The 144,179-nt window shown below is 37.6% G+C and overlaps 1 protein-coding gene and 2 long non-coding RNA genes across 18 annotated transcripts; 2 read left to right on the top strand and 1 right to left on the bottom strand.

Moving 5' to 3' along the window:
- Nucleotides 1-29,928: 29,928 nt before the first annotated feature.
- Nucleotides 29,929-35,772, top strand: LOC135971949 (uncharacterized). The gene is made up of 2 exons (XR_010588390.2): nt 29,929-30,121; nt 31,751-35,772. It is a non-coding gene; the product is annotated as an uncharacterized lncRNA (long non-coding RNA).
- A 1,374-nt stretch (nt 35,773-37,146) lies between these two features.
- FOXG1 (forkhead box G1) lies at nt 37,147-50,483 on the bottom strand. 7 transcript variants are annotated; one of them, XR_010588384.2, is made up of 4 exons: nt 49,830-50,483; nt 42,982-43,069; nt 42,392-42,508; nt 37,147-37,859 (listed from the first exon to the last, which is right to left on the bottom strand). XR_010588384.2 is itself a non-coding variant. In XM_065548681.2 (2 exons), exon 2 carries the CDS (start codon nt 48,550-48,552, stop codon nt 47,083-47,085), a length of 1,470 nt encoding a protein of 489 aa, XP_065404753.1. In that variant the 5' UTR covers nt 48,553-48,715; nt 49,830-50,483; the 3' UTR covers nt 46,166-47,082. The 7 variants fall into 7 exon arrangements, 1 of the variants encoding a protein (XP_065404753.1); XR_010588386.2 differs by having other exon boundaries at nt 42,392-42,466; XR_010588385.2 differs by having other exon boundaries at nt 42,982-43,043; nt 49,830-49,869.
- On the top strand, nt 49,249-96,098 carry LOC102137789 (uncharacterized). Of its 10 annotated transcripts, XR_012416296.1 has the most exons (10): nt 50,595-50,703; nt 51,014-51,070; nt 53,354-53,496; nt 72,041-72,169; nt 73,692-73,817; nt 80,447-80,471; nt 85,916-86,059; nt 86,147-86,263; nt 86,366-91,147; nt 95,094-96,098. It is a non-coding gene; the product is annotated as an uncharacterized lncRNA (long non-coding RNA). The 10 variants fall into 10 exon arrangements; XR_012416294.1 differs by lacking the exon at nt 51,014-51,070 and having other exon boundaries at nt 86,187-86,263; XR_012416293.1 differs by having other exon boundaries at nt 86,187-91,147.
- Nucleotides 96,099-144,179: the final 48,081 nt, after the last annotated feature.

Genomic DNA, 144,179 nt, shown 5'->3' with positions numbered 1-144,179 from the left:
AAATGCAATGCTGTCTAAGATTTGTCTCTTTTGGAATTATATTATGACAGGGACAGAAGAATCAATCTTTAAGTGAAATTCAGTGTGAAGTCTCCAAAGTAAACTATTTTGGAATTTAAATTCTCAATGGCATATAATTGAGCATCTGATATGGGTTATAATTTAAATAGGCAGAATAAAAATACAAAATTCATAGCAAACTTTCCAGAAAACATAGATTTACATTCTTCTATTAGTTAAAATATCTTACTTAATAAGTGTGTGTGTGTATATATATATATATGAGAAACTGAAAATAAACTTCAGAAGCTGAAGTTTAGGGTAAAGTCTCAAAACTAAATTATTTTGGAATTCAAATTCTCAGTTGCATATAGTTGAGCATCTGATATGGCTTATAATTTAAATAGGCAGAATAAAAATATAAAATCCTTAGCAAACTTTCCAGAAAACATAGATTTACATTATTCCATTAGTTAACATATCTTAATAAGTATTAATATATACATGTGAAATAAGAGAAGCTGAAAATAAGCGTATGCCATCTATATTTGTTTTTACCAATATTTATTTTGTTTTATTTTATAGATGGCATTAATATTTTAATATTTTTTAGCACTTAAAGATGTTCTCATTTGGTACCAATATAAATGGTTTCATTCATGTTCCTGTGAAAATGAAAACACAGTGTCAGAATGTAATTTTTTGTTTTTTGTTTTTTGTTTTTTTGAGACAGAGTCTTTCTCTGTTGCCCAGGCGGAAGTGCAATGGTGTGATCTTGGCTCACAGCACCCTCTGTCTCCTGGGTTCCAAGAGTTCTCCTGCCTCAGCTTCCCAGGTAACTGGGGTTACAGGCATGCACCAGGGCACCCGCCTAATTTGGTTTCACCATTTTGGCCAGGCTGGTCTCAAACTCCTGACCTCAGGTGATCTGCCTGCCTCGGCCTCCCAAAGTGCTGAGATTACAGGCATAAGCCACTGTGCCCAGCCCCAAAATGTAAATTTTTAAACCAAGATGTCCAATTTCAGGAAGATAAATCATCCCTTTTGAAGACAATTATAAATATTCAAGTTTTCCTTCATGAAGGTAATGTTTTTTGTCTAAGTCAACATACTTTACCATTTTTAAACTTTTCTCATCATATTTTTGACAGCAGGTTTTCCAATTTTGACAGCTCTTTAAAAGTAATTTTAACAGCCGAGTGATTTCTCTTCTAAGCAAAGTCAGATTATGTGAAATGTCAATGTAAAAACTATACACTTTGACACATAATCATTTTTAGTTGAATTTACTTATTAATTTTGCTTGCTATTACTAATAAAACATAAGTGCTTAGCTAATTGTATTGCTTTTTGAAATGTTTTAAAGGTATTTAAAACTGTATCCTTTTTACTACAAAATGTCTCATTTCATTACAATCACTTGCCCTTCCAAAAATGAAGAAGTGGGGGGAGTAGCAGTGCTAGGTTGATATAAGGCAATTGAAAAACAGAAAAACGGCTACTGTAAAAGTAAAAGTGAAGCTGGCATTGGCTGTAACCAGGATTATGATAAGGACAGAAGAATCTGAATCCCCTGGGGACCTTTTACAAAATATATGCATGCCCCATCTCCCCATACCCACACAAAGCTATGGTCTCAACATTATAGCTGAGGTGCTCATATACTCCCAGGGCTGGAGGACAAATAATGTCTTTTCACCCACCCCGCCTTTCACCCGGTAGAAAACCTTTGGAAACAATTTAAATAAAAATTGGCAACTACCTTGACCGAATTAATCCAATTAATTTCTTCAATCCTTTATTTCACAACGTGTTGCAGGAGGTGAGGTAATTACATGATAAATATAAACAAATGGATTGTCAGTTAAAAAATCATCTTCTCTTTATCATATTTGCTCTACTTGGCCTGGCGCGTGGCTCATGCCTGTAATCCCAGCACTTTGGGAGGCTGAGGCGGGCAGATCACCTGAGGTCAGGAGTTTGAGACCAGCCTGGCCAACATGGTGAAACCCTGTCTCTACTAAAAACACAAAAACTAGCCAGGTGTCCTTGTGCATGCCTGTAATCCCAGCTACCCGGGAGGCTGAGGTAGGAGAATCGCTTGAACCCAAGAGGCTGAGGTTGAAGTTAGCTGAGATCTACTCTTCTGTTTCATGATCATTTTACTTTGGTGATTGAAAGCTTGTTTTTTCACAGAATGACACTGTCGTAATTGCAAAGAAAATAGTTTTACAGAAGAGGACTTCATTTTAGTTGATGATCCACCACTATGTGTTAAATATCATCTGACTATTCTTTCCCCCACTCTTTTTAACCTTTATTTTAGATTCTGGGGGTACATACGCAGGTTTATTCCAAAGGTATATTGCATGAGATAATGGTTTGGAGTACAATTGAACCTGTCACCCAGGAAGTGCGTATAGTACCCAATAGGCAGTTTTGCAACCCTTGCCCCCCTCCTTCCATCTCCCTTCTAGTATTCCCCAGTGTTTGTTGTTTCCATTTCTATGTCCACATGTACTCAACATTTAGCTCCTACTTATAAGTGAGAACATGTGGTATTTGGTTTTCTGTTTCTATGTTAGTTTGTTTAGGGTAATGGTCTCAAGCTGCATCACGTTTTTAAAGGACATGATTTTCTTCTTTTCATGACTGTGTAGTATTCCATGGTGTATGTATATCTGCTTTTCTTTATCCAATCTACCATTGACAGGCACTTGAATTGATTTTATGTCTTTGCTATTGTGACTAGAGCTGCAATAAACATATAGGTGCAGGTGTCTTTTTAGTAGAATAATTTATTTTCCTTTGGGTACAAACCTAGTAATAGGATTGCTGGGTTGAATGGTAGTTCAACTATTAGTTCTTTGAAAAAACTCCATACTGCTCTCCACAATGGCTGAACTAATTTACATTCCCACCAACAGTGTATAAGCGCCCTCTGCAGCTCTGCCAATACTTATTACTTTTTTAACTTTTTAACAGCATCCATTATGACTAGTGTGAGATGGTATCTTATTGTGGTTTTGATTTACATTTCTCTGAGGATTAGTAATGTTGAGCATTTTTTTCATATGTTTGTTGGCCATTTGTGTGCCTTCTTGTGAAAAGTGCCTGTTCATGTCTTTTGTCCACTTTTTAATGAGATTATTTGGTTTTGGCTTGTTGATTTAAGTTCTTTATGGATTCTGGATAGTAGGCCTTTGTCAGATGGATAGTTTGTGAATATTTTTTCTCATTCTGTAGGTTGTCTGTTTACTGCTCTGAAAGTATCTCTGGCTGTGCAGAAGTTATTTAGTTTAATTAGGCCCCACTTGTCAATTTTTGTTTTCATTGCTTTTGAGGATTTAGCGATAAATCCTTTGCCAAGGCTGATGTCAAAAAGACTATTTCCTAGGTTTTCTTCTAAGATTTTTGTAGTTTGAGGATAAGACCACAATCCTAAGAATAATAATTGTATCTAATGTATAGCATAAGAAATTATATTAGTAATGAACTAAGCAAAATTTAGTAAAGTCAGATTATTTTTATTGGATAAATTTATTCAGAAATGTACACTGTCTCAAGTATTAAACTGGATTCTAAATCATCCTATGTCCCCAATTATTTCAGAAATACTCCATCTCACTTTAAATGAGTAGACTTGCCCTAGAAGAATTAGGAACATTAATTACATTTGCAATATTAACGAGTAAACAAACAAACAAAAAAATGGGCATGGTGCGGTGGTTCACACCTGTAATCCCAGCACTTTGGGAGGCTGATGCGGGCAGATCACAAGGTCAAGAGATCCAGACCATCCTGGCTAACACAGTGAAACCCTGTCTCTACTAAAAATACAAAAAAATTAGCCACGCGTGGTGGCACACACCTGTAGTCTCAGCTACTCAGGAGGCTGAGGCAGGACAATGATGTGAACCAGGGAGGCGGAGCTTGCAGTGAGCCGAGATGGCACCACTGCACTCCAGCCTGGTGACAGAACAAGACTCCATCTCAAAAAAAAAGAAAGAAAGAAAATAAGAAAATCTGGGAATTGTAAGTTCGTTTAAGCTATTTAGTCCCACTTCCTAGTACCTAACATCACTGAGAAGTTGTACCCCATTGTCTGTCTGATTCCTTCTAATCATGGGGAAGATATTACCACCATGTAAATTTTCCATTTTTCTCTGAATCTCTTGGTTTTAGAAAATTCGTCCTTGTAGTACAGAATGACAATTTACCACCAACCAGTTTTAATTTTTTGGCCTTAGTGGTTCTAGCCAATTAAGCTATTTACTTTTCATGTTGCTTTGTTCAAGTCTCTATGCTTCTCTGGGTTCATGCTTCATCCTTCATGTAGTCAACTAGCATTCTTCATCCTTAAAGCCAATATCTCTGACTCCAGTTCTTTTATCACTCTAATTTATCCTGAAGCCTGTGTCATCTTGCCTCCCTTCTCAGAAACCTTCAATGGCTCCCAATTTTCCAAATGAATTAGGTACAAATTCCTTAATTTGAGTGAAAATTCACAGATGAAGCTGGAGACTTGTATTGCCTCTGGAGGAGAACAGGTCACTTGGTGGGGAGTAGGGGTAGACATTTTTACTAGATTCTCTGTTTCAAACATTTTGGAAGGTTTCTAAAAAGCTTATAGGACCTACGACCTGTGCCTTATAGGGCTAATATAGTCAAAAATACTTTGCTCAACTCAATTTATTTTCAACAACCAGACGTGTCCCTCGCTTCTCACTACCACTCCAATGAAATTTCTCTCATTTTGGTCAGCTAAATCATTCTAGACCTCACTTTCCTTGATCTCATCATGGTTAGGCTAACTAAGCTCTTATTTTTGAAATTCTCCATTGGCCTTGGATTGCATGTTTCTCCTGCCTTTCCTCCTACTACTCTAACTGCTTTTTCCTAGCCTTCTTCATAGTCCCTTCTTTCTTTGCTCATCCTGCAATTGGTACTTGCTATAGTTCCATCTTAGGTTTTCTTGCTTATTACTTCATTCATTCTTCTTTTATGTCTTAATTTTCACCATTGCAGACTCTAAGTCAGCTACTTAAAGGCAAACAAATTGTTTGGTTAGTAATGCCAGAAAGCACAAATTTAAAAAAATGGATAAAGCAAAACATAAAAGAATATGTTCATGAATGGGTTCCCACTGTGGGAAACTGAAGCTGAATCCATTAAAAACTCTTTAATGTATCATGTACAGTATGTCTCAGAATTGTTCAACTGAGAGAGAACCTGAGCGTTTATCCCCTGCCTCACATCCTTCTTGCCTAAGGTTTCCCCTAAGGACATTAAATTCCGGCTACCCTGTATGATATCGGAGCAAGCTCTTAATGGCATTGGAAAAAGCTCTTGGTCAGAGAAGCAGAGATTACGGAGTTTGAAGTAGAAACCTGCCAGTGATAATAAAAACTATCCATTGAGACTACAAATGAATTCAGAGAATATGAAGTTGAGTGTTACAAAGCTATATTGAATCATCTTATCTGTACTCATAGCTTCATATACTACCTATTTACTAATCGCTACCAAACAATTTATCTTCAGTCTAGATCTCTCTTTTGAGTTCAAAGGCTTATTGGGCTTTGACACCTGAATATCATAAGAGCATCTCAAAATCATCTTCACAAAACTAAGTTCATCATCTTTTATTTAGTTTTTTTCTTATCTCTAGAAGTCATCCTACACCTCTTCCTTTCTCTACCCACAACGCAAAAAGTCAAAAATGTTATCAAATCAACCTCTAAATTTATTTTAAAGTGACTTTAAATACCCCCATTGCCAGCACCATGCTTTAGGCCCTCATCAAAAATGTTTAGCCTGGCCTACTACAAAAGCTATCTAGATGTTTTTCTGCTTTGAATCACCTCCTAGAAAACATTCTCACAGTTGCCAGAATTATTTCTATCAAGCATGTAAATTTGATCTTCTGACTTTGGCTGAAAATACTTCAATGGCTCATCATCCCATCCAAGAAAAGTCCAAACCTTTTAAAATGGCCTCTGAGGGTTTTCATGATACTGCATTTGGCTACTTCTCCAGCTTCATCTTCTGCCAAACACTCTTACACTTCTGCCACTTCTGCCACTTTGCATGTTCAGTCCCTACATCTGGAGCTTTCTTACTCCTCTTGTCTATCTCACTAACGTCTCCTCAGACATTAAGACCTAGTTCACTTCATCCTCTTTGGGAAGCACTCTCTGGTTCTACCAAGTAGAATTCAGTTTGACAAACACAAGAACAAAAATGGCATGTTAAGAAAGGCTGAATAGAAAAATTTCAAATCCAAAGGAGCCTGGATACAAAATCCAACATTTCAGTCAAGCAGAAGGGAAGAGAAACAGAAGAAAGCACTTGCCAGCAGAACCCTCCTGCTTTGATAAACTTTACTAGAAGCCTTGCCTAGTGACTTTTACTGAAATTTATTTGGCCACAACTGTGTCATAAGGTCGTAGCTAGCTGTAAGGGACAAAGAGGTTATACAGATTTTTTTTTTAGCTGTGTACCTATCCATAACAAAATTAGGACTCTGTTAACAAGGAATATGAGAATAATGGATTTTTTTATTGTTAACTATTGGTGTCCTTAGCAATAGATGGCATTAATACATTCTCATTATGAATGAGGAAATTAAGATGTAAAGAGCTTATGTAATCTGTCCAAGATCACAATTAATAATTAAAGATTAAACCTAAACAGTCTAACTCTAGTATCATTGCTCTTAACACTCATACATTTACTTATTGTAAGTATTTAGGTTCTAATACTTTGGGCATCCTAACTCTTAAAATAGGGATATGTTTGTTCCTTAGCATGACTACATTGCCCAGAATAGGATTTTACACACAGAAAATTTTCAATATATATTTCTGGATGATGATGATGCTTAAAAATGGTTTCATTTCTTAAAATAACTGTCAGCTTTCATGTTAACACATGCACGTTTCTTTGATTGAATTCATGTGTGTATTTCTGCTCCCTTCCAAAACCTTATTAATGACAAGAAAAATGGGATGAGAGAAGAAATAAGATAAAACATAACAATGAAATTCAGAAACTGCAGATAGAATAGGATGGTTGAAACTGGCTTAGTAGACTACATGCAAGGACATCCAACAGAGCCAAAGGCAAAATGTATTGCTGAACTAAAAAGAGAGTGGTTAATTAAAACTTTGCATACCTGCTTCCTCTTCCTTGCTGACAACCCAGGTTGGCCCCCTCTTGTAGGAGACTGCAAGCTTCCTCCATAAAGAATACTAAAATTTGGGACCTCCCACAGAAGTGCCCAATCTCTACATTATCAACTGATGTGAAACTCACTACACAGTACTCCCCAAGCATACAGTTTGCAAACAGCATTTCAATGCTCTTTAGTTCTCAAATATTAATGAAAAGCCTCTGATATTAAATATAACAATTGCAACAAAAAGAAAAAAGTTTTACTGAGAGGAAACAAAATCAAGGAGAAAAAATTTTTACTATAATTAATATCCTGAGAAAGATGAGGGAGTATTTGCACCAATGAACCAAAAATGAAACATTCAGAGACCAAGAAAGAGTTCTTTGAAATATTAAGTAAGAGAGTCAAAATAGACTATCATAAATTAAAGTTGGGCTGTATGTGAAAGAAGAAAAAGTCTTTCAGAAAGCATAACAAAAAGGCAAAGAGATAGAAAATTGTTTTTAAAAAATCGTAAAATCAAAGAGTCAGCTCAGGAAAGTAAAGAAACAAATAAACAAGATTTCCAAAACAGGAAAAAAAGACATGAGAGAGGGAACTATCAGGGCAATAATACAAAAATATTTCCCAGACCCGAAACCATGAGGTTCCAGAATGAAAGCCACAACAAAGAATTCAGCAAAATTAATGAAAAAGTCCCACACCAAAGACGCATAGCATTACAGAATTTTAAAATGGGAACAATAGACGCTATGGACTACTAGAAGGTGGGTGGGGGAGCTGTGTTAAAAACTCCCTATAGGGTACTATGCTGATTCTCTGGGTGACGGGATCGGTACTCCAGACCTCAATATCATGCAATATTCCCATGTAACAAATGTGCACGTGTACCCCCTGTGTCCAAAATAAAAGTTAAAAAGAAAAAAAAGGCTGAATAGAAAAATTTCAAATCCAAAGGAGCCTGGATACAAAATCTAACATTTCAGTCAAGCAGAAGGGAAGGGAAACAGAAGAAAGCACTTGCCAGCAGAACCCTCCTGCTTTAATAAACTTTACTAGAAGCCTCGCCTAGTGAATTTTGCTGTAATTTATTTGGCCACAACTGTGTCACAAGGTCGTAGCTAAAATTTTTTTTAAATAAAAAATTTTTGGAATAAAAAATATTCTAAAAAAAAAAAAAAAGAAAGGAATCAACCCTGAGAAAGAAAAAGAGAGAAAATAGACCATATACAAAGAATCAAGAAAGATAATAGTATGTAACATCTCAGTAGCATCATTCTTAACAGAAGGTGGAAAACAATGGAACAATAATTTTCAAATTCTGTGAGAAAATTATTTCCAACTAGACTATCAATCAAGGGTAAGAGTAGAATACAATCATTTTTAAGTAATTCCTAAAATAGTTTTTCTTCTAGGTAGCCATTCATTCTCAGGAAGGTATTAAAGGATATACTCCACCAAATCAAAGAAATAAGTCAACGAATATCAAATCCGGGAAAAAGGGAATCACACGTAGGAAAGTGAAAAAAGTAATTTCCAGGATGATGAAAAAATGTTTGAGCAAAACAGCTACACAGTAGGTCTTGACTAAACTAAACAAAACTGCCTTAGAGCAGTCTGGGCCAGAAGAATAGATATATTCAGACAACAATAATAATAAAAGGAAATACATATATTATATATGTATTTGGTATAAAAAGATTTACAATTTTGGTAGAAAGTTGGCTCTGAAATAACAATGGTCACATAAAAAAAAAACCTAAACAAATGTAAAGTAATCTAATTATGAACCAAGCTCTAGGAAAAACAAACAGTTGTATTAGAAAGTAAATGCAATTAAGGGGGCATACACTTCAAAGCTATACACAGTATTTCTAGTCAAAAATATATAACCACATAATGTTGTTTTTTAATAGCTTTATTGACATATAATTCATGTATCATAAAATTCATCCTTTTGAACTGTACAGTTTTGTGTTTCTAGCATACAAATAAAGATGTGTGCAACCATCATCACTATCTAAATTTAGAATATTTTCATCACTCCACAAAGAAACCCACACCCACTAGCAGTCAATCCTTATTCCCTCCTCTTCCAACTCCTAGTAGCCAATAATATATTCAGTATCTCTACAGATTTACCTATTCTTGACATTTCTCATGAATGGAATTTTATAGTATGTGGTCATTTGTGGCTGGCTTGTTTAAGCACAATGCCTTCATGTTAATACATGTTGAACATTGAGACACTGGTACATAGCATATATCAGTATTTCATTTATTTTCATTGCCAAATGTTGTTTCTTTGTGTGGCTATACCATGTTTTGTTTATCCGTTCATCTGTTAATTAACATTTGTGCTGTTTCCACCTTTTGGCTATTACAAATAATGTTTTTGCATGAGCATATATTTTTATTTCTTTTGAGTAAAATCTGTGAGTGGAAATGCTGAGTCACATGATAATTCTATTTTTAGTATTTTGAGACATTATCAAGCTGTTCTACAAAGTAGTTGTATGAATTTACAATCTCACCATTGATGTGTGAGTTTCAGTTTCTCTACATCCTTCTCAATATTGTTATTGTTTGTTGTTATTGTTGTGTTATTTTAGCCATCCTTGTATGTGTGAGGTGATAATTCATTATGGTTTGATTTGCATTTCCCTAATGACTATTGATGTTGAAGATTGAGTATTTTTTCATATGCTTATTGGCCATTTGAATATCTTCTTTGGAAAGAGGTCTGTTCAAATCTTTTGCCCATTTTAAACTTGACTTACTTGTTATTGTTGAGTTGTAAAAATTTTTTACATGTTATGGATGCATGTTCCTTAACATATATGTAATTGATAAATATTTTCTCCTAACCTATGAGTCAGAATATATTTTTAACCTAAAAATACAATTATATTAAATTTTTAATTTATATTTAAATTTTTAAATTGTATTTAATTTTATTTATATTTTTAGATTAGAGTTGTAGGAAGTGATTGTTGTATGTTTGTGTGTGTGTAATGTTTGTATGAATTTAGGGAGGATGTTTGTTCATCCAGCAACTACTTGCACTTGAGAACAGAACAACAGCAAATCCAATTCCTGCAATTGAGTGCTATGATGGTTTTCATATTATAGCACAAATAATAGGAAGTTGGTGAAAAGAAATTTTCAATGCCCCTTAGTGTCTCCACATTCTCTACTCCATCTCCTCTACTCCTTACCCCTTACTCTACAGATGTATAGAAGGGAGCTGAGAGAGATAAAAAGTTGGATATTTCTTAAAATGCTACAGTAATGACAAAGTAAAAAATTGTCTACTAAAACTGAAGAATTAAACAAGTAAATTTGACAAATCAGGCTTTTTCAGATTAGCTTTTGGAAAAAGGATTTTCCTCAAAATGTCCTAGAGGAATACAACTTTTTCATGAAAAACATTCTCAGGCTCTTAGGAGGAAACAAGAATCCAAAAAAATAAATAAATAAAGATTTTTATGATGGAAACTACCAAAAATCTAGGACAATGTCCATAGTCTAATATCAGTAATCTAGGACAGTATCCATAATCTAGGATATTCTTATTTTATGTTAACAGAATATGTTCATCAGATGATGGTTATTGAAATCCTCTTGAATCTTACCATTAAAGATCATAGGAAGAAATGTTATGTTTTTATGTGCCTATATTCGTTTTTAATTTTACAATGTAAAATTGCATTTGTTAAACATCCATGTATAAAGTATTTATTATGCACAAGCACAAAATGTAAGTATGAACAAAGTAGATACAGTCCTTGTTCAAGTCCCATCCCTGGGGTCATGCCTAGTAGAGTAGACCCTTGTTAATGTTCATACCTTGGGGACTAAATTATATGATGTGTATGCAAAACAGAATAGGACAAATGCCCTGTCTGCAATAAGTTTAAAGTGTGTTTGTAATAAGAGGCTGAAAAACAAAAAGATACTTTTACAAAGCCTGGTAAGTGTCAGAGTATGGGTAAGTGTATCACTTAACAAAGCCCACAGCTGACAGAAGTGGTCAGAAAACTATTAAGAAAGTATCTGTGCTGAGACTTCAAGAACAGGTTGAAAAGTTGAAAAAGGAGTAAAAGTACACAGCACCAGTGGAAAAGTAGGTGCAAAGGTTAAAGGGGAAAGAATATTCACGCATTCCTTCCAACTATATATATATATATGGTTTTTTCTTTTCTTTTTTCTGAGATGGAGTCTCGCTCTGTCACCAGGCTGGAGTACCTTGGTGCGATCTCGGCTCACTGCAACCTCCACCTCCTGGATTCAAGCAATTCTCCTGCCTCAGCCTCCTGAGTAGCTGGGAATACAGGCGAGCACCACCATGTCTGGCTAATTTTTGTACTTTTAGTAGAGACAGGGTTTCACCATGTTGGCCAGGATGGTATAGATCTCTTGGCCTCGTGATCTGTCCACCTCAGCCTCCCAAAGTGCTGGGATTACAGGCGTGAGCCACCGTGCCTTGCCCCAATTATAATTTTAACTATTTCAAACAAGGAAGTTTATCACTGACAAAATAAGATTAAAAAAACAAAATTATTGACATCATGGAGCATGCATTCTAGTGAGAGAGACAAAAATAAACAAGATAAATAAATAAAATATATGTTAGTTAAATGGTAAGAAGAAAAATGAAACAGGAAAGGTCATAAGAAGTATGAAGGAGTGGTTGAATATTTGATAGTGGTTAGGAAAGATGCATTTCTGCATAAAGGAAAGGAGGAGTGTGTGTATTGTTAGTATGTCTGCAGAAGGGGAAGTGTTACCAGCAGAGAGAAAAGGAAATGCAAATTTCCTGATGCGTGAACAGTTTGGGTACACTTGAGAAAAGGAGGCAAAAGTGGCCAGACAGAGTAGTGAAGAAAGAGACCCAGCCCTTGTTCAAGTCCCATCCCTGGGGCCATGCCTAGTAGAGTAGACCCTTGTTAATGTATATGTCTAAACAAACTTAAATTCAGACAGCCAATAATATTAAATTATCTCTGAGTGCACATTATTTAGTTCCTCGTCAGCTTAATTGTTTTCCAGTAAAAGTGAAATGCACAATATGAAAATTAAATAATATTACATGTCAGAGTTTAAAAGAAATATTCATTTTACATTGGAATCGTTTTTTTCCCCCAGGAAATCTTGTTCATTTTTATTGTGAGAATTTTTGTTTGTCGCTATTTGTTCAAAACATAATACAATTGTGAGACCCATACCATCGCGACATTGTATGGTTTTATAAAGGGGAGTTCCCCTCCACAAGCTTTCTTGCCTGCCACCATGTAACATGTGACTTTGCTCCTCATTCACCTTCTACCATGATTGTGAGGCCACCCCAGCTGTGTGGAACTGAGTCAATTAAACCTCTTTCCTTTCTAAATTACCCAGTCTCTGATATGTCTTTATTAGCAATGTGAGAACAGACTAATACACATCTTTTTTCAATAACTTTTGTTGTAAAAGAAGTTAGTGAATAGGAAAGATTGTAAAGGGAATAAGCTAGAAAGGGAAGTGGAATCAAAAGGGAGGCCTTTGGAAAAGGGAGTGACAGCAACATGTTTATGTGCTATGTGAATCATCCAGTAGTAAGGGCACTACATGTAGTGCGAGAAAGAAAAATATGTGTGGTGCAAGAAAGAGAGGTGCTGGATTTACATCTTAAAGTAGGTGGGAAGGGAACTGAATCTAGCACAAAAATTGAGGGCTATGCTTTGTTAGGAGTATGGAAATAAAAGTTCAAGTAAATTAACACAAATACACTTAGGTCAATAGATGTCGATATAGAAGCTTATGTGAAGTCTCTTTTGTTTACTTCAAATTTCTTAGTAAAGTGGAAATCATGGTGAACCCACTTAGGATAAGGATGGGGAAAGACATGCGGGATATTTGATGACAGAAGGAATAAAATAATCATCTAAGTTTTAGGAGGGAGCTAGAAAAATATAGTGTGATTGCTAGACAGCATAAAGGAGCCACTTGAGATGAGTGATTCTAAATTTAAGGTGAGGTCAGCATTGTTTTGTACTTTTTCTCCAACTGCATTCAGTTGCAAGTAGGCAAATGCAGAGTAGGTTGAGGGTTTTATTTAACAAAAGTTGTATTTTATCCAATTAATTATAATGAAGCAAGAGTAGAGCAAAGAGGTAGGTGGTGTTTTCAGGGAAGTGATTATCATTGACAGAAGGTCTTTAGAAGGTCACACCAGTTTAAAACCAAGACACATTTTAAGCATCTTTGGATTTCATCAGTTGCTATATTTTATGGTATTCCTTGACAGCACAGGGGAAACAGCATAGGGAAAAAAACACAGTTTTCTGTGAACCTTTTCATTTTGTGGTTCTAAAATAGTTGCTTTTATTCTCTGCAGGTCTTTAAATTGATTCATTTGAAAATCAGAGTCCTCCATTATCAATAAAAGTATTACGATGTGGGCTGCTGTAGAATAGCAGAAAGTTAAAAAACCAACTTAAAATCAGACAACCAGTAATATTAAATTATCTCTGAGTGCCCATTATTTAGTTCCTCATTAGCTTAATTGTTTTCCAGTAAAAGTGAAATGCACAATATGAAAATTAAATAATATTACATGTCAGAGTTTAAAAGAAATATTCATTTAACATTGGAATAGTTTTTTTCCCCAGGAAATCTTGTTCATTTATTTTGTGAGAATTTTTGTTTGTCGCTATTTGTTCAAAACATAATACAATTGTGAGACCCAGTGCCTGCTGGCAAAGTTGGAATAGCTGTCAGCAGGAAATGGCAAACTAATAATAAGTGCTGGTAAAATATTTATATTATAGTTTACTGGGAAGCTGAGTGTAGTTTTGTATTTCATTAGTGCTTGAGGCAGTACATAGTAACATTTTTTTTGCTCCAAAATAAGTGGATAGAATTCTAAATGCTGTAGTAACTTATCTTTCAACTATCAGCGGGGGAAAGAAAGAACTAATAATAATAAGTCCTTTACTAGTTGAAATTTAAGAAATTTTAAACGAGGTCTATAGGGCAGTAATTAGCAGCATCTCACATTTAGTGTTATAGGACACTAGACTGCTGGATCAGCCACTTCTGTATGCGGACTAGTAATTTAGCTCTGGTTCATAATTTTCAATAACAGAGCTATTCCAGAGGGAGGGGTGGTCTTAAACTACCAGAGAACTCAGAAGTATGGTGACGTTCAAGTACAACACTGTTTATGTACTCCCCAAAGTGTATCAAAGCTCAGATCCAGAGAAATAAAAGAAAAGTCAAACAAAACAAGCATTAGACTGCGTAAAATAAGGTATGGACAAGGCAAACAGGTGAGGCATTGTTTAGGTGGCTAAGGTAGATCAATATCTATTCTTACAAGCCAGGAATCCTGCCTGCTTTCCTCTGGCGCTCTGCAGATCATCTTACGGCTTGCAGACAGACTGTCGCCTAACCCCAACTGACAGACAACCTATTTCACCCCTGTACAAATCATACCCATCTTCTTTCTTTGTGGTTCACTGAGGAGAGAAAAAATATAACTGCCAACATAAAATAATACCAGATTGGTTTTACTACACTTGAACATCCCTGTTTATTAACTTAATTTCAAAAGGATTAGTCCCCAATTTCTCTTTTATATATAATTTTAACCTACTTAATGAAATGCAAGTATATTGCGAATATAACTGTGTGTGTGTGTGTGTGTGTGTGTGTGTGTGTGTTTGGGTAAAGGGAAAAGTGACCAAATTTATCCAAATAGTAAACATATGTAAGTGTCTGGCACATAATAATTGCTAAATAAATAATAGTTTAAAAATAAATAAACATTAGTTATATCAATATTTCTATCATAATAATTTTGAAAACCTAACAGAGGAATGCACAGACAATCAATTAGAAACTGAGGGAATAAGTGTTTATACACACCTTGTATTTCATAGAACAGGGAGGCAATATTTCAGCAATTTTGAACACATGTTTAACAAGCTCATGATAGCCAAAAAACATGAGAAAGTCAGATTGTTGGCCGGGTGCAGTGACTCATGCCTGTAATCATCCCAGCAGTTTGGGAGGCCGAGGTGGGCGGATCATGGGGTCAGGAGTTCGAGACCAATCTGGCCAAGGTGGTGAAACCCCGTCTCTACTAAAAATACCAAAATTAGCCAGGTGTGGTGAGGAGCACCTGTAATCCCAGCTACTTGGGAGGTTGTAGCAGAAGAATTGCTTGAACCCGGGAGGTAGAGGTTGCAGTTAGTTGAGATCGTGCCACTGCACTCCAGCCTGGGTGACAGAGCAAGACTCTGTCTCGGTGGGGGCATCGGGGGAGGAAAGAATGTCTAATTGTTTACATTTTGTGACGTAACATCAATTTGTCTTGTTCTGATAAAGTACAAATTTATGTACAACTTTTTGTAACCTTTTAGTTTTTCTATATAATGTTCTAATTCCAATGGGAAAACCAAATACAGGAAATTATTCTCTAAAAATGTATAACAGTTTTGTTATATCAAAAATAGTCAAAATATAAAATCTGTTATCTAATTCCATCAAATTTAGATTATCCAGACTTCAATTCAAATTAGTCATTATATAAATATTTTACTTTACATGTATAATTCTTATTGAGTTTTCTTTTCACTTTATAGGTTTAACTGAAGAGAATACCTTCTACTGATGTAACAGCAATGGTAATTGGTATAAAAGCAAAAGCATGTGGAAAGGAGAAATCACAACAAAGGTCACGTATTGAAATAAAACCTATTAAAAATGTACATTATCCTCTTGATTCTGCTTTGGCAAATGGGAGGCATTTTGTATGTTTCATTCTTGAGCATAGAATTTACTGAGACTTACAATTTTTCATATTTGTGTAATAACTTAGATTTCAGTATATTCAGATTTTCGTGTAGAAGCCCATCCTGTTCTTTTTTTGTCCTCAGAGTTGACTAATAAAAGGAATGGCAGTTTTAACATCATGTTAAAAGTACTAAAAGCCAAAACTAAGATCCTTATTTTAGTGGTTGTAGAAACTTTGGCTGAATCTTGAAAGTGGAAAAGGTCATGTTTTGCAGACTGGTGCATATCATATCACTGGATAGTAAGAATATGTCTTTTCATCTCTGTTACAGTTTTCTGCTTACCTTTTTATGGTGGAAGAAATGTAATTTACTTGTCAGATTGAAACATTTGATATAAATCCTTATCCTATCTTTTGAACTAGTATTTCTGGAACACTACATTATAAACAAATATCATGTTTAATTAAACAACTACTTTACCCCTAACTGAACAAGAGGGTATGATTATATTAATTCAATAAAAAACCTTTGACTAGAATTTTAAAAAAATTTCAACTCAGCAAGAAATATGATTATACTACTTTAAAATTGAGCCACATGATCAGAATGTAAACAGAATATTTTAAGTTCCTGTCTTTAGGATATAAAAAATACTTTTAAGAGAGAAAACTAATATGATTTAGAAAGTATTCATTTACATTAAAATTTCTTCTTCAACCTACTAATCTACATGCAAAACTAAATTTAAAAGTCAATTAACAGTTTACTATAATGCTAAAAACCTATTTTAAATATAAACAATTGTGATTTTACCAAGAGATTCATTTTTCTTTTGTGTGTGTGACTGATTTTTCACAGCTAAAGCTTAGCAATTCTGAAACATGTTAGTGCAATTCTAATAAGAATAAAAATAAGGTGAGGTAAATTGAAGTTAATAATTAGGCATACTATACTGTATATGATTATGTGTGTGTGTTTATGTGTGTATGCATAAAAATATATATTTAAATATATAATGTACATGATTCTTTGAATTCCAGGAATTAATTTTATCTTTAGACTTCAACATAGAAAATAATAGATTTACTGTAATCACTCAAAGCTACTTAATACTGAAGGTCAATTCATTTTTACAAATTTGTGGGAAAAAAGGAAAACCAAAAACTGGGTTCTGACCTAATCAAAGCCATAAGTTGTTTGTTAAAATATGCATTGCTAGCATCCTAATTATCTCTATTTGTATTTGTTTAGTTAGATAAACAAATGAAACATTTCTGATCCAGATGTGACTATCTCAGTGCTGTCATTTACCTTTCAAGGATCATAGATTTTTTGCTTTTAACACATTCCCTTGAGTACCTACATGTTTTCATTATAAACTAGAGTTGAGAAAACATGTCAGATGCTAAATTCAAAATCCAACATGCAGGAAACATGGAGAAATATAACAACTGTTTTAGAAGAAAATGTCTTGAAGTCAACTTACATAAAATCCTAAATGATGTGCCAATGAATTTTAATTAACATTTACATTACACACAACTTCAAATGCTAAAATAATTTCTGCATAACTACTATAGAATTGAAATTATTTTTGTCAAATATGCATAAAACCTTAAGCTAAAATGTCTATGTTCTATAATATAAAAGTTTAATGATAAAAATGTAGAATGTGTAATGCCGATTTAAGATATGAAACAAAAGGAATAAAATAGTTTGAAGTCTAGAGCACTTAAACCCTTTTAATACTTAACACATGATATAAAATCTCATACAGAACATGCAGCACTCAAGGTAATAATTTTGTATATGAATATTCAATAACTTGTATGTCCAAGTAGACTGAAAACTTTAAAATTCTTTTACAGGCTCACATTCACTAGAGTAGATGAAAATGAAAATTTTAGGATGGTTGTGTAAAGGGTAAAATAACTCAAATTGTTTTCTCAGTAAATGCTACCACATCTTCATCAATCAACTACTATTCTTAAATATCAAAAAAATTACTTGTATAATACAAAAAATATAGTCAACAAAAAGTATATACAAAGATAGCTAATGCAAGATCACTGAGCTTATAATTCATAAAGTCAAAAATATTTCATCCCAGTTCTTTTTATATTTTATTTTATCTATTTATTTATTTGAGATGGAGTCCCACTGTGTCACCCAGGCTGGAGTGCAGTGGCACAATCTTGGCTCACTGCAAGCTCCACCTTCTGGGTTCAAGTAATTCTCCTGTCTCAGCCTCCCGAGTAGCTGGGACTACAGCTGTGAGCCACCTTGCCTGGCTAATTTTTTGTGCGTTTATTTTTAGTAGAGACGGGGTTTCACCACGTTAGCCAGGATGGTCTCAATCTCCTGACCGTGTGATCTGCCTGCTTCGGCCTCCCAAAGTGCTGGGATTACAGGCATGCACCACCACACCCAACCTTACCCCAGTTCTTATGTGGCTACATACTTAATATATTTCTACTTAACAAAATAGTAAAATGCCATTTTTTACTATTTAATGTATATTTGCAAACATTTTCTCTCACATAATTGTTCAATTAAAAATATGCATTTCTAAGTAAATAATGTATATATGAACATTAATTTTCAACTTTTATTTATTTAATAAAGGCTAAAGTTGGTTAGGCATAAAAACCAAAATTATGATGTTACTTTCAACTCTCTAACCTCCTTTAATTTGCAAACAGGTAATTATATGAAAAATTATAAAATGCATGCACTAAAAAGCAGTTGGAAAACAACAAATATTTTATATAAGAATTAATAGTTAGTGTTATAATCACTAGAAGTAGAAGTATGTACATGAATGTATAATCATCTAAAGAATGTCAGTCTTTTGTTTCTTTTATTTCAGGAGGCCATAATCCTAAACAGATTAATGCAGTGATAGAAAACCAAATACCTCACGTACTCGCTTCTATGTGGGAGCTAAACATTGAACACACATGGCAACAATAGATACTGCAGACTACTAGAGTGGGGAGGTCGAGACAGGACTGCGGATGGGAAAACTACCTATTGGATACAATGCTCACTTACTGGAGGCAATGTACTCATGTAATAAGCCTGCACATGTACCCTGTACCGAAAATAAAAGTTGAAAAAAAAGCCAGTCTTTTAACTTCACTTAATAACTAAAATGGCCATTTAAAACTGTATCAAAGTATGTATAATAAACATATCTTTTTATTAAATATGGATAATAAAGGATATTTTGATCTGTAATAAAAATATCAAAATATAATGCCAGTTTCATATATGCATATTAATTATGAGAAAATAATTAAAATAGTGATTTCTTATAAAATAGTATCAATAGAGTTGAAAATACTCTCAGTGGAAAGGAAACCATTATACACAACCAGTCTCCAACAGATTATTGGTAATAATAAATAAATTGTTTAGAGTGCTATTTGTTATTATTTGGAATTTCTTTGGTAAACTGTCAAATAAGCAGGCAATATGAATCTCTTTCCTTAACCATAATGAGTAAACACCATCATGGAAACATTAAAAGTCTTTCATTTGGAAAGACCCCAAGAATTCATGTGCTGAAAGGGTTTTAATATAGGGAACTCTCATCAGTAAAGTGGAACTTTACAAAAAGCATATTTTGGAGTATCATAGCAAAGTTTACATTGTGTGTAAAGTTTAACGTCACAGCAATTCTTCCTAGAAAAAAATCTTAAATCTAAGATTGTCAATCCACTTCTTTTCAACTATTGTAGTCACTTAGAAATAGCAGTTAAAATTGAAAAAAAAAAAAAAAACAACTCTTAAAAGCATTGACTTTTAGACTTCATTCCAAGTAAACAATTCACTATTTACCTATTTCACAGTTAATCTCCGTGCTAAATCTGAAAGTGTGTTCTCAATAACAACTATAATAAAAGAATGTTGGGATAATGACACAAGATGATAAAAGCAAGGAAATGCTCATTTAAGGATATAATCTCTGTCATATATACGAGCTTTAAGTAGAAATGAAGTAGGATAAATGCCTTACAAAAAGTTATCCAGAGAATTCCTATAGAACAAAGACTTATCAAAAGGTGATACTTTCCAATCCTTGCTGACAAGACTTTCTAATATAAGATATATTGTTCTATTAAACTATGTGCAAATTAATTTCCTAGGCAAGAGTTCCTCACCATCTTTAGGTAACTGAAAATTTATACAAGAAACGTAAGATTAATTTTGTTAGTGGCAGTGTTTAGTTGATCAGTAGGGCAGAAGTAATGCTCTGCGTTCAGCAATCCCAATTTTTTTTCCTTCAGATAGGGTCTCACTCTGTCACCCAGGCTGAAGTGCAGTGGCACCATCATGGCTCACTGCAGCCTTAACCTTCCGTGCTCAAGCAATTTTCTCGCCTCAACCTCCTGAGTAGCTGGGACTACAGACGCATGCCACCATGTCTGACTAGTCTTTAATTTTTATTTTTTGTAGACACACGATCCCCCTATGTTGCTCAGGCTGGTTTCAAACTCTTGGATGCAAGGTATCCTCCCATCTTTTCCTCTCAAAGTGTTGGGATTACAGGCGTGAGCTACTTTGCCAGCCCATTTCTTTTTCCTCCAAAATACACAGCTAAATTATATTCCCATACCTCCCCTGCAATTAGGTTGGGCCATGTGGTTGATTTCAAGCCAATGGGATTAAGGAATTATTCTGCTGGCTCTCCAATAACTTTCTTCCCTCCTTACCCAATGTTGAGTATCCATTGGAAGACTCCGAAGCCCTAAAGAATGGCAGAGTTACTTCCGGGTTCCTGAATGACTAAATGGAACTGAATGAAACAGATTCACCCCACTCTTCACCCCAGCTTGCACTGGAATGTGACATGAGGGAGTAATAAATCTTGATAGTATTAAGCCATTGAGAGAGATTTGGGAGAGTTTAGAAGATTATTCATTCATTAATTTATTCCTCAAATATTATAAATGATAAAGAATTATATAGAATAAATATAAGATCAGATACTTCAGAGGATGGCAAAGGTGGGACCATACTTTATCTAAATATTACAGTAAATTTCTAGAAACTATATGATCTTGAGTATTCTGCAATTTGTCCCTGTCAACATTTTGTTTCCCAAATCATATCCTGAATCAACATCATCTTATTATGATAATAATATGGTTACTCTTAGGGATAAACGTTAAGGCATTATTTAACATTCATGTCCATACTCTGCGCACAGTGCTAAGCATTTATGTGAATTATTTATTTTAATTTTGAAGTGACCCTACGAGGGAATTTTAATAATATACTCTTTACACTGAGGAAATTGATGGTATAAAAGTAAAGGTGATCTCACATCAAATAAATGGTGAATCCAGGATTCAAAAGAAGTTTTTTGCCTCTATGGCCATTCTTTTATTATGGCCACATTTTATTGTGGGTGATATTTGGTTCCAACAAATTACTGTTTGAACATTGGTAACTTACTTCAACGATTCTCCTGCCCATGTAGTTGTATATGCACTTTGTATATCACAGAGAAGGCTAACAAGAAAACCTGAAGTTGACAAATGTATTATAATCCTGGCTTTTCCCCTCCTACTGGATACTTTACACCCTGATTTTTATCAACATGCCAAAAAATTATCCTTGTATTAAAGGTGGATACACAGCAAAGAAATCACAGGTTGGGCTCCATGGTTCATGCCTGTAGTTCTAGCACTTTGGGAAGCCGAAGCAGGCTGATTGTTTGAGCCCAGGAGTTCAAGACAAGCCTGGACAACATGGCACAACCCCTTCTCAACGAAAAATACAAAAATTAGCCAACTGTGGTGGAGTATGCCTGTAGTCCCAGCTACTCAAGAGGCTGAGGCTGGAGGATCACTTGAACCCGGGAGGTGGAGGTTGCAGTGAGCCGTGATGGTGCCACTGCACTCCAGCCTGGACAGCAAAACAAGATTCTGTTTCAAAAAATAATAATAATAATAAAAGAAAGAAAGAAAGAAAAAATGAAATTATAATGTTTTACTCAGAAATTATTCACTCATGACAAATTAACTGTTATGAGAAAAACCTCACTAAAGGCCAGGATCATTGCTCACTAAAATGTTTCTACCATTATAAATAGTATATTTGAAATTTGTGTTATTAGTTTATTTTCTTTTCATCTTTTCTTTTCTGAGACAGGGTCTTCCTATCTTGCATGAGCCAGAGTGCAGTAGTGCGATCAGTCACCGCTACCTTGAACCCTTGGGCTCAAGCAATCCTCCCACTTCAGCCTCCCAAGTAGCTAGGACTACAGGCACGTGTTACCATGCCTGGCTACATTTTGGGGGGCAGGGTGGGGTAGAGACAGGGTCCTGCCATATTGACTTAGTTGGTCTCAAACTCCTGGCCTCATGTGATCCTACTGTCTTGGTCTCCCAAAGCACTAGGATTACAGGTATGAACCACTGTACCCAGCCCTGATTGATGTATTTTCTAAGAACACAGATACTTTGACAGTTAAATAATAATGCAGAATGTTGTTTGAAAAACGTGAATTCAGAATGAAAATATTTTTATGGACAGAACATTTAATAACATCAAGTTTAATTAGCCTGATATTAATTCACAATAATAGTGGCCTTATCACTGGGACTGAAGTCCAGTGGAATAAAGTCCCCACCCTTGTCTCTGAACCATATTTGAAGAGGGTATTCTTATGCTGTTCCTGGCTTTCCCTTAATAGCTTTCATGGCTAAAATTTTTTTCTGTAAATATGTAATACCTTCTATTAGTTTTAGTCAAAGTCTGCTGGATAGGAATTAATCTGTTAAGATAACTTTGCGCATATTTTGCTAATTTATTTTGTGCTAATCTGCAATTTTAACAATCAAAGGGCAATCTCATTTTGTGTTCTTTATTTCAAATTTCTTGCTGGTGGCTTTCTCACTATAATCTATAAGAACCAACAAGAACTGAAAATAATTTCAGGACAAGAGAATGTAAACTGAAAGATCCTGGCTATCTATGAGAAATGAGTGAAGATAAATAATTGCAGCTGTTCTCTTTTTCTTTCACTTAAGGTAGAAACAGTGTGTTCACAGAATTCAGTTAATTATTACAATACACATCTTGATTACCATACTAAAACTCTCCAAATTCTTCCTAAAAGAGGTACAATGTGTCTTTATAATGGTGCCGAACTGGTATGGTAGGCAAGAACTGCTGCACTGGAAGCAAGTAGTTCATAATAACTAAAAGCTATTATACAGTGTCAGAGAAAGGTAATGCTATATCAGTTGCACTCCATCAATAAAAAAGCTAGGTCTCTTCAAGCTTTATGCTGCCACGGTGCCATGAACTTCAAGAGCATTATCCAGTGGCTACAGTCTCAGTGTTCCTTTTTCCAACTAGGCAAATGCCAAGAGAAGTGCCTTCTCATAAACAAGTGTGTAGATGACAGTAAATGCAATAATAAGACTAATTAATCCACTGGGTGCTTCAAAAGTGGAGTAAGTCAGCCCAACAGAAACATATGATTTGTGTTCCTTTATTATTATTTCTTCTTTACCTGTGGAGCCAGAGGCAAGGAAGATGACCAAGAATTCAGACATGGGAGAAATCTGGATAAAGTTAGGAGCCTGTCTAATAGTTTAGAGCCTGGAAGATACTGTAGAGGAAAGTTGTTAATTGTTGTTTGTTTGTTTAGTGCTGAAGTAACTTTCTCTGGAGACACATCCTGAGCACTGTAAAGAACGTTGTTCCTCCCCAAATGCCTTTCTTCCTGGATCCAGCTACTTTTCTTTGAGTTGGAGAACTCATGCTTGAAAATCTCTGATTGATAACAGCACACTGATGGGTAGATATTATTTGATGGGAAGCTGATGATCATGCCAGCCTTCACTGTATTGACTAATGAAAAACCTCTGAAAATAACAACATGAAAAGGACAAGGAAAAAGATTATCAGTATAGAAAAGTCAAAATTTCTTAATAAGAGAAATAAAGACAAAAACCAGGTTACCAAAGCAAAAACAATTTTAAAGTATATTAATACCATATTTGTAATTTTAAAATTGTTATGGTGATTTGCTATGTTGTTAAGTTCACCGTTTTATTTTTTTATTATGGAGTTAATTTAATTGATAATAAAATGAAGAAAATTCCATTTAAATAAGTCTTGTCTATCATGTCACCATAAAAATTTGGTAAGGTTTGAATACTCAAGCTATTTCAGTAAAGCAAAGAAAGGTGAACAACTTGTGCATAACTGAGTATGTGCAATGTTATCCTACAAAAAATGATTAAATAAATAAACGGGGCCAGGTGCAGTGGCTCACAGTACTTTGGGAGGCTGAGGTGGGCGGATCACCTGAGGTCAGGAGTTTGAGACCAGCCTGACCAAAATGGTGAAAACCCATCTCTACAAAAATACACACACACACACACACACACACACACACACACACACACACACGCGTGCGCGCGCCCGCGCACGCGCCAGTCCTGATGGCAGGTGCCTGTAATCGCAGCTACTTGGGAGGCTGAGGCAAGAGCATCGCTTGAGCCCAGGAGATGGAGGTTGCAGTGAGTCAAGAGTGTGCCACTGCACACCAGCCTGGGTGACAGAGCGAGATTCCATCTCAAATAAATAAATAAATACATAAATAAAAATAAAAGGAATTTAAAAGAGAAAATTCTAAGTGAGTTTTGGGAAAAAAACAATCTTACAGATCCTACATATCTAATTGTATTACTGTATTTGATTATTAGCAACTGTACAACTATAAAAGATATGACACTACAAACCAAACTCAGCAACTATATGGTTTCATTTGATTCTGCTTTAAAAGTTTCTGTAGTCAGCAACAAGACGAATCATATTAATGGAGAGAAATCAGAAGAAACACAAAATTCTAAAAGAAAAAATATATATACTCCAAAGAAAAACTAGAAGAAACAGCTGATAAAATATTCAAGAGGTCATTGCTATCTGGCAAAACTAATGAGTGGGAAAATAACTCAAAGAAGAATGAAAACTTTATCATGTCTCCACTACTAATGGACAATAGCTTGGGATACTTGTCTAAAAACTGTACTTTTTTTTTTTAGAGACAGGATCTCTCTCTCTGTTGCCTAGGCTGGAGTGGAGTGGCACAATCATAGCTCATTGCAGCCTTGACTTCCAGGGCTCAAGTGATCCTCTTACCTCAGCCTCTGGAGTAGCTGGGATCGCAAGTGCACACCACCTCAAAAAACTGTACTTTTGGACAATGACTTTTGGTTAGTGTTTGTTTTGAACTCTGTAACTTAATAGTATGTGCATAATAAATAAATAAATAAATAATAGGCCATTAAACTTTTCCTGATTACTTTCAAGAAAGAATCTCAAGCTTGATTATAATGGTGGAGGAAGCTTCCATTTTAGAGAATAACTTGTTAGTCCTATGTAATTACATTCTGAGAGACAAGATTTGACTTTCAAGTCCTAAAAAGTCATTACCATGATGCTCTACTTTAGTCATGTAACTGCAAATTTGTAAGGGTTTTATTTTCTAAAAACAGGAAATCAAAAGGAATAAAGTACTAGCCAAATTGACAATGATTTCTTTAAATTTATGGGAAACACAGTGCCTATAGTTCATTATTTCAGTGAAACATTTGGTTTGTCTTGTCAATAACTATTAAATGGGGGTAATATACAAAGATGAAGAAGCATTTCATCTTTTTCAATCAGAAAAAGAAAATGCATTTATCTTGTGAATTACCTGTACTGTTTCATGCATAGCAGCTGTATTGCTGCCACACATCTGTGGAAACACAATATCAGCCAACTGTTAATCAAGGATCACTTCCCTTCAAAGTGACTGATGATCCACTGTTAAAACAGCTTATAAAAATAACTTCTTTGAAAAGGTGCTTTAGGGTTTTCAGATACATCTTACCAGTCCTGCTAGCTTAATGCATGTTTGAAAGCTAATTTCTCATTAATATTTAAAGAAGAAATGGCTTTCGAACAAAATTTAAATAATCAATTTTATTTTAGAAATACAACATTATTGGCATTATTTTCATTTCGATTACAAGGAGTGATAATGTCCAAGATTGGCTTTTAAAACTGTTAATGAGCCCTGGCAATGCGAAAAAGATATGGATTAGGTAGATGTAATGAGATATGATTAAAGGGTGCAGGCACTGAAGGGTGTTGGAGAAATTCTATTCAGAAAGCATATAATTAGTGTCTGATAAAAGTACTTAGTAGATAAGATTTTTGAAGAAGAAAGGTTAAGATAAACACATACTTTATGACAAATCTGCTTAATTTTTCCCCTTTGGTTCTCTTACATACTCAATATTATGTTGAAGTTTCATACATAAATAATGTTTGTCGAATACTTGATGCAATTCTACCAGACAATTAGAGTGTTTTAATTGCCAGACAGGAGAGAAGAAAATGTGTTGAAACATCTTATTCCATTTTCAGTGTACATTTCTTTGTTGATTTATGTAATGTAGCTAATAATATACAACCTATCCAGGTTTTAAACAAACAAATGAACTTCTAAAAAGCAAGCTTTCCATAAGTTGCTAAGCAACTCCAAAGGCACATTTTATTAGTTTAATAAATAACATTTAGATGAAGACAAATCCTTAAGAAGATTTCTAACTTTATTTTGTAAAAAGTAGAAAATCCAAGCAGGTACCCTTCTGATTTTCTTGTTTCTAAGGCCTCAGGGGTAGGCAAAGTTACTGGCATATTCAGAGTTATGTTTGTCTCACTAAGCAAAACATTTCTTACATTGAAATTGTTGCCATGATAAAAGTTAAGACCTGGGACTCACAGTGCAGCTCTCCAGAGTTGGAGCTCATGCTTCATTCCCATGACTGAGGGTTTTCCAAGCTCAGAAAAGCTGACATTTTGGGCATAGTAGTTTGTGGTTGTGGGGGTCCGTCCTGTGAATTTAACATGTTCAGCAATACACTGGTCCTCTATCTACCAGATGTCAGTAGTGGCCCCAGAGGTGCTGTAACTAAAAAATGTCTCCAGACATTGTGAAAAGTCTCCCAAGGGAGGGAAGGGACAAAAATCACCCCAGTTGAGAACGACTGCAATTGCATAAAGGGTAGATATGCTAAATGGAAAAAAAAAAAAAAAATCTAGAGCTTAACTGGTGATGAAGATATTTTGGGGTTAGTTGCCTTCTCTCAATGTCTAACATCCCCTATCACTATCAATAATGAAAAATAAGGGGTAGTACTGATTCCAGTGGTACTCTGGCTTTTGTTCTATGCGAGATTCATTCCTGATTTCATCATTTCAATGCAATCAATTGTATAAAAATTGAGAAGGGACGTAATGATAGCTCTGACTATAGCCATTCTCTAACAGTACTGCATTCCAGAACTGCACCAAAATCTTTTCTCCTGCAGTTTTCCCTATATTCAGTAGCTGGCTAGAATATGTATGTGTATACATATGTATGTATGTATGTATGTATGTATGTTATTGAGATAAAGTTTTGCTCTGTCGCCCAGGCTAGAGGGCAGTGGCGCGATCTCGGCTCGCTGTAGCCTCTGCCTCCCAGGTTCCAGCAATTCTCCTGCCTCAGCCTTCTGGGTAACTGGGATTACAGACACAAGCCACCATGCCCGGCTAATTTTTGTATTTTAAGTAGAGACAGGGTTTCGCCATGTTGGCCAGGCTAGTCTCGGACTCCTGACTTCAGGTGATCCGCCCACCTCTGCCTCCCAAACTGCTGGGATTACAGGCATGAGCCAGTGCGCCCAACCTATAATCATTTTTAAAATAAAACTCAATTTTAGTAATGTCATCCTCTGCTCATAGGGCCACCATGGGTCTTTATTACCTCTACTATCAAATAGAAACTCCTCTGAATGGTCTTTAAGTTTTCCTTCAATTTACCACCAAACTCCATCTCATCAAACATCTTTCTCATCTTTACTTATGCCCCCTTTACTCTTCTTACACACAATCAACTTGCATATTCCAATCTCCATGTGTGACATGTACAGGACAAATTCATTTCCTAAAGTTTTAATAATTATTCCTTCCTTTACTTCTTATCAATATCATACTCTATTCTAAGAATGACAGGACTGCAATTATTGTGAGGTAATTATTTACTGAATGCCTTCAATATGCCAGACACCGAATATGGTTTAGTAGCTGTTTCTATCAATTTACATTTCATTATTTTGCCCAACCAGATTGTAAGTTCCCAGAGGGTAGGAGCAGGTCTTATTTGTATCCCTCTGACACCTCTTAATAATGATGCTAATAAATATGCTTAAATTGACTTGCAACTATAACATTTCAAATTACTGTCACGATTACTAGCTCACTGGTTATATATTTTCAGTATTTCACAGTCAATGAACATGGGTCATTAAATGCTCTAGGGAACAGACTGTGGATTACACAACGGGTGCTCAGTAGATATGCATTTAATACATGATGAGCGATTGAATTCAGTCTCACAACTTCACAACTCTTAACTGGTTACAAAAAATTCTTTTGGCATTTAAAAACAAAAGTTATTATAGAGAACAAGAACTGCCGAATGAGGCAGAAGACACAACACGGAAGTGAATTAAACTATAATATAGCAGCAGGAAAAACAAAAGAGGAGTCTTAGTTTCTGCCTCAAATTCACTACCAGAATTTAAATTCATTTCATAAGGTCTTGACCTCTTACCAAATAAAGCTGTTTTAAAAGAAAGCAAAATGCTGGGCACAGTGGCTTATGCCTTTAATCCCAGCACTTTGGGAGGCTGAGGTGGGAGAGTCACTTGAGGTCAGGAGTTCAAAACCAGCCTGGCCAAAATGGCAAAAGCCAGTTTTTACTAAAAATACAAAAATCATCTGGGCATGGTGGTGCACACATATAAGCCCAGCTACTCAGGAGGCTGAGGCAGGAGAATGGCTTGAACCTGTGAGGCAGAGGTTGCAGTATGCCAAGATGGCACCACTGCACTCCAGCGTGGGTGAGAGTTGGTAAAACCCAAAAACCTAAGAATCACAGCATTTTACCTCGTATGTATAAAGAAGTTCAAGAAAATATTTTCAGCACAGGTGTGTTGGCTCAGGCCCATAATCCCAACACTTTGGGAGGTCCAGGCAGGCATATCACCTGAGGTCAGGAATTCCAAACCAGCCTAGGCAACATAGTGAGAACCCCTCTGACAAATAATTAGCTGGGCGTGGTGGCAGGCGGCTGTAATCCCAGCTACTTGGGAGGTTGAGGCAGGAGAATTGCTTGAGCTAGGTAGGCAGAGGTTGCAGTGAAGTGAGATCGTGCCATTGCATTCCAGTCTGGGTAACAGGGCAAGACCCTGTTTCAGAAAAAACAAACAAACAACAAGCAAACAAAACTCTACATAGTTTTTTCAACAATTTTTGGTGATTTGCCCCACACCTGTTTGGGGGAGTCCCTAAATAAATAACACTTAAGTGCCTGTAAAAACCATGTATTTATTAACTTTTCAACTGAATTCAGCCAAACACAGAAGTCAACTGATTTGAGGATACCCGTTAACCCTAGGCACAATATGCCTAAAGACAGAATATCATTTATCCAGTAATTCTTTCAACATGTATTGCGTGCCTACTAAGTGCAGACACTGGCCTAGGACCTGGAGGCCTAAATCTCAGCTGCTGGTATGAATTTGTACAGGGAATTCAGAAAGGGGAAAGTGATCTGAAAAGCCAAAAAAGATTTGTCTTCAATGAGCCTTTTCTCTCCACCTCTAGCTTTCTCGACCCTCAAATCTATGGAAGTGAAAAAAACTAAAGGACGTTCAAATTTTAAAGAGAAATTAAAGAAACAAGTTTAGGATCCCAGCAGCCACCTGGAAGATAGTGAAAACAGCTCCCAACGCTATCCATCATCCATGTGACTGGGCGGAAGTGCAGGAGAGCAAGGGGGCCGGAAATGCAGGGCCCGGCGCGGGGGAGGGGAAGAGTCACGGCCCGCGAGGGTTGGAGACCGGAAGTGCAGGTTCTCCCGTGCGCGGGAGAATGTCCCTGGACAGGGCGTGACGCTAAACCTAGGTCGCACGAGGCCTCTCAGAGATTCCTCCCACCACAAAGCCCCATCACAGTACAGAAGGCTTTTTGCAAAATAGGAATTTCTCAGCTTTTCCGAAGAGGTTCCTAAATGTGGCTGTAACCCTGACGTGAGGTTTGTAGTGAAGGGTCCGCGCTCTTCTCGCAGGGTTTTCTTAGACGAATTGGCGTCCCCCAAACCGGACGGGGAAGGGAAGGGACCCCTGGGCCTGGAGCCACGCGGGTGGGGCCGGGAGTGCTGAACTGCCCGGCTAAATGCGGAGCGGCGCCCCCTCCCTGAAGACTAGGGGAAAGAGGGACGGGGTCCGGGCGGACGCGATCGCAGAAAGCGGTCATTCGGGGGCACCGGAGCTCCGGCGGAGGCACCGAAAATGTGGCTGTTGGAGTGGTTGGCAGTGGCGTTTATTGAAAGAGGGGCGCTTTATTCTCTCCTCCCTCCTTCCCCGAAGCCGGGGCGACTGGCGGCGATCAGGGCCGAGAACTGGCTCCGGCCTCTGCGGACGCCCGAGGCGCGGGTGGCGCTTTGTGAGAGGTCGCTGGGGCGAAAGGGGTGCGGGGACGTACGCAGGGGGGCTCTTTTCAAATTGAGTTGTTCAGAATAAGGCTGTCTTCAGTTTTTTATCTGGGGTATAGAAAAGAAGCTAGAAACTCGGAGTCTCTCTGTCTCTGCCCCAAATTAATTGAGAAATTGTCAGCTTGCCCTGCAAATGCACTTCTCTTTACCTCTCTCAATCTTTTTCTCCATTCTCTACCACAGAGTCGCTCCCGCCCCTACCTTCATCCCACACATTTCAAGAGTCCCCTATGTATTCTACAAAACACAAAACGACCATTTGAGCCACTTTAGTCCTTCTCAGCATTAGGTGACTGATTTACATCAGAATAAAACTAGAGTTTCTTGCAGGTCTTAATGTAATTAAAATGCACCATCCCTGTATGTTCCCAAAGGAGTAGGAGGAAAAGTGTTTGGACAGGGGACTGATCTTCAATAGGTCTTCACAGCTTGGTTTATACCATCACTTTTAAGCTCTCTTCCACCTAGTTGTCACTGAGAATTCGGTTTGAGAGGAAATGGCTTTCTAGACGATTTTTCATCTAGATGATTTTTCATCATATTCAACTAAGAGTCTTTCTCATCCTCTAGCTCTCTGAATGTCGAAAAATATAATAGAAACTCTGCATTGATTTCCAAAGTTCTGATTTCCAAAGGAGCCCTAACTGTCCTGTCCTGCCTACACTGCCTGCCCTCTAACATCCTGGGAATGGGAAATAACACTGGGATCGGTGGCGGCAGAACTGCGCACCCTAACAACTTCTGATTGTTGAAAGGGGGAGGGGAGAATGGAAGAGAGGAATGGAAAGGCAAAAGAAAAAACATTTGTGTTCATTTACACATTTCCTGTGCAGAACAAAAAAGTCCCACCATCAGCAAAAGAAGTCTCTTCCTCCAAAATAGCAGCCAAAGAGAGAAAATTAGAATATGCATAAAGTCTTTCATTTTCATTCGCACAGAGCACGATTTCCAATTTCCGGCAGATTTGTATTTAAACTGCTCGATTAATCCCAATTTCTGAACAGCATTTTACTTAGCATTTTCCCAAAACTCACCTAAAGAGTTATTACTCCCTTCCCATCACCCTGTTTGGGAGCCTCCCTTTTCCCTATTCTCTGACTGAGAATAAGAATTTCATTGATAAGACTGTAACTTTATTTTTCCTGTCCATTGTTTTCCTTTTAAAACTAGGCCGATGCATTGGACCACACTTGAATGCAAGCTGGTTGTTGTCTGTGAAGTCGCGACTGCAAACGAGAGCCTGTTGGAAAGGATATGTTTTTGAAATGTGTACCTAAAAGAGAATAAACATGATAGGGCCAATAGACTCTTGCAGATCCACTCATATCATCAAAACCTTTCCTATTCTACCCAGGTCATCTTTTCACCACTAGAAATAGCTGAGATGCTTGGACATAATCCACCCTCCAAACCTTTCCTTCCCTCACTCCTTTTGAGGAGCTTGATAGACAATCATAGAATCCTCTTCAAAGGAATATTCCTCTTCTTAAATATTCAGAGTGTCAGTCCATTAAATCTCCCTACAGCCCATTACTAAAATATTTTGCTTTGCCACTTGTGTAACAGATCTGGCTGTATCTGCCTTGAAATTTTCTTTGTTGGAAAAAATGTTATTGAGCTTCATTTGAATATCTTTTCTGAAATATCATCTCTTGACTTGGGCTTACGGCTCCTGCTTTTGAAACTGTATATGTTTATTTTACTTAGTAGTAGAATGTTAAAAGAATAAAATTACTACATATTGACTTACTGAAAAAAATAGATATCTTAATTCCATCAACCCCTACATTCCTCACTCTTGCACACCCCAAGACAGAAAGAACCCTTTATTTGATTCGTAATGTAATCTAAGCAAAATGTAGTGGTTCTGGCTTTCCTTCAGTGTTTGTAGATCACATATAAACCCCAATTATGATAGTCAAAAACTTAGAAATACTAATATTTGTTCCAGCTTTTCAGTTTCTGTAAAAAACATACATATTTGAACCATATGCAGCATAGTATATGTAATATAGGTGCATAAGCATTTAAATATATGGTTTAAGTATCTGGTTACCTAAACAGCCATTAAGATATTGGGATGTAGAAGCATATTAATTTTGTTAAATGGGTGCATAAACTGCATGTGTAATAGTGTCTGCATGACTTACTACTTTGAAATAACTGCTTTTATTGTTTCTGTCATGACAAAAGTATTACACAATTTATTTTAGTTGTGCATTTTTCTGTTGAGTTGGAGGTTCTCAGTTATATACCATTAAAACCAAAATGTTGGAAAATAAATTCTCAAAAGCCAGTTGGGAGTACATGTAACAGGATTGAAGGCCACATTTACTGGCAGTGCTGATTTCTTTTAATTTTCTTATTGAAACATATGATTGTTTCTTAACCACAGGAACAATTCAGACAAATAAGAAACTATCATAATAACAGAGTATTTTTCTTAAAATATTATTTTAATTAGAATTTTATTTTATATGGAAAGCTCCTATTTGATTTCAGGTTGCAGAACTGTACTTCCAGAAGAGTTGGAGTGAATTTAGTAGTTATGATTAGTGCAGTGAGAAGACTGGGGGTCTCACTGAAGAATAGATTGATATATAGTTACAGCCAGAGCTGTATTTCTCCCATTGCAGGCTTAGGCGAGATAAGCCTGAACATCACCTCAGAGAATTTATCATCAGAAATGAAAGCTCCTCATTCTTTGCTGATCTTTAGTGAAATAATATTCTCATGAACTGGAATTTTTTTCATACTTTTTACAATGAAAAGACTAGGAAGAAATGAAATGAACTAGGATTGTTCAGCCTCCCTGCCGTGAAAGGTGAAGAGACAGATGCATGGTACTACAGCAGGGAAGTTGCATTCTTTTTTTTTCCTTTTTTTTTTTTCTATCCCTCCCTTTCTTCCTTCAACTACTGCTTGGTTTTGGGATAGTGTGTATATGATTTTGAAGACAATATCTTCATTAAAATTTTCTAAAGGATAAAACTTGCTATTAATATTTATGCCTTTCTCTTTGTAATTTTTAAGGTGTACAGATCTTGCTTTTACATACATTACTAGGCTCTATTACTTTTCAAGAAAACAGAACAAAGAAAATATGTTCAACGGTTACTCTTCCTTGATCTAAAATTGTCCTTCTACAGCTAAGATCCTTCTCCATTTGGCCATAGCTGCTGGACTGCCAAAGAATTTCTGTCTCAGTCTCTGTTCTCTTCCATAATCACCCTTCTTCTCCTAACCAGCTTTCCTTCCCCCCTCACAAAAGAAGGAAGTTATAAAACAACCTGCTTTCACCTCAATATCTTCCTGATAAATATTGAGTCTAATTCCCTCCCAATCCGTTTTTTAATTTCATTCATTTTCTTTTTGGGGGGATAATGGTGCCTGGGGGTTCATGAGATGGGAAGAACATGGGGCTGAGAGGAGAGTTGGATTACTGCAGACACAGACTCACTGGCAGACACTTTCAAGCCTAGTCCTAGGAACTGGTGGCTGTGCTTTCACCTAAGCAATAAACCTTGGCAAGTTTACAGCTCACAAAAGCATTTTTCCCTTCTTCTGAAGAAATGGGCTGAGCTTTACTTGCCAGACCACCACCAGTTAGGAACATCTTTAACCTGCTCTCTTCCCTCCAGGTATACTCCCTTCACTTCATTATCCTCTTTATGTCTCTCTATCCCTAAAGGAATCAAGAGTTCATCCTGGGGGGTCTAATTCCTACTTCTTATGTCTTGCCCTATGGGCTGGCTTCCTTAGGGCCAGTGATCCCTTTGGACTCATAGGAACCTCAGTGACTCAGCCCTTCTCAAACTCCTCAGCTTTGTAAACTTGCTTCCCAAATAGGACAGCTTGCCCACTCACCAGCAGGGCTCCAGCCAGAAGGCACCTGGTCCTTTTACCCAAGAATCCCTTCACACGTCTGCCTCCGCACCCAGTTTCCCGCCCCCACCCGCCGGCCAAGGTTGGTTTATTTGGGAATGTCATCTGCAGGGCAGCATGTCTATAGCAATAAAGGGGAGTGGATACAAAAATTCTCAGTGCCATTAAAAAGACCTACCATATTAGACCAAGGGAGTCTCTATTAGGAAACTTGGGTTGGAATAGATCATCCATTTAACCAGTGAAACAAGAAATCAGAGAAATGCCTGACTGCAGCTGTGAACCACAAATTTCAGATAGAAATGGATTACATCTTCATCCTGTCAGCCAGATAAATTATTTTAAAATTGTTTCTGCTATTATTTGCATTATTATTATTAAGTTTATTTTTGTCATTATTGTAATTTTTGTTATTTATTTTTGTTGTTGTTGCAGCTATTATACTATTCAACAGAAGTTTAGAAAGATTAGTCAGATTAATTAGTTTATTGGTAATTTAAAGCTGAAAACCAGTAATTAAGCCAAAAACTAAAAATGATCAGGGATGATTCATACTAATGTAGGATTTGGGAAGAAGAGAACCTAAGTTTTGGACATAAAATTTGGCAGCTGTGAAATAAATAGGACTTGGGGATAAAAAAAATAACTGAAATTTTCTTAGTCATTCAATCACTCCCCCTCCCCCAAATGCAGCTAAGATTATTCTGTATTTGCTTGGTAGAGGAAAAAAAATTCTATTTGTTTTTGTTGACAGGGAACAAAGATCCCATGTATGTTCTTCATGTGATTTGCATTTTCATGTGGATTCCCTCTGCTCAGGACCAACCAAACATTTAAGATCACTCCCCTCCAAGTTTGACTCTTTTATCTCTTTGCTCTTGTTAGGCACCTCTCTGAAGAGGGTGCATCATATAAGACAGGTATACAATTTCAGCCCTCTCAGACATTCTGTGGAATACAAATTCAATAATGCAATTTTCTTCACAACATGCTCTGTTCTCTTTCAAATATAATTAATGTTTTGATAGTATAGTTCTTTAACTACATACATACACACAAAAACAGACATACCCTCTAGCTTTGCTGTTTGTGTATCTAAAGCAGAACTGGATGCAGGCCTTTGAGTGACTCCTAAAATTCCTCAACTCCAGCCCACAGAGAAGAAATCTGTTTAGGTAAAAACTGCACAGTCTGTTGCCTATCCAAAAATACGTAAAACAATTAAAAATTGTAAGCTCCTAGGATTTAATACTAATTTTTCTGTTAAATTTCCTAGAAAATAAAGGATATTCTGAATTGATAATTAGATACAGACATTTACTAGAGAACAGTTAAAATAAACAAAAACACTGTCCTAAAACCCTGGTTGTCTTTTCCAAGTTTTGATGATGGAAATTGAATTTCAAACTCTTCCAAATTGACAGATGTATAAAAACTAGCAACCACAATAACATAACTACAATGACTTACATTAAAAAATTGCTTACTCTATCAAATACCTCAGCTGTATAGTTTAGTTGAATTAACTCTCTTAATTGCTATCAGTTGTATATAGACATATTTGTATGTGAAATAGATGGTCCCAACAGACAGACACAGATATGTAGATCACATTATGGCCAATAGGAGTTAAGTGAGTAAATCCTGAGCTTCCACATTCAAGTGTACTATATCCCTAAAATTTCATTTCTTCAAATGGATTACAATTAAAAGAGAACAAATAACCTTGCAGATTGCAGGGAATCACGTATTTTCTGTCTTTCATATAGAAAATATGTATTATGTAATGCTTAATCCAATAAAAATATAAGCTTTGGTCTCCCTATGTTGTTACTGAGTTGAAGCTAGATCTGTGGCACTAGAATACTGATTTCCAAGCATCATGGCCATTTTGTTTGAATTATGAATATATAAAAAATGCTGGTAGGGGAAATATGTGACACATTTCTTTCCACAGATTTTTTAGAGGGAATGTGTGAAAGATTTTATAAAAATCTTTTAAAGTTTTTTCTTAATCTTCATGTGATATTTAATGTTTGGAATTATTAAAGAAGATAAAAGAATCAATAAGGAAGGGAGAACACGCGACTGATTTCAAATAGGTCTTACTGAATGAGAACGAAAATATTTTCCAGTGCAGTTTTGCAAAAAAAGAGGGAGGGTATAATCAGTGAAAATCTCATTTGTATTTTTTTGTTATGATTTTAGATAATAGCCAACTAGGGTTCCTTTTCCATTACTTTGCTCCAAACTCTTTTCCTTGAAAGCATAAATGTGTAAACGACTTACACCTTTATTCTCTCACAGGCTAATACACAAACAACAAATATTTTCGTTAAATACTTGATAGAAAAAGCCCTTACAGGTCTACAAATTCAGTCTTAGTACAAGACTACATTACCAGTCCAGTTGTTTAGATACAAGTGACCTGACATTCGCCTTTAGTGAGCTATAAAGCAATATATAAAAGGAAGATTTTTACAGCATTGATCAGCAGTGATGTGTGAGCTATCAAGAAGAAATTATCCCTTAGACATTTTATATTTGTTCTGATTCTTCCTCCTTATTCCTTTCTTCCAATTTGTTCTTTGAGAGAGACACGACTAATTCTCTGATTTTCCAAATGAGGTTTTGTTTGGCTCAGATTAATATTAAAGAAGATCACATACACGGTCGAAAAATATTGTTATTTTTCTTTAATGGGGAAAATTGGACTCCCGCGTGTCAGATCTGTGGATTTCCGAAAGGCAATGGAAATGGTACTGACATCACTTTGCACTTTAACAATCGGATTTGGTCAGGGTACAAGTTGTTTGTTTAACCCGACAGCTCGGTGCACCCTGTCGCACGCTTTGCACACTCATTAAAACGATTATTCACGACCTGTCGAGTGTTTTCGGGTTCATTCACAGGAAAGGCTTGGAGCGAGGGAGAGCAATTCAAGTCAACACTGTCCACTACCCCTATGCACGTGAGGACGAGTAGCTGCGTGCGTAAAAAGACGGAGGGAGGGGTGGGTGAGTACGCCTTAGCTATAAGTCCTGTTCATCCCATGCTCTGGAATCTCAGTCTGGACAGAATGCCAAGAACGCTTGGTCCTACAAGGACCACGTCGTTGCTACGTTAACTTCGAGGGCTTGGCACAAGACAGAAAAAAAAAAAAAAAAAAAGGAAAATAAAATAAATAAACTCAAAACTCTCCCTCTGCTCCTCTTTTCAACCTTCTGCAAAACTTTTTAAGTCCCAGGACTCGCCCACCTTCGGTCTGCAGCCACCCGCCGGACTGAGAGCAGCTCCACCTCTCACAGCGCGGACGCTAAGGATAAGTAGTTTCAGGAAAGCTCGCCAGGGTGAGAAGATTAATTCCTTTTCCATCTCCCAAGGCCCTATCGTTCTAAAAATAAAAAATAATAAATAAATAAATAAATTAAATAAATAAATAAATAAATAAATAAAACATTGCTATATTCCTTGCACAGACTGGGGGTGGTTGGTTGGCCCAAAAGATAAAGAATAGGGCTGTTAACAGTATTTGGTAAATGTATTACAAACTGTTAACAAGGAAGAATTAATCCTCCAAACTTCAATAAAAGTCCTACAAAATGATCATTAAATAGCCCTCAATAAATTAGGTCACTTTTTTTCTCTCAATTTTAAAGTCATCTTTAAATACTTTGTAATGGTGATAAGAGAGGCACAGACATTAACGCATCTCAATATCCCACTGTTGCTCTGTGCTTATAAAAGGCACACTACGGGGTCTTTAGTTTTCCTATTTGTTCAAATGAATTATGATATGTAACATTCCTGTGAGATATTAGTTCAAGAGATGTCTATCTTTGTAAGTTATAATCACACATAATGTTAAATAATACAAAATATGTGTGTGTGTATATGTATATGTGTATATATATATATATATATATATATATATATATATACTATATACTCAAGAACTCCAGATTGTCTCATTCAGCCTAAGTACCCCTGGCATAATTCAGAGTTAATAGATGTTTTAAAACACATGTATTATGTCTATATTCAAATGATTGCTACTTGATTTTTCGTAAACAGCATTAATAAACTCAATGGCCAGCTTATTGTTATGAGGGTAACTTTATCATGCCAATGGAAAAAGACAACAAAGCTCATTTAGCAGTTTCATTCTATTATATCTGGCATCACAAAATCATCTATTTTTCTATTTTATTGAAGCACATCAATACAATGTATGAAGAAAAGAATGGAAGTTTTCAAGCAGCATGAGGTTTTAATCAGAAACAGATTCCTAATTGCTAAAAAGCAAGTATGAATAAGTAATTTCATAATCTCCTTGGGTTGCCATAATTCACTATCAGGTTTACTTAAAATGGATCTGTCAAGTGTGTTTCGCTTCCTATATAAGCTCTTTCATTAAAAGCAACCCACGATAATAATCAAGAGGCAGATGCTGAAATATGTAAGTAAATAACTGAAAGTCTCTGCATAAATAAACACAAATCAATGTAGTAATAGACAACACTATTGATGTAGGAATGATCGATTTTAGTTTTCTAACCTGCAAGCAGAGATTGCAATGTATAATTAAAAGTATATTTTTCAACTCCATTAATACTACTACTGGAAAAAAAATTCTTTCTGCCAGTTCTACCTGAATCTACTTTATTCCTTCTAGTGTATTTCTGATGGGATGGGAGGAGTACTCTGTTTTTTCTACAAAAGCTTTGCCAAACTTTAAAATGACATCATTAATTATATAAATTATAAAAGTATCAAATAATAAAATTACCACCTAATTCTTGCTCTGAATTTTTCAACCTTTATCCCAGCCTCTAATTATTCATTCAGCACATTTTAATAGGAAAAACACACAATAGTGCTTATTATTTTTAAAGATCTTTTTCAACTACTGTAGTACATTTTGGTTTAAATATTCTTCGGGCCTTTTGTTGAAACAAATAAGATGTCATTTCTTCAGTACACTATGGAAGCTCTCACACCTATACTTGCATATGGAAGCACCATGAAACAAGCAAGGAGAAAAAAAAACTGCGTTGTTTCAATATTGTTTCATATAATGATTGCAAAACAAACTAGTATCTGACTTAAAGAAATAAATATAATTTGGATTTCTAGAAATTCACATCTAAAACAATGTTTTAGATTTTGCTAAAAGTTAAATTTTCTTTTTGAGAATATGTATCCCTGGAAGGCCGAATTGACTTAGATTAGCAAGCACCAGTATGTGATGAGTTTGAATATTTAGATTCTGGAGAGTAATGAAAATACAGTGTTCATATTTTTTCTTCATCAACAAAGATGCTTATTTACATTCATTCTTGAATCCAGGCTTCTCCAGCACAAGCCTTCAAAAGAATGTCTTCTTTATGAAATTCAGCTACTTTGAAAGGGATTTTTTTTCCTATGTGATATCACTGGCACACAAATATTGATTTTCATTGTCTTTATAATATTGTATCACAAAACACTCTCTCAGACTTCTCTCCCATCCAGGGCCAAGAATTCAAGGGCAACCGAATCCAAAAGGAAAATATCATCAGTTATTATTTAGGGCTAATTTAACAGATAATTTAACTTCAAACAACAATGATCAGGTCATTAAATTTCAGAGCAATGAGAAAATGAAAGAACTGAGAGACAACTCTCCATAACCCCATTACAGATTTTAGTCTTCGTGCTCAATCAACGGAATCAAAAACGTCTACGCAGGAAGATATGTTTTCACCTTAAACGCATTGATTCAAAGAATGACACAATAGGAAGAAATGAGGAGGAATAAAGTTGAAGACGACGACTCCAGTTTCTGAGAGTGCCAGCGGAGTAGGCAAATTCAACCTAAGCCGAAAATGAACCCAAATATGTTTGTTAATTAAATATTCCCTTTCATTCCAACACGAATCTCAAATCTGTAAATGTCCAACATGCTTTCCTCCTATGCCGCTTTTCTGCAAGATAGGGAAGATAGGACCGAAGATACGGAAAAAGATTACCTGTGCTAAGCAACAGACCACGAAACAAAACGTGTGGCATTTTATTTTCCCTCTCACCCTCACAAACATAATTTGTGAATTATTTGTTATCATTTTAAATGCCTTTTCTGATCACAACACTTTCAGAATGTCTGCCTACCTCAGGGTATTATAGAGGAGCTGGTGAAGAAGGTGTTGAATCATAGAAATTGAGTCTTACTTGCAGGGGAGGGCGGGTGAGGGGGGAGTCGGAAGTGGACCACCTCTGTTCTGCGTAGCCCTTCCTTCCCATCGCCTTTCCCAGACTGAAGATTACCGCCTGAGAATCTCCGCACTCGCGGGATACTCTGCCCACCGGAGTCCCGGCCTCCCTTTCACCAACAACTGGCCGCCTTCAGTGCTCTTGGAATTCCCACCCCGAGGCTACCTCTTTCCCTGTGAGACCCCTCCACCTTGGACCACAGGCTTGGGCAGAGGGAAGCAAAATGGGATAGAAAGCGAAGGGGGAGTGGGGTAACAAGTGGAGAGGAGAAGAGATGTCCATTACAGAGCAAATAATTTTATCTACTAGCTGAGAAGTGCTGAGATCTGAAACCGCATCGGGTAAACAAAAGGCAACAACTTTGGGAGGCGAAAAAAGGTTGGGGGGAGGTGGTGGCACAGAGAAGATTAAGAAGAAAGGGAAAAGGTAGGGAAGCGCGCCAGCCAAGGTTCTGAAGTCACTATTCTTGGCATCAGCCAATATGAGCTACCAAACGTACAGCTCTGCTTGTCCTGGGCAAGAGCGCCCTCACGTTGCTGCTCCCTGCGCAGCGCCCGGCTTCACCCTCTGCGGGGATCTCCGCCGCAACGTCCCGAGAGCTCCTCTCCTCCTCTGCCACCGCGCAGCCAGGGCGGCCCCAACTCAGCAGCTTAAGTTACTTCTCCACACCGGTTCAAAACCCGAGAAAACAACGCTGCCGCGTCCCTGCCACAACGACTTCAAGTCCCGCCATTATGCCACCTCTCCATCTTCACCCGGGAGTCCCTGAGGCGCCGGGAAGGCTAATTAATAGGACACCGCGACGAGAGTCCCAAATTCGCTTCGGGCCGAGCCAACCTGTGTCTGGCGCGTGCTCTCAGCCACTCTGGAACAGAGAGGCTCTCGAGCGTACTACCGAAGTCTCCTAAGTGTGCATTATGAATCAATTATTTGCCTGAGATTTCCAAAGCCAGGAACTGAGATATTCCCAGCAGGGACAAAGTCAAGCCCAGAACGGTGTTCATTTCCCTAGTCTTTCGAAGAGACAGAAGAGGAGACTCCCATACGCACCCAGTGCCTCGCCCGACCCGGAGCAGCCGGGCTAAATCCGACTGAGACCCTGGTGTGACCCAGGCCAAGGAGCTGGGGGCGGAGGGCCAGCTCTGGGGAAGGTTGGCGATGTTAGTGTACAAATAGAGAGAGAAGGGCGATCCAAAGAAGAAGAAGAACTTTAGAGAGAAGCAGGTTCTTGGCTCTGGAGAAAAGAGCTTTAACTGAAACAGGGATAGCTAATAACCCTGTGTTTGAGCGTTAAGAGCGTCCCGGAAGTTCCTGTAGCAACCGTAAGACTCAGAAATCATATTTCCACGAAATGAATTAATTTACACTTTAGGACCTATTTCAGTCTCCCACTACCACTTCTCCGTATAATTTTTTCTCGTTTTCTCTCCGTGTTCCTTTTGCCGTGTCTACATCCTTTTGAACTGGGGATTCACCGTGATTTCTGTCAACGTGGAAAAAAATGTGCATCCTTTCAGCTACGTCTGTTGGTAGTGAGCCTGCTAACATTTTCTGAGAAAAGATGAACACTTAAGGCCAGGACCCCAAAGTCAGGCGTTAAAACTCAGTCAAAAGCAGTCAGTTACACATATTCCCTACCCCACCCCTTCCCCTCTGAAAAGCACTTTCACTTACGGATCTTTGCTGTAAGAGCGCTTCCAGTCCTGATATCCTTTTTCTCGGCATCCTTCGGACAACCTCAGGCAGAGCCTTAGGTGGTGGGGAAAAACAAAAACAAAACACAGTAGAAATCTGGAGGGAGACAAGAGGCACAAAACATAACAATACATCGTCTATTTGCCAGCCTGGAGCCCTCTTGGCCTACATACTAAGGATAAGGTCCCTAGAATTGACCGCTAGGGTGGGGAATGGGTGCCTTTGGGAGCCAAAATCTGAGGCTGATTATTTTAACTGCTGGTGATTGAGGGGAAAGGGCCCTGAAGGGAGGATAGAAAGGGGGAATGAATGGTATAGAGAAAAGAAATCCTTTACAAAAAGAAAAAAAAAAAAAAAAAAGCACACAAAAGAAAATCTAGCATGAAGTACTAACTGGGAAAGATCTCTAGCACCTTTTAACTCTTACAGGTAGGTAGTTCTTAGGAAGAATGCAGATGTGTGTGCCCAAAAGACAGAATCTAGATGACCTCTATTCTATCCGTATCTCCAGGATCTGGCCTTAAGTAGAAAAATAAAGAGGGGAAAATTTTAATTCAAGTTTCACCTACCCTGCTTGTTGGAATGGCTGTGCAGATTTTCATGCTGGAGAGTTCCATCTGTCTGGCAGAAGCTGAAGTGGTGTTGGGGGCAGGTTATCTGGTGAAGTAGGAATGTACAGGAACCCCGCCCTCTAGGCACAGTTACACAACCCCAGCAACCCATCTCAGCCAGTTCTAAAACCTCTAATGATCTTCACCTTCCCCCTTTGTTAGTCTAATTCTCCAACAGGCTTTTAGTCTCAAACACAACCAGCCACTTTAGCTATTCATAAAATTAATTTCTCAAAAGCAAAATTTTCCCAATGCATGCAATTTCCTCAACAATGTTGTAGAAAATACACTTTTTTTAGAAACCACACTTCTATAGACTTCTAAATATATTGAATTTATCCACGTATTTGGGTGAAATATGCACCAACTTAAATATATATTAAAATCAATACACTATGAGACTAAATTTTTGCCTCTCTGCCTTTGATTTTATGCAAGTCACATAAACTACCTGAAGGCTTCCCACAAATACCATAAGGATATTTGTATTAAACCTTGTTAGTTCTAGACTTTATGTTCATTTGGTTCCCAGTTTTGTAACAGGCTGAAGAAACATACTTGAAATAATACTTTAACTCCTCTAGTTCAATTACATCACTTTCTCAGTGTTTTACATATTAATATTTTTTGTTAACTTTACAACAGACAAATTCAAGTAAAATACTTTAAACCTGGAAATAAACTTTAATTTGGGATTTCAAGCTTTAAGTTGTGATGAGTTTCAGTTCCAAAATCTCACAAAGGACAACCTTCGTCTTATTAAAAACAATGATAAATATGAAAGAAAATAATCCTCAAAAGTTTTGAAGTGTATTTCTGACATAAACTAATTTTAACGGTCAAAGTTGGAGACAACAAATAACACAAGATTACAACCCGTTCGATGCAAAACTGTATTATATGCCACACCAGACTGTCATGTGTTTTTTGAGAAGATAAGTTGAGGGATGATAGGATAGGTCAAGGGAAATGAGATGTTCATACTAGGCTTCAGGAAGCCTTTACAAAGTTCTCTCTCCATATATCCACCTTCATGTCTAGTATACCTAACAAACTTCTAATCATATCCATTATATATAATTTGGACATGGGTCCAAGCAGAACTTCCACTCCAGTACTTTGTTTCTATGAATTAAAAGAAATCAGTTTTACTCTTGACTTCAAAGTATGATGTTCGTCATTAAAATTCTATTTATCTGTCACCCAAATAAACACTTATAAACACAAATAAGTATACTTATTTAATGTGGCCAAAAAAATACTCATGCAGGAAAACTTTCTTCTATATCTATATCCCTTTACCTTAGCACAAGAGTTCAAATTTCTTTTTAACGTTTGGTAAGCAAAATTCTATATTTCCCCTGTGTTAATACATTCTTAATCCACAAATAAAATCCATGGCAAAAGCAAACAATAAATCATCACCTTTTTTTTCAGCTTGGACACATGCTCTCTTTGAGATATTTTGATTCAAAATGTGTAATGGGGATTTCCTTTGCCTAAAACCATTCACTTGGACTTTATTACTATTTTTAATATCAGCCATAAATTTGGCTTTTAACACAAAAATTTTTGTGAAATGTTTTTATGCTTCATTCTGAATAACTTAAATTTCAAGAAAACTTGGACCTCTGGTGAAACTGTTTTTATACTAAGAAAATAAAATCATGTCTAATTGCTTAAAGGAGATAATTAAACTAGCTGTCTTGGTCTATTTTTGTCCATTCCCCATTTGTGTATATTTGGTTCCAGCTCTTTTAATTTTCCTGGCCCTTATACATCTTTCTTAGGCCTCTCTCTATCACTCGCCTTATCTCTCTCTCTCTCACGCATTCTTTTTGGTGGTAATTATTTTTTTACCATAAAGATCCTCTTTCCCTCTCTCCACTCCACAATCCACCCTCTTCTATTTTTCCAATATTAAGTATTCAGCATTTCAATTTCAAATCTATTCCAGTAAGCTTGCTTCTCCCTTAGGATTTTTTTTCCTCCCCCTGAGCAACTCTCTAAGTGTTTGCTGATAACATCTTAGGGCCAGATTATTTTTCACTGGGCCCATTGTAAGAAGTAACCAGCTTATTCCAATACTGCAGAACACATTTCAGACTATACAATTGTAACAAATGAACAACTTGTCTTCCACAGATTCACCACAGGATCCAATTAGTTACTAAACCTTTTACTAGGGTTTTCTAATTATATTCTGCAATTATAGCGATTGGGCTGCCTGAAACAACTCAAAAAATGTTTTCATTTTGTCTCACATATATACACATATACAGTATATGCATACATATGCATATGGAAAGTTAAAACAAAATTATGATTGTAAGCAAAAGGAACAAATCTCTAGATTGAATTACACAGACATTTAAAAGGGAATCAAATAAATACCTCTACACTGTAAAAATTAAAAAAAGGAAAGAGGCATTTTACTTCTGAATATCTAGAATTCTAAATTGTTATAATTTTAAAATAAAATATAAACATTGATCTGCAAATCATTACAACAGGTGATCACTTCAGCAAAATCTATATTGCAACTTCAGCACATCTTTATTAGAACTCTTTCATTGTGGGTAAACAGCCACAAAAATAAATGCTGACTTAGAAAGTATAAATACAAATATTTAAACAAAAATTTTGCAGCATTCATAGCGCAAATTGTACCTGAACTGAAGGGCTCTGTGTGTCTATATATATTACATATGTGTGCATTATATTCACTTCTATCTAACCATATACATATATTTATTTATAATTTGCCAAGCTCTATTAACAATATACCTGAAACAAAATATATAAAAGGCATTCTATTAACGGATTTGGAAATAAACAGAGGGTAAAAAGCTATGCACAGAAAATTAAATTATATCTCTTTTTGTTGTATATCCACAGAAACTTACAGGTATCAGCTGAAAAGCCTATACTTTGTTTAAAGCTAGGGTTTATTAAATAGGCTGCTCCTTGTAAAATTTGTTCACAAAGGGAAAAATACTATTTTCATTTTTAGAGTCAGTTCAAATTAAAGGAGCAGTTTAAATTTTAGTTTGGCTGAAAAAGCCTTTGAGTTCCCTATGACTTGATTGGTCTTTAAAAAATTAGCTCTACTTAATAAAAGAGACAAAAGTATCAAGATATATATGAATTTAGCCTATTTTTTATTTCTGTGTGTTCATAGTAAACATTTTTGTAAGTGACAAACACGGGCATATGACCACAGTATCACAATCAAGAAATTTTAAGACAACATTAACAATCACTCAAATTTATGCGGCATTTGCGCAACACAGGTTACATATTTGCAAGGTTTACCTATAAGTACAATAGGTATTAACATTTCACTACATTTAGAAAAAATAAAAGTGACCTGTTAGTGACCACATACATCAAAATATACACAACACAAACTGAAGGCAATCGTTAATTTTGTCCCCTTCTGATTCAATTGAATGGGCAGTGTTGCCAACTGAAACAACTTTCTTTTTTGTTTGTTTTAATACTTAGTATACCAAGTGCATTTTCTAGAACCCAATCTTTGGTCTAAAAGTAAACAAAAGAAAAAAAACAGTTCTTTAAAGAAAAGGACAAAACAATAAATGGCCAAAATAATTTCTTGGGCACCTTTACTACGAATGCTTTTTAAATACAAATTACAGTTTAACATTTTAAAACTCTCCCCATAATTTAGGTTGTTCTCAAGGTCTGCGTCCACCATATAGTTCCATGATAACTTATAATACTGCACACATGGAAATCTGGCGGCTCTTAGAGATAGACTTGTCAGGTTTGAATGAAATGGCAAAGCAGTCACTATTTAGATACACATTCTACTATAATTTTGACTTCCAAACCTTATATTCTACAATGTATTCTCCCCACATTGCACCTCGCTGACACTCCACACCTTGTTAGAATAATAAACAACCCTAGAGACTGAACAAACGTACAGAAATGGGAGGGGGGGCTTAATAAAAAATACCTGGACTTATTTTTTTAATTATCATTTACAATGCAAATGTGTGTAAAACGTTCACTTACAGTCTGGTCCCAGGGATGTTAATGTATTAAAGGGTTGGAAGAAGACCCCTGATTTTGATGTGTGAAATAATCAGACAGTCCCCCGGACAGTCCCGTCGTAAAACTTGGCAAAGAGGGTCTTAAAGACTCACAGGGCAGGGTCGAGGGGGCCTGCGGAGACGTGGAGGAGGACGCGGCCCTGGCGCTCATGGACGTGCTGCTCTGCGAAGTCATTGACGGGTGCGGGACGTGGGGGAAAAAGTAACTGGTCTGGCCCGCGAGCAGGTTGACGGAGCAGGGGTTGAGGGAGTAGGTCCCGGAGCAGGGCACCGACAGGCCGCAGGGCACCGAGGCGGCGAGTGCGGCGGCCGTGAGGTGGTGCGTGGCGTACGGGATCTCCCCGTTGACCAGCCGGTCCACGCTCAGGCCGTTGGCCGTGGAGAAGGAGTGGTTGTTGCCCAGCGAGTTCTGAGTCAACACGGAGCTGTAGGGCATGGGGTGGCTGGGGTAGGCCGACGTGGTGCCGTTGTAACTCAAAGTGCTGCTGGCGCGGGGGTGGTGCAGGGACAGGAAGGGCGACATGGGCCAGTAGAGGGAGCCGGCGCGGTCCATGAAGGTGAGGCCGGTGGAGGTGAGGCGCGCCCCGCGCTTGAAGGCCAGCTTGGCCCGCGAGGTGGTGGAGCGGCGCCGCAGCTTGCCCGTGGTGCCACCGATGAACACGTCGTCGCTCGACGGGTCCAGCATCCAGTAGTTGCCCTTGCCCGGGTCGTCGTAGTGGCGCGGCACCTTCACGAAGCACTTGTTGAGGGACAGATTGTGGCGGATGGAGTTCTGCCAGCCCTGTTTGTTCTCGCGGTAGTAGGGGAAGTTCTTCATGATGAACTCGTAGATGCCATTGAGCGTGAGCCGCTTCTCGGGGCTCTGCCGGATGGCCATCATGATGAGAGCGTTGTAGCTGAACGGCGGCTTCTCGTACTTGCCGTTCTTCTTCTCGCCCTCCTTGCCCCCCTCCCCGTCCTTGCCGCCCTCGCCCGCCCCCTTCTTCTCCTCCCCCCCAGCGCCGGCGCCCTTCTCCTTCTCGTCCGGCCCGACGGGCGCCAGCTCCCCGGGCCCGCCGCCTGGCTCGCCCTTGCCGCCCAGCCCGTCCGCTTTGGCCCCGTCCAGGGCGGCGGCCGGTGGTGGCGGTGGCGGCGGCGGGAGCAGCAGCTGCTGGGGGCCCTTGTCGTCGTCGGCGGCCGGGGCGCCCCGCGTCTGGGGGGGCTGCGGTGCCGGGGGCGGCGGCGGCGGCGGCTGCTGCTGCTGCGGCGGCGGCGGCGGTTGCGGGGCGGGCGGCGGCGGGTGGTGGTGATGGTGGTGGTGGTGGTGGTGGTGCTGGGGGTGGTGGCTGTTGTGGTGGCCGTGGCTTGCGTGGTGGTTGTCGTTCTGGACCGCCTCGGGCACCAGGCTGTTGATGCTGAACGAGGACTTGGGGATCATTTTCACCTCTTTCCTATCTCCCATGTCCAGCATCACCCAGTCGTCGGGGGGAAACGGCGGCGGCGGCGCGGGAGCGGGACAGCGGCGCGGCGGGCGGCGGCGACCGGTGGGTGCCGAACGGGGCGCGGGGGGCGCGGGCGGCAGCGGCGGCACTGAGCGCTCCGGCAGCAGCGCAGTTGGACCGCAGGCTCGGGCGCTGGCAAGTCATGTAGCAAAAGCAGCAACCACCCCTCAGGAATTAGAAAAAAAAAAAAAAAAAAAAAAGGAAAAGAAAAAAAGAAAGAAAGAAAAAAGAAACAACCACCGCCCCGGGGGTGAAGCTCCCTCGCTCCCAACTGTACTTCTTGGTCTCCCCCCCCACCCCCCGCTCCCCCCCCCGCTGCTTCCTCCTCCTCCTCCTCCTCTCGCAGCAGCAGTCACAGCAGCAGCAGCAGCAGCCCAAAGGGGGGGAGAGCCGGGCGGCGGGCGGGCGCGTCCCGGAGCGGCCGCGGCGAGGCTGGGGAGACAGCGATCGAGGCGGCTATAGCCACAATTAATTTTCCGAGCTACAGGCGCACACTAGGGCTGTAAAAAAATTTTTGGTTTAACCTTTCCTACCGCTGGGCCAATCAGAGCCGGCGGCGTGCGGGAGCGTCTCTCTCGCCGTCGACCAATCGGAGGGGCCGGGCCCACCCACCCCCGCCCCGCCCTCCGGCTGCCGCCCCCTCGGGCGCTCGCCTCCCCCTCTCCGCGGGCCTCGGACCCCGCGGCCGCGCGGAGCCGCGTAGGGATACGCCGGCGGGAGCACGCGGTGCCGCAGCCCTTCCCTGCGCCCCCGCCACCCCCTCCACCCAGCCGGCTCCGCTCCACCGAAATTCCTCTCCTAGGGCCAATAGCTCACATTTCCGGCTTCCTCCTCATTGTACTGGGTCATTTTCGTTTGAGCGTCAATATTTGTCCTTAGTGATTAAAGTTTGTATCCAATTTTATTTTTGAAAGCGGGGGTGGTGGTGGTGGTAGGGGGAAGAGTGGGAGTGCAGGGAGAGGATGCGAGAGGGCAGGAAATGGAGGAGGTAGAGGCGAGGCACTACTTTTCCTAGTCGGCCCTGCAGGCCCCTGTCTGGCATTTCTGAGCCAGTAGGAAAATTGTGCCCTTTGTAGGTAATAGTCTAGCGCAGCTTTGGATAAGGGGGGAGAGAAGGCCCACCGCTGGCGTGTGTGCGGGGGGTGTCCTTTACTTCGGGGAGAAGGGTGTGGGAGAGCTTTGGGAGCGATGAGATGAGGAGGAGGAAGTGGGCAGAGGAGCGCGGGGCCAAACAGGGGTTACTTACTCGATTCCCGAGGCCTGGGCGGCGGCGAGCTCCGGGCTCCGGCGCCGCGGGGAAGCCGGGCCTGGGGCTCCGGGTGCAGCTGCGGCGGGCCGGGGCCGCTCAGTAGTGGGCGCCTCTGATGGCCTTCCGAAATGAGAGGTCCCCAGAGAGAAAACAGTACCAAACAATCTCGAAATAAATCAGGTAACACATGCTATATACGTGTGTCTCTTCCTTTTCCTTCTCTCCTGCTCCAGACCGTCGCTCACGCTTGGGGTGACTCGATGTCGTTTTCTCCTCGCCGCTCCAGCCTCAGCTTCTAATCCGAATTGGAAGCGGGTAGCTGCGAGCGATCACCCTGGAAATATTTTCGTTTTGCTTGTTGACATTGGAGGGAAAATAAGGGTGGGCGTCTATTTCTTTCCGGTTTTTTTTTTTTTTTTTTTTTTTTTTTTTTAAGCCTTCCTATTTTCACTCCCTCTTTTTTTCTTTCCGTTTCTCAAATGCTTTTATTTTGTGCGGGCCTCATTCCTGAAATAACAGTATACTGAAGCCATCTCTTGCCCACCCTGAGTGCTGTGGGAAAGCACCGGGGAGCCTTGGGAACGTGGATCCCACAGTCCCAGCTTCTTGGGCTTTGGAACTGGGAAGGTTCGGTTGAACGTTGAAGTGAATGGGGAAATTGCGAATCGGGGGCTTTAAAAGGATCCCGTGGCCAGGGGCAGGGCTAAGGCCCAGCATTTCCCAGGGATTGGAATTTAGTGGGGAGCACATTGATCAAAGGCTGTTTCATCCCACATGGGCACGAAACATACCACATTTTACGGAGGATGTAGCCCCAGAGGGAGGTGGAGGAGAAGCATAAATGAAAAGCACCTTTTCCTTCCTCTAGAAGGTAAATAATTATAAAATGTAAGCATTTCTTCATTTTGATAAACTCTCATTAAGATATCTGGCAGATTTGTATTTAAGAAAACGAAGGAAGGAAAATTGGCGCTTATGCTTGATGCTAAAGTTAAATTGTAACATAAAGAATGCGACTGATGAATACTCAGGATAATAGAGGGTTATTCCATCTTCCCCACCCCCAGTCTTAAGAAAGAGAGAGAGAGAGAAAAGGTTGGGGCGGGGGGTGGGGGGAGGAAACTAGAGAGAATAATAGATAATTACAAATAGCTAGTGAATTTTAAATATGCATCTTTCAGGAATGCCACAAAGGAGCTTTGAATATTGGACTAACCTCAAATGTCCTTCCACTGTATGTATGTATCTTTTCCTATGTCTACATATCTTCTCATTTGAAAACAAACTATTTACATGTGGAAAAATTCAAGGGTTCCAGCAATCGGTGTTGATAGTGACATGGCCCCAAACATTGATTTCCAAGCTGTGGATTTCTCGCAGGGCCGGGTGAGCTAATGGGCTTTGCCTACCGGCTGGAGAGATCTGTGGGCCTTCCCCTTCCTACTCACTTTTCCTCCTCCCACTCTTCTCCCCTCCTCAGGCCCGTTCTTCCTACTTTTCCTCAACTCTCCTTCCTCCCTCCTCCCTCCTTCTCCCTTAGCTCCCCCCACCTCTTCCCCCCACCCTCCATTCCTCTGTCTCTCCATTCCTCCACCTACTCCTCCCAATTTCTCCCCCTACAGCCCCCCTTCTCACCACCACTTATAATGGCACACAGGGCTCCCTCTGAGGTGGACGGCCCGGTACGTTTTCGTAGTCGGTCTAGCGTGAAATGATTCGGTGTAACCGGATTCTTGGGAAAGGACAGGTTACGTAAACATTTACTGATGTGGAGTAACTATACTATTTGTACTCTGATATGCAGGAAGGAAAGTGTTGATTAACACAGAAGAAAAAAAAAACGAAATTAGCTGATTGCATGCTCATAAGTGCAAGCTGTCATTGAACTGCTTTTAAAATAGACACAGCTGGGTGTTTGTGTTGAAAAATTTCTTGTGTTTTTGCTAATACTGAAATAAGCATGATTTTGTATACCAAACATTTTCAGATCATTAAAATTTGTAATCTGTGCTGGTTTTAAACACAAAGAAAAGAAACAGAATCATTTCGATGTAAAATTTGCTGATATTATATTAACTCAATCAGGTCTGTACAAATTGTGCATTGTGCCTCCTAAAATCTGTTTGATCAATTTAATACACAAAGTGCCAAACGTGGGTATTGTTTGTTAACATTGGACATTTTATTCAAATCCAAGCTCAGCAGCAAACTGGAGGAGCTTTCCTTCAATACACCAGCTCTGACTGATGAATTTTTAATGTTTTAAGGTGTTTCTTAGGTCAAAGCTGAGCGTGCATTGTTTTGTAATCTTGTATAAAATTTTAGCAGGTGGAAATAAGTTTTTCTTCTGTTTACTTTCAAATAGCAAAAACTGGGGTTCGCTAATGAGCACTTTAATAATCTGATTTTATATGCTAGGAGCTCATATTGACTGGGAAAATGTTTTTCATTCAAATTAAGACTGTTATATGGTTTAAGGATTGCATGAATGCAAGTCTCTCAAAATAGGATATTATAGACAAATAGTATATAGTTTAATGTAATATTTAAAAATCTATTCTTCCTAATGACAAAAGTTATTTGTAATCTGGCAAGAAGTGAGTTTTAATTCCTTTTAATAATTTCAATTGCACTTTATGTCGAGACGGTGATATGTATATATATATATATATATATATATATAGCTTGTTCAACAAAACATGCACTGTTTACTCAGCGCCCCGTGTTTGTCTCAGCAATAGCTTTTTAAAAGAACTGCTACTAGCTGAAATGGAGGGGGAGGGGGGCCCTGGACAGAGTATTGTGCAAGTTGAAAGTCTCTGGATGGGGCTTTGTATATCTTACCGGCCAATTTGGGTGCAAATTGGATTTGAAGGCCTGCCTCTGTCCACCTCGGGCCTCTTCCCTAAGCACTTGAAGCCCAGTCTTCAGCCCCACTCAGTCACCGTGATTACCTTCAGAAGACAGAGGGAATCCAGTTGTCTCAGACCTGAAACAAATTCTCTATCATTCTAATTTTTTTCTCATGACGGATGTAACCTTGATCTCTTACACAGACATCTACAAATGTGTACTATTAATGAGTAAAAGCAGAAGTCAAAGTAAATGTAATTTTCTGGTATATATCACAGTAAACTTCTCTCTTGCTCTGTCTGCAGTCCCCAGCTCCCCCAAAGGGGTCAGGCCCTTTAAAGAGTGAGCAGTTCCAATGGAAGAATTGCTTAGGAAATGAATTAGATTATTCCTTCTGGAGTTTTAATTAATAACCAAGGCTCCACAGCATACTTCATCTAAGTAGGGAGCAGAACATTTCATTTTTCCATTTGGCAATGTTATTTAAGTCTTCTTTAGGGCCTCTCTCCCATTTTTGTTCAGTGATTCTCCTCTTCTTCTTGCTAGCTGCTGGTTAAATGAAGGTGGGCCCCATTTACCTAAAATCCACTCTGCTCTCCATTCCCTGGACAGGGTGTCCTTGGAGTGGCACCCAGCGCCAAGCTCTAGCTAAAGTTCTCTTCCTGCAGATGCACAGAGAATTTCTGACCTTGTGACGTTTGGGAGTGAGGAGATCCCATATGGAGGCATCCAGGTATTTCCAGAGATCCTGTGGCAGGTGAGGTCTGCCCCGGCTGGAGCCAACTCGTCTATAATATCTTCCTAACAGCAGGTAATGGTGCTAACATTTAGTGATTAGAAGTTACTCTTTAGCGTGTTGTATCCTTGTTCTGTGGGTTTTGGTTACAGGTTATACGATTAGGTTTGCAAGAACAGTAGTGAACTAAACTTCTCAGTAAGAGGTCTTCACACCAGGGAAGTGTTACTTTTCTGCAGCAGCCCTGCCTCGTCACTCATTAGGGAGCTGCAGGTTGTCAGCGGCTGCTCTCAGCGCGCGCACGCGCACCCTCAACGTCCCCGGGGGCGCGCACATTCGTGCGTGTGTGTACACACACACACACAGACACACACACACACCACTAAAACTAAATTAAGAAGCCGATGATTAAGACAAGCGTCTACTAGGCCTGTCATTTCAGCATCCTTCCATCATAACATTGTGGCACCGGCAATTTTGCTTGAGAACCTCGAGTAAAAAAATCTATGGGAGAGCCTCGTCTATGAGAGTGGAAATGTTTAGCTTGTATAAGCTAGGGAGCCACTTCAAAAGCGAGAAAGTCCAAGGCAAAGAAGAGGAGCAGGAAGAGGAAGAGGACAAGGATGAGGATAAGGCCTTGACAGAGACCTCTGGGACTCTCCAGGCAAGTCTCTGTGATGCTGCCAGGTGTTCCAGGCTTTCTGAAGCCAAGTACATACGCAGCCAAAAGAAAAGTCCCGTGATCTTCAGCAAAATGTGCATGGGAGAAGCTTTGTCCCGACATTACCCAAGGGGGAGAGCCAGGTGTGGAAAGATCCATGATAAAATATCAACAGAGAGCCAAGGGACTTTAGTCTCTGGAAAAACTTCTCAGTCGAATACTCTCTACATGTCTTGTAAACATTTTAAACATAATGCCCACCACCCTTTTACTTGTTTCGCGTTATTTGCCATTGCCCTCCAGAGGGTGAGTGATTTGCTGAAGGACTTGAGTCCCTGATAGTGTGAGGGCAGACCTGCTCTGTTTTTAGACCTGATTCAGTTGTGAGAAATGGTCCCTCACAGCCTGCGGAAGTGCCCCTGAGAGGCCAATTCCTATTTTTCCTCTACTTGCCCAAGGAAATGGTGTAGTCAGTCTTTCAAAGGAGATAAGGGAAGCTCCACAAACAACCACAACAGAGCACAACAAAACAAAACAAAGAGTTGAAGGGGTGTTGGTGAACTAGAATGAAGGAGGCTAGAGCTCAGGTTCTTAGTTTTAACCCCCAGCTCTATCCCATAAGGGAGAAAGTGAGACTTGGCAAAAGCCATTCCACAAAACAATACTAACTTGGATTTTCCATCAGTGGGGTACCAAAAGAGGAAAAAAGAAAATAACTTTATAAATATATATCAAGCGGAAAGAAAAACTTACAGGGCTAAAAATGCTGGGCTAAGAGTTGGAGCTCCTAACTATCCCATCACTGTTGTTAATTAGTTGGAGCTTCAATGTGATTTCTAGTAGAAGCCTCAATCTTCTTCCGGAAGTGTTACAGGACCTTTTTGAGAAGGTGTGTGTGTGTGTGGTGGGTGGGGGGTGGGGTGGGGTGGTGAACCAAGACTTCTCTTTTGAAGCACACCTCCAAATGGTTCCCCAAATTCCAGTTGTGTGAGAAAAGATGGAAAGGTGTGACTCCCTCGCAATTTTTAGCCGATCACCTTTGAACTAGTCACCGCTCAATAGTTACATGTACACTGAAAACACTGAACATTGCCAGGTCCGTTTATGAGATTAATAAGTATCTTACAGGAAATGCTTGCACCCACTGAAGGTCTGAAAGAATGAGAGGAGAGAAAACTTCATGAGTGGAGTAAGCAAGCCAGAAAGCACGCAGAGAACCCTTCACCCCAAAGTCTCCCTTCGCATGGGGAAAGTAATATGTACTAAAAAGATCTATCTGCTTTCTTTCAAAAACCCTGCGTGGACAAACCAATGGGCAAGTTTTTACTTTGTGCGCATCTTACACCCACCTGGCCCTCAATCTCCGGTGTCGGTTCCAGTAGGTCTTCCTACCCCAACCCTCGCTCCTCCCCCGCGCCCTTTCTCCAACACCAGGCCATGGAAAATCTGTTGGAGCAGCGTTTCTCAAAAGGTCCAGATCTTCTCCCTCCCCTGCCTTTCCTCTTGAGGCTGTAACTGCGAGGGTTCCCTTCGAGGAGCTTCGCGGAGCTGGGGCTCCGAGGTCTGCCCGCCGCTGCTCCCTGCGCATACCCGCGAGCTTGCCCTGCGCTCCTTTGTTGCAGACGCTTGCCGAACGCAATCGAGCCAGAGGCCTTGATTCTAGGCGTCGTCTCTCTAGATGTCCCCCCTTAAAGTTGCCTTTTCAACCTAGGTATCTCGTTTTTTGGCACATTAGGCCGGATATATACCAAATCAATTTTGAGCTAAGAGGTCATCTGCCACGGTAAACGCGGGGATACAGAAAACACTTAAAGGTATCGACCCTGTATTGCTATAAAGCACATCTCAGCGTTAAAAGACTGGGGTGCATGCAGGTGACGTTAATTCGAATATTCAGTTACATGTAAGGGGTATTGAACCCAGTGGGGGAGAACAGTAATACCCATATTTCTCTCCTGCTCTTTGGAAGGAGTCGCCTGCGGGGAGGAGAGGAGAGGACAGACTAAGCTACGCGTAGAGCGGCATCAGGAGCAAGTTACCGTTATCATGTGTAAACAAAACAACTCGACTCCTCTGTGTCAGAATCAACAACATCAAAGGTGTCTGTGGGGGGTCATTTTTATTTTTAAAACAGTCCTAGATTCTTGTTCAGCAATTTTAGTATCTTCCTTCTGGGTTTGTTCTAAGGCATGCAGGAGAGAAAAGTAACGTTCGAGAAAAAAGCTGGGTCGGCAAGTTTGGCTCCGGAGCCTATGAACTATGAATCACCGCGGTGAAGAGGTTTTCTTTTTCTTTTTCTTTTTTTTTTCTCACCCTCTTCTTTTCTCCTGGAGCGTGAACTTGTTAGATAAGAGAGATGAGGCTACAAGGAAATGGAAACGCTGAAAAAGCCCGACTCCTTTGGAGAGCAGACTGTGCGGCTGGCAGGCGGCTGCCGCGCGCCCTCCCCCAGCCGAGGAGCACCGGGGCAGCTCCGGAGCGGTCCCAACTTGGGCCTCCTCGGCCCCACCGCGGGGCCAGACATCACGCTCAGATCGCTGCCTTGGCCATCTTACCTTTTGGCCATAGAATACACACCCCGAAAGACGAGAGAACGGCCTCTATTTGAGCTGAGTGTCTGCTCTCCCGCTCGAAACACAAAACAGGGCCCGCAGCTTTTCCTAGAGGGAGTCCCAATCACAAAACAGTCCGAGAGTGGGAGACGCTAGAGAAGTCTGGAATTACAGGTGAAAGATTATTTTCCTAATTAATTAAAAATAATTCTCTTTTCCTATTTATAAGCATACACATGCTACTGATTACACGTCCCTATTTACCTGAAAAAAAAAAAATACTTGGAGTATCTTTAGTACACAATACTCATTCTTTGTCCCCTTGAACATTTACAGCTGATAATGTGGCTGGTTGGAATCAATTAGCACTGGATTTTGCCCCAGGATTGCTCCCCAGGGCGGACAAGTGGAGCCAACTCATCTCCAGCGACTTTTTCTTCGCTCACGTGCATATCCACGCCAGGGCTTCAGAAGCGTTTCAAAATCCCCAGCCTTGGTTTCACTTGATTTCGTTGTTGTTATTGATAAATATTGGGTCATACACAAGCCACTTGTCAGAGCCTTTGGCTCCATCTCGAAGCTGCAGCTCCTAGCGGGACGTTTGAGTCTTGTCCTAGGAACTGGAAGGATTTACTGGGAAAAGAATTACACATTCTCTGCTCCTTCAGTTTTGGAGATGGTCCCTTAAATCATATCATATCGTCTGTCTGCTTGCTGTCACATTTATTTCTTGATTATTCCGATATGTGAACAATGGGAAGATGTGTGCATCTTTTCCCCCATCTTTTAAAAACAATTATTGAAATGGTTTAAAAAGGGGGGAGGGGAGAAGGTATTGATCCCAGTCCTTTCCGTATATTTGGAACCAAAAGAGCATAGGCAAATAGATAATTGTTTTAATTGTCGGGGTAGGGGGTGGGTTGGTAGGTAGGACCTTTGGGTTTTGTGTAATTGGAGTAATAAATGCAGTTTATCTTTTAGCTCCGCTGTATATATTCTTTCCCTTGATACATATTGCACATGAGCTGAACCCATGGTCTACTTGTCTTAGCATGTTTGAAGCCCCAGACACCCAACAGTATCATTACAGGAAAGAGACAAAGCCCCCAAAGACTCCAGGCAGGGAGGTGACTGCCTTTGGGGCCAATGGGGAATTTATCTTGACGTTGAACTATTCTAGGAAGTGCACCCACTCGCTCACCCACTCGCTCAGACTCCCTTGCTGCGCAGAGTTCAGGTCTTCCCCGTGCTGAAGTGCGGGGAGGAGGTGTGGGAAAAAAACAGCTGATTTTTGACATTTCAAAGGGACTCTTTCTATTTATCAGTGTTACCGAAGTGTACGTTACTGGAGAAACAACAAAACAAGCATAGAGCTGCAATTTTCAAGAAAATAGGATCCCCAAATATAAAAATAAAAAAGTAGCAGATAAGATGTATAATTCAATCAAATTACACAAAATTGCTTGAAAATCTAGAACAGTAGCGATCCATTATGCCTCTGTTTTATTAGTGACAAGTACAATTACTCTAAAATAAAGAACACTGGTGAATATATAATTGGCTGTAATCATGTTAGTGTTTGAATAAAAATGACGGGAACATTTAACACTTTGACAACAAAATGTTCAGAAATAACTTATTTATTCAAACAGTTTTTATTTTCCACCAAGTGAAGGAGAAACACAGTTTGCTTAGGAAAATCAATGACTTTTCCCTGCAATAAATAAATATCCAAAAGGGGGAAAAAACAGCCCCATACCTCTGTATTATTACTGTTATTATTTTTAACCAGCAAGAAGCTTAATCTTGTGTTTGAAGTCAGCGCTTATCTAGCAGTTGTTTGGTACCGAAGTCCGCCACCTAGAGGAAGAGCTCTGCAGCCCAGAACCCCTTTTCCCGCGGTGACCTCGGGAATCAAAGTTAATATTCCTTTGCAAATTGCTTTCCAAACTAACTCCCCCTCCCTTACCTCCTCACGTCCCCTTCCGCCCCACAACATCGTCACAATATTTTCTTAGTAATTGCTCTGCACAATTGACAGAAGCGCCGCGTCTCCGGCACCGCTGTGCTCTCCCAGGAAAGCGTGAGAGCGCGTTGGGGAAGCAGGTCAGGGAATATTTGGTTCTGGAGAGACAATCCACTTTCATCCACAATGGTCTAGGGCAGCCTGACTTGGGGGCTCATAAAGTGACGGCTGATGGAGGCATCGCCACATTCCAATGCATTCCCCCCCCTCCCCCGGGCTTTCTTAGAAAAAACAACTGGGATCCCCGGGTACCCGCGGGGCTATTCCCAACCTTTCCCCAGCGCCCCCACTCCCCACCCCAAATGCGAAGATCTAAGATCCTGGCTTTATTTAATCATCTACTCAGTTATCGAGCCCAGTGGATCCTTTTCTTCTGGTAGGTGGGTTGCTTGAAGAACTGAGTTACAAAGGTATTAAAGAGGAGGCCGTGTTTGCAGGGGTCCCCCTGTGGTCAGGGAGACTGACCCAGGAGAACCCCCATGTTTTTACACTGAGCTGAGCCTCCGAGTTTCAAGAAACTTGGGCAGTGTGCGGGAGAATTTGGGGTTGTACTCGGAAGCGCCAGGAGCCTTTTTGGATTTTAGTCTTGGTGGATCCTATCGGCTCCTCACATAGAAAAGCCAACCTCACTCTTCAATCTCGAGCTCATTCTCTGAAGTGATTATTGGGGAAGGCAGATGTTAAATGAGGGAGCATGGGGCTCTGGGAAGAAATGTAACAACAGCATTCGAGCGCTCGAATTCTCCTTAACACCAGCGCTGCAGACTCTGCTTCGATCCCCCGCGCCGCCCGCCCTCCAGGAAAGTCTCCCCGCCCCACTCGTCCAAAGTTTTGTTTTTATTGCTTTAGGGCACTTAGAATATTGTTCAAGTTGAGGATTTCCTAGAAAGGCGAGGAAGGTAGAGTTGATTTAGTTTTGAAAAAAAAAATAGTTATTAATAATAAGACTTCAATTGGGTTTCATTTCTTGTAATTTTCCTTCCTGTCCCCTCCCTCCCTCCCTCCCTCCCTCCCTCCTTCCTTCCTTCCTTCCTTCCTTCCTTCCTTCCTTCCTTCCTTCCTTCTTTCCCTCCTTCCCTGCTTTTTCCTCCCTTTTCTCTTTCCTCTCTCTCCTTCTCCCTTTCCCTATCTCTCTCATTATCTCTATGTGCGTCTAACTGTATCTCATCTACCTCCTTATATGTGAGAGAAATGAAACCTCATGAAGGTGGTGGAGGTGACCGTTTTCATTCTAACTTCCAGAACCTCCTTAATTGTCAATTCTCAGTCCCAATGCTGGAGTTTGAAAGACATCTCGGAGATGATTCTTCTCCCTCCCAGAGACGACCTCAGAACCATGGTCTAAGAAGCTGTTTTTCAGACTGTGAAATTATTTTTTAAGGCAGCTGAAATATATGTTTTTAAAGTAAGCCTCTGAAACTGATGCCCCGGTGCATGCTTCCTCTATGGATTGAGGCGCTCCCTAAATTCACTCCACCCAACCCCTAGGAGCTGAAGTCCTCAGAAATGTTTTGTTTTGTTTTATGCAAAACTAGCGCTTCCACTCTCGACTCCCAGGTCTATCATTCCTCTCCCGCATTATATTAACGGCGATGTTAGCCTTCCCCTACGTGTTTAGGCTGCTAATGCCGGTCACTTAACGCAACAAAAATGCTCATCTGTGGAGATTTTCCCAAGGCTAGCTGCAATGTTGGCTCTTTTTCCTTTTCTTTTCAGGGCACGTCCATTCCTCCCTGCCCCCTTCTTCTTTTCTTGAGATGGGGACTGGAAAAGGGGTCCAAGAACTCTAAGCGAGTGTGTGAAGTTTCCCTCCTTTCTCTTGCCTGCCAATCTATCAAGCAGGGTGGTGAATTTTTGGTTTTCTCTGGAAAGCAGGACGATGGAAGCTTCGGCGTAGACTGGTTGCCTCTCTCAGTTAACTTGTCTTCTTTTTTTCCCCCAGTCATGACTTTCCTTTCTCCTCACCTTAGTCGGTGAAAGCAGTTGGGGATTGCCCTCACAGTCCTTCTGCACCCTTCCTAGCCCCAGGCTTCTGAAGAAAACTCCACTGGCTTTCTTTTGTATTGACAGGGAAGCTGGATTGGAGATCCCCTCTGTATTGGATTGTGTGTGGGTGCTGTGTATGTTTGCTTAGTTTTAATAACTTTTTGGGGGAGACTCTCGTGAGCTTGTTGACAGTTTTCTCCTGCGGGGAGATTCTCTGGAGCACGGAATCACCTTAACTTAGATAATGATCATCTATTAGGCTTCTTACTTTTTCAACTAAATTTAGCCTGGGAAAGTCATCTGCCCTCATGATTCATATGTACCTAGTGTCCAAGGAGAACACCATCACGGGCAATGCAAAGTGAAACTGACTTAAAGGGTAATATTACCCAGTGGGTTTTGATTTAAAAAGATGAGTATCATCATTGTTCACAGCTGGAACACGTTTACTTCTTAAAAGCTGGTGAAGTGTAGACGTGAGAGCTGTTTTCCCGACTCTGGCTCTAGCACTCTTTTCCTATGGATCCTTACGCAAGTTACTTCATCTTTCCAGTTTTTTCTTAATCTGAAAAATAAGTGACCTGCGATCATTAATATAGAAAATATAATTCATTCATCAAATTCCCAACAACACCACCACTAAAATATAACTTTAAAAACCATAAGAATGTTTAGAAAACATCGGGGGGCGGGGGGGAGGGAGGGAAGCCGAAAGAAAATCTCATTCAAACGGCAGCAGCGACATCTAGTGACCAAAATGCTTAATAGTAGCAGTGAAGGTGTGGAATAGTTTACTGAGCAGTGGGTTTTTGGAGGAGAGAGCCATGGAAGTTTTTCTAATAAATCTTGATTGTCTGTCTGGCAAACAGTCTTTTGATAATAAAATTCTAAGCTTTGATTATTGTAATACGACATAGAAAGACAAAGGTTTTTACTTCAAATCTGCACATAGGGCAATTAAAGTTGGTTATGAGTATTCTTCCAAAGCTTTAAATTCCATGTCAAAGAACTAGTTCTAAAAAGTAATTTTATTTTGAGGGGGCTTGAAATTTATTTACCTAATTTTCCAAATTATCACCAAATGTGTTTCTATACGAATACTTAACAAAATTGAAAGAAAAATTTTGATATTTTCTTTTATCTGAACTAACCACTTTGATTTGAGATAATCATCTAGTGAACATCAGGGAACATACCAAAAATAACACCATGTTTTATGTAATCACATATATGCTCTGTCTATATTACCTTGGCTGAAAATATTTCAGAATTCAAAGAAATGGAATTCCTATGTCTATACGGATTCTGTTTCTTCTTTTTACAGCAAAGATTAAATGAACTATCTGGGCACAGGAAAATCTTAGTAATGGCAGACTGCAGAAACCCAAACTTTTCAGAATAACAATTTTAGCATTTGCTTGGCATTTAACATGTTAGAGAGAGACAGAGAGTAGAACTCTTCTCATTGCCTGTGACTGTAAGCTGGCCATGTGTGTGGGTGTAGTTTGTGCATGCACTTGCTGAACGGTGTGTTTAATTTCCTAATAGCAAAGCAGCTAATGACTACTGGAATATGGAGTCATGTTTTGTAACTTTAAGGGCAATGAATTTTGTTTATTCTATTTTATTTTTCACCAATATTTCCTAGATTTTACTATAAAATTAGGTCACTGGCATGCTATCTAGCTAGTTCTAGAATAGTAAGATAAATATACAAGTTGTTAACACTTGGGGGAATTTGAGCTAGTCACAACACTTCTCCTAAACCTTAGTTTTCTTATGCACAAAATCAGAAAGTTGAATCTGCTATCTCCGATAATTCAAAAGATTTTTAAGTCAATAAATCATCAACCTTCATTTAAGAAGACTCGCTTCTGGTGTCTTCATTGTTATTTGCAACTCTTCCGTATCACTCCTGAGTTCTCTAGTTAGGCATCTCATCAGAAATGAGAATTGATGAGCCAGCCCTCCATCTTCTCTATCTTCCTGTCTTGTTGATCTTCCCCTTTTTCTGCTTTTAAAAATAACAAAAATCTCAGATACTCTAGTCACCATTTACTAACTCATTGGCATGCACTCAGCTTTCCCTTGCTATCCATCCAGAAAAATCATAATGTGAGATAGGACCAAACTAAACACAAAGCTGAGGCAGCTGTATTCAAGTTTTCTAACATGTTCCCATATCCTCATGGTGATGATTAATTATTATTATTATTATTGTTTTTAGGAACCAGAGCCAAATTATTCTGGCTGCAAATAGCCCACATTTTTCTCTGCTTCTGTGTCCCTGTGAATAAATTTCTTCAGGAGGATGCAATAAAATGTCTCTGAATTCAGTCTGACTAGGAACATCATTACACCCTTTTAGCAGTAAGAGTGTTCACAGAAGGCAAATATCACTCCGTGTTGCAAATATGCTCAGCATTTAATATAGACCTCAGGGAAGCTGAAGACACACATACCCATGCACACACACATACATGCATGTGTGTGTGTTTGTGTGTATATATATACACACATATATGTATATGTGTATGTATATAGAGAATCATATCTACATTGACCTGGGTTGATAGAAAAAAACAAGTTCATTACAGGGAAAATTCTAAATATATCAAAGGTTTCTTTCTTAGATGTCTTTTTGTTGTTCCCTAGAAAACTTCTTACTCTTCCTACTACTTGGACTTGTATTTAAAATTCATTGTGCCGTATAAAGTTCACAAGGCATGTTTTCTTCTGTAGATTTTTCACAGACCTCATAAACACAGGTATTATTCCATTTTAGAAGTGAGGAGGCTGACCCAGAGAGACTAAATTACTTGCTTAAGATCACACCACTAGGAAGACACAGAAAAGGAGTGCGAATCCTGGCTTTGGACAGGCTGCAACTTGCATTTGGTCATTTTTAGGGTTGGAGTCTTCACACTGGGAAACAAGGGGACTGGCTGAGGCTGTTCATTAAACTTCACCAGGATTCCACCGCATGTATTTGAGAAATCTCAACTTTTAAAGAATTTTGGGACCTCCAGTCTGTGTTTGCTACTCCTTGTTCATGTATGATTTTCCCCTCTTAACACTAACAATTTTATATTCTTTCTAAAGGAAGGATAATCTTTGAAAAACAGGTCGTATTCTAAACATCTTTGTTAATTATCTTGGAAACTAAGATTTTAGAGTTGGAGGGAATCTAAGACATTTTGTGATTCAGCAGCTCTGGAGTAAGATGATTGTCTGAATCAATGGCTCCTGAGAACTGTGTGAAATGGGAGTCCAGATTATTCTGAGTTCCTGGTGTGGCTTACTACCCATCTCCCTGGATTTTTGGCTTTATGCATTAATACGTTTGGTTACTTCATTCTTGCTGGCCACCCTGTGGACTAGTTTTCCAAGCGGCTGCATTTTCGGCAGCACACTGTGGACCTACCAAGCACTTTGCTCTCAGCTGAGAGCTGTTAAGCCTTCCTGGATCTATTTTCTCTCAAGTAGCTCTCTGCTGCCCTCAACTGGTGTTCAGCCACCAGAGCTAGCTAGCCTTCAGCATTTACGAATCCACTGTACCTTGGCTTCAAGTGAGATGTGGGAGAATCATTAACCACACTGTTTATGGCTTTTATAGCATGGAAAAATAGAACTCAGGCCCATTTACGTCCACTTATGCCCCAGCTTCTCACTTTCTCCACGTTTGCAGATGGGCCATGAAGGAGAATGTCTGATTTTCACATATCTGTGCTAGAGTATTTGGAAGGGCTTACATGAAAATGTAAACTATTTCCTTAATTATCAAATTGAGATACACTTCAGCTGATAGACCAAATTTTTGAACATGTTGTAGTTAGTCTTAAGAAATATGAAACATGTTGTCTTTGATGTAAACAAGATATATGAATCATATGAAATCCATGAATTACTTGTAAACTTTCTCATTTATTCAACAAATACATATTGGACATATACTGTATGCTAGACATTATTATTGGTGCTGAGGATATAGCATTGGATAATGGAGGCAAAAACCTCTTCTGCTTTTACTAAGCTAACTTCCCAGTTAAGGAAAATAGACATTAAACAAGTAAATAAGTAAAATACATTTTAAGGGAATGTAACATTCCCGTATCTATTTCCTACCCCAAGTACTGTAGGGATTCCATGTTTTTAAGAACATTTTTAGCAAAGTTAAAGAGGCCTAACTAGAGTTTATACAGGGACCATGCATGCTATAAATATTGGATGTGTTATTTACTGATGAATTCATAAATTTATTGTGAATATAGTGTGGACATATAAAAGTGTTTGATGCAAATGAGTGTTTGAAACTTTCAACTGAAGAGACGTTTTGTCTTTTGATTCTATACCAATCTCTCCTGTTGAATTACCTTGTGGTTGGAATATCACTTTGTCACCCCCTGTAATAGCTGCCACTAAAGTCCTTGCTATTGCTGCCATTGATGATGGTCTCTGGTTATTCTCTCTACTTTTCTCTTTGTTTTTATCCTGTTCTCTTACTATGTCTTTTGCTTCTTCCGCAGATAAACTCTGATAGATACCACTGACCAAATAGAATAAGTTTTCGCTTTCTTATGTGGTGGAAGTACCAATCATAACTAGGGAGGTTTAATCAACTGGTTTTCTTTTCACTACCAGGTCTATTTGAAATGGGTGTTTGTCCTAGGTAAAATGCAGCTGATTTGGAAGAAGCCAAAATATTAATCAAATAATAAACAAGTGGTGGTGGCAATTACAGACACACAGCTTCTAAGTAATATGTTTGTATTTAAAGAAATAAAATAGTTCAAATTCTGAAAAAAAAAAAAAACTATGATATAAAACTGATTTTGGGTTGCTGGGTGAGAAGCTTCATCCTTCCCGTGAATAATTTTTCTGTGTGGAACTTTCCAGTTTAGTTTTTATGATGCAGATGTCTTCTGCTGGGCAGACATGGCACCTTCTCACTGAGCCCTGTAGATCAGCACAGGGTTAAGAATATGACACACTTCTCCTTATATGAGTTAGAAATGTTTATATTTATTAACACATTTCTTGAAATATCTTCAGTTTTTGTTTACTTCTGATTTTGCATATCACAGACTTTCTGTAAAAATTTTCTAGTATATTATCAAGAAGATAATAAATATAAATCATCTATTAAAGTAAAGCTTATATTCTAAATAATTTGGATCATCCTGTGGGTATATTTTGTGTTCAACCTTTTGTTCATTATTGTTATACTGTGAGCATTTCCACATAACTATTTTTAAAACCTGTAGTTACAAATATCTATATTAACTTATGGATAACGACAACAATTTAACCACTGTCCATTAACCACTGCTTCACATTTAGGTGGTTTCTAATTTTTCGTTATTAAAATGACTTGAGATATATATCTTTGCACATAAACTTTTTCTCCAACTTTGATTATTTCTTTATAATAGATTTTTTAAGGGAAGGGTTTTTTTTGTTTTGTTTTGTTTTTTGTTTTTTTGTTTTTTTTTGGTGGGGAAGGATCACACAGTATGAATTTGTAATTAGCAGTTACTGTATATTGGTGAATTGTATTTCTTTAAAATTGCATTACTGTGGCCAGGCGCGGTGGCTCGTGCCTGTAATCCCAGCACTTTGGGAGGCCGAGGCAGGTGGATCATCTGGGGTCAGGAGTTCAAGACCAGCCTGGCCAATGCGGCAAAACCCCAACCCTACTAAAAATACAAAAATTAGCCGGGTGTGGGGGCCCATGCCTGTAATCCCAGCTACTCAGGAGGCTGAGGCAGGAGGATCTCTTGAACCCAGGAGGCAGAGGGTGCAATGACATAGTGCCACTGCACTCCAGCCTGGGCAAAAGAACGAGACTCCATCAAAAACAACAATAACAACAACAGGAACAAAGATTGTATTAGTGTATATTTGCAGTGATCTATAAAAGTGACTGTTTTGGCCGGGCACGGTGGCTCACGCCTGTAATCCCAGCACTTTGAGAGGCCAAGGTGGGTAGATCACGAGGTCAGGAGATCGAGACCATCCTGGCTAACACGGTGAAACCCTGTCTCTACTAAAAATAGAAAAAATTAGCCGGGAGTGGTGGAACGCGCCTGTAGTCCCAGCTACTCGGTAGGCTTAGGCAGAAGAATCGCTTGAAGCTGGGAGGCAGAGGTTGCAGTGAGCCAAGATTGTGCCACTACACTCTAGCCTGGGCGACAGAGCAAGACTTTGTTTCAAAAACAAAAAACAAACAAACAAACAAACAAACAAACAAAATCTGTCTTAATGAACCCTGACCAAATTAAAAAAATTTTCTTTGCCAGTTTAAAAGGAAAAATATATCTATAACTAGCTTTAATGTACTTTTCTTTATGTACCAGCAAGATTGAAAGAAATTTCTACAAGTATTTATTACATTTTGAATTTCATCTTTTATGATCTTTCTGTTGTCTTTTGTCCATTGTTTATTTGAATTTTTGTGCTATTGTTATTCATTTTAGGGGCTTTTCTAGATAAAATATTAACCCTTTGTCATCTGGCTCAAATATCTTTTATAGTTTTTGTTGATCTTTTTAGCCTGTTTACAATATTTAGTTACACACAAATGTAAGTCTTATGCATATTCAGATATTGAAAATGTAATGAAGTTGAAACCTAAAACCTGGGTTTGAATCTATCACTTTTTGTCTATATGAACTTGAGTAAATTATTAAACATCTGTACTCTATTTTTATTCGATATAAGATGGGGTTAATAATGCTAATTCTCTCAATGTTTTCTGAGGATAAAATGAGTTAAATTTGTATACTTTGAAGGGTACCAGGCAAATGGTAAGCTCAAAATTAAGATTGAACATGTTTATTATTGTTTAGAGTATTCAAATTTATAAACGCAAAAGGATTTTTATTACTTTAATATCAGTATTTTACATATGTAAAATAAATTAAATATTAAGTAAAGTTTTATTAACTAAATATCAAATATAGCTAAGAATTTTGGATACCTAGTTTTATAAATTACATATAAATGATTAACTTGAGTGTTCTGAGGGAAAATATTATTATGTCTTTTATTCATGTACTTAATACTAGTTTCACTCTTTCATTTAAGAGATATTTTTTGACCTTTTACTACATGCCATAAACTGTAGTTGAATAGGATAGTGAACAAATGGATGAAAATCTTTGCTTTTCTGTAATTGATGGAGAAACCGTAATGAAATAAATTAGTATCATGAAAAATATAGTAGAGAAGAATAAAGGAGATAAGAAGTGCAAAAAAATAAAAAATAAAAAGTACTTGCAATTGCAATTTCAAATATGTTAGCCAGGGGAGATCACTGAGTATATTAGTTTTCTATTGCTGCCTAACAAATTACTACACATTTAAGGCTTAAAAGAACAAAAATTTATTTATTTTTCTAGTTTCTGTGGGTCAGGTCAAGAGTCTAGACACAAACTACCTGGGCCCTGTGCTCAAAGACTTACAAAACTGAAATCAAGGTGTTGACTGTGCTCTGGTTCTCATCTGGAACTCAGGGTCATCTCCAAGGTTATTCAGGTGGTTGATGGAATTTAGATTCTTGTGGTTGTAGGATTGTGGTCTCTGTTTTCTTGCTGCTTCTCCACTAAGGTCACTCTCAGCTCCTATAGGACTGATCCATCCACCATAATCTGAATAAGCACCCTTTTGATTAGCTAAAGAAAGGAGTGTTGGTGATCAATTGCATCAAATGTTGCTGATAGGCCAAAATGAGAAGAGAAAATTGACTGGATTTAGTAATATGAAGGTCATCGGTAACCATGAGGAGAACAGATTTGTTAGAATGGTGGAGATGAAAGCCTCTTGGGTGATGGTTAAAAATGAATGGGAAGAAAAATTTGAGATAGAGTATAGAAAGTTTATTGAGCAGATTTGCTGAAAGGGAAGCAAGAGAAGAAACATTAGCTAGAGAAGAGGTGGAGCCAAGAGAGGGTTTTTTAATGGGAGAAAAGTATGTTTAATTGCTGATGGAAATGACACAGTAGAGAGGTAAAAGTAAAATCTGATGTCATAGGAGAGAAGGGGGAGAATTGCTGGAGGCACATCCTTGAGTAGGGAAGTGAGATGGGATCAAGTGCCCAAGTTGGAAGGGGTTGGACTTAGATGGGAGTACTGATAGCCATCTTTCATTCAGCGGGGACAGCAAAGTACATGGATTCAGTAGGTTGTGGGTATTCTCTTCTGATTACTTCAGTTTTCTCAATGGACTAAGAAGCAAGGTCAGCTAAAACTGAGCATGATAATGGAAGTGCTTGAAATATGAGTAGGAGAGATTAGGCATGAAAACACCATCAAGAAGAGTGGGAGAGTAAAAGACCAGGCAAATGTAATATGATTGCCAGGCAGTGTTATGGACATACATGAAATGCACAGTCATGAATGTAAATGAAACGAGTTTACATGCTATACGTTTTCTTAAGTCATGTTAGTTGTAGGGCCTCCACAACTAGCAAGACAGAAAATAATACATAACCAGGGTTGCGATTCAGACAAATGACTCTGAGCAAGACAGGTAAGGGAATTGGGGATGTGAAAAGGAGTAATTGCAATGATTGGTCATGGAATTTAAGTTGGTAAAAAGGGGGAAAAAAGGGAGAGAAGGGGGAGAGAAAAGTGAAAAGCATAAATTGAAGACCTACCAAGCACTATGGTAAATTATTAGAATAAATTAATACAAGCTTTTCTTTAAAACTGGCTTTCTGATAACTCTAAGGCTGTACTGTATAAAGTAGGGAGGTCAAGTGATCCTGAGCTTTAGCTCCTCATGAGCTGCAGGTAACTCCCATCACAATGACTTATTCTGACAAACTCAAAGCACTTTCATAGCTCCTATCCTTTGGTACACTTATGAAGGAGGCAAGGGCAGGAACTAATATGTTTGCTTTATATATAAATGTAGCATCTTTGTTTTATATCTAGATATGTAGAGGTAAGCGTAAAGAGAGGATCCCTGTACATAGTTTTTAATTTAATTTAATTTAATTTAATTTAATTTAATTTAATTTTTGAGATGGAGTTTCACTCTGTCGCCAGGCTGGAGTGCAGTGGCGTGATCTCAGATCACTGCAACCTCCACCTCCTGGGTTCAAGCGATTCTCCTGCCTCAGTCTCCCGAGTAGCTGGGACTCCAGGCATGCGCCACCATGCCCAGCTAATTTTTGTATTTTTAGTAGAGACAGGGATTCACCATGTTGGCCAGGATGGTCTTGATCTCTTGACCTCGTGATCCGCCCACCTCAGCCTCCCAAAGTGCTGGGATTACAGGTGTGAGCCATTGCGCCCTGCTGACACAGTTTTATAATATACAAAGTTGAAATTATTGCTAACTCAAATCACTGTTTCTCTGTGTGACTACTTTCAGCTTCCTTAGTTCCAGTGCTCAGCAACTCATGCTGCCCTGTGGTTGTTCCACATTCCCCACTGCAGTCTTCTCAAGATTTTAGGCAGCAGCCATGCACTGTAGTTTTCTCATTTCCCAGGCTTCCTTCATTGAAAACTTCCTGTGAGTTTCTCAGTTCTATTGAGTAACCCATTAACCACTTTGGTAAACGAATTCCAACTTGACCTAAGTTCTTAATCTTGTTATCTGTCTTAGAGTGGTGGTTTTCAGTATGCTCTTCCCTCAACCCACAGTAAGAAACACAGGTTATATCAAGACCTAGGTCTCAAATACATGTATGTACATACACACAACCCACAGTGAGAAACACAGGTTACATCATGACTTAGGTCACACATACATGTATCTACATACACACATATACAGCTGAAACAAAAATTTTCCAAAATATGCTTAATTACATGTGATACACTCTGATGGTTTCTATTCTATTATATTCTATTTAAAAAATTACTGGTTGGGACTCACTAAGCTATTTACCAGCTACTAATGGTTGATGGACTGCAGTTTGACAATAAAAGGGGCTTTTGATGCTTATAATGCAGGTAGGCGATAATCATGGCTCATAACAGATTTAAGTATTTTACAAAATAACTCCTAATTGAGACTGATAGGATACGTATATTTTAGTGACTGAAAAGAGCTGGGAACTAGCAGTTACTAGAAAGACTATAGAACTTCAAAAGACCCAAATCCTATAGTTCATTCTAATACTTAATAACTTTGACATTGGTTTCCTATTCTGCCCTCTCTCATGTTCCATCTGTCTAAAATGGAGTTCAAAACACCTGCTAGGTGTAACTCTGAAATTTATTCTCAAGAGCAAGAGAAATGTAAGTAATGGAGGTTTATAAATAGCAAATGTAAGACTCTCTAATTTTATTTCTGGATTGGGTTTATGTTGGAACTCTGAAAGTCAGACAAACCCTCCAAAGATAAGAATATTCCCTGTCACCAACTGCTTTGATTGATCTTAAGTTTCCATATATTATTCAAATATGTTGAATTATTTGAATATTATGTTGTTTCTTATGTATTCAAATAAAATTTATCAGAAGAATCTTTTAAACTTAAAAAATTATCTACTTGATATGATATGTGTCTAAAGTTTTTACGCACTTTAATAAAAAATGAGTCATGGGTTTTTATTAGGTTTTGGGATAAATCCACACACCAGCCTGGAAGGCATAGTTCTAATACAGCTGCTGTACATTTTCTTCACAGCTTATTTGTAATGTCATTAGTCATTGTTAGGTCTGTTAGTCAGAAGTTTCACGTCTATAATGAGACTCACTTGTGGTCATCATTTTTAGTAATTATTTAAAAAAATGTTGACGTACAATTTTGTGTGTTGAAATTCAGTTCTATTCACAGATTTCTCCTTCTGTTCTTCTGCAAATCAACATGGATAATCTCAAAATAACAGTGCCTCCCTACAGTCTAAGCATTTTGGATGCGTCATCATATTAATATTGTGCCCTTTTACTATTTCCACTAATTAATTTTGCTCTTTAACTTTTACTGATCGATGTGGACCAAATTTTAATTGCAACATTGCTATGAAATAATACCAAAATAAATCTGATAGTGTCATGCTGTGAGCTAGTGAGGGATATTAACATTTTTGAACACGATAAGTTGATTTCAAACCAGATGGACTTGTAACCAACTTCAGAATAATGTTCAAAATCTAGTTGTGAAGAATTTTGAATATTACATTAACGGTTCAAGTTTGGGGTGTCTGGTAAAATCCTGGTGGCTTGGAAACATGTAACTTTACATTATCTCTATCCCATTATACTCTTATTAGAAAGTTAAAATATGCAATGATGTAAAGAAGGAATTCAGTAGTGTATATGATACATGTCTATTAATTCCCACAATGGATTTAAATATTAACTTTAATATAAATAGTGCAATATGGTTGATTATTTACTCATTAACTAAACATTTCATTATTATCTACTCTGTACCAGATACTATACCAGGTGATGAAGATAGAGTGATGAATAAAATTTAGTTCCTACTCCAGTGGGACTTAGAGTCTGGTGGAGGAGATGAACACATAGTCATATGGATAGCATAAAATCAGTGCCACACTGGAGGTATGTACTGGGTTCTGTGGAAGTATAGAAGAAAGCCACTTGAGTGTTCAGATTGCTTTATGGAAGAACTGTCATTTAATCTGTGTCTTCAAAAATTATCTTAAAAATTTATTGATGTAATACATGAAAACGTAATAATAATCAAATAATTTAGAAGAGCTTATGATAAAAATAACAGAACCATTTCTCTTCAACAACTATTTGGATTCCTGGCTGTGAACTCTTTTAAATACATTTTTTTCTTTTCTTTTTCTTTTCTTTTCTTTTCTTTTTTTTTTTTTTTTTGAGACAGGGTCTCACTCTGTCATCCAGGTTGGAGTGCAGTGGTGCGATCACAGCTCACTGCAGCTTCGACCTCATGGCTCAATTGATCTTCCCACCTCAACCTCCTGATTAGCTGGGACCACAGGTGCAGTGCACCATACCTGGCTGATTAAAAAAAATTGTAGAGATAGGGTTTCGCCATGTTGCCCAGGCTAGACTTTTAAATACTTCGTTTGCATTTCTTTTTGTGATTCTTTCATGATACTAATTATATTATATTTATTTTGAGTCGTTTAGAGTTATTTATCATTTCATTACTTCCACAGGTTACTTTTGTGATAATAGTAATAAACTAACACATTATGAGATATTATCATCCCCACTCTTTCCTCCACCTTTTATTTTACCTCCCTTAGTTCCCACCATTTATTAGCTAACATATTTTTATTAAGACTATTATAATTTGTCCTTTGAAATTAAACAGCAATCAAATCTTTCACCCTTTCTCCATGAATTAAGTCTGGAAATTTACATTTTTATGACTATGCTGAGTCATGCATTGTGCTATGACAGAATACATTCTCTTTTCTCACTATCAATTACTTAAAACCGTGCCAGAGATTTAATTTCTTTCCATTTGTATCATAGCCTTTTATACAACTTTCTTCCTTTATTTTCTTTAGGTTAGCCATCAACTTTTCTTTCTTTCTCTCTGTCTTTCTTGGCTTCACTATATTAGCACATTATTGTTTTAAAGAGGTAACGTGTCTTCATTGCGTTTTTCACACATTCTCCCTGTGATTCTCAAATGGAGGTCTTTTCTTACACGCCTTCCTCCTGACACCATCCATCCTTCTACTGTAATACGAATCAGTTACTCTTTAGAACTGCCGTACAGGAATATCCTTCATTGCTTTCCTGGGTGCCACCCACTCTTTTAGAATCCTGTCTCTCCTCTTCTTTCTTTTCTTTATTATCTTACTCCTTTTTTTTTTTTTCTTGTGAACCCTTTCTTTAAAGGGTATGTGGTAAATATATATCATATTAGCAAATGCTTTTATTCTGGTGTGTGTGTGTGTGTGTGTGTGTGTGTGTATGCGTGTGTATCTGTATGCATGTGATTGAACTGGGTATATAATTTTTGAGTCAAAAATATTTTCTCAAAAACTGTAAGGTTTTGGTCTATTTTCTTAGCATTCAATGTTGGTGATAAATTTAAACTAATCTTTTCTTTTATTTATTTTTATTTTTTCCCTAGAACCTGGGTCTCACCTGTCCCCTAGGCTGGAATGCAGTGGTGATGTGATCATGGCCCACTGCAGCCTCGAACTCCTGGACCCGAGTGATCCTCCTATCTCAGTCTCCCAAGTAGCTGGAACTACAGGTGTGAGCCCACCTGGCTAACTCATTTGTTTTTAGATAACCTGTTTTTAATCTTGGAAGCTTTTATGATTATCTCTGGGTATAGGTCTTTACTATAATCATTCCACTTGGCATTTTTCACTTTAAATACTCTTATCTTTCAACTTGGAAGAATTTGATGCTATCAGTTCTCTGTTGATTTCTTCTTCTCCATTTTCTGTATTCACGTTGTTTTTGGATTTCTATTACTCAAATGTGGGGCCTCCATACCACTTCTATAGGTCTTTCATCTGTTCTCTCATGCTTTCTGACTCTGCATTTCTGCTTTATACCGTAGCAGAGTTCTCTACTTTATTTTCTAGATTTTTTTAAAAATTATATTTTAAGTTCTAAGGTACATGTGCATAACGTGCAGGTTTGTTACATATGTATACTTGTGCCATGTTGGTGTGCTGCACCCATCAACTCGTCAGCACCCATCAACTCGTCATTTACATCAGGTATGACTCCCAATGCAATCCCTCCCCCCTCCCCCTCCCCGTGATAGGCCCCAGTGTGTGATGTTCCCCTTCCCGAGTCCAAGTGATCTCATTGCTCAGTTCCCACTTATGAGTGAGAACATGCGGTGTTTGGTTTTCTGTTCTTGTGATAGTTTGCTGAGAATGATGGTTTCCAGCTGCATCCATGTCCCTACAAAGGACACAAACTCATCCTTTTTTATGGCTGCATAGTATTCCATGATGTATATGTGCCACATTTTCTTAATCCAGTCTCTCACTGATGGACATTTGGGTTGATTCCAAGTCTTTGCTATTGTGAATAGTGCCACAATAAACATACTTGTGCATGTGTCTTTATAGCAGCATGATTTATAATCCTTTGGGTATATACCCAGTAATGGGATGGCTGGGTCATATGGTACTGCTTTACTGTTAATTCCATTTAGTAGTTTGTTCTGCATTTTCCAGTTGTTAGAGATCTGTTATTATTCCTCATTTTTTGAAAAGTTCTTTTCTACATTCTTTTTAGTTATGTATTATATTTTTGTGCATTTATGTTTTTATTTTAGTGCTGTGTCAGGAGAGATAAGATGTATTGCTAAGACCTAGTATGAATTTGAGTCAGAACTATAAGCAGCAGCAGGTTGTTTTAGGGTTAAAGTAACAAACTAGAAATAGTGGGGCCACATTTTGCTGATTTTTTTTTTTTTTTTTTTTTTTTTTGGAGTCTCAAATCTCACTCTGTCATCCAGGCTGGAGTACAGTGGTGCTAACTCGGCTCATTGCAACCTCTGCCTCCTGTGTTCAAACAATTATCCTGCTTAGCCCCCCAGAGTAGCTGGGAGTACAGGCACATGCTGCCATGCCCAGCTAATTTTTAATTTTTGGATTTTTTGATTTTTAGTAGAGATGGGGTTTCACCATGTTGTCCAGGCTGGTCTTGAACTCCTGCCCTCAAGTGATCTACCCTCCTTGGTCTCCCAAAGTGTTGGGATTACAGGCCTGAGCCACTGTGCCCAGCCTGCTGAAATAATTTCTAGGTGTCATATCATGGAGGGTGTTGTAGACACACTCTACTAAGGACACTGGACTTTATCTTACAGACACTGAATGTTTTAATTGTGAAAATAGTATGATCTTGTAAAGAAGATATATTTAAGGACTAGAGGCCAGGAGGACAGTTAGAAGCCTGTTGAAACAATTTATGTTGGTGATAAGGATCTGATCCAAAGCAGAGAGATCAGAGAGAAGATGAGGCAGAAATAATAAAGAGATAATACAGAATAAATTTCCAAAATTGAGTAAAAATATGAAGACAGGAAATGCTAAGAACCCCAAGTAGGATAAATGCAGAGAAAACTACCTGTAGTCACATCACAATAAAACTTCCAAAAACCAAAGATGAAAAAAAGTAACCTTAAAAACAGCCAACTGATAATAAAACAATATATATTACCTTCAAAGGAGCAAATAAAGGCAAAATAAGAGTGTTATCTTTCTTCTCAAATGAATAATGAAATCCAGAAAATAATAGAGTGATAATCCTAAAAATGCTAAAATAAAATATGGCACAGCTTATAATTAAAGTCTAGTCTACGTCTACTTTTGCCTAATGTTCCATGTCCCTATTCATTAAGGCAATATTTTGTCTTAATGAAATGTTCCTGTTCATTAAGAAAATATAAGAAAATATTTTATTCTCTTGTAATTTTGTGGAGCTAATGTCCATAAAATGCATCATTTAAGTAGTTAATTTTGTAAGATGATGGGCTTGGTAGAGTAACTGAGATTTAAATCCTTGCTGTTTAATCTGTTCTAATTGGTTAAGGGTAATGCCCAATTTAGAAGCAAAAAGTGAAATTGCAGATTTGTTTTTAACTCCCTTCAGCTCTGAAGTTTAATAGTTTCAAAAGCATCTCCTTTATTATACTTACCATAAGAAAGTTGACTCAGATTAGTCGTGGAAATATTTGATAAACATAATAATACCAATATTTCACTGAAAGGAAAATAATTGTGAATAGAAATTATTCACAATTATAAATAAGGGGATTATAAAGACGTAGGTTCAGAGCTTTGTTTATTTACCTAATAGGTGAGTACTTGTTGTGTTGCCTAGTAGAGCGCAGTGGCTATTCACAGGCATGACCATAGTGCACTACAGTCTCATTCCCAAATACTGGGACTACAGGCGGGCACCACCACACCCAGCTGTAGAGTGGATCTCTGAAAATCTTTACATTTTATGTAATGTTAAAAGAGTGAAAAAAAAGAAAAACAAAAAAAGTTTCTCAATGTGTGCTAGGAATTTTGTTGACACTCCACATATGTAATTTTCTTTCACCCTAAAATGAATTTATAATGTATGTGTTATTTTTTGTTATTTTACAGATGGGAAAACTGACTTAGAGATGTTAAATATCCTGGATTATTGTCAGTTTAACAAAATAATTTCAGCTATCGATGATCAAGTGGGATACATTTCAGAGAAAGAAACAGCTCCTTACATAAATTCTAGAAAAAACATGGTGGTTAACTGCCTCCATATAAAGCTGATTTTTTTTTTAAAATCTTTTAGGTTTAGGGGTACATATATGGAGTTGTTATACAGATAAATTGTGTATCATGGGGGTTTGGTGTGCAGATTATTTCATCACCCTGGTAATAAGCATAGGACCTGATAGGTAGTTTTCAGACCTTCTTCCTCCTCTCACCTCACCCTCAAGTAGGCACTGGTTGTTCCCTTCTTTGTGCCCATGTATACTCAATGTTTAGCTAATTCTAGCCTGTAGATTTAATCACAGATCTCCCATTAACAATGCTGTGTTGCTCCCTTCTTTGGCTATTTCAACTATCTGCTGATTTCTTTTCTTTTTACTACTATTTCATTTGCAGTGGAGCCAACCAATCCTAACAAAGTTGAATAGTAGATAAATTATACCATTTCATCTGAAGAAATACCTGTCACATTTTTACTTTTTCTCTCACTCTATCCTCTACTAAAAACTGTTTTCAGATAAACTTCTGAAACCAATCATTTATAACCGGATATAAATTCAAATTGTTTTTACTTCTCAGAATATTATCTCAAGCTAACTTGAATTGGGTAATAAAAGACATTTTACTCTATTAATAAAGAAAAGCTAGGCATTTCCTGAAATATCAATTAGTTTGGAAGCAATTCACCTAGATGTCATGCGAACCCTAAAATAAAATAAAAAATCTAGACTGGTTATGTATATTTGCCTGTTGAAAAAGATCTAGATGATTTTTTAAAATGCTAAATGTTATTTTCTAATAAGTATTTTTTTAAAAAGTTGGTCACCAGACTTCCCCTAAGCAGTAAGAGATATCCAAATTTTTATATAAAGTGGAATTATGAAACCTGATTATGTACAACTGCTGTTCTACCATGTTTGGGCTACATTGGTAGGAATACCTGTTAGCTGTGCATTTTCAAAGATTGCTTATACTTGGAGATTATGAATGTTTGGCCACTCCCAGTTGGAGCCAGGCCTATATTGATCAAGGATAATGAAAGGAAATACTGATGATGGTATTTCTTTGACAGTTTCAGTTAAGAGGAAATATTAGTGTGAATTAGAGTGTAACAAAGGGAATGAGGATCCAGTAAGTTAAAGAAGATAGAACTTGATTTGTCCTTTACATAACAATCTGAACTGAGTGGTTCAATTCTGCTCCATGAAGTTATTCAGGAATTAAGGTTCTTTCCATTGATTGCAGTATTATCCTCCAGGACTGTCATCTTCTGTATGGCAGAGACAGGGTCAGCTGCCATCCCAGCTGGTGATAAGGGGAAAGATAACATGGAAGCATACACATAGTCCTAAGACTTAGGTCCATAAGGGACACCTATCACATTAAATTCCGTGGAGAAAAGAAGTCCACTATGAAAAGGAGGCTGGAATATTCCATTTAGTCTTGCATGCAGGAATAAAAGGAGAGTATCTTTTGGTAGACAACTAATACTTTCACTTCTTGGTTTGTGCTGTTTGTTGATCCTATTGAAGTTTCTTGATGATGTGCAGTCTTTTCTCTGTGAAAAGGATAAAATTGATACGGTTTCTGAATGGACCCTTAAATTGGAGGAATAATGCCACCTTTATTTTTCTGTAGACTGTTTTCCACCTGCCTCTACTGGTGAAAAATAATAATCTTTTATTGGATAAGAGTCTCTCCATTCTTATTTTCTTCAACTTATTTGGTCTTGGGAAAATAGGACCAATATTAAAGCTCTCGTGATTTACCTACGCCTTGTGAATCTGTTTCTACTCAGTTTCACTTTGAAGGAAAAGAGTCAGATTCTACCTCTAATTCTGCAAGGAAAAATACATTCTTAGTAGATCAAAATACATTTTAATCTCCCCTTTTCCTGAATTAGGTTCAAAAAGCTTTGCTTACTAAATAGTTTATAAAGTGTCCCCTTTTGAAATAACCTGTATAGATCACTTTGACAGGGAAGTTTACTAGGGAAATTAAACGAAGCTGCCTTTATTGTTAATGAATAATTCTTAAACTACAATTTAGTATTAGATACCCTATAGTTAAAAGTAAGAGAGTAATGTTCTTTCATGTAGGATAGCGGTTATTTTCTAATTTTCTAATAGGACCAAACTTATGTTTTGATGCAATACTGGGTTTTGTAGATCCAGAAAGCCTCTTTTCACCTGTTACTATACTCACTTACTAGCTGATGTCTGTTTCTCTACTAGAAATTCTTTATCTTGGCTTAAGGCTTTACCTGGCTAAAACCCAATTATCTATGAAAAAAGTAACCTTTTAAATTTTATAATCATTTTATGTTTTGTTCTGGTTGAATTTGTTGTTGAGGTTTTTGAAAATGAGCTAGCAGAATGCTTGAGGTGGCTGTGAGAGGGTCCTCTGACTATGGAAATGAACACAAAAAGATTTTTGTTTAAAAGATGAATTTAATTTGTGAATTTTCTCTCCATTGTGGGTCACTTTGAGTTCTGGCTGACTTACGGAGGAAAAAATAGAGCTGTTTATGACCATTATAAAAATGTATTATGTGCAAAAGGTGTACATCATTCCCTGAATATTTTCGTTTTTATTTCAAATTAGAAAATTACTGTTGTTCATTTAAATAAAGGACAGCATCATCGACAAAATCATCATGAATTGAAAATAGTAAAATTTAATTTTTACAAATCTGTGCTAAACATTTTAATGGAAATATATTTTTTTCATTCATGGTAGTTTAATGAAAAAATGTAGTGGTGATAAATTCAAACAGTAAGTAAAATAGAATTTAAGTTACATGTGTTAATAAGGATATTGATCTACTGTTGATATTCTGAAGCTATTAGCAATCAAATGTTATCATTAATTTTCAGCCCTTGAGCTACTACTTAGTTTTCTACTCACCAGTTCTACCTTTTTAAAAAATTGCAAACAACGTGGCTGTATGAAGAGGGAAGAGCTTTACCCCTATTTGGACAAAAAATAGGCCCTGCTTGTAAGATTAGTTGAATGCTTAGGTCCTTGTAGGTTGTAAAGAATGAAGTTTAAAAATTTGCGTTAGGGATCGGTCGCGGTGGCTCACGCCTGTAATCCCAGCACTTTGGGAGGCGGAGGTGGGATGATCACGAGGTCAAGAGATCGAGACCACCCTGGCCAAAATGGTGAAACCCCATCTCTACTAAAAATACAAAAATTAACTGGGCGTGCTGGCGCACGCCTGTTGTCCCAGCTACTCAGTAGACTGAGGCAGGAGAATCACTTCAACTGGGGATGCAGAAGCTGCAGTGAGCCGAGATCACACCACTGCACTCCAGTCTGGGCAACAGAGTGAGACTTTATCTCTTAAAAAAAATAAATAAATAAATTGTGTTAGGTACATTTTTTTACACTTTAAATTCGATTTAATAAATTATCATGACTACCAGTAACTCTAATGCTGTGAATCCTTGAAATTTAATGTTTAGATTTAGATATAATAGATAACTATATTGTCAACTCTGTAAACGCTTGGCCATTTTACTAATGTCGCTATTTTCTAGTACTTGCATATAGTAGACAGTAAATAAATATTGAGTAGATGTCCAATAACTCTTTAATAGATTCATTTGTCATTTTAATTTGTAAGTAATTATTGATTCTTTTTCTTTAGGCTACAGGCTAAACAAGAGTCAAAGGTAAGTCAAATGAGCTGGAGAACAGAAAAGAGATTAGACAAGGGCAAGTGTGTATAAGGTGGTAAAGGAGTACCCTGAGATAAATGTAAATGGTGTGCAATAGAGGTTTAGAGGATAGAGTGCTTGTACACAGTTTGGCAATTCAGGAAGGCCTCCCGTACGTTATGGCATTTGAGGTTGAATCTTGCAGGGTTTGTGTGGCTGAGTGGTGAACTGTGAGGATATTCATGGCAGAGAGCACAGTCTGTAAAGATTAGAGCTAATTCCGGTATTTTCCATCTCTGACCCTGTATAATTATTTTACAGCACTTGCATCACACTATGTTTTAATTATTTTGTATGTTTTTGCCTCTCATGCCATCCACTAAATTATAAACTTCTTGAGGGCTATGTGTTAGTAAGTCCTGTATTTTCTCTAAGTTTATGAGTGCTCTATATACATTAATATTTTTTTAAAAATTACTTTATATCTTTCAAGTTATCAAATATTTTATAGTTTTACTAATTACATTGAATCTAGTGATTAACAAATGAAATAGCTCCTTGAATATGGTGCACAATCAAGCATTTCTAAAACAGCAGTTTAGAGCTAAGGCACTGGGGTTAGAATTGCCATCTTTAAATACTGGTTTAGCTATTGACTAACAGACCTTGACAATTTGTTAACCACAGTGGACTCAGTTTTCTTATCTATAAAAAGGGATAATATTCACATATACCTAACAGAACTCTGTGGTAGATTATAGATTGCTATAAATACTTTGCTACTCTTCCTTTTGAAAGATGGAGTCTAATATTCATCCCTTTGAGTCTGGGCTGGCATATGTGACACTCTTAACCAATAAACTATAATGGAAGTGATACTGTGAGACTTTTGAGGCTAGATCATATGAAGCTCTGAAGCTTTTGCTGATCTCTTTTTGAATGCTGCTCTTAAAAATCTTTCTGTTGGAGCCTTTAGCCGCCACAATAGAAGTGTGACTGTTCTGAACCTTTAGCCATTATATAAGAAGCTTGACTACTCTGAGACTCATGAGACATGGGATCTCTTGCCGGAGATCCATGCGTGGATTCTTTGGTTAACATTACCAGCTGAGCTAAACTTTTTGGCCATTCCAGGCAAGGCATGAGACACATGTGTTAAGCTTCCTGGTATCCTTTATAACAGCCCATCCACCAGGTGAATGTGATCTACCAGCATCTAGTGATCTCATCTGACTTCATGTGTAGAATTAGTATCACCCATTCTAACCCAACTCAATTTCTTGACCCACTTTCATTAATCATAAAATAATGGTTGTTGTTTTAAGACACCAAGTTTTGGAGTAGTTTATTACATGGTAAAAAATAACTGGAACAGGCTATTAAGAAGATTAAGTCATTTACTGTATATAAAACAGCACAGTGCTGGGCACATGGTATGTATTCTATAAAAGTTGTTGCTATTATGATATTATTATACCATAACCACAATTATAAAGTCTGCATTTGTGTGTGTCTGTGTGTGTATGTCGTGTTTGTGTTATTTGCAAGTACTGAGAAAATGAACTTGAAATGAAAGCCAGTAATATGCTGCACTTTCATATAAGAGAAGCTTTAAGTCATTTTTTTAAAGATAGGGTCTTGCTATGTTGCCTAAGCTGGGCTCAAACAATCCTCCCGCCTCAAGCCTCCTGAGTAGCTGGAACTAAAGGTGCGTGGCACCATGCCTGGCTGCTTTAAGTAATCATTCTATAAATAATTCTTTTATTTATTTATTTTTCATTCATTCTTTTTTTTTCAAGATGGATTCTTGCGCTGTTGCCCAGGCTGGAGTGCAGTGGCATGATCTCAGCTCACTGCAACCTCTGCCTCCTGGGTTCAAACAGTTCTCCTGCTTCAGTCTCCCAAGTATTGGGGACTACAGGCTTGCACTACCATGTCTGTCTAATTTTTGTATTTTTAGTAGAGACGGGGTTTCACCATGTTGGCCAGGCTGATCTTGAACTCCTGACCTTGTGATCCACCCCCTCGGCCTCCCATAGTACTGGGATTACAGGCGTGAGCCAGAATTGTTATCTTTCTCTGACTAAGAATTAAATAATAAGTTTTTCTTCTTCAGGTTTTTTCTTTTTTTTTTTTGGTCTTAGTGCCTTCTCATGTCACTCTATATTGCCCACCTGAACAGGCCATCTGACTGGTCTTCACTACTTCCTTTGTTTCAATTACCATAAATTCTTAATGAATTGCAAATATTTACCTTTAGACCAACTTATTTTTGAATTTCAGATGTGAACATTCAACTGCTTACTGAAAATCCCCATCTTAATGTCCCACAGGCACCTCCAGACCAACAGAGTCAAAACTGAACCCCTTAGCTCCTTATCAAATTTCCTTTTTTAAATTCACTATCCATTATTTGTGTAAGTCAAAACCTAGGTTTTTACCAAGAAGTCTAGCTTAACATCACAAATCATATTGGCACATGTTCATTAAAATTTGATCTGGTCTAGGTAATTGAAAAGTTTAAGGCTTTCATAATGCAGCTTATGTATCATGATACTGAACTGTGCTTTATGAAGCAGTAATACATATAAATAATGCAGAAAATTTTATAAAGTACCTGATATTTGGGATATGCCAAGCAAACTACAAAAGTTTGGCACATCTTGGGATTTAAGCCTTTTCTGTCTATTATTTTTTCTGCTCTAGCTTATTGAAACTTGTGACTATAACCTTCCCATAGATTTTAATCTGAAGATATCAAACAACCTTATAGATTTAATTTGTCTGCATGTTTCTTAATGCTTTGAGACCCATGAAGTAATCAAGACCATTGCTTTTTCTAGTTGACACGTAGCACCTTTTGTCTCCTCTCCAGAGCATTGTCAAGAAAGACATTTTATTCTACACTAGCTATTTATGTCCAGTCCCACAAGTACTCAAAATCTTGGTATTTAAAATTACATGTAATCAGGTTGTTATACTGAATTATTTCTGCTGTCCTAATGTCATTATGCTTCATATCATTTTAATTTATATTTAGGTACAACTTTTGTTTGTAATTTTTGATGCTTTGATCTTTAATACCTGGAAATAATTTTAGCAAAAATTTATGTGGTTTACATTTGGGAAATGCTTTATCTTTCTGTTGAAAATTCACCATATATGCTAACATACTTAAACTCTGAAAAGTAAAAGCTTGTGGAAAATTACACTTGTTTAGCTTCTTTAATCCAGCAGTTCCCATGGAACGTAAAAAATGAGTAACATTTGTCATACTATTTACTATTTAGTTTGAGAGACCTACAACTTTAAAATTGATACTCAGCTTCATGAATACCTTTTCTACTTCAGGGACTGCATAAGACAGGAAATCTTTCATTTGTAAACATTCTACTTTGTAGGTAACATAGGAGTCTTTTTTCCTTTTTTAAATGGCATCTGTCATTGCTCACCATTGCTTCAGATGATTTCCAAAATTCCTTCCTAATCAGTTTTAGGTGGGCTTGCTTTCTGAAGGTGAGTTTCTGTCTTTCCCCTGTCCCCATCCTTACATTGCCAAGTCTGTGTGTCCTATTTCTTCTGCATTTTTGCTTTCTTCCTTTCCTTTCTGACATTCTAGATTGTGTCTTGCTGATATTTTTTCAGCTTTGTAGAATATTATTATTTTTGTGCTACCACAATGATTTTTACAAGAAAACATACATTAAGGGATAGCTGTTTACCTCATGATGCTTCAGTTGACAAAGTATTTTGCATAGATTTCCTTTAGTCTGAAATCTCTGTACTTCAGATGAGTTCCATCCCCCGACTTTTCAGAAACACATCACTTGTATTAAAATAAAGCATATCTGTAACATGCTTACAAGCATGTGCTAATGTAATGGCACTAAGAGAAGAATAGTATTTTGGCAGATACATTTTTAATTATTTGCTTTAATAAAATCAGCTAAAACTCTATCTTCCACACAGCATAGGACATGTACTTCAGTTTTTAGGTCAGCTCCTACAAGACAATTGACTGGCAAGGAAGTCAGCGCTCTTCGTTACATGGATACAACAATATCACAGAACTGTTAGAATAACTTAAACTTCTCTAATGAGCTTCAGAGCTTTAATGAGAAGATTTTCTATTCCTGTGTGATTAATATTGCTCTGTGATAGAAAGAGAACTTTTTTTTTTCTCAAAGGAGAGGTAGAGCAAGAGAGTTCAAGATAAATGATTAAGAGGAAGTTAAGAGGTGGTTAATCCCTTATAGCCCAAAGGGGCTTAATTATTGATAACTAGTAACTGCCACCAGCATAGGTAGGCCCTCCAAATAATCATTATAGCCTGGAATAAAGTAGCAAAAACTATTTTTAAATTACCAGCATTTAAACCATTTATTTTCTGAATTCAGTCTATCAAGCAATTAGCATAGACTGGCTATAAAATTATGTGAGCTTGTGAACCTATGTTATAAGTTTAGAGACTTATGATTCACAGTTGATCTTGAATATTTTTTTCTATAAAAATAGTCACAGTAAATCACTAAGTCAAAATGGGCAAACTGGTTCAATGTGTGTGTTTGTGTATGTGTGGGTACACAGCTGTGTGTGTTTGTGTGTGTAGGTGTATAGCTGTGTGTGTCCACACACATTTTGAAAATCAACAGGTTAGCAGAAACAGGATGATGAAGGAAGAATGAGGAAAAGAGACAGTTATAAAGAGTCATTGATAAGAAGCAAAACATTCTTAGGATATGTGGGTGTATATAATCAGTGGCCTTTTTGTACAAATACATCTTTTTTGACATATTAGTTTCCATCGACATCAACTGAAGCAGATTTCAGAATGTCAAGGAGAAGTAGCGAGAAGTAAAAGTGACTGTAAAAGTAATGGAAGTAAAAGCAGTGAAGATGTCAAGAAATTTGTGAAAGAAGTAAAATAGAAGTAGATGGTCATCACATTTAAATAAATGTTAGTCATGCACTTTGAACAGACACTGGTTAAAGATATTTAGGAAAATAGAATGGATTTTAAATTTTAATCGGGGAAGCTGATTGTAAAGAAGAAGGAGCAAAATCAAATACCAGAATAAAAACACTAGAGAGGGAAACTATTTCGTTATTGGCTTCAGCTATCTCCAAATGTGTGTTTAGGTTTCAACTTCAGCAGGAGACATCAAATTTATTCAGAAGAGCTAAATTGATGATGTCATAATACAGCTATGCTTTTTGAAGCACATTGGGAAAGACATTCTCCTGTGTGTAGTCTTTTCACTCCCACTGGGCCACATAAGAGTGGGCGTGGAACCCTTCCTTACCAGTAGGTAAGGGGGCCCACACAGGAAGTACGGGGCTTATGGCCTTATGTGGGAATATGTTTTGCTGTTTCAGACTCAATGTGTAGTTCTTTGTTCTGCTTAAGTGGGTGTTTCAATAGTCCTCAGGCATGTCCTCTCTCCACAATTTTTTTTCAGATACCATAGAGGAGAGGTCGAGTTCCCTCCACTGCAGCACCAAGTGGAGTATATAAAGCCACACTGCTGTGGCATAGTCCACTAGCTGTGAGAGACAGATGCATTACAAGGGGATGGATTTAGTGCACTCTTTCCTCTCTTACTGTGAGTAGATGCTGCACTTCTTGAGCCTGGTGTGTGTGTGTTGTCTTTTCTCAGTGACCTTGAATCATACATTTTTTTCCCCCCTAGGTGGCATTTACCTGCCTTTTAACAATATTCTGTCCTGCAGCACAGCCTGAACACCCAGTAAATGATGAAACAAAACTTCTTCCCAAGCCTCAATGAGGATTGTGCCATGGTTTAGAGGTAGGAGAATTTCAAGCCATTAATCGTCTATCAATACTAAATACCACCGAGAATGGCTTCTTCAGGTCTATCGGCTTAATGCTGCTTCTGTGTTATTCTTAGGCCAAAGAACAATGGTCAACCCAGCAATAAACTCAGTTTGGCTGATTTCGGCCTTTAGTCTAACCTTCTTAGTTGGACCACACAGACATTCTTCTCTTCAATTTCAGGGTCTTTCCTTCAGGAATTCTGTCAGGAATAAGCAGCAAGTTTCCTACTGCTCTGGGTCCTCCTTAGACTCCTCTTATTTCATGTTCAGAGGAATGAACTCCACATCCTGTCTTAAACTCCACTTTCCTTCTATTATTTTTTTCACATTTGACATTGATACTCATTAAAACTAGAATCTGAATTGTTACCACCAATGATATTGTTTACCTCTTTTTTTGCACCAGAGAGCTTAATATTTAAAATGTTCTGTAAGATATGGGAATGGTATACTGTCTTTCTAGTGTGGCAAAAGAAGAGAGAGCAACAAATTATTGTGTTCATATTAAGATTATTTGAATATAAATATTTTGCCAAATTTGTATTTAAGTGTCCATGCTATTTTTAATAATTGGATTGATATAAATAGATCTTAAGAAATAGCAAAAGAAAGAAACCCATTTTGTCAAATTGGAGTCAGGGAGGCATGGAAATTCTCTTCATTTTAAGTGCTCCTAAATTCCGGCTTACTCTGTGGTTGAATTTATATCAATAAAGAGAATTGGAGATTAAGGCAATTAATCAGAAATTTTAGTTAAAAAAGGAATACAAAAAAAAAGTAAAGTTTCCTATAGAATTCTAGGGTTTGACATTCACACAGTTATTTCATTAGGTAGAATGGTAAGTCTTCGCTCTTATGAAAAGATTGTTCCCTAATTGTCATTGAGCATAAGGTAAAATGAAGATAGATTATACAAATATCCTTATTGATTAAAAGTTTAAAATTGCCAGTGTCCCAAGAAATATGCCTGAATTCAAGGTTATCTTATTGTAAAGAATATCTTATTGCAGTTTGTTTTTTTTTTTCCTTATTGTAAATAAAGGGTCAACCAACAGCTAATAACTCACAACTGCATCTTTTCTTGTTAGAACATGTCGCCCAGCACTTTTTGATTAGATGTTCTCAGATAATAGCTGGGGCAGATTGACCAAAGGAGAGCAATTTTTTTTTAATCAGGATAACATAATAATTCAATCACAAACTTTAGATAGGGCTATGGATATCACCAATTTTCTTTTTTTGTCTATTAATAGTGCTGTATCTTTAGTGGAATTGAAGACATGACCTTCTGCAGGTTTCAATACAACTTTATAAAAGGCCATAGCAATGCCTTTAAAATCAAATCTATTAACTGTTCTACAGAGAAGCCAGTTTTCTAGTAACTTGGCCATAACTTAAAGACAGGGACCCTGAAAACATCAAGCATTTGCCTGAAATATGAATTACCTCCCTGACTAAATTCAGTAATCTTGGCTCTTCTTCTCTGCATGTAAGTCATTTTGTGTACATCAGTTTCTTCACCTATGCAAGAAGAGAGTTGTCCAGCATGTCCTGAGGTTCTTTCAGTTCTAAGTTCTTTGTATAATTTGATTGGAGCCCAAGAGATGTCCTAAATCTGACTGGCATGCAGTAAATGTTTGTTGATTATGAAAAAATATTTGAGTTCCAAATGGGTTGTAAAATATCTCGTGTGGACATACTGTAGCAACTTAATACTTATAATTTTGGGAGCAGAATAAATGTAATTAAATCACAAATGCAAATGAATTCTCTGTTTATTTAAGTCAAAGAGAAATAGTTGTCTAAAAACAATCTGACCCATATACTGGTTGAAAATAGTAAACATTAGTTTTTTATGAAGTGCAAAGTAAGTGGTTCACATATATTAAATGTAATGAATGTATTAAAAAAGATTTTCACCTAGTTGAACTGCATTTACACTTCATGAATATCACTAGTGTAGTCATTATTTTAAAAACGTAGAGCTGGAGAAATAAACATTTACACAGGTAAGAACAGACTGAAGTTTTAAATTTTATTTTTAACAGTCATTTTAAAAGAATTGTTTATCATTATATATTGGTATGACTGTTAAAAGTTGAAACAAAAACATGGAAGTATGCTTTTAATTGACCATTGTTATACAGAGAGAGTGAATTAAAAAATTTTTATGCATATGAAGTTACTAATAATTTTTTGAGCACATACAGTGTTCTACATACTTACCTATATGTATTCTTTAATCCTCATAACAGCCCCATGAACTATCTACTCTTATTATCATCATTCGATCTTGTAGGTGAGGAAACTGAGGTCTAGAAAAGTTCATTAATTTGACTAAAGGCGCACAGTTAATACATGGTAGAGCCAAGGCTTAAACCCTGGCATTCTGGTTTTATGCTTTTAACCAACTGCTTATTATTGGTATCTTATTGTGATGATTTTGGAAAACACTACTAATTTATTTGGAATGTATTAATAGTCTTTATTTATTTACAAGTTTAATAAAGAAAAAGTTAACCTTTCCATATGTTCAAACAAGATGCATAATTTTGTCATTTATCATCTGCAATTTCTATTTCTTTATGCTTTGTGAAATGAAAAGCTGTAATATCAACTTTTTGTTTGTTTCAATCATTTGTATGATTTGCTAGCCTTGGTTTTATTAAATAGAATGTATCAATGCTTTTTTTGCATTTAGTATTTAATATGTAGGGAACCCATTTCTGATGAATTGCCGTGAGTTGAGAAATACTCTGTATGTACTCCATGAAATTATAAGTAGCCAATACATGTCTCTATACATTCCTGTAGGAGGCCTTCTTTTTTTCTATTTGAATTATTTTAACTCAAAATATATTTCGTTTAGAAATGATTGAATCATCTGTTTTATTCAAGCAATTGACATTGAATCACATTAATATTACTTCATTTTTTTATTCAGAGGTTTTAAACATCTTTCCCTTTTACTGCTTTTAAAAACTTAACACTGACAATTTTTATGTCTTGAGATATAAAATATAATAAATTATAATCAAATCAAGAATAATAATGAAATGAAAGGAAGAAAGTTGAGGAAAAAATCAGTCAAATAGTGTACAATAGTTTCTTCTTTAATTGAGGGAAATAACTGCTTGTTTACAATATAATCTATCTATTCCAAGACCTTTTAAGAACAATTTCTGTTGCAAAGTGAGAACATTTGAAGTTCCATTTGAAAAATGCAGTACTTCTGCCCTGGTGAAGATAGATAAGCTTCCGGGATTCTTCTTATGGAAAAGATAAGCCTGCTGCTACTGCTGCTGCTGCTGCTGCTGCTGCAAAAAGAAAAAAAAGTCTTAAAAATATGTTAGTAGACACACATTAGCAGGAAAACAGTTCCCTAGGGCTGAAAAAGCAAGCATCTGCCATTGATTTTGTACTCAATTGAACTTCAGAGAGTCACACTGTTACATTATTAGATGAGGAATTACATGGGTTTTAGTGAATTCTTAATGAAACCAATATTTTAAAAATTAAAATATTTTGATTTGTTTAATCTTAAACTTAACTTGTATCATGTTAGTCTCATCCAAACTCATTCAAAATGTATATGGGATTGTTTCATGAAATTTTGATTTTTTTTTTTGAAAATTTTGCATTTCAGAGTTGTAAATCTAGCTTATCTGAACTCTAGAAGTCATATTGCTCAGTATTCCTGAAAGTAATGAAAAAAGTTATCTAGAAAAGTACATATCAGTTAGCATGTTTGTGAAGCAAGTGATTGAAAATTTATTATCTTCCAGAGATGGCATCAAGGTGAGCTGATTCAGCAGCTTAACCTTGTCATCGAGTATTCCAGTTCTTTCAGTCTCTCTACTCTGCTGCCTACAACAACAGTTTATAAAAGGCTGGTTTCTTTGATATGTGAGATGGCTTTGTGTTTGCCCAGTGTGTGTGTGTGTGGGGGGGGGGGGAGGGCTTCTCATGTGCATAGGTGAATTAATTTGGAGTTATTTAGGAAAAGGAAGAGCAAAAAGGAAGAAAGAATACTGGGTGATCATCAATGCCCAACACAGGAAAGAGTGTAAGTAAATGAAACCTCTGTTTTTCAATGATAAATTTTGTGTGTAGCATGTTCCAGTAAAGTTTGGCTCCACTGAACTTGTATTACTTTGTAAAATATTCAAAGTCATATTGAAAAAATTTCAAATGTTCTCTATTACTTCCCTTTTGGAATTCAGTTATGACCCTTTAACATAGAGGCTCTAAATTCTTAATTATGTAGATATGAAATGGACTTTTAAATGGAATTTAATTGTATACATTTGTGAGCTTTTATTGCATTCATTTCTTATGGCAGAGATTGCTCCTTATTCTCACAATCTTTATTTGGGCCATGGCTGTTCCGCATATAGACTACTTGGCAGCCTCCCTTAGAACTAGGTGTAGCCATATGATCAAGGTCTGTTCATGGGAGTATAAATGAAAGTAATGTGTACAACTTCCAGCTAATGCTTTCAAAGGAAAGGTGTGACACTTTAGGGTTGGTAGAAAGAAACAACAATAAGGAGCCTAGATACCTGGTAATTTTTAAACAGAAGACCTACTGTATCAGCCTACATAATTATGTCTATCTTGTATAAGCCATTTTAAATTTAGACTGAACTCATATCCTAATGCAGTAGATAACCAATATCAATAAATTATCTAGAAATAAACCATGATTTTCTGTTGTTTTTTGATTTTCTTTTAGATGAAGTCTTGCTCTGTTGCCCAGTCTGGAGTACAGTGGTACGATCGTAACTCACTGAAGTCTCAAACTTCTGGGCTCAACAAATCCTCCCACTTAACCTCCCAAGTAGCTGGGACGACAGGTGCATGCCACTATGCATTGCTATTTTTAAAAAAATTGTAGAGATGGGGTCTCACTACGTTGCCCAGGCTAGTCTTGAACTCCTGGCCTCAAGCAATTTTTCCATCTTGACCTCCAAAAGCACTGGGATTACAGATGTGAGACACCACCAGGCCTGATTTTTTTTTTTTAAACTAGAAATTGGATTACAATCCTTCTGAGTACAATATAAAATACATTGCTTGTTGTTAAATATTTTTAGGAAGGGAGTAGCATCATATGGAGCTTCCAATATTGTTATTTTGATTTTGTAGTTTTTTAATACACACAGAAGACTTAACTGTTTTGAATGAATTTACCCATTGCAAGCAATTAACATCCAATCACTTCACTTAAAATAATCAAACAATTTGTGTATATATATATACAGCATACATTTCTACTGTTTACTGTCTCAAAGCATTTTAACAAGCTATTGTGCTGGCAGAATTAATTAGATCTGAAAACTGGTATAATAAAAACAATAAAAAGCTATAAGAATGCATTAAAATAGAACACCAAAATAATAGAACCTAAGGTTTCTAAAGTTGTATTTGACTAGTCAAGTGTTCCTTAATAACTGGATGCATCAGAATACATTGTTCATTATAATATTAAAGGAATGTAATGAAATGAAAATTGAAACAATAGAGAATTCAGTATGCACAATTATTTTAAATTTAAAATCTTACCCATAATGAACATAGCTAAAAACATAAAAGACAAATGATAGAGAAATTAAAAGCAATTATCAAAGGAATTCTCAGCAGAAATTTCTGATTTAAATTAAAGCCTATGATTAAAAATCTCCTGCCTCTTTGTCCTTCTCCCTTCTTCCCACAATTCCTTACTGCCTCAGCACCTTGTAACTTAAATTTCTTTTCTTTAAAGATGATCATACTATGCTTGATCCATGGCAGGAATGAACATATCAACTTCACATTTTATCAACTTCACATCTTTCTGGTTCATGTCTCTGTAAGGCCTAATGCTTAACTTGTAAAAGAACAAAGATGGAAATACTATTGAATAAGGACCATTAAAAGTGGAATTATTTTTCACCTACATAACTGTTAATTTTTTAAATAAATAAAAAGAGGACCATTTCAGATTTTTTTTTTTAAATTGAGGCTTGAAATGGAGTACAGTGTATTTTGGTGGCCAGGCCTGGATTGCGATTATCTAGGTACCCTAAGTAGTAAAAAGATTATGGTGCCTAATCCTCAGATAATAAATGTGATGCATTTATTTGTCAATCAAATCTGTTTTTGAATATTTGCTCAGGCACTCTTCTAGGCATTGAAGACACAACAGTTAACACAATGACTTGTTCTTATTATTTTCACATTCCAATGATTTAAATCAGTAGTAGTGATAAAACAAATGTGGCAATTAAAAAAAAAGCCGTATTTTAGTTGATTAAATCCTTCTTGCTTTTGTGGGAAATATCAAATTTCTTCTTTTGCTTCTACATTGTGCACGTACTTAAATTTCATATTGGCTATTAAACACTGATACCACTTACTTCCGAGTATTTTTTGTTCATCTTTCAGATGCTACTGGTAATTAGTTCTTTTTCTTTTTCTTTTCTTTTTCTTTTCTTTTTTTTTTTTTTGGAGACGGAGTCTCGCTCAGTCGCCCAGGCTGGAGTGCAGTGGTGCGAACTCGGCTCACTGCAAGCTCCACCTCCTGGGTTCACGCCATTCTCCTGCCTCAGCCTCCCGAGTAGCTGGGACCACAGGCGCCCTCCACCTCGCCCGGCTAATTTTTTGTATTTTTAGTAGAGACGGGTTTCACCGTGTTAGTCAGGATGGTCTCGATCTCCTGACTTCGTGATCCACCCGCCTCGGCCTCCCAAAGTGCTGGGATTACAACGCGTGAGCCACCGTGCCCGGCCAGTTATTTTTCTTTTAAAGTGGAAACTCTTCAGCTAATATCTTTGTTTTCCCTTTTTGAAGAAACTGTAACTTCATGAGATCTAAACTGAACAACTTGAACAAAACACTAGGGAAACTTGAATTGGTTTTAAAAGTTAAAACCATTAGTTGTGTTTTACTGGAGGATGCTGCCAATTCCCTTGTCTGAGATTCTTTATTCTTATGTTTATATAATGCAGTGCATACTTTAGGGGTACATATCCCAGATTTTTTTCAATTTAATATCTGATATGTACAAAAGAATATATGTAATGTATGGTCAAATTATTAACCATAAGAACAAAAGAAACAACAAGAATGCAGCATATTAGCCTAAACACTACATCATTAACAATATTTTTATTTGAATTATTTAAAGAAAAAATAACCTTTTTTGTCAGAGACAATTTATCAGGTTATATGACCTACCCCCAACCCTCTTTCTTTCTTTCTTTTTCTTTCTTTCTTTCTTTCTTTCTTTCTTTCTTTCTTTCTTTCTTTCTTTCTTTCTTTCTTTCTTTCTTTCTTTCTTTCTTTCTTTCTTTCTTTCTCTCTCTCTCTCTTTCTTTCTTTCTTTCTTTCTTTGTCTTTCTTTTCTTTCTCTCTCTCTCTCTCTCTTTCTTTCTTTCTTTCTTTCTTTCTTTCTTTCTTTCTTTCTTTCTTTCTTTCTTTGTCTTTCTTTCTTTCTTTCTCTCTCTCTTTCTTTCTTTCTTTTTCTTTCTTTCTCTCTCTCTCTCCCCTTCCTTCCTTCCTTCCTTCCTTCCTTCCTTCCTTCCTTCCTTCCTTCCTTCCTTCCTTCCTTCCTTCCTTCCTTCCTTCCTTCTCTTTTTCTCTTTTCTTTTCCTTTCCTTTCTTTTATTTTCTTTCTTTTTTTCAGGATCTCACTCCGTTGCCCAAGCTGGAGTGCACTTGCATGATCATATCTCACTGCAGCTTTAACCTCCCTGGCTCAAATGATCCTCAGCCTCCCAAGTAGCTGGGACTGTAAGTAGTGTGCGCTCTGCCTGGCTAATGTTTTAAAATTTTTGCAAAATTTCTCGCTGCGTTGCCTCCTTCTTATATTTTATCTGATGTCCATACAATATTAGACTAGGCTAGAGTGTTGCCTTAAGGAATATTTCATTTTCTACTTTTTAAAATGCTAAAAGTAAGTTTTATTCTGAAATAAGTCTGAGTGTATAGAAAAGTTGCAAGACCAGTATAAATGACGTTTAATTTAAACCACTTAAAGTGAATGATCAATGCTATGCCCCATCATTCCCAAATACTTCATTCTGTAACCCTTACAAAGACATTCTCCTACCAATACAGTAATGAAAATTAAAAAAAAAACATTGAAACATTGCTATCATCTAATTTGTAGTTCCAATTAATTTTTTTGCCAATGTCAGTAACAAAAAGTTCGATGACAGATCCTATATTTTATTTAACTATCACTTTAAAAAATTAAATAGTTTTTAGGGTAGTTTTAGCCTCACAGCAAAATTGAACACAATGTACAGAATTCTCAAGTACCTTCGTCCTCCCCCAATAATCTGTGCTACAACTGTTGAGATCCTGCAACACAGTGATGCGTTTGTTACAATCAATACCTGCATTGATACATCATTATCACTCAAAGTCCATAGTCCACCTTAAAGTTCACTCTTGGTGCTGTGAAATCTATGATATTTGACAAATGTGTAATATCATACAGAATAGCTTCACTGCCCACAAAAATCTGTTCTCCACCTATTCCTCCTTCCCTCCCACCTAATCCCTGGCACCCACTGATCTTTTTCCTGTCTCCACAGTTTTGGCTTGTCCAGAATGTTACTTAGTTTGAATTATATAGTATGTAGCCATTTCAGAATGGCTTTTTTCCCCTTAGTAATATGTATTTAAGTATCCTCCATGTCTTTTCATGGTTTGATAGCTCATTTCTTTTTAGTGTTGAATAATATTCCATTGTCTGCATGCACTATAGTTTATATATTGATTCATCCACTAAAGGACATCTTGATTGCCTCCTAGTTTTGTCAATTATGAATGAAGCGGCTGTGATCTGTGCTCAAGATTTTGTGTATACATGCATTTCCAACTCATTTGGATAGACACAAAGGAGTGCAATTGCTGAATCATATGGTAAGAGTATGTTTAATTTTGTGAGAAACTGCCAAGCTGTCTTCCAAAGTGGCTGTATGATTTTACATTCTCACCAGCAACAAATGAGAATTCCTCGTGCTCTTTGTTCTCACCAACATTTGTGTTGTTGGTATTTTGGATTTTCACCATTCTAATAGATGTGTAGTGGTATCTCACTGGTGTTTTAATTTGCAATTCCCTAATAATGTATCATTTCATATGATTATTTTCCACCTATATCTTCTTTGGTGAGGTGTCTGTTCAGGTCTTTTGCCCATTTTTTAAAATTAGGTTTTTTGTTTTCTTACTATTGAGCTTTGGGTAACCGCCCTTTACCAAATAAGTCTTTTGCAAACATTTTCTCCCAGTCTGTGGCTTGTCTTCTCACTCTGCTGACATTGTCTTCTTCACAACAGATTCTTTTAATTTTAATGAGGTGCAGTTTATTTATTATTTCCTTCATAAAAATCACACTCTTGCTTTTGTATCTAAAAAGTTATCACCACACCCAAAGTCATCTGGATTTTCTTCTATGTTTTCTTCTAGGGTTTTATAGTTTTACATTTTACAACTTAGGTCTGTGATCCATTTGGAGTTAATTTTTGTAAAGAGTATAATGTCTGTGTTTAGATTTATTTGTTTTTGACATGTGAATGTCCAGTTTGTGCCCATACCATTTGTTTTAAACCTATCTTTTTTTCATTGTGTTACCTTTGCCTCTTTGTCAAAGATCAGTTGACTGTATTTATATGGGCCTGTTTCTGGGCTTTCTATTCTATTGTCTTGGTCTGTTTGCCTCTTTTTTTCCAATACCATACTGTCTGGATCACAATAACTATATAGTAAGTCTGGAAGTTAGGTAGTGTTAATCCTCCAGTTTTGTTCCTTTTTTTTTTTTTTTTTTTTTTTGTATTGTGTTGGCTCTTCTGGAGCCTTTATTTCTCCATATAAACCTTAGAATCAGTTTGTTGATATTCACAAAATACCTTTCTGGTATTTCAATTAAGATTGCATTTAATGTACAGATAATTTTGAGAAATGGAATCTTGACAATATTGATGCTTCTATTCATAAACATGGAACATCTCTCCATTTATTTAGTTGTCTTTTGATTTCTTTCATCAGAGATTTATAGTTTCCCTTTATATAGATATTGTACAAGCTGTGTTGGATTTACTAAAGAATTTCACTTTTTGGTGCTAATATAAATGATATTGCAATTCTAATTTACAATTCTAATTTACAATTCCATTTGTTCATTGCTGATATCATATGTAATTTTTAAATCTTCTTCAAACTCAAACAGTCTCTCAGTCTTCCCTAGACTTTCATAACTTCTACATTTTGAAAATTTTATGCCAATTATTTAATAGAATGTCTCTAAATTTAGGTTTATCTGATTTTTCAATATAATTGGATGCAGGTTATGCATTTTTGATATATTAGAATGGTGCTGTGTTATTCTTATTGTACAGGTCTGTTGGGTTGAGTGGGCTGAGTTAAATCATTCCTTTTTGGCCTCTCTTAATACTGAAGTCAGATGAAAGTTGGCCTGGATTAATCAGAAGACTTGTCTTGGCTGGATGTACAAGGTGCTCACTGACATATACAGATCTAAAGTTGAGCTCACCTGGGGCTGCCAGAGGTCTTCAACCATAGCCTCTCCACGTAACTTAAGCTCCTTATATCATGTGACTAAATTCTGAGACAGAGGAATAAAGAAGAGAGAAAGGAAGAGCAAGAGAGAGAAAGGGAGTTCCGAGTGTCCATTCCAAGAAATCGAGGTGGAAACTGCAAGGCTTCTTATACCAGAGCATTACTTCTTGTACCAGAACATTACTTCCAGTGTATTCTATCTGTAAAGCAACTTACATTTAGTTCACATCTTGATGTGAGAAATAGCATTGTGTACAGGGAAAAAGAACTTGATAGCTATTTTTGTAGACTAACTGATAAAGATGTTTCTGGGCTGAGTTAATAATGCTATGTTGGCTATTTATTTCTGATTTTCTAGTTCTTTCATTTCTTCAATATTTATTAGTTAGCATTTGTGTTAGCTGGGGTTCCCTAGGGAAGTAGAACCAATAGGATATATCTATATCTATACCTATGTCCCATACAGATACACACACACACACACAAACACACACACACATATCCAATCCCCACATGCATGTGCATTCAATCTGTTGATAGCCTGACTAGAACAATAGGCAAAGGCAAGGGGAAATTTGTATCTCTACCTGACTGCTTCAGCTGAAATATCAGTCTTTTCCTGCCCTACACTGGAACCAACATCATGAGCCCTCTGGTTCCCAGAACTGTAACACTAACTTTCCTCTTTCCTGGGTCTCCAGCTTTCAGATGGTGGAATCATGAGAATTCTCAGCCCCCTTAACCATGTGAGCCAATGCCTTTTAACAAATATCCTACAAACATATATATAAATATATACATACAAATATAATATCATACAGATATATATTTATTTATATGTATATATGTAATTCCATTTAAGAACATTTAAGGCTATTTACATGTAAAGAAAGGAAAAATAATATAAATACGTGTTTTCATCTGAAATAAATGTCAGACACTGTCTTTGTTTAAATAAATAGTCCTTTTAAACTTTGGGCAATGCTGCCAATTACATTAACTTACAATATCACTTCAATTGCATCACCAGAGTAAAATCTTAGAGTATTATTTTTATCTAATAAATTAATAACATTCACATGGCTTTATTGTGCTGTTATTTCAACTTAAAATGTAATTCCAAAATTCATAGTTAATTTTAAGGTGGATTAATTCTAAGCCGAAGCAATCAATAAATAATCTTTGGTTATTTGAAATTTATCTTCTTAGAAATTAAAATGAGTATTGACAGAAAAAGCAGAAACACATGGTCACCACACAATAGTTTTTACTTATGTTATTCTTGGCTACGTGTAAATTGTACTTGTTCTTCATTCAAATTATGATGGTAAAATCATTCCTGTAAAAACAATATTTTAATATATGCTTTCTAAGTTTGATTAGATACATATTTTTGAATTAGGGAAATTTATTATGGCATATATATTTTTTCTTTTTTTTTGAGATGGAGTTTTGCTCTTGTTGCCCAGGCTGCAGTGCAATGGCACGACCTTGGTTCACTGCAACCTCTGCCTCCCGGGTTCAAGAAATTCTCCTGCTTAAGCCTCCAGTGTAGCTGGGATTACAGCATGCACCACCACACCCGGCTAAATTTTGTATTTTTAGTAGAGATGGGGTTTCTCCATGTTGGTCAGACTGATCTCGAACTCCCGACCTCAGTTGATCCTCCCGCCTCAGTCTCCCAAAGTGCTGGGATTACACGTGTGAGCCACCGCACCTGGCCTATTATGGCATATATTAAGGAGTCCTTGGAAAGAGTAGCTCCAGCCAGCTCCAGGGTTGGCTAATAAATTGCATCTAAAATATCATCAAGGACCCAGACTCTTCCTCCCATTTAGTTCTCTCGTCTTTGGATGTAACTACATTTCTCAGATGTGTTTCTGTTAGGATGGCAGGATGGTTTCCACTGTTCTAAGTATGGTTTCCACTGTTCCAAGTGTCACATCTAGACATCACAATGCATTTTCTTTGGATTTTTTATTTAAGTCACCATTTTCAGATGTCCTGTAATTTTATCTATACTCTCATATAAAACACAACCAAAGTCTAGATATAGAATATTTTCATCAGTTCAAAGTGATTAACCTTGTTGTTAATCATTTTCCCAAAGTGTCAAGCCCTGACAACTTCTATAATTTTGTCCCTATACTTTTCTTTCCCAGAATTTCATATAATGGAATCATGTTGCATATGGTCTTTTGTTTAGTTTGTATCTTTCAAGGATTCCATTTTTACATTGTCAAACTTACCTGTATTTATGTCTCCTCTTTCATTGCTGCTGTTAGTAATTTGTCCTCTCGCTCTCTCTCTATTTTCTTCTCCCTCTTAAGAGTGGTTACGTCTTTATCAATTGTATAAACTTATTCAAAGATCTTTTTTTGGTTCATTTTTCCACATTGTTTTATATATTCTACTTAACTGATTTCTGATCATGTTGATAGTATTCCCTTCTGCCTATGTTGAATTAAATTTATTCTTATTTTATTGTTTTTATAAGGAGACACTTTGATTATATATTTGAAATTCTTATTTTCTTATAAAATCATTTAACACTCTAAAAACTTTCCCTAAACATTCTCTTAACTTCATCACACAAATGTTGATATGTTGTATTTTCATTTCCATGTATTTAAAATATTTTCTTTTTCTTGTGTTTTTATGGATTATTTAAAAATGCTATTTAATTTTCAAATATTGGTGGATATTTAATGGTACACTTTTGTTATTTATCTTCATCTTGATTTTTGTGAATTTAGAACATATTTTGTATGTTTTCAATTCTGTTAAATTTGTTGAGACTTGTTTTATAGTCCACAATATATTCTACCTTAGTAGATTTCCATGTGCACTTAGTAGAGTTCCAGTCTTCTATATCCTAGTTAATTTTCTGTCTGCTTATGTTATCTATCACTTAGAGAGGAGTATTGATGTTTTCTCGTGGATGTTTTCTATTCTTTCAGTTTTACAGTCCTCGTTAAAAAAATGTGTATCAAAGTTCTGCTTTGTGTGCATACACTGTTAAATTTGTCATTTTTTGTTGAATTAATCCCTTTATCATCATGTAATGTCTTTATTTATCCCCTAAAATATTATTTGTTCAGAAGTCTACATTTCTGGTAATATGTAGTAACTCATTTCATTTGGTAGTGTTTGCATGATATATATTTTCCATATTTTATTTATCTTTTGTATTTTTTAGTATCAATTGTGTATATATTGGCTCTGATCTTTATTATTTCTTTCCCTCCACTAATTTTGGGTTTGGTCTCTTCTTGCTTTTTTAGTTCCTTGAGGTGCATCATTAGGTTCTTTGTTTGAAATCTTTCTAGTTTTTTGATGAAGGCATTTATTGCTATAAACTTGCCTCATAGTACTCCTTTTGCTATGTCTGAGGGCTTTCAGTATGTAATGTTTCTATTTTCATTTGTGTTAAGGTATTTTAAAAATTAATGTTCTTCAATTTCTATGTATTTGTACAGTTTTGAATGTTCCTCTTGTTATTGATTGTATTAGTCCATTCTCACTGCTATAAAGAAATACTTGCGACTGGGTAGTTTATAAATAAAAGAAGTTGAATTGGTTCACCATTCCATGGTCTGTACAGGTAGCATGGCTGGGAAGGCCTTAGGAACCTTTCAGTTATGGCAGAAGGCAATGGTGAAGCAGGCACGTTTTCATATGGCTGGAGCAGGAGAGAGAGATAAGGGGAGGTGCTACACGCTTTTAAACAACCAGATCTCCTGAGAACTCATATCACTACCATAAGAACAGCAAAGTGGAAATCCACCCCCATGATCCAGTCACCTCCCACCAGGCCCCTTCTCCAACACTGGGGATATTACAATTTGACATGAGATTTGGGTGGGGACGCAAATTCAAACCATATCATTGACATTTAGTTTTATTCCATTGTGCTCACATAAGAAAGTTGATATGATTTTGATTTTTAAAATTTTTTTGAGGTTTATTTTGTGTTTTAACATATGGTTTATCCTGGAGAATATTGCAGGCATCGATGAAAGAATGTGTATTCTATAGCTGTTGGGTGAGTTCTGTAATTGTCTGTTAGGTCCATTTGTTCTCTGATGTAGTTTAAATATGGTGTTTCAACTAAAGAGCTTCTGCACAGCAAAAGAAACTACCATCAGAGTAAACAGGCAACCTACAGAATGGGAGAAAATTTTTGCAATCTACTCATCTGACAAAGGGCTAATATCCAGAACCTACAAAGAACTCAAACAAATTTACAAGAAAAAAGCAAACAACCCCATCAAAAAGTGGGCAAAGGATATGAACAGACACTTCTCAAAAGAAGACATTCATACAGCCAACAGACACATGAAAAAATGCTCATCATCACTCGCCATCAGAGAAATGTAAATCAAAACCACAATGAGATACCATCTCACACCAGTTAGAATGGCAATCATTAAAAAATCAGGAAACAACAAGTGCTGGAGAGGATGTGGAGAAATAGGAACACTTTTACACTGTTGGTGGGACTGTAAACTAGTTCAACGATTGTGGAAAACAGTGTGGCGATTCCTCAAGGATCTAGAACTAGAAATACCATTTGACCCAGCCATCCCATTACTGGGTATACACCCAAAGGATTATAAGTCATGCTGCTATAAAGACACATGCACACGTATGTTTATTGTGGCACTATTCACAATAGCAAAGACTTGGAATCAACCCAAATGTCCGTCAGTGACAGACTGGATTAAGAAAATGTGGCATGTATGCACCATGGAATACTATGCAGCCATAAAAAGGATGATTTTGTGTCCTTTGTAGGGACATGGATGCAGCTAGAAACCATCATTCTCAGCAAACTATCGCAAGAACAGAAAACCAAACACCACATGTTCTCACTCATAGGTGGGAATTGAGCAATGAGATCACTTGGACACAGGAAGGGGAACATCACACACCGGGACCTATTGTGGGGAGGGGACAGTGGAGAGGGATAGCATTAGGAGATATACCTAATGTAAATGATGAGTTAATGGGCACAGCACACCAACATGACACATGTATACATACGTAAGAAACCTGCACATTGTGCACTTGTACCCTAGAACTTAAAGTATAATAATAAAAAAAAGAAAAAAAATATGATGTTTCTTTGTTGATTTTCTGTCTGGATGATCTGTCCAATGCTGAGAGTGGGATGGTGAAGCCCCCAACTATTATTGTTTTGGGTCATCTTTCTCTTTAGATCTAATAATACTTGCTTTATATATTTGGGCACTCTTGTATTGGGTGCATACATATTTACAATTGTTATATTTTCTTGCTGAATTGATCTCATATTTATATAATGTCTTTGTCTCTTTTTACAGCTTTCAACTTGAAATCTTTTTTGTTTGATATAAAAATGGCTGCTTCTGCTGGTTTTCGGTTTACATTTACCTGGAAAATCATTTTCTAGTTGGGTCTCTTTCTTTTTTTGGAAGAAGAGCTACAATAATTTTATTGCATCTACATAGTATACTATAATACCATTCAGCTTTTAAAAAATGAGGAGCTGAAATGAATGTACTAAATCAATGAATGCACTTAAGGTACTGAATAAATAAAATGAATGTACTGAAATGGAATAAAATCCCCTATATATTGTTAAATTACCTAAACATTGTGGGCAATATGCATAACGTTATATCATTAGTCTTAAAAAACAAATAAATAATATGCTTATTGATATGTTTTACCTGTGTTCCCACCCAAATCTTGTCTTGTTCCCATATGCCCACATGTCATGGGAGGGAACTGGTGGGAGGTAATTAAATAATGGAAGAAGTTACCTCCATGCTGTTCTTGTGGTATTGAGTGAGTTCTTATAGGATCTAATTTTTTTTAATCCATTCAACCAGTCTACATCTTTTAAAAGGGAAATTTAATTTATTTACATTCAAATTTATTACTGGTAGATGAAGACTTACTTCTGTCATTTTATTGACTTTCTCTGGTTGTTTTATATATTATTTGTTCTTTATTTCTTCACTTATTGTTAGTTTTTGTGACGGAGTGGTTTCTGAAGTCATAAGTTTTGATTCCTTTCCTTTTCTAATTTGTGTGTTAAGTATACCAGTGAGTTTTATAATTTCATGTTTTTATTCTTATTACTTATTTATTAAAATTTTAGATTTAGGGGGTACATGTGCAGATTTGTCATATGGATATATTGCATAATGCTGAGGTTTGGGCTTCAATGAAACCTATTGCCTAAATAGAGAACATAGTACCAAATAGGTAGTTTTCCAACCCTTGCCACTCTCTCTCTTTCCCCTATGTTGGGCTCCCAGTGTCTCTTGTTGTCATCTTTATGTCCATGTGTACCCAGTATTTAGTTACCACTTATAAGTGAGAACATGCGGTGTTTGGTTTTCTGTTGCTGTGATAATTCACTTAGGATAATGGTCTTCAGCCACATCCGTGTTGCTGCAGAGGACATGATTTTGTTCACAAAATGGTTGCTTCGTATCACATGGTGTATATGTACCAATTTTTTTCTTATCAAATCTCCCTGTATGGGCAACTAGGTTGGTTCCATGTCTTTGCTATTATGAATAGGGTTGCTTCACCGTGTTTTAAGATGGTGATTATCATCTTTTCATTTCCAGATGTAAGACTCCCTTGAGCATTTCTTGTTTGACTGGTCTAGTGGTAATGAATTCCCTTAGCTGTTTTTTTTTTTGGTTTGTTTTGTTCTTGTTCTTTGTTTTGTTTTGTTTTTGTTGTTGGTGAAGGATGTATTTCTCCTTCATTTTTTGAAGTATAGTGTTGCTGGGTATGATATTCTTGGTTGACGATAGTTGTTTTTCCCCCCTCCCCCCTCCAAGACTTTGACTGTATCATGTCATTCTTTCCTAACCTGTAAGGTTTCTCCTGAAAAATCTATTGTTAGTCTAATGTGAATTTCCTAATATATGACTTAAGGCTTTTCTCTTGCTGCTTTTAAAATTTTTTCTTTGTCTTTGACTTTGACAATTTGACTATAATGTATGTTGGAGAGAACCTGTTTTAGGTTCTGGGCAGTTCTTTGAGCTCCTTTACTTCATCACTGTGCTGACACCTGGGATGTTTTCTGCTGTTATTTTATTAAACATGTTTTTCTCAACTTTTTCCTTCTCTTCACCTTCTGGAGTGCCCATAAAACAAATGTCTGCTTAATGATGTCTCATAAATTCTGTAAACCTTCTTCATTCTTTTTAATTTTTTCTTTGTCTGCATGTGTTATTTCAAATGACCAATTTTCAAGTTCAGAAATTCTTTCTTGTGCTTGATCTAATATGTTGTTGAATCTCTCAATAGATACTTTTTATTTTAAATATTAAATTCTTCAGCTCTAGGATTTCTGTTATTTTTCAAAAATGATATCTATCTCTTTGTTGAATCATTAAGTCATGAATTGTTTTCCTGATTTCATTTCCTTGTATGTATTCTCTTGTATCTCACTGAATTTTCTTAGACTGTCATTTTGAATTCTTTTTTTGGCATTTCAGATATTTCCTTATGATTGGGATCTCTTACTGGAGAATTATTGTTTTCCTTTGAAGATGACATATTTTCTTGCTTTTTCATGGTTGATGTGTATATACAGTGGGTTAGCCAATTTGAGGTCTGGCTTGTGGGCTTGGAGCCACAGGGCTGTTACTCTGACTGAGAGCACAGGCATACTGTTGTTCAGCCAGCATGGGTGTGTGCATGTCAGGAGCAGCCTTGTGGGACCACTTCTTAGGCTTGGGAGGCAGGTACATAGCTGCTTGACTGGACAAAAGTATGTGTCTAGAGGGTGAGCTGCAAGGCTGTTTCTCAGGCCCAAGACATAGACACAAAGCTGCTCAGGTGGCCTGGTGGTATGTCTCCTGGGGGCAACCGATGGGGCTATATTCTATGTGGCCCCTTAAGGGGCAGAGTTTTAAGCCTAATTTGGCTGGACAGAGTTTTCCTGAGTTTCCAACATTGTGCTTACCTTATAGCCAGCAGCAAATTCTGGTTTTCCAGTCTTTTGTTGAAAATTTTGCATCTATGTTCACCAGGGATATTGGCCAACAGTTCTTTTGCGTGTGTGTTTGTGTGTCCTTGTCTAGTTTTGGCATTAGGGTAATTTTGGCCTTATAAAATGAGTTTGGAAATATTTCCTTCCCTTCATCTTTTTTGGAGGAATTTGAGAAAAATTGGCTTCAGTTATTCTTTAAGTTTTTGGTAGAATTCAGCTGTGAAGTCACCAGGCTCTGGGCTTGTTTTTATGAATTTATTTTTTTTATTACCAATTCAATTACCTTACACGTTTTTAGTCTCTTCAGATTTTTTATTTCTTCATAATTTAATCTTCATGGGTTGTATGTATCTAGGTATTTACCTATTTATTCTAGATTGTCCAATTCATTGGTATATAGCTATGTATAGTAGTTTCTTATGATCCTTTGTTTCTCTGTGCTATCATTTATAATATCTCTTTTTTCATGTCTGATCTTATTTATTTGAGTCGTTGCTTTTTTTCCTTATTCTAGCTGAAAGTTTGTTAATTTTATTCATCTTTTGAAAAAGCATCTCTTTGTTTTGTTTATCTTTTCCATTGTTATTCTACTTTCCATTTTATTTATCTCTGCTCTCATCCTTATTTCTGTCTATTAATTTTTGGCTTAATTTGTTCTTGTTTTTCTAGTTCCTTCAGGTGCAATGTTAGAGTGTTTATTTGAGATCTTTCTTCTTTTTTGATGGAGGTATGTTTTGCTATAAACTCCCCACTTAGAACTTCCTTTTCTGTATCTTATAGGGTGTGGTATGTTGTTTTCCCATTTTCACTTGTCTCAAGGCATACTAAAATTTCCGTTTTATTTCTTCATTGACTCATTAGTTGTTCAGGAGCACATTGTTTAATTTTCATGTATTGGTAAATTTTTCAAAGGTTTTCCTGTTATTGATTTCTTGTTTTATAGCATTGTGGTTAGAAGAGATATACTCTGCCTGTATATTTTTAAATAATTTGTCTTCTAGTTCACATTTTCTTTTTTCTGGTTGATCAATTTTGCTATTGGTGATCTCTGTTGCATTTTTTTCATTTTGTTCATTGTATTTTTCACCTCTACTATGCTTAAAATTAATATTCTTTCAGTTACATTTCTCAATAAATTTCTGAATTATTTCTTTGTGTTTTCTTGACATTTGCTGAGCTTTTAAAAAACAGCTATTTTGAATTCTTTGTCAGTAATTTCACTTATTTTCATAATTTTAGGGTCAGTAACTACTGGTCCCTTATTTTTTCTGTTTGGTGACAGTAAGTTTCCCTGCTCCTTATGGTTCTTTGTGGTTGTTTGTTGATGTTTGCTATTGAAGAATTCGGTGTTTATTCCAGTTTTTGAAATTTGGCTTTGTCCGGAAATGTCTCTCAATAGTCAGCCTGCTCAGAAATTGTGAGCAGATCATCTTGTGTAGTCCCTAAGCCTGGGACTCCTGCAGCTGGTGCTGACTGGGCTAGCATCTTTCGATTTTCCATGGCTGGAACAGTGGCTGACTGGAATAAACATGGGAAAGACTCAATGAGAGCACCTAGGTTGTTCAGAGAAGCTGGCCAAGATTTGAGCTTGGAAGACCTGTAGACTATGTTTCTTACAGTGTAATACTGTTGGCTAGTTTCGTTGGTATGGTGTTTCCATAGGCCAGAATGCAAGGCAAACACTGAGAACTGCACACTTGTTGCTGTAAGCCCCATCACTACTGTTTGTTTCTAATTGACCTCTGGTGGTCTAGCCTTGCCAGTACTTTCAGACATTCTCATGGAATGAGATAGGACTGAGCCTCCTGCAATGAGTTCCAGAATAATGGGCATGCTGAATGTCTGCCTCTAATTCACTTTTCCCACTGTAGAAACTGTGGGTCCTGAAAAATTCTCTGTGTTTGATGTTTTGCTGGCTGGGTGGAGCAGTGACACAGTCAAAAAAATTGTTCCATTTATTCTTTGGCTGTGGCTTTTCTTGGTTTTGTGGTCCAAGCAAGTTTCTTACCCTCCCACCTGTGTTCTGAGATATTCAGGGTGGTATTCTTGCCTATGATTGGTTGCTAGTTGAATTTCTCTGGAAGAAGGGAATAAAGTTGGAGAACTTCTGTTCCACTGTCTTCCTGACACCACTGTGCTGCTGTTTTATTCTTCACTATTTAAAACGTTTTAATTCAACCTGACAGTCTATTTCTTTTGATTGCAGTAATTATTTAAATCTTTAGTGTAATTATTAATAGGTTATGTTTAAATTTGCTATTTTTAAAGATTTTCCCCCTCATAGTTCTTTCTATATTTCATTCTTTTTTTCTTCTTTAGTGTATCTTTAGATTAATTAATTTGTTTGTAATTTCATGTTTCTACTGTTGGCTCGTTAGTTATAACTCATCTGTAGTTTTAGTAGTAGCTCTGAAGTTCACAATATGTATCTTTATCACATTCTACCTTTAAATAATATCAAAAACTTCATGTACAGTGTAAAAATCTTACACTGGTATATTTTTATTTTCTCTTCTTTGCTACTACGCTATTTTTGTGATACATTTTACATTGACATGTATAATGAAGTTCACACTAACTTACTTCTGCTTTACAGCAGGGGTTGGCAAATAGCAAATATTTTAGGCTTTGCAGACTATACAGTCTCTCATTATAACTGCTCAACTCTGCTGTTGTAGCTCAAAAGCAACCACAGAAAATCTATAAATAAATGTTCAGGCCTATGTTCTAATAAAACTTTATTTACAAAAACAGGTAATTAGCTACATTAGAAAACTAGCCTTAGTTTTCTAAGTCCTGTATTACACCACAATTCCATGAATAATCTTAGTGCAGAAATGCAATGAGACAAACCTTACCTGAACAAGAGAGATTGTTAATGGTAGTCTAGATCAAAAAGAGCTGTTAAAGAAAGAAAGACCCAAATTTGGTCTATGATAAAACCTGCTTGTATGCTATAATTGATAACATACATACTTTTAGTAAAATGTTAGAATTCCTAATAAAAATGTTTACACTCTTTAATGTCATTAATCTTTAGTAAGATTGGAACTTTTCTTGGGAAGCCATTTACTTAGTCAAGTGACTAAAAGTTGAGCCTAGTGACTTTTAGCTGAACATATGTATTTTTTTTGTATCTATTGTGCCATGAGGTGGCTGAGAATTGAGGCCAGCTGCCTCACTAGAAGAATCTTATAGAATTGGTTGTTTGAGATGAAGGCTCTTAGAGGGTCATTGCTATGCAACACAAAGGCTTGTACACTTTGTGCCCATTCTCTTAGGTCTATCTACATGCTGCTTCTGCAATCCTCTTTGATTCTGATCTTTTAATCTTGATTTTTCTAAACCCTTAAACAACCAGATAAGCCATTTGTCACATTCCAGGAGTTCGTATATATCTTTACCTCAGGTTACTTCATCTCTCTCACCAAATTGATGATCAATTTTACCCTTTAAAACTCTTCCCAATGGGAAAATCTCTCTTCAATGTTGTATTTCAGCATCACTTTTGAGTGTGACTGTAGTGTGGGAGGAGTGTATTTTTAGTCTGCACAGTGTATTGAGCTGATTGATCCATGAATCAGGCCTGAGTTGTTTCTTCATTTGTCAGCCAGTTGTTGGAAATTTCCCATGAAGTCATAGGTGTGAGATGAGGGGGACAGTGGTAAAAAATTTGGTAAAATGGGTGTCTAGGACAACCCATTTAAATTATGTGTATCCTTTTGTCCTGCTCAGGCTAAACACTGGAAAGACAATTTCCTGTGGTGTGATGAATTGATGCTTTGCCCGCTCAACATTATGAATTGGTGGGTTTGTAATGTGCTTCTGACTTATCACTCTGGCTGCCTATTTACTTGTTATTCCACGTTAGTGCTTAATTTCTACTAAGACCCGGTACATTTCACAAGGTTCTTTTTGAACTGTGAATAATTCTTTACTGTAGAAAACATAGCCTTACACCGGAATTGTAGGGGTTTTATCTGTGACTTTCTTATTATTGCTCAGCACAGACTCCATCCAACACTCCTATTTCCACAGATATCTCTAACATCATGTGTACTACTAGCTAGACCATCAAAATTCAGGGCAGTTTATACTGCATCTTGAATTTTTGCTGAGCCCCTTCTTGCTCTTGGTCCTGCTGATAGCCTGTTTCTTTAAAATGGTAAAAGAATTGAAGTAGTATTCTCAGGTACCAAAAGTGCTGTCTCCAAAGTATAAGGAAGCCTACCAGGAGCATTGCCTCCTTCTTCGTGACAGGAAGTAAACATTTGCAATAAATTGTTCTTTATCCAACATGTTCCAGACAGCTAAACCCCTGAAGCTTACTGATGTGGCTGACCTCTTAAGTATTGGTTGGGGTTATCTTCCATCTTCTACTGCATATATGTCCAGGTCATCCAGATGTCTTGCTACTTTCTGCTTACCAGGCCTAACAATATAATATCATTAATATTGTGTACCAGAGTGAAGTTTCACAGAATGTCTGTATGATTAATGCCTATAGTATAATAGAGAGCTAAAGAGTCAATGTAACTCTCGGGGAAAACTGATAATGTACATTGCTATCTATCCCAAATTAATTGGAATAGTTCTTGGTCCCTCTTTCTGCTGGGGATTGAAGATAATGTAGTTGATTATTAATAGTCACATATTATATGTTAGAGGCTGAGATGATCTAGTAGAGATGTCGCATCTGGAATAGTACATTATTTCTTTATGGAATGTACCATAATTTCTTTATTTTCTGTTTATGAGACATTTGGTTTTTCTGGTTTTGGGGTGATTATAAATAGAGATGTTATAAACATTCAGGTACAGGTTTTATTGTGAACATAGGTTTTCATATCTCTAGGATGGAGATTCATAAATGGGATTGCTGGATCATATGGTGAGTGTATGTTTCACTTGATGAGAAACTGACAAGCAACTTTCCAGTGTGGCTGTACAATTTTACATTCCCACCAGCGATGCATGAGAGTTCCAGTTCCTCTGCATTATTACCAGCACTTGGTATTGTTAATATTTTCTTCTCATTCTAATCGGTGTGTGGTTGTGGCTTTAATTTTAATTTCTCTGATAAATAATGATGTCGAATGTATTTTCCTGTGCTTATTTGCCATCTGTGTTGGTTAAAATATTTTGCCCACTTAAAAAAGTTGAGTTCTTTGTTTTTTATTTTAGAATTTTGAGAATTATTCATATATTTGCGGTACATATTCTTCATCAGATGAGTGATTTGTAAATATATTCTTCCATTCAAAGGCTTGTACTTTCATTCTCTTAACAATTTCAAAGAGCAAAATTCTTTTTTTTTCTTCTTTTTTATTTTTTTGACAGAGTCTGGAGTGCAGTGGCATGATCATAGCTCACCGCAACCTCAAACCCTTGGGCTCAAACCCTGCCTCCACATCCTGAGGAACTGGGACTATAGGCAGGTGCCACGATGATTGAGTTTCTTGTTTATTTTTACTTTTGGAAACAGAGGTCTCGTTATGTTGCCCAGGCTAGTCTTGAACTCCTGGCCTCAAGTAATCCTCCTGCCTCTACCTCCTAAAAGTGCTGGGATTGTAACATAAACCATGACACCTGACTCCAAAGCTCTTAATTTTGATGAAGTTTAATATCACTTTTTTCTTATAAGGATAATGTTTTGAATATCATATCTAAAAAATATCTGTGTAACCTAAAATCACAAGAATTTGTATCTGTTTTATAGTTTTAGATTTTACAACTATGAACCATTTGGATTAATTTTTGTATATAGCATGAGACAGGGATTGAAGTATACAGTACTACCCACTTATCCACGGTTTTGCTTTCTGTGGTTTCAGTTACCTGCAGTACAGTACAATAATATATTTTGAGAGAGAGAGAGGGAGAGTATAAGCATATTCACATAACTTTTATTATAGTATTTTGTTATAATTGTTCTATCTTATTAGTTATTATTAATATCTTAGTGTGCCTAATTTATAAATTAAACTTTATCTTAGGTCAGTAGGTATGGTTAAGAAAATAACATAGTGGGCCGGGCGCGGTGGCTCAAGCCTGTAACCCCAGCACTTTGGGAGGCCGAGACGGTTGGATCATGAGGTCAGGAGATCGAGACCATCCTGGCTAACACAGTGAAACCCCATCTCTACTAAAAAATACAAAAAATTAGCTGGGCGAGGTGGCGGCCGCCTGTAGTCCCAGCTACTCAGGAGGCTGAGGCAGGAGAATGGCGTAAACCCGGGAGGCGGAGCTTGCAGTGAGCTGAGATCCGGCCACTACACTCCAGCCTGGCTGACAGAGCAAGACTCCATCTCAAAAAAAAAAAAAAAAAAAAAAAGAAAGAAAAAAAAAGAAAATAACATAGTATATATAGAGTTCAGAACTATCTGCAGTTCATATATCCACTGCGGATCTTGAAGCATTACCCCTGTGGATAACTACTATATATCATGTAGTAATATAACATATTTATATATATATATATACACATACACATACACACACACACACACATATATTCTACCATGTATTCTTTTACATATATCAAAACTTTGGATGTCTAAATTTTTCTGCACCATTTGTCTAAAAGGCTATCCTTTCTTATTTGTATTACCTTTAAAATTTAGTAAAAAAAATCTATTGGTTATATATACATAGACCTGTGTCTGGACTCTCTGTTTCATTGATTTATATGCATGTCTTTTCTCCAATACTACACTGTCTTATTGCAGCTTTGTAGTACTTTTTTTTTTTTTTTTCCTAGACAGAGTCTTCTTGCTTGGTCACCCAGGCTGGAGTGCAGTGGCAGGATCTTGGCTCATTGCAACCTCCACCTCCTGGGCTCAAGCGGTTCTCCTGCCTCAGCCTCCTGAGTAGCTGGGACTACAGGTACATGCCACCACACCTGGCTAATTTTTTGTATTCGTAGTAGAGACAAGGTTTCACCATGTTGACCAGGCTGGTTTCAGTCTCCTGACCCCAGGTGATCTGCCTGCCTCGGCCTCCCCATCTGCCTGCCTTGGCCTCCCAAAGTGTTGGGATTACAGGCATGAGCCACTGTGCCCAGCCGCTTTGTAATATGTCTTGAAACCAGGTAGCATATGTCCCACAGCTTTGTCTTCCCTTGCCACCTTGCTTTAGATGGTTAAATACTGTTACCTTGACTCTGCTATTTCAAAATTTTATATTCCCATTGAATCTACAGAGCTCATTTCTGTAGCAGACCCCCCCATAATTGACCCTGGCTTACAAAGGACAGTTACTTATGACCTTCTCTTCTCTAGAACATTTCTTACAGCTTTAGTGAAAGAGTCTTTTGGGCCTTCCTGGGGGAACATAGTAAGCTGGAAGACTCTATGGTCTTATCTTTTACATTCACTTCTACATGTCTGCCTCTCTGAGTCATTTCTTCCTTCAGTATTCTGCCAACATAGTTTTTGCATCTTCACTTCACTTATCATTAGTCATATTTTTTTCTTCGAAGATTTAAGGAGCTCTCCCAGCTCAGCTGTGTTTGCCCAGACATTATATCTGAGTCATAGGAGAGTGCCAAATTATTAGTAAACTCTGTCTTTTATTCTCTCCCATTTCCCACTTTGTTCAGTATTCTTTAGATGCATTTCCAATTGTGTTTTCCCACTCAGTTGGATCCATTTTCAACTCAGTTTCTGCTAGCATTTATTAGCCAGACCCTGAAGATTTTGGGAAACAATCATTTTTTTCCCTCACAGCAGAGATTGTATTTCATCTTTGAGTCATTTGTAGACGTGTCCCTAGTTATTTCCTAGAAGCAAAATGGGAAAGTAGGGTATTTGATGAGATGAGAGAGAACAGTATTTTCAGGCATCCTCTTCAAGCAAGGGCAGGCTACATTTTCCTCAAGGCAAGAGCAATGGACACTTCTTGACTAGATATTTGAAGCCAAGGTGTTTGATTTTCAAGAGTATCCACCCAAATATTCTCACTTTGGTTCTCGGAGTCCCTTTCTTTCTGTATTATTCCTTTCTGTTCTTTCCCTGTGAGTTCCCTGACTTTAGCATAAGATACTTGTTTTGGTTGTGAATTCACCCTCTTTGTAATTCTACCACTTTTATAATCAGTTCTTAGGTTGGGTTTCCAGCACAGTTAGCGTTTTGGCTATAGGAAGTGAGGATGTCTTTAAATGCTTTTATGGATGCCTTTTGACTTGTACACTGTGTCCTGAGTTGGTTAGTGGCTCCATCTGTACCTGTCACTTTCTTCTTTCTGGCTTCAATGACTGTTATAAACAGCCAATCAACTCTGCAATCCTAATAAACACAATTGCTTTCATCCTGTATTTCATCCCAATTCAATATAGATATAACTCTTAGACACCTTGTTACTACAGCTCACCATGGGTTACTACCACCTTGCTTCCTATTGGCAATAGGATCATTTTAACCATCTGGCCAGAATGATCTAATTTCCAGAATTTAATTCACAGGGTCCAGCTGTCTTTTATTATGTGTCTTAGATCAAGTTTTCCCAGAAGTCGACCAAGATATAAGAATTTGAGTATAAATAGGTTATTTGGGGGTTGATCCCAAGAAGCACTGATAGGGAAAGAAGAAGTGAGACAAGGAAGGAAAGGAAGCTAATAAAAGGTGTGATTTTGAGCCTGTTATTACTGTGGGCAATTCAGAGTTAATTTTGTTGAAAAATCTGGAAAGCAGTGCATAAAATACTGCAGGTATACTACTAGAGGAATGTGAAGCTAGGCTATTTATATTCCAACTGCTGTCTATCATTTTCTGAGTTTCAGGAGTGTTAATTTCCTGGCCCTTTTAGGCTGTGTTATAGACTATACACTACCATGTACTAGAATAGCAAACCTTGACACAAGTGAGAAACACTAACAGTATCTACCATAATTCTATTCCATAAATGGCTGTTTTTAGTATTTGTAATATGTATTAACATATCTTTTTCAAGTGGCTATGTTAATTTCCTGGCTGGTGTTTATTTTTGGATTTTTAGGTAGAAATCCTAAAATCCACAAATAATGATTATTGTAAAACTTTCACCCCTATATTATAAAAATACTTTTTATTTTCCTTCATTTCTTCATCAATTAAGTCCTCAAAGGAAACTGTTGAATAGTATTGATAATAGTGCCTCCTGCTGTTAATCCTGACTTTAGTCAGAAAGTTTCAAAATTCTATTAAGAACAATGTTGATTTTTTTATTTTTATATACTTCTGAAATATTAAGATAATGCCACTGTATTTCTGATTTCCTATGAGATTTATTTATTACTATCATTTTATGATTTAAGAAATGTTCTCATTCCTGTAGTTGTGTATGCATCTTCTCTTTCCTGTCTCTTAATCAGGTTTGACAGATGTTTGTCTCTTTTACTGATTTCTCAAAAAATCAGACCCTGGTTTTTATTTTATAGTTCTATTGCTTTATTGGCTTCTAGTAACTATAGCATATTTTAAAATTTTATTGAGTTTTTCTCCTGGTTTATTTCACTTTTCAAACATTTTGAGTTAAATCCTAAGTTAATTTCTTTGTAATTATTTGTTCTTTATTCATAGAAACGTAGCTGTCTTCTCTCTCAATTTCAAACATATTTAGTGCATGACCAACAAAGACAGTCTCTGTTCACCAAAATTTTTGTCAGTCTCTTCTAGTCTTCTGCTTGGTGAGGCCTGAACTTGGACTTTCCTCTCTGTCCTTGTAGAACCCAGTTTGGGAAAGAAACCCACTAAGCCAGTTCAGTAATTACCTATGTGGAAATGGTAATCATATGGATTTGGACACGAAAATCCTTCACTTATAGTATCTGACCACCCTCAATACCTTATCAACCTGGCCTGCCTTCAGCAGTAATCCTATCAAGTCAGCTTAGCCAGAAACCAGTTATCCTTGATGTTTCAGCAATTTTGCATCAGCTGACCCCATCTTACTTCTTGGTTATAAATCCCCACTTGTCTTTGTCAGAGCTGGAGTTGAGTCCAATCTCTCTGCTCCACTACAAGACCCTATTGCAGTGGCCCCTACACCTATTGGCCATGACACTCTGTGAATACAGTCTGCCTTACAATCTTTAACAAGTGTCATAAATATTTTTTTTTCTTTAACATTACTATGCTACATTGTTATACAGGTAAACAGAATTCTGAGTTAAACATCATTCAGTACATGGAGGTTACTTTAGAATTCAGTTCTGAATTCAGACTTTAGGAGAACTAGCTCTTTGAGTAAAAAGTGCAAGAAGCATTTACAGAAAAAAAACAAAACAATAAACCCTATCAGATTACCAATTACCAAATGTTATTAGGTTGTTTATGATGGAAAATAAAACAATTTTATCATATGATTACCATTTCCACATACGTAATTATATATCTTCAGACATTAGCATTATAAAAGTCAGGGATATAGTTGTTCTCATAGGAAGTCAGGAATTTATAGGAAGTGCTGAAGATCCCATTCATTCTGAAGAATAGTTAGTGTACTTATTATTTTTAGTTTATCTCAAAGTATGGTGTTCATCTGCCCAGCGCACCCACCTGTTGGCTGTGGGATGATTGCACTTTCTTTTTCTTTTTTTTTTTGAGACAGAGTCTCGCCCTGTTGCCCAGGCTGGAGTGCAGTGGCGTGATCTCGGCTCACTGCAAGCTCTGCCTCCCAGGTTCATGCCATTGTCCTGCCTCAGCCTCCCGAGTAGCTGGAACTACAGGCTCCTGCCACCACGTCCAGCTAAATTTTTTGTATTTTTAGTAGAGACGGGGTTTCACCATGTTAGCCAGGATGGTCTTGATCTCCTAACCTCGTGATCCGCCCACCTCGGCCTCCGAAAGTGCTGGGATTGCAGGCGTGAGCCACCGTGCTGGGCCTGATTACACTTTTTTATTTATAGGGACAGCAACGTAAAGTATCGGTTTTGCTGCCACAGAGAACAGGAACAAGATCAATTACATCCAAGTTAATTACAGTCTTTAGAACAATACCTTTTATATTGTAGGCTGTCAGTGACTATTTGTTGTATACGAAGTGTAGTCTAAGAAAAGAGTTACAGTGTAACTTACCACATTTGAACCCCTACACTTATGAAACTCTTAGAACAGAAAAGCGTATTTCTGATGACAAAGTTTTTAAAAAGTAATGATGTATTTAGGGTATGGAAAATGTATTCGAGAATATGCATTTATTACAACTGAGGAAGTACAAGGCTGCTTGTCTTATTTTAAAGGTAATTATAGAAAAAAGGGGACATTCAAAAGGTATAAGAATCTCTTTCCCACATTTGCAGTATATAATTAACAGACTTCTCTACATTTATTTAGGAAGGAAAGTAATAAACCACTTGTAAATAATGGTAGTGTTGCATTCTGTATACTTAAATGTCAATTATCTGAACATAAATTTTCTCCTGTTCTTAGTTACACAAGTATGTTTTTGAGATAATTCAGAGACAGGTATTATTACCATGGTGGCAGTTCCCTTTTCTATAGCTGTAAATGTATTAATGTAAAACATGGAGGATAAATGGAGAGTTCCACCACCATTGAGAACTGCAGTGCTTCGAAGTTAAATCAATATGTGGCTTTGAAAAACACAACATGGTGATAGCAGAGAAGTGAAATCTGACTGCATTCAAGGAAAGTGACAAAAGTGGTAGGTGGCTATTAAAATAACAATCACAGGGAGGAGAAATAAGAACATATCTTTTCCACACTTTGATTGCATGATGTTCTGCCTTTTGATTTCTCAAGATTAATAACCTCGGTAAGGAGGAGGTTTTTATAAACATGTGTGAATAATGACAGATTTTAAGAAAATATAGAGAGGGATTTTTTTTCTTCATCATTTGAAATAGACTTGTTTTTACACTGTTAATTTTTTGGCAGCTGGGATAGTGTGCTCATATGTCACCTAGGTTAATTCAGTTCTCAGTAACTAATGCCAATGATAGCAACTTCCTTTTGAAGCAATTTAGGTATTTAATTATGCCACAGATCAATCATGAAACAGAACACACATCCAGGCATTAAACAGTAAAATGTAAATTCAGCCCTTACTATTCAGGAGTTCAGGTAACATCAGCAGTTATCATACCAGGAAACTTCTCGATGGACAACTTAAAAGCTGTAGTAGATGATAAGAGATTGACAAAAAAAAAAAAAAGTCAGAGCACAATATTATCACCATAACTTAAAGGATAATAGTAAAAATAAATAGCAAAGCAGCATCATTCTAAATAAGGTGGTCTCTAACTGATAGATATATATATATTTTTTAGACAGAGGCTCGCTCTGTCACCAGGCTGGAGTGCAGTGGCGCCATCTCGGCTCACTGCAACCTCCACCTCTTGGGTTCAAGTGATTCTCCTGCCTCAGCCTCCCTAGTAGCTGGGATTACAGGCATGTAACACCACACCCAGCTAATTTTTTTTTTTTTTTTTTGTATTTTCAGTGGAGAGTGGGTTTCACCATGTTGGCCAGGATGGTCTCTATCTCTTGATCTCGTGCTCTGCCCTCTTCGACCTCCCAAAGTGGTGGGATTACAGGCGTGAGCCACCGTGCCCGACCTGAATTGTATTCTTAACAGTGCTTATTTCAAGGGAGTGTCAATAAAAAGGGAAATCTAGGAATCCTGTAATAAAAATTATGGTTATGTTATGCATGTTATGCACAGTTAATATGCTTTTAACATATACTATGCATACTTTTAAGGGGTTGTAAGTTTATATGCATGTCTTTGCTACTAAGATACAAGGTAGATCCCAAATTACATTTGATTATATTCTGGAAAATTGGTGTTGCATTGGTTGTTTGAAACTCACAGCTTGTTTTTTAAATATTTTTATAATTAAGATTTTTGTCTTTCAGCCCAACTCACAAAGTAATTTGGTCCACAATGTAGGTTAAATCTTGTCAAACAGAAAATATATGAAAACAATTTAAGTCAGAAATATAAATTAAAATTAAAGTCTAACCTTGGATAAGGAATTATTTCATTTCTCTTTTTGCAGTTTAGTGCTCAAAGGGAAGTGAACTTGTTTACAGAATTAAATAGAGAAATCTGTGGAGTTTTTGAAAGAGACTTTTGCACATTTTTATAGATATTACATATTGAAGATAGATATGATCTCTTTATACATATATTTGATGTCATTTTCTAACATAACTGTCATATTCCTTAAAACATGTGAATTGTTAGAATTCTTCTAGCCTGTACTAGTTTATTAGGGCTGCCATAACAAAATACTATAGACTGGGTGACCTAAGCAACAAAAATTTGTTTGCTCAAGGTTCTGGTGTCTAGAATTCCCAGATCAAGGTGTCGGCAGGGTGTTTCTTCTGAGACCTCTGTCCTTAGCTTGCAGACGGTCACTCTGTCACTGTGTCCTCATAGAGTCTTTCTTCTGTAGGGGGACATGTTTGTGTCCTAATCTCCTCTTATAAGTCATACTGGTAACCTCATTTTACTTGAATTATCTCTTAAAGACAAAACTACACTCGTACCCTTTAAATTTATACAAATTTTTAAAAAGACTCTATCTCCAAATAAGGCCACATTCTGAAATACTGGGGGCTAGGGCTTCAACATATACATTTTTGGGGGGATACAATTCAGCTATAACATAGCCCTAATTGGATCATGGTTAACTTGGATAGCTAGAATTCTTTTAGCCTTAGTTACATTCTTGTATTCTTGTTAACTTAAGAAGGAAGAACAAGCATTTGAGAAGAAATGGAAGTCAGGGGATCCATGAAAGGATATTCTTTTAAATTTTCCACAAACAGAAAAATATTTGGACAGAAAGAGTGTGCATATTTGGAATTAAGTGAGCATAGGATGGCCTTGACCAGGGAATAAAGAGATGTTAGGGATACCATTGGGTCAGTTTCCTTTCGCAGATAGGTTGCTGTGCAAGGAGATATGAGACGGGTTGAAAAGCTAGGTTGGGGTCTAGAGGGGAAAGAAGTGTGCAACCTGCTGTTTGCATTCACAGGCAAGTCACAGATTGAACATTATAATCTAGGAGTTGCTGTAGATTGCTTACATCAAGGCATCATTCATTTGATAAAAGAGAAAACTTTATAGAACTGAGCTTTTGGAGAGCGATGGCCCTGTGTTTGAAACTTGATTTTATTACTCACTAATTATGTAAATTTGGGCAAGTTATTTTTATCTCTGTGAGTCTGTTCTCTTATCTGTAAAATATGGATAATATTTTATATATTAAGGGAATAAAGCATGCATATAGAGTATTTGCATTATGGTTAGTCTTTGTGAAATGTAGCTATAATAACAACAACAATGATATTAATAATAATTCACTTATTTGTGTCATTGAAGCACATAATAAACTCAGAGATAGGGTAGATTAAAAAATCTGACTGTTAGATATAAGCATACACTTAATGACATGAATTTAATGTATTCATTTTCTAGGCCTACTGTAACAAATTACCACAAATTTGGTGGTTTAGAACAACAGAAAATTTATTCTTTCATAATTCTGGAAGCCTAAAGTCTGAAATCAAGTTATTGGTAGTGCTCGTTTTTTCTGGAAGCTCTGAAGAGAATCTATTTCATGTTTCTCCACTGGCTGCTGGTAGCTGCTGGCAGTCCTTAGTATTTTTTGGTTTGGAGGTTCATTAGTCTAATCTCTGCCTCTATCTTCACCTCACTTTCTGTTTTCCTCTGAGGAAACTTGTCGTTAGATTTAGATCCCATCCTAATTCAGAATGATCTCATCTCAATATCCTTGATTTATTACCTCTGCAAGGACCCTTCATCCAAATAAGGTGCCATTCACAAGTGGATGCATCTTTTGGGGGCCACCATTCAATCTAATACAATAGAGACATAATATAATTTAATAAAACTTTAGGGATAATTTAGCTAATACTATTAGACATTTGACAAATGCTTTATAAATTAGGTTTTTAGCTCATTGAAGGCTTGATATTTAAAAGAAAGCGTAAAATAAAATTAAAAGTATTTTTTTGTTTTATCAAATATCTAATTGATATTAAATTAGATATACATTAAAATAGGTAGAATCTGACACTACAAGTGAAGTAGGATTGAGATAATAATAAGTTGTGGTAATAACTAATAATTGATTTTTATTTTTCTTTTTGCATGCTAAGGCATATTTAAGACACATTCCTTTACCTTAAATAATCATCGGTGGCTCACGCCTGTAATCCCAGCACTTTGGGAGGCCGAGGCAGGCAGATCATGAGGTCAGGAGATTGAGACCATCCTGGCTAACACGGTGAAATCCTGACTCTACTAAAAATACAAAAAATTAGCCAGGCATGGTGGCGGGTGCCTGTAGTCCCAGCTACTCAGGAGGCTGAGGCAGGAGAATCACTTGAACTTGGGAGGTGGAGTTGCAGTGAGCTGAGATCACGCCACTGTACTCCAGTCTGGGCAACAGAGCGAGACTCCATCTCAATAAATAAATAATAATAATAATGATTCTCATAAAAACCATAGGGAACACAATGGTGAGCCTAAAATAGCTTGATAAGGCTTCCACATTTGAAAAATTGTAATGACTTTGGACCCAAATCACAATGATTTATAAATATCTTAAACTTGATATTTACTGAATATGTAACGAGTCATAGTAAAGACATTTTTAAAACTATGGCAAGCCAAATGATCACATGGGAGTAGGTAACAAGATGGTTTTCTTCTGAAGGAATTTTCTAGCTTCCTGAACATGAAAGCAATGAATTAACATGAAGCCTGTCCATTCACCATTTAACAAGAGAGCTCTTGAAAGATTGAGATTTCTTCTGGGTGTTGGTATGGATAAGAAAAACAAAATGCTTCACAAAATGGTGGCATATGAGATGTTTCTTGTCCAGTACCTTGTGAATGTCATAAAACCTCATTATCTGGGGAAATCTGACTCTGAAAAGGTAATGTTATCATTTCAGGTGCCAAATAAAAAGGCAGTAATATCTCTTAATGTATGAAAAGAACCATTTGATTAAAGAAGAAATATCTTCTTTCGGAGAGATGGAGGATTTGTGACTCTTAGTGGTTAACACTAAGCATTTGAAGTAATGGTGGTGGGGACAGCCACAGTAGAGTAGTGCCCTCAGAAGAGCAGTGGGATTAGGACCTGGCTAGGCTTATCTGGAGCCTGCAGAGTTGGGAGAAGTTGGTGATGGTATTAAAGTGCTAATTGACAGCAGCAATATTGAGAGCCAAACTAGGGAAGGATGTTAATTAGACGAACTGTGCTTTGCACTGCCCTCTTCAAATAGAATAAAATTGTGACTTGAAGATTATAGAATTGATCTTGGCAGAAAACTAGGTGTCATTTGAGCTGAAGATCTTTTGATGTTTACATGTACTCTTGATTGTACACATTTTCTCCTAGCTAAAGGGACCAGTAGAAATAAGTCTTCAGAAGTTTTTTGTTTTTGTTTTTGTTTTCTTCTTTAATCATGCAAGAAATACCTTCTTTCTGAAGACCAGAGGTTGGAATTCTCAACATATCTATGACATCATATTGTTAAAATAAATTAAAAGTAATCATGTAGAATGACTACAATTTGTAAAAAGCATAATCTTTGTCATTTGATTAGCCTGTAACCAATTAAAAATTTATAGAACACTCTATTCATCACAATATAAACCCTATTAGTTGATAAAATAAAATAATGTGTCTTTGGGATCTAATGCTCTTCCTCTCTCTCTCCTTTTATTCAAAATATAATAAATTTAAAAAATAGAAAAAGCAAAATTAATATCATATTTTGAAAATTTTGATCTGGATCAAAAGTGGACTGTAACAGAAAGATCATACCAAATACTAATTTGGAAATCTAAAGAAAAGCTTTACTTGCTCTTAAACCTTTGTTGAATTATAGGACAACTGATAATTAGGATTTATAGCAGAGAACAGTTATAAAGGATAATTGTTGAAGTTATTTTAGAATAGAATAACTTACTGCTGACCCCAACACACACTTATTTTTAATGTTAGTGCTTAAGTAATCTTCAGGAAGCATTAAAATACCCACAAATCCTTTTTGTAGTTTAGTAGGAAGAATAATATATAAGAAAAACTCACAGTTATGTAATCTACTAATCATTTTCTTTCATTTTTTTTTTCATGTTATGTCGGAATTACATTTAATGGTCCTAATTCCCAATCCATACCTAAATGTGGAAGAGGAAGATATGTGAAAGAATATTTTTTGAATTCTCTTTTCTCTTTTCCATAGCAATGTTCCACCATAAGCTCATTAAGGAGACTAATCCAGGGTATTCAGGGAACACTACTTGTTCATGACATCTACATAAATATAAACATAAAGTATATAACATGAACATAAAGTGTACGACAATGGCAGTTTGTGGAAAGGGCCACTTAGAGCATTTCAAAATTTCTTCTATAGGCCTTGAAATAAGTGTGTAGGAAATTAACAGATTTAGAAATTGTAGAGGACTACGTGCTCGCAAAGGAGACGTTCCCGATAAGTCCTGCTCTTGCAAACGAAGCAGGGCATTCCCAATAAGTCCTGCTCTTGCAAACGAAGCAGGGCGTTGGGGGCTTATGTGTAAACATCTTGAAAATCCAGAAAGTCAGGGAAAGGTCAGAAAAACAACAATGTGAACTATTGGAGCAAGATGGCCGAATAGGAGCAGCTCCAGTCTCCAACTCCCAGCGCCAGCGACACAGAAGACCGGTGATTTCTGCATTTTCAACTGAGGTACTGGGTTCATCTCACTGGGGAGTGCCGGACGATCGGAGCTGGTCAGCTGCTGCAGCCCGACCAGCGAGAGCTGAAGCAGGGCGAGGCATTGCCTCACCTGGGAAGCGCAAGGGGGAAGGGAGTCCCTTTTCCTAGCCAGGGGAACTGAGACACACAACACCTGGAAAATCGGGTAACTCCCACCCCAATACTGCGCTTTAGGAAACAGGCACACCAGGAGATCATATCCCACACCTGGCCGGGAGGGTCCCACACCCACGGAGCCTCCCTCGTTGCTAGCGCAGCAGTCTGTGATCTACCGGCAAGGCAGCAGCGAGGCTGGGGGAGGGGCGCCCGCCATTGCTGAGGCTTAAGTAGGTAAACAAATCTGCTGGGAAGCTCGAAGTGGGTGGAGCTCACAGCAGCTCAAGGAAACCTGCCTGTCTCTGTAGACTCCACCTCTGGGGACAGGGCACAGTAAACTAAGACACACAGACACCTCTGCACAGACGCAAACGACTCTGTCTGACAGCTTTGAAGAGAGCAGTGGATCTCCCAACACGGAGGTTGAGATCTGAGAAGGGACAGACTCCCTGCTCAAGCGGGTCCCTGACCCCTGAGTAGCCTAACTGGGAGACATCCCCCACTAGGGGCAGTCTGACACCCCACACCTCACAGGGAGGAGTACACCCCTGAGAGGAAGCTTCCAAAGCAAGAATCAGACAGGTACACTCGCTGTTCAGAAATATTCTATCTTCTGCAGCCTCTGCTGCTGATACCCAGGCAAACAGGGTCTGGAGTGGACCTCAAGCAATCTCCAACAGACCTACAGCTGAGGGTCCTGACTGTTAGAAGGAAAACTATCAAACAGGAAGGACACCTACACCAAAACCCCATCAGTACATCACCATCATCAAAGACCAGAGGCAGATAAAACCACAAAGATGGGGAAAAAGCAGGGCAGAAAAGCTGGAAATTCAAAAAATAAGAGCGCATCTCCCCCGGCAAAGGAGCGCAGCTCATCGCCAGCAACGGATCAAAGCTGGACGGAGAATGACTTTGACGAGATGAGAGAAGAAGGCTTCAGTCCATCAAACTTCTCAGAGCTAAAGGAGGAATTACGTACCCAGCGCAAAGAAACTAAAAATCTTGAAAAAAAAGTGGAAGAATTGATGGCTAGAGTAATTAATGCAGAGAAGGTCCTAAACGAAATGAAAGAGATGAAAACCATGACACGAGAAATACGTGACAAATGCACAAGCTTCAGTAACTGACTCGATCAACTGGAAGAAAGAGTATCTGCGATTGAGGATCAAATGAATGAAATGAAGCGAGAAGAGAAACCAAAAGAAAAAAGAAGAAAAAGAAACGAACAAAGCCTGCAAGAAGTATGGGATTATGTAAAAAGACCAAATCTACGTCTGATTGGGGTGCCTGAAAGTGAGGGGGAAAATGGAACCAAGTTGGAAAACACTCTTCAGGATATCATCCAGGAGAACTTCCCCAACCTAGTAGGGCAGGCCAACATTCAAATCCAGGAAATCCAGAGAACGCCACAAAGATACTCCTCGAGAAGAGCAACTCCAAGACACATAATTGCCAGATTCACCAAAGTTGAAATGAAGGAAAAAATCTTAAGGGCAGCCAGAGAGAAAGGTCAGGTTACCCACAAAGGGAAGCCCATCAGACTAACAGCAGATCTCTCAGCAGAAACTCTACAAGCCAGAAGAGAGTGGGGGCCAATATTCAACATTCTTAAAGAAAAGAATTTTAAACCCAGAATTTCATATCCAGCCAAACTAAGTTTCATAAGTGAAGGAGAAATAAAATCCTTTACAGATAAGCAAATGCTTAGAGATTTTGTCACCACTAGGCCTGCCTTACAAGAGATCCTGAACGAAGCACTAAACATGGAAAGGAACAACCGGTACCAGCCATTGCAAAAACATGCCAAAATGTAAAGACCATTGAGGCTAGGAAGAAACTGCATCAACTAATGAGCAAAATAACCAGTTAATATCATAATGGCAGGATCAAGTTCACACATAACAATATTAACCTTAAATGTAAATGGACTAAATGCTCCAATTAAAAGACACAGACTGGCAAACTGGATAAAGAGTCAAGACCCATCAGTCTGCTGTATTCAGGAGACCCATCTCACACGCAGAGACATACATAGGCTCAAAATAAAGGGATGGAGGAAGATTTACCAAGCAAATGGAGAACAAAAAAAAGCAGGGGTTGCAATACTAGTCTCTGATAAAACAGACTTTAAACCATCAAAGATCAAAAGAGACAAAGAAGGCCATTACATAATGGTAAAGGGATCAATTCAACAGGAAGAGCTAACTATCCTAAATATATATGCACCCAATACAGGAGCACCCAGATTCATAAAGCAAGTCCTTAGAGACTTACAAAGAGACTTAGACTCCCATACAATAATAATGGGAGACTTCAACACTCCACTGTCAACATTAGACAGATCAACGAGACAGAAAGTTAACAAGGATATCCAGGAATTGAACTCATCTCTGCAGCAAGCAGACCTAATAGACATCTATAGAACTCTCCACCCCAAATCAACAGAATATACATTCTTCTCAGCACCACATCATACTTACTCCAAAATTGACCACGTAATTGGAAGTAAAGCACTCCTCAGCAAATGTACAAGAACAGAAATTATAACAAACTGTCTCTCAGACCACAGTGCAATCAAACTAGAACTCAGGACTAAGAAACTCAATCAAAACCGCTCAACTACATGGAAACTGAACAACCTGCCCCTGAATGACTACTGGGTACATAATGAAATGAAGGCAGAAATAAAGATGTTCTTTGAAACCAATGAGAACAAAGATACAACATACCAGAATCTCTGGGACACATTTAAAGCAGTGTGTAGAGGGAAATTTATAGCACTAAATGCCCACAAGAGAAAGCAGGAAAGATGTAAAATTGACACTCTAACATCGCAATTAAAAGAACTAGAGAAGCAAGAGCAAACACATTCGAAAGCTAGCAGAAGGCAAGAAATAACTAAGATCAGAGCAGAACTGAAGGAGATAGAGACACAAAAAACCCTCCAAAAAATCAATGAATCCAGGAGTTGGTTTTTTGAAAAGATTAACAAAATTGACAGACCACTAGCCAGACTAATAAAGAAGAAAAGAGAGAAGAATCAAATCAACGCAATTAAAAATGATCAAGGGGATATCACCACCGACCCCACAGAAATACAAACTACCATCAGAGAATACTATAAACACCTCTACGCAAATAAACTGGAAAATCTAGAAGAAATGGATAATTTCCTGGACACTTACACTCTTCCAAGACTAAACCAGGAAGAAGTTGAATCCCTGAATAGACCAATAGCAGGCTCTGAAATTGAGGCAACAATTAATAGCCTACCAACCAAAAAAAGTCCAGGACCAGATGGATTCACAGCTGAATTCTACCAGAGGTACAAAGAGGAGTTGGTACCATTCCTTCTGAAACTATTCCAATCAATAGAAAAAGAGGGAATCCTCCCTAACTCATTTTATGAGGCCAACATCATCCTGATACCAAAGCCTGGCAGAGATACAACAAAAAAAGAGAATTTTAGACCAATATCCCTGATGAACATCGATGCAAAAATCCTCAATAAAATACTGGCAAACCGGATTCAGCAACACATCAAAAAGCTTATCCACCATGATCAAGTGGGCTTCATCCCTGGGATGCAAGGCTGGTTCAACATTCGCAAATCAATAAACATAATCCAGCATATAAACAGAACCAAAGACAAGAACCACATGATTATCTCAATTGATGCAGAAAAGGCTTTTGACAAAATTCAACAGCCCTTCATGCTAAAAACGCTAAATAAATTCGGTATTGATGGAACGTACCTCAAAATAATAAGAGCTATTTATGACAAACCCACAGCCAATATCATACTGAATGGGCAAAAACTGGAAAAATTCCCTTTGAAAACTGGCACAAGACAGGGATGCCCTCTCTCACCACTCCTATTCAACATAGTGTTGGAAGTTCTGGCTAGGGCAATCAGGCAAGAGAAAGAAATCAAGGGTATTCAGTTAGGAAAAGAAGAAGTCAAATTGTCCCTGTTTGCAGATGACATGATTGTATATTTAGAAAACCCCATTGTCTCAGCCCAAAATCTCCTTAAGCTGATAAGCAACTTCAGCAAAGTCTCAGGATACAAAATTAATGTGCAAAAATCACAAGCATTCTTATACACCAGTAACAGACAAACAGAGAGCCAAATCAGGAATGAACTTCCATTCACAATTGCTTCAAAGAGAATCAAATACCTAGGAATCCAACTTACAAGGGATGTAAAGGACCTCTTCAAGGAGAACTACAAACCACTGCTCAGTGAAATCAAAGAGGACACAAACAAATGGAAGAACATACCATGCTCATGGATAGGAAGAATCAATATTGTGAAAATGGCCATACTGCCCAAGGTAATTTATAGATTCAATGCCATCCCCATCAAGCTACCAATGAGTTTCTTCACAGAATTGGAAAAAACTGCTTTAAAGTTCATATGGAACCAAAAAAGAGCCCGCATCTCCAAGACAATCCTAAGTCAAAAGAACAAAGCTGGAGGCATCACGCTACCTGACTTCAAACTATACTACAAGGCTACAGTAACCAAAACAGCATGGTACTGGTACCAAAACAGAGATATAGACCAATGGAACAGAACAGAGTCCTCAGAAATAATACCACACATCTACAGCCATTTGATCTTTGACAAACCTGAGAGAAACAAGAAATGGGGAAAGGATTCCCTATTTAATAAATGGTGCTGGGAAAATTGGCTAGCCATAAGTAGAAAGCTGAAACTGGATCCTTTCCTTACTCCTTATACGAAAATTAATTCAAGATGGATTAGAGACTTAAATGTTAGACCTAATACCATAAAAATCCTAGAGGAAAACCTAGGTAGTACCATTCAGGACATAGGCATGGGCAAAGATTTCATGTCTAAAACACCAAAAGCAACGGCAGCAAAAGCCAAAATTGACAAATGGGATCTCATTAAACTAAAGAGCTTCTGCACAGCAAAAGACACTACCATCAGAGTGAACAGGCAACCTACAGAATGGGAGAAAATTTTTGCAATCTACTCATCTGACAAAGGGCTAATATCCAGAACGTACAAAGAACTCAAACAAATTTACAAGAAAAAAACAAACAACCCCATCAAAAAGTGGGCAAAGGACATGAACAGACATTTCTCAAAAGAAGACATTCATACAGCCAACAGACACATGAAAAAATGCTCATCATCACTGGCCATCAGAGAAATGCAAATCAAAACCACAATGAGATACCATCTCACACCAGTTAGAATGGCAATAATTAAAAAGTCAGGAAACAACAGGTGCTGGAGAGGATGTGGAGAAATAGGAACACTTTTACACTGTTGGTGGGATTGTAAACTAGTTCAACCATTATGGAAAACAGTATGGCGATTCCTCAAGGATCTAGAACTAGATGTACCATATGACCCAGCCATCCCATTACTGGGTATATACCCAAAGGATTATAAATTATGCTGCTATAAAGACACAAGCACACGTATGTTTATTGCAGCACTATTCACAATAGCAAAGACTTGGAATCAACCCAAATGTCCATCAGCGACAGATTGGATTAAGAAAATGTGGCACATATACACCATGGAATACTATGCAGCCATAAAAAAGGATGAGTTTGAGTCCTTTGTAGGGACTTGGATGCAGCTGGAATCCATCATTCTTAGCAAACTATCACAAGAACAGAAAACCAAACACCGCATGTTCTCACTCATAGGTGGGAACTGAACAATGAGATCACTCGGACTCAGGAAGGGGAACATCACACACCGGGGCCTATCATGGGGAGGGGGTAGGGGGGAGGGATTGCATTGGGAGTTATACCTGATGTAAATGACGAGTTGATGGGTGCAGCACAGCAACATGGCACAAGTATACATATGTAACAAACCTGCACGTTATGCACATGTACCCTACAACTTAAAGTATAATAATAATAAATAAATTAAAAAAAAAAAAAAAAAAAAAAAAAAAAAAAAAAAAAAAAGAAAAACAACAATGTGTCTTGTGACTTGGCAACATTCCACAAACGACTGTATAAAATAAAGCAGAGCACGCCATTCGAGGCGGCCGCCATGTTTGTCTTGTCTTGTGTTGTCTTGTGTGTTCATTCCTTTGTTTAGGAAACAGGCGGACCTCAACATAAATGATTTTGAGAACTTACTTCTATGACTGATGACTTTTCAGTTCTAATTTCTATTTACATGTGTCCTTATCATAAGTCTTTTTTGTGCTTCTGCTAGCTTGAATCTTTCTCCATACCTTGTAACTATGTTCTGTTAAGAAAACAAACCTTGCTGGGTGTGATGGCTCATGCCTGTAATCCTAGCACTTTGGGAGGCTGAGGTAGGAGTATCACTTGAGCTCAGGAGTTCGAGACCAGCCTGGGCAACATATGGAGACCCTGTCCCTACAAAAAATAAAAATAAATTAGCTGTCGTGGTGGCACATGCTTGTAGTCTCAGCTACTCAGTAGGCTGAGGTGGGAGGATTGTTTGAGCCTGGAAAATTGAGGCTGCAGTGAGCAGTGATTGCACTACTGTATTCCAGCCTGAACCGCAGAGTGAGACCCTGCCAAAAAAAGAAACAACAACAACAAAAAAGACAAAAAAGGAAAACAAACCTAAAATTATTATGCCTTAACATATAAAAGCTAATTTCTCTGTTACATAGGAACTGCAGCTATTGAAAATAGCTCCCTTCTAAAGGTAAACCTAGAGCTGAAGGCTGTTTTAATCTTGTGACTTTGCCTTCTCAATAAATGGATTCCATTGTTGCCACAGCAGGGAAAGGGAGAGTAGAAGGGCTATACATTGGCTTCTAAATGCCTCAGTTTGGAATGGACACATATCACTTCTGTACACAGTCTGTTTTCCAGAGTTAGTTCAATAGTATTGTCAAACTACAGGAGGGCTCTGAAATGTGGGATGCGCATGGATAGGCAGTGTGTAGTAAACGCTTCTGCCACACAACTAAATGAGCCTCAGTGAAACAACCCCATTAACACAGATTATAAGTTGCATAAACTGTACAATGTGGAGATAGATTATAGTCCTTTGTCAATTGTGTTGAAAGATTCTGGCTGCTGCACTTGGTCAGGTTGAACATTCTTATAGAAATATAATCTCTTCCTTTAATTATTATTTGAAATAATGAAGGGAAGATTACTTGTGAATATGGGAAAAAATGGAAGAAATTTGTTCTTTCATAGCATGACAACAGTTCTAGTAATAAAGGTGAAATAAGTGGGTAAGCAACATAAAACTGATGAATTAAGTGAAGATCAGTCTTATAGATTTCATTGTCTATTTACTCATAACTTTATTTTCCTCTACTAGAAGCATACCAGTGAAACACTGTAATTTCATACTCAATACATTTGTGTATTTATGTTCTGCTTTTTCTTTCCACAGAGGAATTGAAGGATGTTTGTTATAATTGCTATCATAAATATTTTATTCTTTGGATTTGCATCCCTCATCTAAATAAAAATAAGGAAAGTTTAAAGTAGTTAGATTAATATGTTGAAAGATGCAATAAATAAGTGAATGTTTCAAATGATTTTTATAAAACTAAGTTTTTAGGTTATTAAATCTCTTAGTGAGGCCGGGCACTGTGGCTCACACCTATAATCCCAGCACTTTGGGAGGCTGAGGTGGGTGGATCACCTGAGGTCAGGAGTTTGAGAGCAGCCTGACCAACATAGCGAAACCTCGTCTCTACTAAAATTATAAAATTAGTGGGGCGCGGTGGCACATGCCTGTAATCTCAGCTATACAGGAGGCAGAGGCAGGAGAATCGCTTGAACCCGGAAGGTGGAGGTTGCAGTGAGCCGAGATCACGCCATTGCCCGCCAGCCTGGTCAACAAGAGCAAAACTCCATCTCAAAACAACAACAACAACAGCAACAAACCAAACAACACCAACAACAAACCAAACAGCAACAACAACAACAAAAAACTCTTAATAATATAACACAAATAGTGAGGATGATGGAGATGGTGGTGGTGATGAGGATGATGTTAATGATCATAGCTAACACTTACTAAGCGCTTGTTATAAGCCAAACATTGTTCCAAGCACGTTCTATGTGTTATTTCTTACTTTTACACTAATCCTTCTAGGTAAGTTGGCTAGTATTTTAAAGATAAAGAACTTGAGGCACAGTCATGTTAAGTGACTTGTCCTGATAACTTGACGAGTATTTTATGTCTGGAAGGGAACTAAAGTTACCTGTTCTTCTGCTTCTTTCCCCATCCCCCTTAGAGACAAGGCCCAAATCAGCTCAGGTTTCTAAAGTAGAAATCCAGAGTTACGACTTAAGTCTCTTCACTCCTAGATCAGGTTAAAAATAAGCATGCTTTAACGCCAAAAAGCTGTTATTTAATCTATCTAAAGTGTTTAAATTGCCTTTTCAACTCTTTGGATGTAAACATATTGTTATCTAGGGTTTCAATATTGCTGTGGAATAAGGAGTATATAGGGTAAGATAGGCTTTGTTGAGGCGTGGGCACTGAAGGCAAATTGTCAGCCGAAAAGTGTGCTGACTTTAGTGCAGCATTTTATTTGGAAATAGTGGAAGAATAAAAGAAACCCATGATCTCCTAAACTGTTGTGAAGGCATATTTTTAAAGAAGAAATAATATGTCAAGTTATGCTTTAATTGACTCTCTATGTAAATGCCTTTTGCATCATATGGAGTGTCTTAAATAGTTACATGCTACATGTAAGTAATGTGTTAATATAAGTGCTAGAGAAGAGTTGGTATAGATGGACTTATTAAAATTTCCATCACCTGTTAATATTTCTTAAGGCAATACCTTGGAAATGTACTAGTTGGTATTATTAGCTGGTAATTTAGATAGGTACACCAAACAGTCATTTATTTTATAGCCCCATTTGCTTTCAAAATTATCTTACCACATTTTAAAAAGTTACATATTTAAAAAATACAGAAATATACATGAAAATATATAACCCACACCTCCATACTATTAGTGAGAATTAATCCAGGTTATGTCTCCATTATTCTTTTCTTAATTTATAAAACTTTAATGACAGATATGAAGTGCCCTTTCTACTTCTTTTCAATACTATATTTTTCTTATGTCCTCCTGAGAGTCAACCTCTATTATAAATTTGGAGTTATGTTCCTCCACTCTCTGTTATTAAACCTTAACCTTTTATGTTCGTACCCATAAACAATATACACTTAAAAATTCTATAAATGGAAACATACTTAATATCTTTCTACAACTTATTTTTTCCCACTTACATTTTAAATCTATCTGTTTAAATACATTTAGATATAGTTCTTTCAGTTTAATTGAGATTTCTTTGTATTTATCTCCCTGGAAGGAATGGAATTACGAGTTGTATGATTGTGCTTTTAAAAAAACTTCATTAGATAATGCTAAATTGTTCTTTCAAGTGGCTGTAAAAATTTATTCTTCCACCAGCATATAGAGAGGTCTCATAATTTTCCCACATTCTTAGCAATATGTGAGAGTAATAGATTTTTAAAATTGCTTACTTCCCTCAATTTTAGTTGCTTTTCATTTTTAAAAATCAAATTACTGTAAATCTTTTTCTTTTTAACCATATAACATTATCTGCTTCTTATAGAGCAGCAATTTTGTTATGATAAATGTACATCAAAAATGTTTAAGAAAGCTATATTAAACATGTTATATTCTTAGTTAATAGGATTATACTTGATAATTGTTTCATAAATAAAATCACTGTATCTGTTTAGAGTAACTTATTCCAATTAATTCAATGACCTGCATTCAATCCCAGCTATAGTCTAGTCTGAGGAAATTATATGATTATATATTATAAATACACACATAAATAAGATATCTTATTTTTATACATACGTATATTGTCTATCTGTAATCTATCTATCTTTAGTTTATGGTGAACAACATAAAAGCAACACAGACAGGTCTCACCTCCAGAGTATTTACTTTGTGCTGCTTGTATACTTTGTCGCTCACAGCCGCCCTTCAAATCATTGCATTTAGCCCTAAAGATAAGTTCACAGCTTGAACTTTTCATTTAGCTAATTGGTACTTGTTTTTACTACTGAGTTGTCCTCATTCAACTGGGTAATGGAACTGGAAATTACTTCCTCTAAGAATCTCATTTAAGCGAAGACAAACCATAAACATAGAAGTACTTTGCTTGAAAGCATCAACACAAATATAAGATAGCTCTTGACTTTAGATAAAAATGTCATATCTACGGTGGAACTCTTAGTATGGCACAAGAAGGAGCGATACTAAACGTTCCATCTCAGATATAGAAAGATCAGCAATTTCTGATCTTTAGATCAGAATTTTCAAAGATGAGATCAGCAAATTCTCTCCTCAAAATGTAACTTTAAAACTGGACAGATTGTCAAAATAACCATTTCATAACTGGAAATCTACCACAGGCAGGCAACAAAGTGAGAAGTGTGAACTCATGAAAAATTAGTGAACATCATGTAAATACAGTAAAAATCAGTCTCATTCTTGCCTGGGGCTATTACCTTTCCTCTCAGTTTGGATGGTGCAGTAGTTTTAGCATTATGGGGAAGGCCAGAAAAAACAGAAGCTTCACCGCTGGAGGTGCCTCTCTCTTTTGAGTGAAAGGTGAAACATCCAATGCTCAGCAGTGTTGTCAGTAAAATTAGTGATCTTGATGACAAAGCACCAGTGAAGGCCAATAGTTCTGCTAGTCTGAGATCATCATTTTGGCTACAGCAAGCAGAAGACAAGTGAACTAGACAAGTGAATTTACTAGACAAGTAAATTCACTAGACAAGTGAATTTAATGGTGAGATCCAAAAAATGAGGTAGCCGTAAGAGGGCTTGTTACACTTTTTTGCTTCTTCAACTAACTGGAAGTCTGTAAATGTGCATGGGAGACTGAACAAGGTCTAGACATTTCGCATATCTGAAAAGTGGTGGTTTGCATGCACAGATAAAAAGCAAGAGGGTCTGATGAAAGTAATACCTGTAGTGTACCTGAAAACTTCTGAACTTTTAATGTGCTCTCTAACTAGCACTCATATACTTGGAAAGAAGGTTGAAGGCTTTCTTGGATAAAAGTGTTTGAGCACAGCTTATGACACATAACTGCCTGACCATTAATCTATGGAAATATGGGGCCAGTGCAGAGGAAGTGAATCTTAAAAATTAAAACAGAATTAAAAAAAAAAAAAAACATCAGCAGTCACACACTGCAAGTGAGACATATTTCCTAGATTTAGTCCAGGAAAGTTGCTAAACAAATAAACAGCAATAACTACAATCCCAAGGAGGGAAACGTTCGAATCTGGAGTGTTTATGATACATTTTTGGGTGAAATGTGCACTTTCAACAAAATTATGAGAAAGGGAAAGAAATGGAAAAATACAGCCATAATCAGTAAAAAAGAAGCAATTAGAGAGTGTTTGTGAGTTTACCTAGATGATGAATTTAGAAGACAAAGATTTCAAAGGAGCTATTATATTATGTTCAAATAATTAAATAAAAACAAGTTTAAAGAATTGAAGAATTGAATGACAGCATGATGGCACATGTTCAATAACTAGATCTTAATAAAGAGATTAAAAACTATTTTTAAAAAACCAAAAGGAAATTCTCTCTTTGAAGAGTATAATATCTAAAATGAAAACTTTACTAGAGGGGCTCAACAGCGGCTCTGAGATGGTAGAAGGAGTAAATAAATTGGAGAATACATCAATAGAAATAGTCTAATCTAAGGAATGGAAACAAAAAAAAAATACTATTTCAGAAAATTAAGCAGAGTTTAAAGGAGTGGTGGGAAATCATTATGTGTACCAGCATTTGTGCAATGAGAATATTGGTAGGAGAGGAGAGGGGAAAAAAGGCAGAAAAACATTAGAGCATTCAATGGGCAGAAACTTCCTAAATTTGATTAAAAGTATTAGCACACAGTTCTAAGCAGCTCAACTGTCTCCAAGTAGGATAAACACAAAGAAACAATTCTTTCTTTCTTTCTCTCTCTCTCTTTTCTTTCTTTCTCTTTCTTTCTTTCTTTCTTTCTTTCTTTCTTTCTTTCTTTCTTTCTTTCTTCTTTCTTTCTTTCTTTTTCTTTCTCTTTCTTTCTTTCTTTCTTTCTTTCTTTCTTTCTTTCTTTCTTTCTTTCTTTCTTTCTTTCTTTCTCTTCCTTCCTTCCTTCCTTCCTTCCTTCCTTCCTTCCTTCCTTCCTTCCTTCCTTCCTTCCCTCCCTTTCCTTTCCTTTCCTTTCCTTTCCCTTCCTTCCTCCCTCCCTCCCTCCCTCCCTCCCTCCCTCCCTCCCTCCCTCCCTTCCTTCCTTCCTTCCCTCCCTCCCTTCCCTTCCCTTTCCCTTCCTTCCTTCCTTCCTCCCTCCCTCCCTCCCTCCCTCCCTCCCTCCCTCCCTCCCTTCCTTCCTTCCTTCCTTCCTTCCTTCCTTCCTTCCTTCCTTCCTTCCTTCTCTCTTTCTTTCTTTTCTTCTTTTATATTTCTTTTAGATTTTGGTTTGGTCTTGTTGCTCAAGCTGGAGTGCAATGGTGCAATCTCAACTCACTGCAACCTCCGCCTCCCTGGTTCAAGTGATTCTCCTGCCTTAGCCTCCCAAGTAACTGGGATTATAGGTGCCCGCCACCACGCCTAGCTAGTTTTTTGTATTTTTAGTAGAGTCGGGATTTCACCATGTTGGTCAGGCTGGTCTCAAACTCCTGACCTCAGTTGATCCACCCACCTCAGCCCCCCAAAGTGCTGGGATTACAGGCATGAGCCACTGTGCCTGGCCAGAAATACATGCTTCAAAATAAAAATTTTGAAAGACAAAGAGAAAGTCTTGAACATAATGGGAAAAAATAGAGATACAACAGTAAATTTAATGGCTGATTTTCCATCATAAATAATGAAAGCCAGAGCGCCAGAGACATAGCACATTTAAAATGCAAAGAAAAAACAAAACAAGGACTTTCAGTATGGCACAAGAAAGAGCTACTAATAAGAATTTTATATGCAGAAAAATTATTCTTAAAAATGAAGGCAAAATAAAGACATTCCTAGGTGAGCAAGAACAGAAATAATTTGTTACTAGTAGACCTGTCTTATAAGAAATATTAAATATTAAAGGACACTACTTAGGCTGAAAGGAAATGACATTACAGGGCAACTCAAATTCACAGGAAAAAATGAAAATCACAGGAAATAGCAAATTTTAAAAAATAGAAATATATTTTTTCTACTTCATTTTCTTAACTTTAAAGAATACAGAATTGTATGAAGCAAAATTTGTGGATTTAAAAAAAAAATAGAGATCCTTGTTTTCCTATAGATTCTGGGAGAAAGGTAAGATTCTTAAGTCTGTTCCTTAATTGGTGTGCTCCTTAGTTCCAGACCTGTGTGAAGACAGGTACAGGTACAGGTGATAGGACTTCAGCCATAATGTAGTCTTTATCTGAGGTGAAGCGTTCAGGACCCTCCACAAGCTCCCCTTTTGTGATGAGAAGAAATGTCCTTAAAACTTGTATTGAGGTCGGGCGCGGTGGCTCACGCCTGTAATCTCAGCACTTTGGGAGGCCGATGCAGGCGGATCATGAGGTCAGGAGATCGAGACTATCCTGGCTAACATGGTGAAACGCTGTCTCCACTAAAAATACAAAACATTAGCCAGGCATGGTGGCAGGCGCCTGTAGTCCCAGCTACTTGGGAGGCTGAGGCAGGAGAATGGCATGAATCCGGGAGCGGAGCTTGCAGTGAGCCGAGATCGCGCCACTGCACTCCAGCCTGGGCCACAGAGCGAGACTCCGACAGAAAACAAAACAAAACAAAAAAAACTTGTATTGAGGGGAGGGCAGCCAAGGTGGCTGACTAGACATAGCCAGGAGGAATATCTCCCAGTCAGAGACTGGGACACTGGGAAGACTGGCACAATCTGAACAGAACTTCAGAGGAAAGGCATTGAGAGTGGATGAAGGAAGGACACAGACTCTGGGCTGAAGGAAGAGGAATCTGGAAACCCTGCATGCTGCTATCAAGCACAGAGACTCGTTCCTGGTCCCCAGGGACTTCTGGGGAAGCAGTGAGTTGAATAGGAGAGGCGTGGCCCACTTTTGCCATGGGCCTGTTAGAAGGAGAGTCCACAAGCCCCATGGACACTTGAGCTGGAAGGGAGAGCTGCTTAGAGAGGTGGTAGAGGCAGGATTCCTGCCTGTGTGGAGCCCAAAAGGTTTGGTGTGGGAATGTCTAAAGTGGAACATGGCCAGTGACAACTGTTTCCGAAAGTTTGCCATACTCCTCTAGGAGACTTTAACCTTAGGGTGACTCTTGGACCTGGATAGAGGAGGGTGGTCTTGCCCATGAGATAGGGCCAGTCTGATCTGAGCACCTCCTTGTCTGCTAGCCTCTCTTGGGGATCCAGTCTAGTCACATCTGCTTGTGGCACAGTCTTGGATGCCCAACCAGAGTGCTTCCTGAGGGCCTTCATCATAGCTCCTTCGCTGGCAGACCACAGTTGACCACCAGAGAGCTCCAGCAGACCAGCTCCCATCGACGCATAAGAGTCCACCTGTACCCTCCTCAACTGCAGCCTGTCTTGTGCCACTTTGCCAGTAGGCACGCGCCAATGGCCATTCCCCCATTTTGCTGGCATGCAGACATGGGTATATCACGTCTTATCCCCCACGGATATGTGCATACCCCACTATGCAACTGATAATGGCGTGAGCACACCCACTGTCCTGCCGAACTGCTAACACGTGGGCATCTGGCTGTGTTACCATCACCAGTGTAAATGCATGTAACAGATGCCAGTGGCACTACCCCTCTGCAGTGGCACTATAGTTGGTGTGAATGTGTGCACAGATGCCGCAACCACGCACCTGCAAATGCCCTGCCCCTGCCACCACCACTGATGGCCTCAGTGCAAACATGGATGCTGATGACCCCGCTCCTGCCAGTGCCCTGCTCCCACCATGTGGCCACTGCTGCCAGTGTGAGTGCGCACAGGAATGCCACAGCCCTACTCCTGCCAGAACCCCACCACAGGCAATGCGCAGGCACCCCACCATGCTGCCGGGGCTGACCGCACACATAAGTGAGCATGGATCACATGGCCACTGCTCTGATGAAGCGCGTTAGCCAGCACCACCCATTGCAGTGTTGTGGCCAGAGAACTGGGAACACCTTGGCAGTTCCTAACCTCGAGGGGACAGAGAACAAAGCTGGGAGCCTGGTACCAAACTCCTCAGAGTTGGAGCACACAGCCCAGGAGTGCTGAGCTGAGCAGTAGCCCCTGAAAATCTTTCAGAAGTGAAGCCAGTCAACTGAAACCACCTTACACGACAATAAAATCCCCAAGGGCATCAAAGAAGATAAAAACAAAAAATCCCATTCAAAGGACATTAATATCAAAGATTAAAGGAATGTCAGCCCACAAAGATGAGATAAAAACAACACAAGAGCTCTGGCAACTCAAAATGCCAGAGTGTTTTCTCACTCCAAGTGACGAAACTAATTCCCCAGGTTCTTAACTAGGCTGAAGTGGCTGAAATGATAGAAATAGAATTCAGAACATGCAGAGGAATGAAGATCACCAAGATTCAGGAGAAAGTAGAAAATTAATCCAAAGAATACCAAAGAATATGAGGAATATAATAATACAGGAGATAAAAGACGAAATGACCATTGTAAGAAAGAACCAAATTGATCTAATAGAGCTGAAAACTCCCTTGGAGAATTTAATAATAAAATTATGGGTGTAACAGAAGAAACAATGAAGCTTAGGAAAAAGTCTCAGAGCTCAAAGACCAGTTCTTCTAAATAAGTCAGTCAGACAATAAGAAAGAAAAAGCAATAACGGAGAATGAACAAAGCCTCTGAGGATTATGGGATTACGTAAAGAAACTAAATCTATGACTCACTGGCATCCCTGAAAGAGAGGGAGATGAAGCAAGCAACTTGGAAAGCGTATTTGAAGATATCATCCATGAAAAATTCCCCAAGAGGCCAACATTCAAATTCAGGAAATGCAGATAATCCCTGAAAGATACTATACAAGATGACCCTCCCAGCCTACATCTTTCTCCTGTGCTAGATGCTTCCTGCCCTCAAACATCAGACTCCAAGTTCTTCAGCTTTTGAACTTGGACTGGCTCTCCTTGCTCCTCACAGGCCTATTGTGGGACCCTGTGATCATGTGAGTTAATACTATATATATATATACACACACACACCCACACACACACACACACACACACACCATTAGTTCTGTTCCTCTGGAGAACACTGACTAACAAAATGATCATCCTGAAGACACACAGTCATCAGATTTTCTATGGTCAAAATAAATGAAAAAAATACTTACGTCAGCTAGAGATAAGGGGCAAGCCACCTACAAAGGGAACCCCATCCGGCTCACAGTGAGCCATTCTGTAGAAATCCTACAAGCCATAAGAGATTGGGGGCCTATATTTAACATTTTTAAATAAAAGAAATTCCAACCAATAATTTTTTATCTGCTTAAACTAAGCTTCATAAGTGAAGGAGAAATCCTTCTCAGACAAGCAAATGCTTTCATTACCACCATACCTGACTTACAAGAGATCTGTAAAGGAGTGCTAAATACAGAAAGGAGAGAACATTGCTGGTCACCACAAAAACACACTTAAGTACATGTATCATTCACACAATAAAGCAACAGCAAAATCATGTCTGCATAATAACCAGCTAATGACATGATGGCAGGATCAAATCTGCCCATATCAATATTGACCTTAAATGCAAATGGGCTAAATGCCCAAATAAAAGACACAGAGTGGCAAGTTGGATAAAGAAGCAAGACTCAACTTGCTCAAAGTTAAGGGATGGTGGAAAATCTACCAAGCAAATAGAAAAATGTAATGAGACAGGTGTTACTATTCTAATTTCAGAAAAAAAAACAGACCTTAAACCAACAAAGATTAAAGAAAAAGACAAAAAACTATCATTACATGATGGCAAAGGGCTCAATTCAACCAGAGGACCTAACCTCAATATATATGCACCAAACACAGAAGCACCCAGATTCATAAAATAGTTCCTAGAGACCTAAGAAGATACTTAGATAACCACAAAACAGTAGTGGGAGACTTTAACACCCCACCGACAGAATTAGACAGATTATTGAGGCAGAAAACTAACAAAGATGTTCAGGCTCTGAAGTCGACACTTATCCAAATGGATCTCATAGACATCTACAAAACTCACTACCCAAACATAAGAGAATATAGATTCTTCTCACCTGCACATGGCACATACTCAAAATTGACCAATCAGCTATAAAACAATCCTCAGCAAATACAAAAGAATTGAAACCATACCAAACACACTCTCAGGCCACAGTGCAATAAAAGTAGAAATCAGTACTACAAAAATCACTCAAAATCATACAATTACATGGAAATTAAACAACGTGCTCTGGAATGAGTTTTGGGTGAATGATAAAGTTAAGACAAATCAAATTCTTTGAAACTAATGAGAAAAAAGTTACAACATACCAGATTCTCTGGGACATGGTTAAAGCAGTATAAAAAGGAAAGTTTATAGCACCAAACACCCACATCAAAGAGTTAGAAAGATCTCAAATTAGCCACGCAACATCACACCTAGAGGTACTAGAAAACTAAGAGCAAACCAATCCTAAACTAGCAGAAGACTAGATAACCAAAATCATAGCTGAACTGAAAGAAATTGAGACATTACAAACCATACAAAAGATCAACAAATCCAGGCACTAATTATTTGAAAGAATAAATAAGGTTGACAGACCATAGCTAGACTACTAAAAACAAAAAAATGGGAGAAGGTCCAAATAAACACAATCAGAATGACAAAGAGGACATTATCACTGACTCCACAGAAATGCAAAAAACCCTCAGACCTACTAGTATGAACACCTCTATGAACACAGACCAGAAAACCTAGAATAAATGGGTAAATACCTGTAAACATACAACCTCCCAAGATTGAATCAGGAATAAATGGAATTCCCCAAGTAGACCAATAACAAGTTCTGAAATTGAATCAGTAATTAAAGCCTACCAACCAGAAAAAACCTAAGACCAGATGTATTTACTGCTAAATTTTACCAGATGTACAAGGAAAGACTGGTACCACTCCTACTGAAAGTATTCCAAAAAACTGAGGACGAGGGATTCCTGCCTAACTCATTCTATGAGGGCGGCATCATTCTAATACCGAAGCCTGGCAGAAACACAATAGAAAAAGAAAACTGCAGGCCAATATACTTGATAAATATAGATGCAAAAATCCTCAACAAAATACTAGCAAACCAAATCCAGCAGCACATCAAACACCTAATCCACCATGACCAAGTAGGCTTTATGCAAGATTGTTTCAACATATGCTAATCAACAAATGTGATTTATCACATAAACAGAACTGAAAACAAAAATCACGTGGTCATCTCAGTAGATGCAAAAAATCTTTCAGTAAAATTAAACATCATGTTAAAATGTCTCAACAAACTAGGCATTGAAGAACCATACCTCAAAATAGTAAGAGCCATCTATGACAAACCCAGAGCCAACATCGTACAGAATGTGCACAAGCTGGAAGCATTTCCTTTGAAAACTGGAGCAAGACAAGTATGCTCACTCTCACTACTCCTGTTCAACATAGTACTATAAGTCCTAGCCAGAGCAATCAAGCAAGACAAATAAATACGAGGCATCCAAATAAGAAAAGATGTCAAAATATTTCTGTTTGCAGACAATATGATTTTCTACCTAGAAAACCTCTAATTTCTGCCCAAAAGCTCCTAATCTGATAAACAACTTCAGCAAAGTTTCAGAATACAAAATCAATGTACAAAAATCAGTAGCAATTCTATGCACAAGCAACATCCAAGTCGTGTTAAATCAAGAATGCAACCCCATTTACAATAGCCATGCACACAAAATAAAATACCTAGGAATACAGCTAACTACGAAGGTGAAAAATCTCTACAAGGAGAAGTACAAAACATTACTGAAAGAAATCAGAGTTGACACAAACAAATGGAAAAACATTCCATGCTCATGGATAGGAAGAATCAATATTGTTAACACAATTTACAGATTCAATGCTATTCCTATAAAACTATCAATGCCACTTTTCACAGAATTAGAAAAAAACACTATTCTAAAATTCATATGCAACCAAAAAAGCACCTTAATAGACAAAGCAATCAAAGCAAAAAGTACAAAGCTAGAGGCATCAGATTACCTAACTTGAAAGTATAATACAGAGGAACAATAACCAAAATGGCATAATTCTGGTACAAAAACAGACATATAAACCAATGGAACAGAATAGAGAGCCCAGAAATAAAGCCCCACACCTATAGCCATCTGATCTTTGACAAAGCTGACAAAAATAAGCAATGAAGAAAGAACTCTCTATTCAATAAATTTTCCTAGGATAACTGGTTAGTCATATGCAAAAGATTGAAACTGGACCCCTTCATTACACCATATACAAAAATCAACTTAAGACGGATCAAAGACTTAAATATAAAACCGCAAACCATAAAAACCCTGGAAGATAACCTAGGAAATATCATTATGGACATATGACCTGGCAAAGATTTCATGATGAAGATGCCAAAGGCAAATGCAACAAAAACAAAAATTGATAAATTGGACCTAATTAAACTAAAGAGCTTCTGCACAGCAGAGGAAACCATCGAGAGAGTAAACAGATAACCTACAGAACGGGAAAAAATATTTGCAGACTAGACATCTCTATTAGTATGTTTTCATGCAGCTCACAAAGACATAACTGAGACTGAGAAGAAAAAGAGGCTTAATTGGACTTACATTTCCTCATGACTGGGTAGGCCTCAGAATAATGGCAGGAGGTGAAAGGCACTTCTTACATGGTGGTGGCAAGGGAAAATGAGGAAGAAGCAAAAGCAGAAGCCTCTAATAAACCCATCAAATCTTGTGAGACTCACTATCATGAGAATAGCATGGGAAAGACTGCTCCCGCATGATTTAGCTACCTCCCCCTGGATGCCTCCCACAACACGTGGAAATTCTAGGAGAAAAATTCAAGTTGAGATTTGTGTGGGGACACAACCAAACCATATCATTCTACTCCTGGCCCTTCCAAATCTCATATCCTCACATTTCAAAACCAATCATGCCTACACAGCAGTCTCCTAAAGTCTTAACTCATTTCAGTATTAACCCCAAAGTCCACAGTCCAAAGTCTCATCTGAGACAAGGCAAGTCCCTTCCACCTGTGAGCCTGTAAAGTCAAAAGGAAGCTAGTTACTTCCTAGCTACAATGGGGATACAGGTATTGGGTAACTACAGCCATTCCAAATGTGATAAATTGGCCAAACAAAGGGGTTAGAGAGCCCATGCAAGTTCAAAATCCAGCAGGGCAGTCAAATTTTAAAGCTCCAAATAATCTCCTTGTCTCCATGTCTCTAAATTAGATTAGTTGCTAAGAAAATAACAAATGTAGCAATATGTCAAGATATATTAATATGTTAAACTAAATATTTTTACTAAGCACAAAAAAGGCAGTAAAGGAGGAACAGAGAAACAAATGAAGAAACAAGACGTGAATCAAACGGCAAGTGTAAATTCATCCACATCAGGTCAAGGGTGGTGGCTCACACCTGTAATCCCAGCTTTTTGGGAGGCTGAGGTGGGCGAATTACTTGAGCTCAGGAGTTTGAGACCAGCCTGGCAAAACCCTGTCTCTACGAAAAAATACACAAATCAGCTGGGAGTGGTGGCATGGTCTATAGTCCCAGCTACTTGAGAGGCTAAGGAAGGAGGATAACTTGATTCTGGGAGGTGGTAGTTGCAGACAGCAGAGGTGTCACCACTGCAGTCTAGCCTGGGTGACAGAGTGACATATTGTCTCAAAAAATAATAATAACAAAAATAAATAAACAAATTAAATCATATTAATAATTACATTAAATGTGAATGGGCTGATAACTCACATTCAAAGGCAGAGATTGTCATCCTGAATAAAAAAATCAAGATCCAACTATATGCTGTGTAGGAGAGACACACGATAGATTAAAAAACACAAATAGGTAGAAAGTAAAAGAATGGAAAAAGAAAAAAAATCCACTATGTAAACAGTCACCATAAAAGAACTGGAGTGGCTATTTTTATAATATACAATATAGACAATAAGACAAGAATAGTACTAATCAAAGAGAAGGATATTACCTAATGATAAATGGCCAATATATTTTAAAGACATCAAAATTATAAATGTATACACCTCTAACAAGATAACCCCAAACTAAGTAAAGCACAAACAGAATTAAAAAGAGAAATACACAATTCAATAATAATTGTTGGATAATTTAATTCCTAAATCCGAAAATTAATATAGAATGCTGGGCAAAAATCAGAAAGTATACAGAAAATCTGATCAACATTTTCAACAAACTTGGCAACTCAAATTTATATATACCTCATATATTA

This window comes from Macaca fascicularis, chromosome 7, assembly GCF_037993035.2.
Source record: "Macaca fascicularis isolate 582-1 chromosome 7, T2T-MFA8v1.1".
NCBI lineage: Eukaryota > Metazoa > Chordata > Mammalia > Primates > Cercopithecidae > Macaca > Macaca fascicularis.
This window is presented reverse-complemented; position numbering and strand designations above follow the sequence as displayed.

Coding starts and splice junctions, on each gene's coding strand:
- FOXG1 (XM_065548681.2), bottom strand. CDS start 48,552: ATGCTGGACATGGGAGATAGGAAAGAGGTGAAAATGATCCCCAAGTCC.